Source organism: Antedon bifida, chromosome 3, assembly GCF_963402885.1.
Source record: "Antedon bifida chromosome 3, ecAntBifi1.1, whole genome shotgun sequence".
In the NCBI taxonomy this organism is placed as follows: Eukaryota; Metazoa; Echinodermata; class Crinoidea; order Comatulida; family Antedonidae; genus Antedon; species Antedon bifida.
In genome coordinates, this window is record NC_136228.1 from 32,644,424 (window position 1) to 32,774,724 (window position 130,301).

At 32.6% G+C, this 130,301-nt stretch overlaps 13 protein-coding genes and 2 long non-coding RNA genes across 18 annotated transcripts; 6 read left to right on the forward strand and 9 right to left on the reverse strand.

Moving 5' to 3' along the window:
- The first annotated feature begins 311 nt into the window (after positions 1-311).
- Positions 312-8,879, forward strand: LOC144837681 (lipid droplet-regulating VLDL assembly factor AUP1-like). Of its 2 annotated transcripts, none has more exons than XM_078692896.1 (11): positions 312-382; positions 1,480-1,560; positions 2,337-2,474; positions 3,286-3,436; positions 4,016-4,200; positions 4,856-5,008; positions 5,175-5,335; positions 5,461-5,574; positions 5,892-6,019; positions 6,639-6,736; positions 7,457-8,879. In XM_078692896.1, the coding sequence occupies exons 2-11, from the start codon at positions 1,511-1,513 to the stop codon at positions 7,485-7,487; spliced, it is 1,209 nt and encodes a 402-aa protein (XP_078549022.1). In that variant the 5' UTR covers positions 312-382; positions 1,480-1,510; the 3' UTR covers positions 7,488-8,879. The 2 variants fall into 2 exon arrangements, with proteins under 2 accessions (XP_078549022.1, XP_078549023.1); XM_078692897.1 differs by having other exon boundaries at positions 313-393; positions 1,487-1,560.
- A 35-nt stretch (positions 8,880-8,914) lies between these two features.
- LOC144837682 (L-seryl-tRNA(Sec) kinase-like) lies at positions 8,915-12,201 on the reverse strand. Its single transcript, XM_078692899.1, has 6 exons — positions 11,909-12,201; positions 11,290-11,647; positions 10,989-11,193; positions 10,356-10,434; positions 9,850-9,943; positions 8,915-9,436 (listed from the first exon to the last, which is right to left on the reverse strand). Exons 1-6 carry the CDS (start codon positions 12,104-12,106, stop codon positions 9,252-9,254), a joined length of 1,119 nt encoding a protein of 372 aa, XP_078549025.1. The 5' UTR covers positions 12,107-12,201; the 3' UTR covers positions 8,915-9,251.
- Positions 12,202-12,547: 346 nt separating this feature from the next.
- Positions 12,548-21,956, forward strand: LOC144837753 (eukaryotic peptide chain release factor subunit 1). The gene is made up of 10 exons (XM_078692995.1): positions 12,548-13,129; positions 13,933-14,049; positions 15,257-15,455; positions 16,283-16,421; positions 16,677-16,867; positions 17,958-18,087; positions 18,805-18,960; positions 19,097-19,161; positions 19,378-19,450; positions 19,649-21,956. The coding sequence occupies exons 1-10, from the start codon at positions 13,035-13,037 to the stop codon at positions 19,804-19,806; spliced, it is 1,323 nt and encodes a 440-aa protein (XP_078549121.1). The 5' UTR covers positions 12,548-13,034; the 3' UTR covers positions 19,807-21,956.
- Positions 21,957-22,119: 163 nt separating this feature from the next.
- Positions 22,120-26,690, reverse strand: LOC144837755 (aqualysin-1-like). Its single transcript, XM_078692998.1, has 8 exons — positions 26,369-26,690; positions 25,262-25,405; positions 24,894-25,023; positions 24,486-24,592; positions 24,100-24,241; positions 23,655-23,839; positions 22,961-23,132; positions 22,120-22,698 (listed from the first exon to the last, which is right to left on the reverse strand). The coding sequence occupies exons 1-8, from the start codon at positions 26,510-26,512 to the stop codon at positions 22,559-22,561; spliced, it is 1,164 nt and encodes a 387-aa protein (XP_078549124.1). The 5' UTR covers positions 26,513-26,690; the 3' UTR covers positions 22,120-22,558.
- Positions 26,691-26,860: 170 nt separating this feature from the next.
- LOC144837746 (WD repeat-containing protein 91-like) lies at positions 26,861-37,436 on the reverse strand. Its single transcript, XM_078692985.1, has 17 exons — positions 37,314-37,436; positions 36,515-36,669; positions 34,220-34,329; positions 33,493-33,615; positions 33,180-33,262; positions 32,871-32,962; positions 32,230-32,449; positions 31,586-31,859; positions 31,225-31,269; positions 30,989-31,127; positions 30,237-30,333; positions 30,025-30,119; positions 29,669-29,813; positions 29,187-29,295; positions 28,494-28,606; positions 28,030-28,227; positions 26,861-27,743 (listed from the first exon to the last, which is right to left on the reverse strand). Exons 1-17 carry the CDS (start codon positions 37,434-37,436, stop codon positions 27,591-27,593), a joined length of 2,274 nt encoding a protein of 757 aa, XP_078549111.1. The 3' UTR covers positions 26,861-27,590.
- Positions 37,437-39,709: 2,273 nt separating this feature from the next.
- LOC144838388 (uncharacterized) lies at positions 39,710-51,041 on the forward strand. The gene is made up of 14 exons (XM_078693727.1): positions 39,710-39,855; positions 40,666-40,779; positions 42,464-42,590; positions 42,787-42,896; positions 43,069-43,210; positions 43,672-43,853; positions 44,155-44,472; positions 47,584-47,811; positions 48,508-48,621; positions 49,034-49,160; positions 49,350-49,459; positions 49,556-49,697; positions 50,159-50,340; positions 50,642-51,041. Exons 1-14 carry the CDS (start codon positions 39,745-39,747, stop codon positions 50,963-50,965), a joined length of 2,331 nt encoding a protein of 776 aa, XP_078549853.1. The 5' UTR covers positions 39,710-39,744; the 3' UTR covers positions 50,966-51,041.
- A 692-nt stretch (positions 51,042-51,733) lies between these two features.
- Positions 51,734-56,061, reverse strand: LOC144837757 (uncharacterized). The gene is made up of 5 exons (XM_078693000.1): positions 55,924-56,061; positions 54,835-54,960; positions 53,695-53,850; positions 53,280-53,339; positions 51,734-52,715 (listed from the first exon to the last, which is right to left on the reverse strand). Exons 1-5 carry the CDS (start codon positions 56,008-56,010, stop codon positions 52,578-52,580), a joined length of 567 nt encoding a protein of 188 aa, XP_078549126.1. The 5' UTR covers positions 56,011-56,061; the 3' UTR covers positions 51,734-52,577.
- Positions 56,062-56,717: 656 nt separating this feature from the next.
- On the reverse strand, positions 56,718-70,169 carry LOC144837749 (cytosolic purine 5'-nucleotidase-like). Its single transcript, XM_078692989.1, has 15 exons — positions 70,028-70,169; positions 68,708-68,887; positions 68,263-68,420; positions 65,807-65,957; positions 64,691-64,842; positions 64,043-64,122; positions 62,599-62,659; positions 61,900-61,935; positions 61,415-61,507; positions 60,824-61,061; positions 60,524-60,575; positions 60,148-60,208; positions 59,547-59,604; positions 59,051-59,169; positions 56,718-58,700 (listed from the first exon to the last, which is right to left on the reverse strand). Exons 2-15 carry the CDS (start codon positions 68,868-68,870, stop codon positions 58,479-58,481), a joined length of 1,644 nt encoding a protein of 547 aa, XP_078549115.1. The 5' UTR covers positions 68,871-68,887; positions 70,028-70,169; the 3' UTR covers positions 56,718-58,478.
- A 2,448-nt stretch (positions 70,170-72,617) lies between these two features.
- LOC144838584 (uncharacterized) lies at positions 72,618-74,033 on the reverse strand. Of its 2 annotated transcripts, none has more exons than XR_013611663.1 (3): positions 73,896-74,033; positions 73,480-73,591; positions 72,618-73,248 (listed from the first exon to the last, which is right to left on the reverse strand). It is a non-coding gene; the product is annotated as an uncharacterized LOC144838584 (long non-coding RNA). The 2 variants fall into 2 exon arrangements; XR_013611662.1 differs by having other exon boundaries at positions 72,619-73,255.
- Positions 74,034-74,143: 110 nt separating this feature from the next.
- Positions 74,144-102,816, forward strand: LOC144837752 (alpha-1,6-mannosyl-glycoprotein 2-beta-N-acetylglucosaminyltransferase-like). Of its 2 annotated transcripts, none has more exons than XM_078692993.1 (9): positions 74,144-74,268; positions 74,935-75,539; positions 76,638-76,735; positions 84,063-84,162; positions 91,694-91,824; positions 93,210-93,285; positions 94,396-94,485; positions 96,234-96,358; positions 97,784-102,816. In XM_078692993.1, the coding sequence occupies exons 2-9, from the start codon at positions 74,964-74,966 to the stop codon at positions 97,995-97,997; spliced, it is 1,410 nt and encodes a 469-aa protein (XP_078549119.1). In that variant the 5' UTR covers positions 74,144-74,268; positions 74,935-74,963; the 3' UTR covers positions 97,998-102,816. The 2 variants fall into 2 exon arrangements, with proteins under 2 accessions (XP_078549119.1, XP_078549120.1); XM_078692994.1 differs by having other exon boundaries at positions 74,144-74,264; positions 74,928-75,539.
- A 1,657-nt stretch (positions 102,817-104,473) lies between these two features.
- Positions 104,474-107,908, reverse strand: LOC144837748 (uncharacterized). Its single transcript, XM_078692987.1, has 2 exons — positions 107,825-107,908; positions 104,474-107,232 (listed from the first exon to the last, which is right to left on the reverse strand). Exon 2 carries the CDS (start codon positions 107,210-107,212, stop codon positions 105,134-105,136), a length of 2,079 nt encoding a protein of 692 aa, XP_078549113.1. The 5' UTR covers positions 107,213-107,232; positions 107,825-107,908; the 3' UTR covers positions 104,474-105,133.
- A 619-nt stretch (positions 107,909-108,527) lies between these two features.
- LOC144837764 (RING finger protein 24-like) lies at positions 108,528-112,056 on the forward strand. Its single transcript, XM_078693004.1, has 6 exons — positions 108,528-108,643; positions 108,973-109,104; positions 109,277-109,316; positions 109,766-109,798; positions 110,306-110,385; positions 110,925-112,056. The coding sequence occupies exons 2-6, from the start codon at positions 109,007-109,009 to the stop codon at positions 111,034-111,036; spliced, it is 363 nt and encodes a 120-aa protein (XP_078549130.1). The 5' UTR covers positions 108,528-108,643; positions 108,973-109,006; the 3' UTR covers positions 111,037-112,056.
- Positions 112,057-113,301: 1,245 nt separating this feature from the next.
- Positions 113,302-115,185, reverse strand: LOC144837758 (V-type proton ATPase subunit e 2-like). Its single transcript, XM_078693001.1, has 4 exons — positions 115,015-115,185; positions 114,560-114,607; positions 114,351-114,450; positions 113,302-113,794 (listed from the first exon to the last, which is right to left on the reverse strand). The coding sequence occupies exons 1-4, from the start codon at positions 115,110-115,112 to the stop codon at positions 113,789-113,791; spliced, it is 252 nt and encodes an 83-aa protein (XP_078549127.1). The 5' UTR covers positions 115,113-115,185; the 3' UTR covers positions 113,302-113,788.
- A 2-nt stretch (positions 115,186-115,187) lies between these two features.
- LOC144837756 (protein DPCD-like) lies at positions 115,188-122,462 on the forward strand. The gene is made up of 7 exons (XM_078692999.1): positions 115,188-115,335; positions 116,019-116,099; positions 116,543-116,661; positions 117,409-117,542; positions 118,940-119,042; positions 119,829-119,939; positions 120,861-122,462. The coding sequence occupies exons 1-6, from the start codon at positions 115,275-115,277 to the stop codon at positions 119,931-119,933; spliced, it is 603 nt and encodes a 200-aa protein (XP_078549125.1). The 5' UTR covers positions 115,188-115,274; the 3' UTR covers positions 119,934-119,939; positions 120,861-122,462.
- A 5,865-nt stretch (positions 122,463-128,327) lies between these two features.
- On the reverse strand, positions 128,328-129,684 carry LOC144837615 (uncharacterized). Its single transcript, XR_013611533.1, has 3 exons — positions 129,446-129,684; positions 128,902-129,016; positions 128,328-128,628 (listed from the first exon to the last, which is right to left on the reverse strand). It is a non-coding gene; the product is annotated as an uncharacterized LOC144837615 (long non-coding RNA).
- Between the last annotated feature and the right edge of the window lie 617 nt (positions 129,685-130,301).

Below are 130,301 nucleotides of genomic sequence, written 5' to 3' on the forward strand. Positions count from 1 at the left end.
ATATAGCGTTTTCGATATTAAAAAGAAGATTGTTTTTCTAAGAAATGTTTTAATCAGTCCGAGTCTAAAAAATCTATAATAGTTTAATAGGCCTACTGATAAATGATGGGAAATAAAGCAGTGAATTAGTTCTTGCTTTTTAGCTACTCATTCGTGATTTGCTCTATTGCTGAGTTTCAAAAAGAAGAAGTGATGATAGGCCTATCATTAGCCTCCGTATAAATAACTAAGTATTGGATACTGGGTACGGTCGCCGTTTGTTTCTACTGTTTATATACACGACGACTAGAAAAACACGCTGTACTTTGTAGGCTATGCATCATGGAGATTTCTTCGACACATTGCAAAAAAATAAATAATTATAAGTAGTTAAAAATAATAGGTATATAAAAGGTTTTATTAATATTTTAAATATTTATGTCTACTAGTTTATTATTTAATAAGTTATTGAGCATTGTGATAGGCTATATCGAGGCCTAGGATAGGTTTAGTAGGCCTATTCTTAATATCTTGCTAGCCTAGGCCTGTCCTCTCCCGAACCTTCGTATGACCCTTGGAAAGTGCAGTCAGTCGGCCTACCCTACCGACCTCTTAATAATGATAATAATAGGCGTGGAGAGGCCTAACTGTTCGGTCAAACTAATCCACGACCTGCAGGGGTTTATTATAAAGAGTGATCAAGTAGGCCTACATGATGTTACTAACAATACATTCTCGAGTCTAAACTAGACTAGTAGTAGTAAATTTAAATTGTTATATTTTTTATAATTATTTACAATATATTTTTCTTTCCAGAAACAAGTTTTAAAAAAATCAGTTAAATTATTCTTAAACTTTTCATTAAAAAACGCATCAATCTTCAATTTCTTTGCCACAAAACTCCTTTTCACAGATGGCAGTCTTCAGCAATAAAAATAAACATTTAAAACATGTATAAAATGTACAATTAAATTTCACAATAGCAACATTAAATATAATGTTAGCATGTACTTTTGATAACATAAAACCCTGCCGGGCCCTACCGGATGATACAGAGGCCCTACCGCGTAGATTAGTATAAGTAAGGCAGTACTACTAATACTACTAGACTGGTTTCTTAGGTTTAGTGATTGTTCGCTAAATAAATAAGATGTTTAATAATAATTGAAAAAAAAAGAAGATGAAGTAATGGCCTTATCAAAGGCACAGTGTCCCTTGTCGTCGCACATACCTCCCAATGGTTTAATTTAACTGAACATGCGCCATGAAGCTGACTTCTGATGTAGTGAATTCAACACAAAATTACCTAGCCTAGGCCTACCTTACCATTATCCACAATAAAACTTCATGAGAGTAATCGTAGCACTTAGACTTTCTGGCTAACCTACAGTAACATATAAATAAGGCTTTTAAGTGCTCACATATTGCTCACTATTCCTCAACTCCTGCAAACAACAAAACTAGTTTATTATTTGTATGTAATAATTTTTCTAATTCTAGTGTAAAGTTGTGTGTTGTACAAGGATCTGAAATGACATCAAACAGTGCAGATGATATCAGGAATCTGTTCAGTAGGAGCAGGTAAGTTTCAAGCAGCAATTTATTTATAATTCATTGATCTGTCAATTATTTTCTTTATTAATATTATTGTGATTATTATTAAAGTTGGAAGAATGGTGTAGAATGATGGGATGGGAAAATAGGAAGTAATGTCACCATTTTTGATGATTCTAAAAATGAATCGCTTTTAAAAAATCATATTGTTTATTTATTTATTTTATTTCAACAATATTTTACGAGGGTGGTCCATCCAGCCGAAGCTGATCATTAGGGACCCTCACAAAAATACAATAAACATGCAATAATTAAACTAATTGTGCTCTATATAAAAAGAGTGGGTCAGTCATATGCTCTCCTTTTGCATTGCATTAGATATACATAGTGCACTGTATGCATAGTGACCGGTCACCTATTAAAAAAAACAAAAATGTGGGATGATGACCACAGTTGTGTTAATTAAATCATCCTGGTTTAATTATTAACAAACATACAATAACATTTACAAAACAAAAGAACTAATATTAATATATCAATAAGAATTAATATATCAATAGATGCACTGATTATGTTTAAATAACATGGTATATACTGACTCAAAATCATGGCTTGCCTCTCGTTAATTGGAGTCGGTTTCATTCTAAGTTAATTTCATATAGAGCATCTTGTGTATATGTTTGTCTTGTGAATACCGTTGCCACCTTTAAGAAGGATAATGAATGAATTCGCTTATGGTTATCCTTAGCAATTTGCCTAAATAAATAAAAATAAATACATATTTTAATACATTTTTTGTATAGGTTTCCAAGTGGATTAGTAGCATACCTATTGGTTCCATACTTTCCAGTTGGTCTTTTTCTGGTCACCCTCAGAATATTCATTGGATTGCATACATTCCTCATCTCTTGTATTCTTCCAAAGTCTTCTCCAATAAGAGCGTAAGTATTTAACAATAATAATAGTTATTCGGTAAAGGTCAGATCAGACAGCGTCATACATGAGGCCCGACGAGTCACCTCGTTGGGAGAAGAAAATAAGACATGTTTAATGTTCTCCCAATGACCTAAAAACTACGCCCGACGCTATCTCAAGACGACTCGTCGTGATTCAACTCGGACAGCACCGACGAGTCAAGACGTTTTGTCGTATGACGCTGTCTGTCTTTAGTCAATAAAAAGTACATAGTTTACCAGGAGCAAATACTGATTAGAAATGTTACAACAAGTTACTCTCAGAACTGATTTAGTAACAATTAAATACTTAAATAACTAATTATGTAAAAATTGAAATTGTTAAATTTATTATTATTGTTATTATTATTACTTGTATAGCGCACATTTATACAACATTTAATTATAATCAGCGGCGCTTCACATCAATCGGTATCATAACATTGTTTGAAATATAGTGTCTTTAAATGTCTAAGTGTTTAATGTGACTTGGTAATCTGTTCCAAATGTTGGGTCCTGCTACGGCAAACGAACAGCAAATGTCTTTCGTTTAGTTCGTGGGATTGCCAGGTTAACATTGCTGGTGCTTGAACGTGTACTGCGAGAAACATTCCGCACAGTAAGAATATCTCTCAGGTTACTTGGAGCGGAACCTTTAAGCGAATGCCATACAAGACACGCTATTTTGTTTAAATTATTTTATTATTAAAGACTAAAATACTATTTAAGTAAAGATCAAAATGAAATTCATTAACAAACACTCACAGTAGATTTGTATTTGATGTATATTTTGTCTTAGGTTTGTCTTGCGTGTCTTCTCTCTTGTTCTTGGCTTGTGCGTTACTCAAGAGGGCATTGAAAATTGTGATCCAAATTCAAAAGTTATTGTGGCCAATCACGTTTCAACGTTAGATCATGCCGCTATTGACCTTATCTTGCCATCTGTAATCGTAAGTGATCGTATCACACTTTTTTGTCAAATTAGTTTGATAGTGTAGACAAAGCTTTACGGTACATGATGATAGCAGAATTGATTTTGTTAATTCAATATTTTCAAGGTGAGGTGGAATTACTGACCAGTACGAAGTGAGACAGATTTTTACTCTTCACAAGGAAGTCTCAGAACATCCCATATTGAGGGGAGACACTCCTATTAAGGGGACAATTTCCTGTGATACAAATAAGTGGCAATATACGTTTTAACACTACAGCCAACCCCTTTTCAGAGGCGTCCCCTTTATAGGGGTTCTACTGTGCCTATCTGACTGCTACAGGGAGATGTAAAATAAATGTATTTATTTGACATAATGATAATAGTTCATTCTTATATATCGCATATAAACAAGCTCTCAATGCGCTGCACATTATTACCCAGCCATTTTTTTGGCTCATACTCCCATAATAATGTAGCTAGTAATCAGAACAAAGTTGTGTCTTGATATAACCGGTACCCATTTTATACACCTGGGTAGGGAGAGGCAAATGTAAGTAAAGTGCCTATTTACATGTTTCTTGTTTTACTGTTTTAGCCAAGTGTATGGAATCTCCCCTCCGTTTTAACATGGCTTCTTGGATTCAAGGAGATGGGAGCAAAACAAGGTAGAGACATTCTAATTCAAAATGTAAAACAACATTGTCTAACAAAGAAACTGCCAATCCTCAGCTTTCCAGAGGGCGCTGTTACTAATGGAACACATGGTTTACTTAAATATAGGTAGGTAAACTATTTATTTATTCTTATAATATTTTTTTTTTTTTAATTAAATACCGTAAAACCTCGAAAAGAAGCCCATGGGCTTAAACCTCGAAAAGAAGTCCATCTCGAAAAGATGTTTGCAAAAAAAAACAGTTTGCAAAAGTACTCTCGAAAAGAAGCCCATCTCGAAATGAAGCCCCCTGGGCTTCTTTCCAAGATAGTATGGGCTTCATTTCGAGATAGACTACTCATACTGTATTGAGATGATGACGAAATTATTGTATTTGACGGTGAATCACAGGACTGTTTTTTTGCTTTTTATATTGTTTTTTAATTGGTATATTAAACATAATTTCATGGTTGAAAAAATGTCTCAAAAGTCACATTATTGTAGTAGAAATTCACAAAATTTACAGCATTCATTTCGAAAAGAAGCCTCCCTCTACAGTTTGCAAAAGTACTCTCGAAAAGAAGCCCATCTCGAAAAGAAGCCCATCTCGAAAAGAAGCCCATCCAAGAGCACTAAAAAAAGAAGAAGCCCATGGGCTTCTTTTCAAGGTTTTACGGTATTGGTAGTTATCTAAACTGGTAAAACCAGGTGTTTTATTTAATTCAATACCAACACTGTACTGCATTTTAAATGGTCAATCCTTTTTTCTTTTATATACTGTAGCTCATGGTCATTTTCACTTGACCAACCAGTCCAGCCAGTGCTAGTTACCGCTACCCGTCCATTATTTCCAGTCAGCTTAGAAGTGTTGGGTAGTCGATGGTGGCAGGATATCTGTTGGTTTTTCTTTGTTCCTGTAACAGTTATTCATTTAAAGTAAGAGCATTTTTTACAAATACATAGGTATGCGCCCTGTAGTATGGGCATATTCTGTGATATAGTGTCACCTGTATGTGACTTCTGTATCATAGGCAAATTCTGTGATACAGTGTCAATCTGGTGCCTTCTTGCTGATTATCAAATAATTTGAATGTCTTTGCAGATTTTTACCAGTTATTCATAAAGAGGAATCTGATAGCGTTGATGAATTTGCCCATAAGGTACAGACAATAATGGCAGAAAGATTAAAGATTCTGGCAACCAATCATACAAGTGCTGATAAAGTATCGTATGCAAAAAGAATGTTGTTTCAACATCCATCAGGTTAGCATTGAGAAATGTGAACAAGACAATATTAATGTCAACAATTATTTTATATTGAAACCCAAAACAACTTATTAACATTACTGTATTAATAATTATTCTGATTTTCTTCTTGAATCATTCAGGAGCAAGACTAACAGAAAACAAAATTGAAGCCACTTCACGTCAACATAAAATGGCTAAGCAAGTTAAAGAAGTTTTAGTTGATGTTCCCATTCAAGTTATATTACAGGATATAGGTATAGACTTGGACCGGCCCCGCTAGGCTAGGCTGGGCCTGTATATTTTTTATTTAGTTTAAAGATATATTTTCCCTTAAAATCATGAAAAATAAAGATTTATAAAATCAGATTTCACTTATAAAAAGACAAAATCAACAGTTAAATTAAAATGGCATATTCAACAACAAAAATTGTAAATATTATTTTTTTGAATTTTTTTTGTAAATGTATCTAAACAACCGGCCAGATGTTATATATCAGCAAACAATGTTGGTGATACAAAAGTCGAACGATAAACATTTAAATAATATTTTTGTGATTTTTTGACATTTCAGCTCGAACAGATAGCATTGATACAACAATTTCTAATATACTAGAAAAAAGAGTTACATATACACCCGAGTCTTCGTCAACTCCTTTGTCATCTCAAAAAGATTCTAAACCACCGATAGTACCACCTGGGGTAAGCCTGATAAAACGTTTTTAAATTTTAAAATATTTTATTTTATTTCCGAACATCCTCTGTGAGGGTTGAGAATTTGTAACACATGCTGTCATTGAAAATCCTCTAAAGCCAGTTTTCCACTAGGCAAATTTGTTCGCGCGAATCCAACGTTTCGCATTGGAAAAAATTGTGCTACCCATTCCACTACAAGAGCGAATAGCTGCGATTTTCATGTTCATCGCGTTTCTGCTGACCTTTATGATTCGCAATAGTTTCATTTCATGAGTTCTGATTGGTTGCGCAATTTTTCGCTTCACAAAAAGTAGAAACAATTTGCACTACCAATTTCACTGAAGCGAAAAATTCAAGAAACTAGACTTCGTCACAGAGGGTGATTTGGAAGATGAGAACATGAATATGCATGCGTATAAGCTGACCCTTTTAGATTCATGCGAACCAATTTGCCTAGTGAAATATATGCTTAAAGTGGGGTATATAAATGGGTTTGAATGAGAGTAACCTATGATAGACTATAATCTCACAAGAGTTTTCACATTCTAATTGACTTAAAACAGACATTTTGCTGGTTTGGCTGAGAATTTATTTTCTTGAAATTGAAATTTTGGTTTAATTTCAGTCTGCGAAGTATGCTGCAGCTACATTTAGTAGAAACTCGCATGAAAGAATGCAGTCTTTTGAAGAAAGAAAATCTGCATTACTTGACAATGCCAGAAGGTATGTAATTAATATTTACTTAAAGATGTATTGTCCCTTTGTCAAATTCCAAAAAAATAAAAATAAAAAGATTTCGAAAAAAAGTGGGTCATTTTGAAGTATCATAATAGTTATTAACTTTCACCAAAAATTAGTTGGAAAAAAAATCATTTAACTGAAATACAGACGTTTTTTGGTTCAAAAAATAACTTTGACTTCCAGTCAAAGTTTTCGATCAAAACATATCTTATAATGCAATGCGCTTATTTGGCTACTCTGTATGCATAATCATAAAACTTCCTCGCGATCTGTGTGAAAACACCTTCTCAACCGTGACGAGTTGTAAACAATCCTAATTAGCATCATGCATAATGCGTACTCATGGTTTAAAATCTTTGTTTACTTTTAATCGCAACTATTTTCCAGACGAAATGTAATCAAATTAATTTAGCTGTTAATTACGTAAAATTGTTGTTTTTGGCTCGAATTTTCGACTTAAAGTGAATAACTTTAATCTTACTTTGATATGGCCAATTTAAATTTAGTATATTTTGACTTTAATTTTTTTGTGTTTCAAGGGACAATACATCTTTAATATTTGTTTTTTTTAAGATATATTTGTTTGTTAAAATGGGCATTATATATCATTACTGAAAACTTTTAAATTCCAATTTACAGTCCCTGGCATATTCTAATGTGTAAAATATAATAATAAGTAAATAATTATTTTTCTTTTTCCAGACGGTATAAAGAGAAACATGGAATAATGTAAAAGACAATGCCGAGTGTCAAAGGTCAATGCAAGTTACATAAATAAGCTATGTGGTGCATTTATTGAATTTAAGTCCTTTCAGTTGAATGAAACAAATGTTGTCTAATAGACAGAGCATGAGGTTTTATAATGAAGAACTGATAAAATTATTAAGTCTGAAAATATTCAGTTGAAATATCCGGTTTGATTAGAGTAGTAACTGTAGCTTGGTGCTAATTTCTCAACCACAAATGTTTGGGTTCAATTCCATGTTCATCCCAATACAATGTTTCTACTAAGGCCTTGTAAGGATGCATGATATCTATAATCTATTTGAGGGAACAATTACACATGATATAGCAACGCGTAAAGCTCTGTCTACACTATCAAACTAGTTTGACAAAAACAGTGTGATGTACCCAAATATAGTAGTGATATTCCCAAATATAGTAGTGATATGACATCATCATGTCCATATATGGGCACATCACATTTTTTTGTCACATAAAGTTTAATAGACTTCATCATCACAGTAGTTTTAGATTCTTGTTTTCTAAGCCTACCTTCAACTATCTCCTTTTATCTGCATATTCCCCTGTCAAGACTCACAACTGAAACACTTTGGTTGCTGTAACCGTTGCTATGGGCTTCAGTACTTCTAAAAGTACAGGGTTTAAAAAGGCTTTTTACCTTTGAAAATACTTTATAATTTCTATGCATCTGCCTCATTACTTTATGAACTTCCATTTAAAAAAAAAACATTAATTTTCTTTATGTTCTTCGAACAATTTTTAAAAGTTTATTGTAAACGATAAACCAACACATATTTTTATTTTTCATGCGTGTTCATGAATCAAGGAATAAGAAATGCGTTGATTGGGCTGATTTTATTTGTAATCTTTTTCAGAATCATTTAAACACTCTACAAAAAATGTGTGTAGTTTGCTATGTGATGAAATACATTGTCTCCACAATAAAAAGTTAGAGCCTTAAGTCATTGAAAAAAAAGAAAGCTAAATCCTTAAGTCATTGAAATAAAAGGCAAGCGCGAGCCTTAAGTCATTGAAATAAAAGGCAAGCGTGAGCCTTAAGTCATTGAAATAAAGGGCAAGTGAGAGCCTTAAGTCATTGAAATAAAAGGCAAGTGTGCTCCTTAAGTCATTGAAATAAAAGGCAAGTGTGCTCCTTAAGTCATTGAAATAAAAGGCAAGTGTGCTCCTTAAGTCATTGAAGTAAAGGGCAAGTGTGCTCCTTAAGTTATTGAAATAAAGGGCAAGTGTGCTCCTTAAGTCATTGAAATAAAGGGCAAGTGTGCTCCTTAAGTCATTGAAATAAAGGGCAAGTGTGCTCCTTAAGTCATTGAAATAAAAGGTCAGTATTGCAATTGTACACACTAGTCGATCCATCAATATTTTGTTTTCAAATAATAAATTTATTATAAAAGTGACAATGTTATTATTATTGATCATTTGTTGTAAATCCTAGTATTAATGAATAATATATCAAGGCGACTTGGTGACGTGGCAGTGTGGGGCGCACAACCGAGCGTGCAATTTATAATGCGCATGCGGATACAAGACAACTTCAGCGATTTGCTGTTGCCTGGAGGGAGGCAATGCGGGGTTGTTTCTGACTTGTGCGTCTCCACTAACCTGTGTCGCTATTTCGAAAGCTCCTTATTCTTATGGTGGTTGAAAACAAGCACTCTGGATCATAATAAAAATAATAGCCAGACGAAAATTTGAGAACAGCCGATATTGAACAATTATTTAAAAAACTATTCATTTAAACTTTCATATGTTCATCAAGATGTTGATTAAAAATTGCACGCAACTCCTTTTCGATATCCCCGCCATCATTTGATAATTGGGGTGTTACTGTGCCTTCTCGTAATGATTCCAAAATCTCTTGTCTGGCCTGGTTTAGTTTCAACGATTGTACTTTCATCTCTGATTTAGGCATTCCCTGTTCTATAAAGCAAAGTTACATTATGTTTATTATTTCTTGAAGGGTATAAAGACTTAAGGGAGATTTTTTGTGTGAAAAACATGGATATAACTTGTTATGGAATATTTTCAAACGCTCCTTTGCAAAGTGATGATATAACAATTTATTTTATCTTGTATAAAAATACATAGATACAAATGCAAAAATATAGAAATTGAAATATATTTGTTTTAAATAATTATAATTAAAATAAAAATTATCAATTTTTGGAATCCATTGTCAAAATTGTCATTAATGTAAACATTTATCAAATCAATATTTTAAATAATGAGAATGTTTCTAGATTTCTGACATTTTAACATCTAATTTATAATCCTATGATTACTGAGTGAAGCATTTTGAACCAATCTATAGATAATCCTAACCTAATCCTAACCTTTATTCATCTTCATCTTCTCACTAATCAACCGTCTTAGAGTTTGATCTCCTTGGTGGATTATGCTCTTTAAACAACCGAGTCTGCTTTCCTCCTGAAATTGCAAAAATTAAATCCAAGAATTTGAATATCTAAATGTCTTCAGTCTTTTCAATTTACATTTTAATACATATTGTTTTGAATGTTGTAATAAAGAAACTCATTTCAATAAGTTGAGTTCCTTTCGTTCCGATATGAAAAATAATGAATTTGGACGAAAACTAAAAAAAAAATTACAAGCATTAACAGTAATATGTATGTATTTAATGTATGTAATGTAATTTGCCATTAGAAAAAATCCTGATACTGACAGGACTTGAACCAGGACCCTTAGATTGGTAGCCAAGCATCATAACCACCAAGCCACAACTCCACTCATTTTAAATAATCATATTTAATTTAAATCTGATGAAACTTTTCCACAAGATTGAAAGATAATGATCTTATAATATAATTTTCAAACACACTTTTTGTAGATGGTCTTCGACTTCAACTGGTGGTACTGGATGAGAGAATGCTTTCTGTACCAATGCAAAAACAGCAAGCCTGTAACAAAATAATTGAACAAAGAAAACTAAATAAAGACATACACACATACTTAATACTAATTTTCTATGTAAATGTTTTATTGCAGAAGGTTGTTCACATGGCTGAGATTATTATCTGTAGGGTTAAGTTCAAGTCATGGTAATGGTAACACTAAACTGACGGATAGTCTCACCTACGCTGTGTTCGGACTTTAAACTCAATTACACATGTAACCTAAATTACTCTTGGGACTAAAAAAAATGTACACAGCAACGTCATATTTCATGCATCTTTTTACACTAGTAAGGTCAAATTGCTCCTTATCTTATGGTTAATCAGCTTGCGGTTTAAGGTGTAATTGAAAAATCCACCTCATGCGTTTGGTTTTTGAAACAGCTGGTTTATAATCAAGATTTACACGGCACGCGACCATTACATGTGTAAATTGTAAAGTCCGAATGGGCTCCTGGGTGCGAGAGTACACTAGCACACCCATTTAATATATACTTGCTAAGTATGCAAAGTATAGACGGTATGCAATTCTAAAGTATTAGTAGTATTGCTGGAATTACCAAGTGTCTTCAGTCAGTTCTTTACTGCCATCAATTTGAATTGACATAATTTCCCAGGAATCTTTGCTGTTGCCATCTGGTGCTTCAAATTTAGTTGCCATGTCAATGATTGTGTCATCTGCAACTCTTTTTCTTCGTGAGCGATTCCTGATGAGAGCAACTTCTAGTGGACAATTAATTTGAATCTGACAAAAAGAAATACTATCTGAAACCAAAAAAGAAGAGGTAAAGTGTTGAGAAAATTATTTGTCTTACTTTAAAATTACAACTCAAAAGTTAACATTGTATGTACTATACTTACATTTTCTACAAATTTGGAAATATTGATATCTCATACTTTTGTAATAAAAATTATCATCTAAAATAAAGATAAAATTGGTATTATTTAGAACATCTTTATCCAAAAATGTCCACATCTCATAATTTTCACTGTCACTACAACTACATTCATTCGTTTTGAGACATTTTTGTAAGCTTGATTTGAACTGCTCCTGGACTTTCATTTGTACATATTTATAAATATCGTCCGTTCCATCATCTTGTTTTGGTTGTTCAGTCAAAAATGGCGCACCATCTTTAACAATCTTAGATATAATCTCGTCAACTGTTTTTAATATACGCAAGCGATATTCTTTCCAAATCCCATGACGCTTTGATTCCTGTAAATAGATAATAGAACTTTTTTTTTAAATACTGATTAAATAATATTAATATAATGTACATCTTGAGAGTTTATTGTTAACATGCATACAGGTTGTTTGAACTGCTCAACATCTCATCTGAAGGACCCTGCAATATTACGAATTATGAACAATGCTCCGCATCTTCCGAACCGTAAAGCAGTAACTGTATCATTTATATTATGCATTAATATCATTCACATCTTTTACTAATAAATTAGTAAAACTCTAGGCCCTTACATCGTTTGGATTTGACACCTGATACTCTACATCAAGACCATCGTTCGGGATAATATCATCAAAACAAACTAACGTAGTGGCTACTTTTCTGAGCTCAGCCTCAGTGGTTTTTAATTTTTCTAATAAATCTATTGCGAACGTTGATTTTCCTACTGCTGGAATGCCACATAAAATAATTATTAAACACTTTCGTGTCATATTAGCCTTTATTTACTGAAATTATTTCACAGTAAACATTTAAAACATATTCTTGGTCCAGATTTTGTTAATCGAGAGAAATTAACATGCTCCAACGAAAATACCCCGGAAGTAATATTTTTCACCTCGATCTCGTTTTGATAAATTTAAATAGCATAGAGGGCGTTAGATAATTTTGGTCTTTTGGAACATTCCATTTTTATTTTATGTAATAAGAAAATATGCTTATTTTAAAATATTCACAATACAATATTATTAGTATTACTTATATTTATTAATGGATATATTATTTATTTTATGAAATGATGTAAAGAAGTTAGTGTAAATTGTACATGGATAATATAATTTGTTTTCATTTTATAATAGTATAGCTCTTTTACTTTACCCCTAGACACAAGTTAATGGGCCTTATGACGTAAGGGCGCTCACGACATCCTTTCATCACATGTACGAAATTTTGTTCATGGTGTTTCTGTCATGCTTTGTTGCTAAAAATTGTGAAATAACAATTTGTCAGAATAATATGTACGTAAACAACCGTCTTGTAAAGTAGGTTGATTATAAGACATTTTGTCCAACAAAATTATCGTTCGTAAGCTTTTCAGTGTATCGTTTTCCCGCCCCGTGTTTGTCACGAAGGTAGGAATACATTTTGGTCGTTTTTACCGCAAACGCCTGTGTCTCCTCTGTCTGTCTGCCTGTGCGTGGGATAGGTCGATATTGCCTGTGTTTTGTATAGATCAAGAACACCAGCTGTTTTCATACTGTAAATTTCTTGGTGTGTAGGCTTAGATCTAAAACTGATAAAAACACTGATATTGGTGGCAGTCTGTTGCCACTAAACTGTTGTACACATATTTTAATTATTTATCAATTGACTTGTCGGTAGTATTTATAGAAGAACAATTTCAAAAATAAATATTCGAAAATGTCAGGAACAGCGGAGCCAGAAACTGCTGCAGACAGAAATGTTGAAATGTGGAAAATTAAGAAGCTTATAAAGAGCTTACAAGCAGCAAGAGGGTATGTATTGACATATAATATTTGTGTATTTAATATTAAAATTATTATGTATTAAGCTTGGCACTCTACCAAGAACACAGTCTGAGCACCTAACAATACTTAAACTATTGGATAAAAAGAATGCGGCATAAAAAGAAACGTCTTAAGATGACTGCTATGTTTAAATAGAGGAGAGGTGCCGAATTCGTTCCTCCCAAATCAGCAGGAAGCGCGTACCAGATACACAGGGCGGCGACAGAAAATGCGTTATCACCAGCTTTCTTTTTAGATCGTGGCACAAAAAGTTGGGTAGAATCATTAGAGTCCAACTAACTGTAATTAACAGTGACGATATCTCAGTTTTACTTATTAATTCGAAACGGTACATCAAATTTTGCCCAACAAAGTACCATGTTCAGTCACTGTTCCGTAATAAATGAATTCATTCATGAACAAGATAATGCAGCCCATTGATAACCAATAATAAGAAATGATATTAACAACAATTATTATAATTTATATTATACAAGGAAATACCTGTAGTCCACTTCTACAGTAAATATGACTACCTGAACACTAGACTTCCTGGAATATTGTTTTTTAAATATTTTTTTTAACTAAAGCTCTGTCTACACTATCAAACTAGTTTGACAAAAAAAGTGTAATGTGCCCAAATACTGTATGGTAGTGATATGCTCAAATATGGTAGTGATATGACATGTTTGTCCATATATAGGCACATCACATTCAATTTTGATAGTGTAGACAGAGCTTAAGAAGGATGACATGTTAATTTGCATTTGTTTATTAATGTATCACTGTAGGAATGGGACCAGTATGATATCTCTCATTATACCTCCAAAGGATCAGATCCCACGAGTCGCCAAGATGTTGGCTGATGAATTTGGCACCGCTTCTAACATTAAGAGTCGTGTCAACAGGTATATATGAATAAACTTTATTTTGACACTGATGCACAGTACAACTCATTCAATCAACATTGATTGTTATACAAGTTTGTGATATTACAAACATAATCAAACACAATATAAATACAAAGAAAGAAAGATGCATTCAGGAAGTGTTTAAATACAATCATTATGTAATTACTTATTTTCATTCAAATGTACAGTCATCACAGTAGGCATGACATTTATTTATTAATTCTAAACAGTTGATTTAGGAATTTCAAGTTTAATTTATTCATTAATTTTCTCATCAATATTCACTTTGCTTTCATTAAAATTGCTTATTAAATTATTATCCCCCAAAAACATGAAAATAAAGATCACACTTAGAATAGCACGTTTTTAGTTTTAATAAGAATAGAGGTTACTCACTTGTCAAAGAAAAAAAACAAAACAGATTAATAATTTCACTTATAAAAAGACAAAATAAACTTAACCAAAACCTGGTGGCAATAGTCTTCTGATTTACTTTGTTTCCCCAATCCAATGTTTTTTATGTGACATTAAAATGGTGATTCAATTTATTGATATTTAATTAAGTACTGTATTATTCATTATGTGAGTAACTGTATTTGTGAGTATAATTAATTTTAAATCTTTATTCTAAGTAGCAGAAATTCACTAGTCTGATGGTTATCATAATATTGATTTGATTCTTAGTTATTTTTAGACACTTAATTCTTGTTTTCTTTCTGTTCTGTCTGCGAGTTTTTCAGAAACTACAACCACTTTCCTTTCGGTTTATGTAAATCATTTTGAAAAAAAATCATTAATGTGCTGCGTTTTGTTTTCTTTCAATATACAGTACATTAGTTCAATAGTTGATCTTGAAAGCCATGTTTAATTAAGATTCATATGATATTGACCCTTGTTTGACCTCTGACATGTAATTTTTGAAAAATTGATTTGATCAAAGCATATTGTATGCAAATATACTGTACATGTTTCTTTAACTACTATACCATTCATCATACCATTCACCATTAATGTCATTTTTATTATGAGGGTGTGGTCCGTATTTTTATTAAACCATATTTAAATATTTTTTTTTTGTCACTATCAAATTGTCTATGAAGCGTAAAGAGGTTACATTTTGTGACACAGCACACAATTTTATTTGTAATTTTTTGTAATTTCTTATTATTAAATGATAAATGTTTTGTCTTTTTTATGACTGTAGGCTGTCTGTTCTATCAGCTATCACATCTGTACAGCAGCGTTTGAAATTGTACAATAGGGTACCTCCAAATGGACTCGTAATTTATTGTGGAACTATCGTTACGGACGATGGCAAGGAAAAAAAAGTGAACATTGATTTTGAACCGTTCAGACCAATCAACACTTCCCTATATCTTTGCGATAACAAATTTCACACAGAGGTGAGAAATAAGTAAAATGTTCTTCTTCTGTACTGCTCTCTCAAATATGGTAGTTATAACATTTATATTGGCATAAATTAGTATTGACATCACATCCCCGTGGGGATGTAAGTTGTACAGAGGTGGAATATACTTGAGTGAAGACTTAGTGATATGTGGACAAAATACGTGAATATCACTTTCAATATTTCTTGCATGATTTCATTCTTGGGAGTATTCGATAAATTTGTTTTACAGCTAAATGTTCTATTAAATATGTTATGATTTATGAACAGATGTTTACAGTAAGACTTTCTTTCACCTTTCGCATCATGTACAGTATACAGTACACAAGGTGTTCTAAATCTATAAAGCTCTGTCTACACTATCAAACTAGTTTGACTAAAAAAGGGTGATGTGCCTAAATAAGGTAGTGATATGCCCAAATATGGTAGTGATATGACATCATGTCCATATATGGGCCCATCACATCACAAAGTTTGATAGTGTAGACAGATCTTTATAGAGAAATAGTAGGAATTCAACTCAATCACCTTGGATAGAATGAGGAGCATCTTACTAATATATTCAATTTCAGTCCAATGTGCCTACTGTACATGTTTATACAGTCAACTCTCCCAATACCAGACACCTTTAGGCTGGCCAAAATGTCTGGTTTTCTGGAAAATCTGGTATTCAGAATGTGTTTTTAATGGTAAAAATGAATGTTGGATCTTTTATACCTCAAGAAAATTCTGGTTTTGGGAGTATTTCTGGTTTTGTGACTGTAAAATTGTGTATAATAATGTAATTCTTCTTCATTATCTCTTGATAATTTTTCTTTACAGGCTCTCATTGCTCTACTCGCCGATGACAACAAATTTGGTTTCATTGTGATGGATGGTAACGGCGCCCTCTTTGGTACACTTTCTGGCAATACACGAGATGTTTTACACAAATTTACTGTCGATTTACCTAAAAAGCATGGTATGTTCAATATGTTCTACTCCTAAAGCTCTGTCTACACTATCAAACTTTATGGGACAAAAAAAATGTGGTGTGCCCATATATGGACATGATGATGTGATATCACTACCATATTTAAGCATATCACTACCATATTTGGGCACATCACATTTTTTTGTTAAACTAGTTTGATAGTGTAAACAGAACTTTATCCAGTTAATAATATTTATTTATTTTTTTTTTTATTAATTTAATTATTTTATATTACTAATTCAGGACGTGGAGGTCAGTCAGCTCTACGTTTTGCACGTCTACGAATGGAAAAACGACACAACTACGTACGGAAAGTAGCAGAAACTGCTGTCCAGTTCTATATTACCAACGACAAGCCAAATATTTCTGGCCTTATTTTGGCTGGTTCAGCTGATTTCAAAACAGAGCTCAGTCAATCAGATATGTTTGATCCAGTAAGTATTAGTTAAATTAATGTCTTGTTTACAGATAGTTAAGTTAATCATTTTATTTATGTACTTAGATAATTTATTTATTCTATTATGACACCGTAGTTAATGAATATTAATTATTTTGTCTAAAATTTATTGAGATTTAAAAAAATTATTATCTTTATGTAAAAGTTGTAATATAAATGATGATACAGTGTATCAAAATAAACATATATTTAATGTAGCCTATAGGATGTTACTCAATTAATTGTGGAATAATGTTACACCTACTAAGGAAATGGTACATTCCAATTGTTTTAAAATTCAGAAATTAGCCAGACTTGGTTCTTGCTAAGATACATAGTGTACACTGTAGTAAGCATGGATTGATTTGTCCATACTTGACATCATGCTGTTGTACTAATAGTAGTATTTAGATCTTGTCTTGATCATTCTGTACATCAAGCATCATTTCTATTTATAGCTTATGAGTAATATCCAATGATGTCATAGTGAATCATGTTGATGAGTTATTTGGTTCTTGAATCATTTTATGAATTATGTTTGTTCAACCAATCAGAATTCAGTATTAATGTTTAAATTGGATTAAATATTGTTGTTGCCGACTCATGTGCATTATTAACATTATATTGTACTGTAATATTTTATATTGAGGATTGAAGTATCGCATATTAATAATCAAATAAAGTCTTATATTAATATAACAACCAACCATTAAAGATGTAAAACCACAAAAATTTATCTTTTAATTGATGGGAATTTTAGTATTGAACATAAGTTAATAAATATTTAAGAATGTCCTTTATTCACTTGCATAGAATCGTTTCCCTTAAGCTCTGTCTACACTGTCAAACTTTATGTGTGAAATGTGATGTGCCTATGGACATGATGATGTCATATCACTAACATATTTAAGCATATCATTACCATATTTAAGCATATCATTACCATATTTGGGCACATGACACTTTTTTGTCAAACTAGTTTGATAGTGTAGACAGAGTGATTGTGTGACTGAAAAATATGACCACTGGTGTTAATTTAAATAGTTAGCATAAAAATATGTAATTAAACGAGTAATTATTCATTACAGAGGCTGCAAGCTAAAGTGTTGAAACTTGTAGATGTGTCATACGGAGGAGAAAATGGCTTCAATCAAGCTATTGAACTGTCCGCAGAAGTGCTTTCGAATGTCAAGTTTATCCAAGAAAAGAAACTGATAGGTAACTAACGATTATAAAAGGGGAGTCAATTTAGTTGAGATCTATCTGTATATATAGCAACCAATATATATTCAACATTATAACACACATGTATCCTTGCCTGCCATCTGATTGGTTGATTCAAATTAAGTACAATGCATTATTTGGATCCATCCTCATGATAGGTGGTATATTGCATGTTTAGTGACTGTTTCACACCAATCACTTGTCCACTAAATTTTAAGCACTGTATGGGCCTAGAGGCAAGCTTTTGAAAAATAATAAATGCTTTGTATTCATTCAATACATAGAATGAATTGACCAGCCTATCTTCAGCTCATGAAAATATTATCTCCATTCTACTCATCATTTGTATAAATTTTATAATTAATTTTTTTTTTTTAAATCACTGTACATACATGATATGGTTATTATTACTACAAAAATATTACGATTGATGGAATAAATTTCACAATATATAAAAATAATATTAGTCCGTGAAAACCAAAGTTTTTGAAAAGCTAAAATGTTATTCAAGATTCAAGACATTTTATTGGTCCACTTTAAATGAAAATTCATTTCATCATTTCAATTAAGACAATAAAACAACAAAGAAAATACATCAAATTGCAAAAGGCAGTGTTAAAATACTATTTATAGACCTATGTTAAAAAACTCTTAAAATATGTTATGGGAATTGAGATAACAGAATTTCTTTCACTTTGTTTTATCTTATAGGTAGATACTTTGATGAGATTTCACAAGACACAGGTAAATATTGTTTTGGAGTTGAGGACACATTGAGGGCGCTGGAGATGGGATCTGTAGAAACGTTGATTGTATGGGAAAATTTAGATATTACACGATACACACTAAAGAACCACTCAACAGATGGTAAGAAATATTGTTTATTAACTTTTTTTTAAATTGTATTTTGTCGAACTTTATTTATTTATATGGTTTTCATTCATAGTTGGTTGATATTTAAGGTTCGATGTTGTCTTACTATATCAAATATTTTGTTTTTCAGAGGAAAAAGTTCTTCATTTGAACCCAGACCAAGAGAAAGATAAAACACACTTTATTGACAAAGATGTAAGTACAATCTAACATCATCTGACAGGATTTGAATCTTTTGCTTACTGTGTGAACATGTTAACTACTAAATCATATAATTCTATTTTTAACTACTAGAATAGTTTGGCCAGAGAGTTCTGTATGTTCAACATTGCATCACATCTTTTATAAGCCATTTCTGTTAGTTATTGTGTATTTTATTTGTGTATTTTTTAAAATTTTTTTTATTTATAGACCGGCGTAGAGCTTGAGTTATCAGAAAATCAAGCATTACTGGAATGGTTAGCAAACAACTATAAGACCTTTGGTAAGTAGCATTATGGCGTGGTGTTCTGCTAATCTTGCTGTCCTGGGTTCATGTCTGATGTCAGTGTTTTGTTCTTATGACTTCATTCCTAAGTAAAAGCTTCATGTGTGTGTGTTGGTTAAATTGCCACGGTTTATGCCAATGATTAAAGCTGGCCTTTACCAAGCCTAAACGCACAATATTTTTTCTTTTGTTCAGGAGCTACTTTAGAGATTATTACAGATAGATCACAAGAAGGGTCACAATTCTGCCGAGGTTTTGGTGGCATCGGTGGCATCCTACGTTACCGCGTTGACTTCCAAGACATGACCTTCGATGACACAGGATTGGATGATTCCGATGATGACGACTATTAAATGACCTTTATGAAGGTGAGGAGTTCATTGGGAATGACCATATTGGTTGAATCATCCTTATGCCTAAAATATAGAGCTCACAAGAATTTCACAAACATCAGACTTGAATTGAACAGTCGTATTACACACACACAAGGCTCAATCTTATGTGGCATCTATTGGCTGCTGAGCATCTCATATATTGGCCGATAATTTCCACTTACCAGAACATAAGAATTTTGAAGTGGATATCCAATTTTATGTTGGTCATGCTTCACCAACTTTGACAATTTACTAATATCATGTGGGGGTTCAAATCTCCCTGACTGCTATTATTGTATTTACTTTCTGATACCCAAGATATTGGCTTTGCGATGTTAATTTTTCTACAACGTGTATGAAATTCAGGACCTAAATACCTGTAGCCATAAGTCCATAAGTGGCCAAAGATTATTATAATTGAAATGTTCATGTAAACAATACCGAATTACTGACAATGCATTGTGGGAATATATACCATTTGTAGTTTATCTCAATCCTTAAACTCGACAAAAAATCCATTTTAAGCCAGTTTGTGTGTCTTGTTTTATTTGAACTTTGACCACAATTTTTTACATTGTCTGCTTTTAATTGTTTTTCCGCATATATAAATATTCCCGTTTAAGATGCTTTTTTGTATGACAAGATGAACGTCATTCCATTATGTCTGTGATCATTGGTATAGAGCATTCTAAGGTTAAAAGGTCAATTATTGAACTTTGATCTTTTGACCTTGGATTAGTTGTTTTAGTAGTATGTACAACAAATTATAAAAATGTATGTATTTTTTAATTTGATACTTTTCCTGCCATGTGGTGACCTCATGGCACGCTTCAATTTAAAGATGTTATAAATTGATTATTTTTTTCCAAATCATCACAATTTCATGAGCATATTGTGTGATACCACTACCAAAATTAACATCTGATAGAAGTGAGAGTAAAGCTTGGTTCCCACTAGGATGCAACGCAAGCGAGTTGACCAATGATAAGCGACACATCAAATAATTTATCGCTTGTGATTGGTTAAATCCCTTACGTTGTTGCGTTGCGTCTCTAGTGGGAACCACGCATAAATATGACTTGGTCACAGTTTAGGACGTTGCAACACAACACATTTAAAAAGCAGAAGTGTTAACATTATGCATATTTGACTGGGCTGTTTTGATAATCAGCAGATCTAGCGCCTCAAACTCCTTGCTGTTTATATGCCAACAGTGGGAGTAGATAACTGCAAGGTGTTTGTGAGTGACCAGTCAAATACATCTATTGAGTCAAATACCTTAAAGGGTAATTCCGGGTTTACAATTTCTATTTTAGATTTTTAACACTAGGAAAAAGTCCTGTAACACAAATTTGTTACAAAACCCGATCCACCCTTTTCTAAAAAATATGGGGTGTTATAATTTATACAGTTATAAATGCTTATATAGTATGTTAAGCAATATAAATTTGAAACCCGGAATTCCCCTTTAAAGGTAGAAACAAGTTTTTTTGTTGTTTTATTGTACATATGGGGAATTCCCTAATACACATACAATAAGCTTGATTCCCACTTGGAAACAAGGATGTAAACATGTCGCAAGTAATTTGACCAATCATGATCATTCAAATTGTTTCTTGTGATTGGTCATTTCACACCGTTGCGTCCTAACGGGAAACAAGCTTTACAAGGGATTTTCCTAAAGTGATATATTACGAATTTGATTTAAGAAGAAAGCAATTGATTTTGTAAACGGATGGTAATTATCTTTATATTATGAGTCGTATATATTTACATTTATTAATATTTTGCTACTTATTGCATAACAAATGCAATTCACTGTATATTGCTCTTTAAGAGTATAAGAATGATACCAAGAAATTTATTTTCCAGATCCTCTGTATTTATGATAGTCACTGGGATTTATACTCTTATCTCCCAATAACAAAACATCAAATCTGGTACATTATTATAATAATGTATTTATAATAAAATTTTGTTTTTTGAGTTCATTGAAATAACATTAAACTATAATATTTTTTGTTTTGTTAATTGTGCCATTTGTTTATTGAATGACTCATTAAAACAAAATAAAATACTGTAAAACATGTTTTCCGAAATGACAATTAAATATAGACTCTTAATTTTGATGTCTGTTGATCAATTGTGTTTTTTGTCAATAACTTACTGGTATGTAACCAAAATAAATTCACTTCAGCGGGACTCGAAACATTTTCTTTGGCAAAGAAGTTTATTTTTATTGTTGGTTAAATTTGAATATATAATAAGAAAACAATTTCACGCAAAAATCAACTTTAATATTTGTTTACTATAGTTTAATTCATATATCATTTAGACTAAATCCTACATTTCGAATTAATTCAAGGTATTTCAATTAAATATACTGTAAATCGTAATACATTTACAGTCAACATAGAAGGTTAATAATAATAATAATACTTAATTTTCGTTTGTTATTCCATTAATACATGCAATAACATTTTCCTTATTTTTATTGGATAAATAAACCCACAACAACAACCAAATTTCACCTATTTAACAAAAAAGTTAAAAATGTGCACATTCCTTAAATGGTAGAGTGACTAAAGCTCTGTCTACACTACCAAACTAGTTTGACAAAAAAAGTGTGACGTGCCCAAATATGGTAGTAATATGACAGCATCATGTCCATATATGGGCACATCAAATTTTTTTGTCACATAAAGTTTGGTGGTTTAGACAAGGCTTAAGACTATTCAACATAAAGGAGTTGGTTAGCAGTATTTATAGGTACATTGTCAATAACATCTTTTGTACTCGTGCTTATTAGTTTTTCTCTAAGTTGATCCACATTCAAGTTTGGTTCTAGTGACAGTAATACACATGCTGCACCTGTCGGTAATAAAACACAAATGTTTTTAACATATTTTGGATGCTTTCCTCCTACTTTTAAGCTCTGTCTACACTATCAAACTAGTTTGACAAAAAAAGTGTGATGTGCCCAAATATGGTAGTGATATGCACAGATATGGTAGTGATATGACATCATCATGTCCATATATGAGCACATCACTTTTTTTGTCACATAAAGTTTGATAGAGTAGACAGAGCTTTACAGTAGAACAGCTACTTTTTTTTAATCAACTATACTTACCAGAAACGTGTGGACAAGCCATGGAAGTTCCAGAGAGAACGGCCGTTGCTGTGTTTGAGCCAATATATGCACTAGTAATGTCAACTCCAGGAGCAATCAGATCGACGCAGCTTCCAGTATTGGAGAAGCTTGCCCAATTGTCAGAATTGTCTGAAGCACTAACAGTGAATGCCTAGGAATAGATTAAGATATCGAAGGTCACAGTATGATACTGTATCGAAGGTACTGGCATGTATAATTTGCCCAGTATCTTAGGCAAATTGTGTGATACAATGTCGCATATATGAGACCCCAGTATCATGTGCAAATTCTGTGACACAGTGGCACACATATGTGTGACGACAGTATCATAGGCAAATTCTGTGATACAGTGTCACACTCCAGTATCATATTCAAATTCTGTGATACAGTGTCGCATATGTATCATGGACCATAAGGCTAACCATAACATAATACAGGTGCCACACGTGTTACATATGTGACTGTATTACATAGTTTGCATGATACTAGGCACATTATTCCATATCTGGAGATACAGGATGGGTACATGGGTAGACAGTAGAGGTGGTTTGATTTATTTGCATCATACATACAAAGATTTCTTCATTCAGGGGACACCTTTATTAAGGGGGAATGTACGCTGCAGTTTCGTCTTTATTTTTCCTTTTTGTGTTTATGTTGATGGAGTCATTACCTTTTCCGCGGATGCAGGTGACGTTTTACATGCATCATCTGCATCGTTTCCAGATGCTGCCACTAACAATATACCCATCTCATATAATCCGTCGACTGCGGCATTAAGTGATCTGGAGTATCCACCCCCTAGCGACATTGAAGCAACTGCAGGTTTTCGGGCATTTTCCGCAACCCAATCCATTCCTTTGAAATAAAATCAACATTAAATTTTTGTTCAACTATGGAAGGTCTTTCTAATAAAGAAGAACTATTATTATTACTTATTCTCAATGTTATATAAATCAAAAAATAAAAAGTGTGTAGCATGGTATAAACGTCAACTGAAGTCAACTGATACTAAGTATCCGTCAGTGACGGCCATGTGTCTTCAGAAGAAAACGGCTACAAGAACAGTAACTAGAAAAGAACAGCCTATTGGATAGGAGAGCCTGAAATTGAGCTACCTTCTAAAATATCCGACGTCCGTCCAACTCCCTCGCAATTCAGCACTCGAACCCCATGAATGTTCACTTTTTTGGCAACACCATACGTCCTCCCCCCAGCAGTCCCGGCAACATGGGTTCCATGTCCATTGCAATCTACACCCTTTAAGAAATTCACAACTATTTATATTCGGATCGTACATTAATCAAACTAGTGTTATGTGCCCTAATATGGTAGTGATATGACATCATCATATCCATATATGGGCATATGGTTTTTTGTCATATAATATTTGATAGTGTAGACAGAGCTTTAGATTAGTGTACAGGCCTAAATATCATCAAATCTCATTCTTAAATGTTTAATGTGATAGAGAAGATAACTCAATAAATAAAAAAAAACGTACATCACCGTCTAACGCATCGTACGCAGCATCAGCTCTATACTCGAAGTCGACATGAGTGGCTAAAATACCAGTATCAAGTATGTATATATGTACTCCTCTTCCACTTCCTAAAATGTAAATATTTCAGAATTATCTCAAGAGTAACATTGCATAGAGGATTCCTGGTATTGCATGCGTAATTCGTACAGTATTGGGTAAATTCTGTGATACAGCGTAACATGTATGTGACCCCAGTATCATAGGCAAATTCTGTGATACAGCGTAACATGTATGTGACCCCAGTATCATAGGCAAATTCTGTGATACAGCGTAACATGTATGTGACCACAGTATCATAGGCAAATTCTGTACTACAGTGTCACATATGTATATACAGTAACAGTCTAAATTAATTTCTTTTTTTCTTACCTGAGGGTCTATATTGATTATCAAGAGGTAGATTACGCTGATCAATGCGATCCAGTCCCCAAGATGCCACGTTTGAAATTGAAAATTCACTGTCCACCTCAACATGAGCGACCAACGTGAGTTCTCGTACCTACAATGTCAAGAAGTCTATCTAATGTTTTGCGTACAATTTCCAAAATTAAATCATACTTTTAAAGCAAGCAACGATACAGATTATACATTGTTAAGCGTTAAAAATTACTTTTACCAGGGAGTTTTAAAATAAGTTTACAACTCTCTGAATTTACTATGAGATGTTTCTACGGTTATAACATATGGAAGTGGTTCATCACGTTATTAGAGCATGATAATTTGTAGACTGTACCTACCATCTTAAGAGCATCAGAATTCATGTTAGCAAGAAATCCTTTCAAAATCGTATTATAACTCATTGAGATTTGACAGTCGTTGTAGCGCAGTGCCTTAAATATCGATTTTACATTGTTCATGAAAATCTCTGCATCAACGTTATTCTATATAAATGATAAAAATAGGAAATGATATACAGTCAAATCTCCCAATACCTTTGGGCTGGCCTAATATGTCTGGTTTTCTGAAAAGTCTTTGGGATGTCTTTCTAATGGTAAAAGTGAATTTAGGACATTTTAGACCTCAAGAAAAGTCTGGTTTTGGGAGAGTTTCCGGTTTTTAGACAGTCCGGTATTGGGAAAGTTGACTGTAATGTAATAACACAAATGATATAATTCATTAAAAATTGTGTATTCATTATTATAATAATAATAATCTTAATTGGAAAATATTCATATCGGTAATAAACATTTTCTTTCTCATCTACCTGCAACACAAACTAAACATGAATAACAAAACCAGAAATACAATAAAAGGATGGAATCTCATTAGCAAACAAGCTGGTTTGCTAACAAATTGACAGTCGGAATTAAATTAATTAATATGAAGGAAAACCATTAGAATGAGATGATATATGAATACTAGTCTCTTATTCAATATATAATAATTTTGAGACTGCTAAATAGAATGAGACATAAAGCGTCAAAAGCTGGTATTGATGTGCTTTGTCATGTATATGTAATATATGTGTATTACTGTGAGTACCATAAATGTTCTATCCTTTTACCAAGGCCATCTAACAACAGGATGCTGAGCGCCTGAGATGAAAGGGTTTATCTGTGGCTGCGACATGATCAGTTCCACGCCCCTTAACAGACACCGCATGCTGTGGAGAATATGTACACAGTACAGTGCTGTTGGTATTTGTCGCAGCCAGACATAAGATCAAAGGACTGCTACAAGTTTCTATCTTGGCAAGGCGAGCCCAGTGTCCTTGCTTTTTACTTACTACAGAATCACAAGAAGCATGTGTTTGAAACTTAATTTCACTTCAAAAGCTACACGATATGTAGATCTGCATATAAATGTACAACAAATGCTACATATTATAAATGAATTGTTATTACCTGTAACTTCACAATATATTGGTTTTCGACCCGACGATTATTTAAGCTTGAGTATAGAGGAGCAAGTCGTTTAGTTGTACTCCCAGATCCTATGCACATTATACATATTAAGGATATAAGTAAAGTGAATACTTGATGTACCATGGTTATAGATGTCCTACTGCGTCCCTGCTACAGTATATGATTGACTACACCCGGAGTGTTGTCTTAGTTAGTCTATGCATTTGTTTTTGAATTAACAATGTCCTCAACAACCAGCAACTTTCACTATCATATCACACTGTGTAATTTGTAATAATAAAACAGCCAATTCATGAATAAACCTAATTGCTGGTACAACATGTTAGTGACGTCGTAGAAACACTGGTAGCTCAATAGGGATACAAGATTTTACACTAGAAATAGTGTGCACAAACACACGCATAAAACAAAACAAATTTCACCACTGAAGTTTACTTCATATATTAAATTATACTTTATTCTGATATCTCTTCAAATTATACATAATTATAACTGTTTTTATAAAATATATAGTAATGGAAACCAACTGATGTACACAATATGTGTAACACAATTATGTAAGATTATTAAGTACAGTATATAGAGAGCAGTAAATATTTTTTGGAATGAAAGAACACTGGTGTACAATCAGTTGGGGTGGTTAAAAAAAATGCCTGGGCGGAGTTTCAAGGGTTTCTTCATGTGCTTTATAACAAAAATTGAACAGGTGAACTACAGTAATACACCTAACAGCTCCAAAATGTGTTATATGGAATGTATTTCAGAAACATAGTGCATGGCACTGAACATTGTTTTTTTAAAACTTGGTTCCCACTACGATGCAAGGATGTAAACGCAATGTACTGTAAGCGTGTTGACCAATGACAGTTCAAATTGTGATTAGTCAACTCGCGTGTTGCATCTCTAGTGGAAACCAAGCATTAGGGATGGGATAGGGAAGAGGATTTGTACAGTATTCTATGGAAAGTGAGAGCCACATTTTTTAAAGGCCCAACCTCTGACATACGATTCCATCCATTGACCCGTACTACCCCAGTCTACACTCACTCTACTAGTGTCTAGTGGCCTACAGGGATTCTAGTAGGTTAATAGCATAGTGACCCTTAAACGTCCATCCATTGACCCTGCTAAACACATGCCAGTGTTCATCGTACTACCCCAGTCTACACTCACTACTGGTGTCTTGTGGCCTACAGGGATTCTAGTGGGTTAATAGCATAGTGACCCTTAAACGTCCATCCATTGACCCTGTTAAACACATGCCAGTATTCATCGTACTACCCCAGTCTACACTCACTACTGGCGTCTTGTGGCCTAGGATTGTAAGAGTAGATTCAAACCTATCATCATCAACCTATAAATGATAAATAAAACAATTAAAAAATCAATATTTTTTACACACCAATAAATACACAATCAATAACAAATTAATCTCACCTGCTCATGTTATTTGATTGTTTTTGATAGATAAATGACATATATTACTATATTATCTATTATGTCCTGTTTCTCATAAAATGTGATGATAAAGATGTTCTTTAAGTATTAATAATTCTTTAATAATAATAATAATAATAATAATATCTTGGATTTATAGCGCCTAATGTTAATGACTTTATCAAAGTATTAATAATACCTACCTTATATACTATAGATCCATTCATTGCACATGTCATCACATGACCTCCACTGGGGTCAAACGCAAACAACTTCCCACAAGGAATTTGCTCCTGCTTGTAGCCTCCATATCCAGACACTACAAAGGGGCCTGTTGCACCATTGTGTATTGGTAATTCATTAATCTTTTGACCCACCTGCTGGATACTCCATTGACAAAACTGTAAAATTAGAAAATTATTAATTTCAGTTTAAACAATTAGAAGGAGAAATATATCAACGTACATCTTTCTCTTTCTTATAATTACAGTACGGTTAACCTCTGTCTACACTATGCAACTTTATGCGACAACAAAATGTGAGGTGCCCATATATGGACATGATGATGTCATATCACTACCATATTTAGGCATACCACTACCATATTTGGGCACATCACATTTTCTTTGTCAAACTTGTTTTTTAATTGATAAGATACTAATCTTACCTTGCCATCTTCCCCCATGCTGTACACAGAGTTCTCATCCGGACTAAATTGTGCAGAGAATACCTGACCACTGTGGGCTTTCCAGCTTAAAAGACTTTCATACCGCTGCATATCTAAATAAAAATATTACACGTTCCATGAAACAAATACAATACTGTAATTAATACAGGAGTTATTGTGGAATATGTTCTGTATAGAACTGTGTCATCATATCAATGCATGAAATATTAAAGATGTATTGTCCCTTTGACTAATTCCAAAAAAATTTTAAAAAAATATTTTGAAAAAAAGTGGGTCATTTTGAAGTATCATAATAGTTTTTAACTTTCACCAAAAATTAGTAAAAAAACAAATCATTTAACTGAAATACAGACATTTTTTTGTTCAAAAAATAACTTTGACTTCCAGTCAAAGTTTTCGATCAAAACATATCTCATAATGCAACATGCTTGTTTGGCTACTCTGTATGCATAATCATAAAACTTTCTCGCGATCTGTGTGAAAACACCACCTTCTCAACTGTGACGAGTTGTAAACAATCCTAATTAGCATCATGCATACTCGTGGTTTGAAATCTTTGTTTACTTACGCTCGGGACGATTTTCCTGACGAAATGTAATCAAATTAATTTACCTGTTAATTACTTAAACATTAACTAAAAGGTTTAAAATAAAGGTTAAATAAAATGCTCACCAAATATTCTGATCTTTCCATCTGAAAAGCCAGTAATTAACAGATGACCATTATGGTTATATGAACAACAATTGATGCAGCCAGAATTAGACAACAGAGGGAGCTCTTTCTACATGAAAACAAAATTTGACAGTACGAAATAAAGATTCACTGGAATATTCAATGGAGTATCTATTAAGTATCATGTGACCCATAATCCTCCAATCAAATGACAAGGATCTACTTAGATGTTACATGGTTTACAATCATTGTAATTCCTAGAATTGTATTTTTCAAGAGGATGTGGGGGTGTTCATCAGTCAAGGTCATTAGCATATATATACAGTTTTGTCTTAATATTAGTAAAAATATAAATATTTTTGCACATATGGCGTTTCATACGTGTATTACTTGGGTTCAGACAAAAATCGCGGTTGAAATAAAAACAAATAAATAAAAAAAAAGACAATAAATACAGACTTGGGGCAAGTCTAACACGTTACCTGTAATTTCATTAATTTCATGTCCCACACCATCAGCTTGCTCTCAGGGTAAGATGATATATCAGGAGACATAACATCATTAGGATTCCGAGAAGCTGAACAAACAAACGCACTATCATTCGGGCTACATGTTAGTGACTGTATCCTACAAAGAACATGGAAAATAGTTTATTAACTATATATTATATAATTCTGTATTATGATGAAATGCCAAATAGGCATAAATACCTTGGATATAGTGGATCAGTCTCGGCCACATACAATGTCCAATTGGAACTAAGAACATGCTGGAAAATAGTTTATTAACTATATTATATAATATGACAAGGTATGAAATGCCAAATGGGCATAAATACCTTGGATATAGTGGATCAGTCTCAGCCTCACACAATGTCCGCTTGGATGTTGTGTCAAATAGTTTAACAGCACCGCTACAACTTCCCAGTAACAACTTAAACAGATAAATATAGAAAGAATAAACCTACAAGGATTCACAACGGCATCTTTAAATAATGTATACATTACAACACTTTGATATAAAAGAAATGAAATATGTATGCATATTTACAAGTCTATCTGTTTTTGAAGCCCATTCTAATGATAATAATGGACTTTTAGACATGATTGTTGCCACAGTAGCAGGAGAGGGCGAAAAACGCCAAACTCTGCAAGATAAAACAATTCACGTATCATAAAGCGGTCATTGAGGATTCTCACTTCTGGTTATTATTCATTGGTGACCAAATAGGTTTGCATAGCAAAATCAAATGTATATATAGTTCTGAAAAGAACTGTTGTGTTTCTTTCTCAACAGAGAGAAACAAATTATTCTCTCTTTTCAGAACTATATATACGTGGATTACTGCAAACTTCATATCAACAAGATTAAGACATTTGTATTGCTTGTGTAATTTGCAGATATAACAGGGTTACAAATTTCATTATCAAGATGTTATAATCGTTTATCACATAAAATTAAAAATGGAATTTTTAAAAAGGAGATACAGTCTATAAATTGGTTGTGACAAGGAGCCAACATTTTAGGTATACCTCAGTGGGTCCTAACAGTTTTTAATTAGAGGAAATCTAAAGCCTTGTCTACACTGTGACAAAAAATGTGATGTACCCATATATGGACATGATGTCATATCACTACCATATTTGGGCATATCACTACCATACTTGGGTACATCACACTTGTCAAACCTGTTTGATAGTGTAGACAGAGCCTTAGTAATATAATGTAGTCTATACATTGTGTATTTTTAATATATGGGTTGTTTGTTCCCTGTGTTTTCAATTCAATTGGTCCATACTTACTTGACTACACCATCAACATCAGCACTTGCTACCATTGAAACGGATGAGGAAAACTTGCATGTAGTAATAGCTGAGTGGTGTTCAATATATTCATCTTGACTAAGTACTAGGAATGGTTGTTCATTGCTATATGCTGGAACTAAAAAACAAGACAACAATCACATTATAAGCACTTGGTTGGTTTTTTATTTTTTTTATTTTTTACATTTTGTAAATAAATTTAACATTTTACTTGCCTCCTCCACCATCTGTGGATGCATGTCCTTTATCAATTTCAGTTTCTATGGGGAATAAAGGAGAAATTGAATTTATTTTTTTACTCAAATTAGTTCAGTCTAAGAAGCTAAGATGGTATGCACTTTGGAAAGGTTGTTGGGGCTCAGATCCAAGATTAGCCTCTTCATTGCAAACACTCATTTTTGTGAGTTGGCAACAATTTAAAATTTCAAATTCAAGAACAATCAATTTTGTTACCACAATGGGAAACTATTTTGATCATGGTAATATAAAATGTAGACAAACAATTATATATGGTTAAAAACAAATACAAATTGCATATTGAGAAAAGATAACATTCATTCTAAATTAACAGCTTACCTTGGGAGATATTAATAGCAGCAGCTTTAGTTTCTGTTGCTGCCTGCTGCTGTGTATCTGTCGTACTTGCTTGATGTTTAGGACTTTCCTGATGCTTAACACTTTCTTGTGTTTTTGTGTTCTCTTGCGTTTTTGTGTTCTCTTGCATTTTTGTGTTCTCTAGTGTCTCTTTAACTAGTGTTTCTGGTGCTTTTGAAAGCAACTGTTGTCTTTGTTTCTGATAAACTTGTTTCTGCTGAACATGTTTTTCTTTTGTTGACGAATTTGAGGTAAACTGAAAATCAAAAAATGTATGTATGTCTAAAAAAAAAATGATGATGGTGGTTTGTGGAGAAGGCTCCCACATCAGGGCCTAGTTCATGGACTATACCATTTGTAGAGAGGGGTGTTCATGTTCTTTTAGAGTTATATCTCACTCTTCAATTGTCTGTTTATCCAGGTAAGCTAGGCACGAAATAGACTGTGCTATATACTCAATTTATGAGGGCATAAGTTAGAATCTGGCATTTTATCATACAGGTAATTCTTTTCCAATATACTGTAAATGAACTATAATTTCAGAAATACTAAAAAAAAACAAATTACCAATAAAAACATAGCTTACCATTGAGCATCAAAATGGAATAAACTAATAAAATAATTACCTGACTTGATTGTTGTCTAGCTGTAGGTATTTCTCTGCTGACCTGTGACCCTCCCTCAACTTTCTTATTCTTTAATAAATTGTTATCGTCCTCTTTTTTGACTGGTGTCTGTTTTGCACTTGACTTTATTATTGATGAGGGTAGAGATTTGGCTGCGTTTGCTTGTGTTGTTGTTGGAGGTTTACAGACAAGCTGAGGTGATGTTGACTTCTTATATTTACTGCTTAAGACATAAAAATAATGGAAATATAACATAACTAAACCAAGGCCAATCTAACAACAGGACACTGAGCTCGCCTTGACAAGATAGGAACTCATAACAATCCTTTGATCTTATGTCTGGCTGCGACAAATACCACAGTACTGTACTATGTACATATTCTGTGCGGGGGCATGGAACTGATCGTGTCGCAGCCACAGATAAACCTTTTGATTTCCGGAGCTCAGCATCCTGTTGTTAGATTGCCTTGACTAGACTAATATCGATGTACCAATATGTAAAATGTACTGGGAAGGTAAATCATATGCTATTGAAATGGACACAAGTATTATTAAATAAATTTGACTATCTATAAATAAATACTAAAATGACTGTCGTTAGAAAAATATATTTAAATGAATAATCAAAAAACCTGTTGTACCTTTTAAAGTTGGTAAAATCATCTGTAGCTTCATCTGTTGAACTCACTGTGGCAGATGGTAATAGCATTATTTCTCTTTCTTTCTGTGCAAGCTGAAAAAAGAAGAAAACATTTTGGCCTTTTGCAAGTAAACACTCCATTTCAGCAATAGTCTCAAACACTGTATTTCACCCTGTTCCTAGGCCCAAGCCAAATAACTGATGACAGTAAATTAACTAAACCAACAGCCTAACTTACTGTACAGATGAACCTACACTTTCCAGCCACAACAACAACAAAATAACACACTGTAATTTAAAACACACATACCTGATTCCTTAGTCTGCTGTTTTCTTCTTGAAGTTTTATCATCCTTTGTTGTTCTAGATCATAGTTCAACAGGGTAGGAAGAGGTATGAACTGTTAAAGAACTTTGATAACTATGTATAAAGCTCTGTCTAAACTATCACATTTTATGTGACAAAAAAATGTAATGTGCCCATATATGGACATAATGATGTCTACCATATTTGGGAATATCACTACCATATTTGGGCACATAACATTATTTGTTGGTAGTACAGTACTGTATTGAACGTTTGGTGTCATGTGTAATCAAAATAACTAGTTTATCAAAGGATATGCATAGATTGAAATATAACACTCAGAAAGTTTTGTAGTGAGATGGTTAGTGTTTCTTGCCACTGTTTGGAAAAGTAGAGTTCAAACGATGGTTGTTGTTCAGGATTCTTTAAAAATGGTAAAACTGGAAGGAAAATTAAGAAAAAGAAAATTCATTTAAAGATGTATTGTCACTCAAAAACATGAAAAATTAAGATAAATTAAATCAGAATTTGAATAGGCCATTTTGTAGTTTTAATAAAGTTAATCACTTCTGTAGAAAAAACAACGAAAAAAACTTATAAAAAGACCAAATAAACCATTAAATTCAACCAAAATTGGCAACTGGCAGCCAATATGACTATTTTTTGCTTTTAAATTAAAATTTTTTCAGGTAAATAATTGTTTTTTCCCATCCAATTCCTGGTCAAAGTGAATAACTATTATGGAACATTAAAATTGCATATTCAACAACAAAAATGTGAAAAACAAATATATTTCAAGGGGACAATATATCTTTAACATTGCATTCAATTGTAAAATAAAGATGCTGTGGTGATAATGTTGATAATATGTAATGTTAATGATGATATTGATAATGCTTATTAATGTTTATGGGAAGGTAATGCTGCTGCTGATGTCGATACATAATATTTACAACGTTGCTGCTAAGATGATGATGATACAATAGATAATAATAATTTTTAATATATAACGATTTCTCATCCCATTTATCTTAAAATACTTACTGAACCATTCTTTCCATTCTATTGCATTTTGTAGTTCATTTGACAATTTATCAAAAAATTCTAATACTTTGTCTTGCTTGCTGTTCTGTATAGCATTCACTAAATACAGCCTAAGATTAAACAAAATAAATACTATTAAGCTCTGTCTACACTATCAAACTTTATATGACAAAAAAATGTGATGTGCCCATATATGAACATGATGATGTCATATCACTACCATATTTGGGCATATCATTGCCATATTTGGGCACATCACAATGTTTTTTGTTAAACTGGTTTGATAGTGTAGACAGAGCTTTAGATAAACATTAGGAGACTGATCTTGACTTGCCAAAGATAGAGGATTTTAACACTCTTTTCATCTTACAGTATCTCTGGCTTCGACAACAATATGTTATGTTAACGGTAGCTACAGCAATCAATGTTTCACCTATTTTTAGATGATGTGCACTGTACTTTTTAGGGTGCAATTATTGGTTATCCGCACTTGGCGGATAACCCCTTGTTATTGTCAGGATCTTTTTTTTTCTTTTTTTTTTTTTTTTTCTATATTCTTCTTTCTTTCCCAGAATTTTGTTGGCAGCATATCTCTAATTCTTGCTAACATAAGATTATATAACTTTGTCAGAAGATTGACCTCTAACTGTAGATGTGCAAGACACTTTGTTTTATGATTTTAGAGTTGCGCAACGTGACTTACGCGCGATTTTATGAATTTCAATGATTGATCATAGATTAAAAACCAAAAGTCATTTTGTATTGACACTAGGTGAAAATTTAAGTCATGTCAAGGGCAAACTTTCTATGGATTAAAAATGGCATGTTTTATAGAAAGTTACGTGCGCACGCGCGTTTAAAATTTCAAAATGCGAAAAATCAATTTCTAATCAACTTTCTACGCGTTTCATGTCATTTTAAGCATGTCAAAAATTCCCACGTGCGCGCAAAAAAATACGCGCGCGGTGCGCACGTAGCGTTAAAAACAGATTTTTTTGCGTGATTTTAGTTTTTTCAGCCTTTTCTAGTAATTTTACCAACTTTTAAACAATTCCGACATAATTTAACGTCATACGAGCACGTCGAATTGGACAATTTGCGCGCGTTTTTGATGAAAATATTCAAAAATTCGTCAAAATTATGCCTTTTTTTAAACAGTCATAGATTTTAAACTACTTGGTGAACTTTTTTAAAAATTACATATTCTGGAAGTAGATGAGTTGTAAATATCGAATCATGAATCAATATGGCTAAACGGACATTATGACGTCATCGTATGGCCACTCGAATATAAAATATAGGATTTTTGTATCTTTCGTCATAGCTCATCACATTAAATAGAGCGCATCTCCACTTATCCATATTCCATTTCCCTCCATTTTTTTATATTGTCTAGGTCAATCAATTATTTTTCGCATGATTTACAATTTTTAAAATTGTTATGACGTCATCATGTGCAAAAGCGTCAAAAACTTTGGTCACTTATTTTCACCTATACTGCACTGTATGTAGTACGTATACAGTATATAGTGTACTGTATATACTTAGACGTGACACAAAATAGAGAGCGCACTAACATTTTTCCAATGGCATGATCGTTTTTCTGCGCGTAATATTCTAACGTATGACGTGCACGTGGCGTTTGCGCTGCGGATAACCTAACTCGTCCGTAGTGACGAGTTCAAATCTAGTTTACTTTTGGTACTTTGGAAAGTCTTTGTTCTGGTTCAACCCTTTATCTGTCCTTTTTTATTATTACATTTATTTCCCCAGGGTAGCCCAAAAGTGGTTTCCATTGGGGCCCTGCATTTTACGTTATTTGAGGGTAACTTAGCTCCTCTCATTTTGAACACAGTAAGGTCTTAATTGTACTTAATGCATTGTTTCAGGGTCGGTAGGCCTGTTTATACTTTATTATTATTAGTATACATTATTAATGTTTACACAATACAAAAATAATAACGGTGAACTTGCATTTCGAACTTCAGATTATGGACGGTACCTAAAACTTGCAAGTGTATATAAAATATAGTGTAAAATGTTCAGATTCAGATAACATTTATTCAGATAATAATGAATGAATATATACATATATTTAGTTTTGTTAAATGCATTTACGTATGTTATGTTAAACTTTATTTCAATCCTATGTGTATCAATGGATTTTAAAATAGAAAATGAGATTTCAATTGCAACTCTTACTTATAATTTTAGTTTTCTCGGTTGAAATCTGTTAATCAGCTCCCATCCGTCGAAGATGGGTACTAATGCTAGTACAAAATTTAATTCACAAACCTCAGGACACTAATTTGAAGACGTTTAACATTAGAACTGTAGGTGGATTCTAATCGACTGAACAACCTCCTATCCAGGTGATCCCAATAGCTGCGTAAGCCCATCAAGTCATACATGTTGATGAAGGTAAAAAGTTGATCTACTATCCGGTTACTCTGATTTAAAAAAAAGTAAAAGTCATATTTCAATAGATTGTTGTCCAAACATGGAGGTATATAATTTTATACCTCCATGACCTAAATGCTGTTAAATTGCTGTTCTGCAAAGAAATTTTGGGTAAATTCATTCAGTCAGATCATAATCATAAACATAATCACATGAAGATAAATAAGGGATTACACAAAATACACTTTATTTAGTTTTATGTATCATTTTACTTTTTATCAGGTGGTAAGACCAGGTTCATAAAACAGTAATAATATACCCTGCCGAGAAACTTTTATTAAATATTACGGCACGCGTCCGTGCACAGTCAATCATTGATACTGATAATAATAATAATAGGCCTAGGCTAGGTCTTATTATTAGAAAATAATTAATTCATAATTAATGAACTAGCTAGCCTAGCGTGCCGACAGTTTCCGTCACCAAACCCACACAACACAGTAGTTAGGGCCAGGGCTTATCTTGCATACACTATGCCTAGGTCCTAGCTAGGGTACTTCCCCTACACGCGGGTATCTCTGAGCGCCTGGTGGCCCTGTATTAGCTATCTCCTAGACTCGAGAGGCCTAGCCTAGATGAGGTAGAGATAGCCTAGCTAGGTCAGAAATAAAATATCACCATATTATACACATACTCGGAAACCCTTATCTTTATCCACTTTTAATTCTGCCTCAAACGTTCTTAATGTGTTTGTTAGCCCCCGAAAAATTAAGTAGTCTTTAACCATTTCATCTGAACGTATCGCTGCTGAAGCCATCTTAACTTTTTTTTGCGTATAAAAAGTACATATGGAACGCCGTTTTTGCCTTTTACACGATTAATAAAAAAATAATAGGAGAGCCCGCGGGCAAAAAGCGTTGAAATTAACACGGAGGCGCGTCTATTAAGGATGTTTTACAAAAATGTAGGGAAAAGATCAGCAGCTTAGCTACTTTTTATAAAGGCTTATTTCTTCTACAGCTATAACTAACTCTTAATTTATTATCAACGATTGATATCCATATGGATGAGATATATTGATATCGGAATGTTATCAACAACAGGTGTTTAGTTGACGTATAGTTCCATAATGAAAATTAGATTTTTGTAACTAATTATTACCATTTTATTATTACATTTTTAAAAATTATTTTGTCTTACTTGTCATGACAGCTCACATTAAAGCTTACATATATATATCTATTCGCCAAACTTTGAGCTCTAATATTTAGCGAATTTGTTGGTGTCACCGTCGTGGATGTCTTCATTTCCATGTTTTACATTTTACAATTGCAAGTTAAATTGAATATCAGTGAAATTCTATTGCGCATTTCTGATAAAATGCCGTTTGGTATGATGATTATATGATATAATATGTCAAGACACATGTTAAGGGTCTTTCGCACCTATTCCGGCACGGTTCCACACCGGCAATAAAATCGAACGTCAATGTTTCGTTTTCACACGGCTGCTACTTAAGCGCATTGGCGCATTGCCGCATGGAGCGTCGTGAAAACGAAAAATTGACGTTCGATTTTACTTGCCGGCGCCGTGCCTTTTACAACTATAAGTAAGCCTTCACTATAACAAACCTCTACGAGAAATTACACAGGCATTAATAATACATTCATAATAATAATTTCAATTGTTTAAAATTCAAACTTGTGAACACCTGTTGCGGTGGTTACAAGGCACCGGATCAGTCAATCAATGATTTACTCGTTATCAAGACATCTACTAATTAAGTTTTTCTTTAACTGTTTATAATGTTTATTATTCACAATTGAACCATATGGATGAATATGCCCTGTATTTGATGTAGGAATGTTATCAATCACAGGTGTTTAAATGACGTAGGTTTTAGATTAAATGTGTTATTGATTGTTATTTCATCATCAGTAAGTTTCTTTACTAAGTTTGGTGAGTTGGCATTTGTCAATAATCAATCATGTCGTCATCGATCAGTATTTTAACATTAGCACATTATAATTATTAACAGTATTTTAACATTAGCCTATATTAACCGTATTTTAACATTAGCCTATAATATTAACCGTATTTCAGGATTGGCCTAAATCGTTTGTGCAATTTGATGTATTTTTCTTGTAGTTTTATTGTATTATATTGTCTTAATTATGCCAAATAAAATGATTTTCCATGATTTATAAGTGGACCAATAAAATGTCTTGAATCTTGAATCTTATATTTATGTTATAATAATATATATATATCCTCCAAAATAAATGTATATAAATGAATAAAAACTACATACAGGAGGAGTGCAGACGAACTGAGGAACAAGTTCCTATTAACAAAAAGGGCCTGTTGTTGGAGGTTATTGCCCTTTCCGACCACCCGGAGGATGAAGCGTAGGCCTTTACTACCGCCTGCCGTATGAAAGATTGAACTTGTATAGTCTACTCTTACTAAATTGTGTAGCAATGAATATAATGTGTTATTCAGAAAAGATGCATGTATCTTGGCTAAGTTTCAATTTGCCGGAATCTCGATGTTATTACCCTCTTCATCTTTCAGTTAGCATGCTTTTTTGTATATAATATGTAAATCTTATAAACTTAACGCTTTAGAAAAAGTTGGTTCATTTTAATGCAAAAATCTAATATACAATTACAATTACAATGTCAAATATACCTAATTTCTAAAAACCAGGCGCGGGTCATTTTCTAAATTGTTATGTATAATAGTAAGCAAATCATACTTTTGTAGTACATAAATTTAAACCATATGTCAAATTCTTATTTTCTTGAATTTTATATCGAATTGGAGTTAGACCTATACAACCTATCAACTTAATTACGAAACTATACGAGATATCGTGATATCTGCTTACATCAACTTGTTTTATTTCTTGATTGAATACTGATAGAAAAATATTGCAGAACAATTGCATTATCTTGCATCTGGTATTATTTGCCCATTCTATTTTAGTTATCAATGTCACGTGATCGTAGAAATGTAAACATTTTTATCTGAATTTGCCTATAAAAGTCGAAGATTTGAAGCTATTTTTCATTCGTTTCTTCCGATCCGACCAAACGACACCACCACCACTACCAAACTACAAGATGCGTTGTTTCATCGTACTTCTCCTCGCCACCGTGGCCTGTGCCAAACTAGCTCCTCTCGAAACTCATGGAGAAAACAAAATCCCCGGCAAGTACATCATTGGACTGACGGTAAGCTTTATATCTTTTACGTAAGAAAAGTAATATGGTAGTCGTGTACTATCACATTACCGAATTGTGAAGTTTGCGTCCTATAGGCCTATTGGTTGGCCTCTTTCATCTATCTTCAGGCCTAGTGTTACTGCGTCGTAGCCTGCCAGGGAAGAGTATACTTTACTCTTCCTTGGTCCTACAAGTTCCTTTACAACCGTAACATTAATTGTTGGCAAATAAATCAAAATTCGACGCTCAGAACATGGAGGTATAACATTTAAAAAAAAATAATTGTACCTCCATGCTCAGACCGTCCTGCAAGGAAAACAATCCAAACTAATGTCCTTTTCTTCCAATCGTAACACTGTAATTGGTTGATGTTGTATTATCTTCTTCTTAACGTTTTCCGTCTTCCGACATTACGCTTTCCACAATTCCATTTTTGTCTGTTTATGGCAGGATGGTTTGTTATTGTGTTAGTGTCTACATGTCCTTTCTTTATTTGGTTCATCCAGTTATTTCTTGGTCTTCCTACGGGTCTTTTTACGTTCCTGTTAGTTTCCTTCATTGTTTGATGTTGTAATATAAAGCAACAATTTGCAATAAATTTAATGTATATTCTTTTCATTTTCATGGTAAACCTACAAACTGCTAACAATGTCTCAATATTGCATATGAAATGAAGACATTGCTTGCTTCCATTTTGTTTTTCCCCGAGTCATACATGAAAGACTAAAAATCCACGAAATAATGCATAAAAATGTTTATTCTGATATCATTTTACTTAATATTTCCACTATAATTTTAATAATTTACAATCACTTTTAGGCAAGTGCTGACTTCAGCCGTGTTCCACAAGAGTTGAAAGAAAAGATCGTCAGAAAATACAGAAACATCAAGGCATTCGTTGTTGAAAATATGGACGACAAAATCATTCAAAAGGTGAGCTCAAAACACACACAAGTTATTTTGTCAACACTACCATTTTCATTATTTGATATAACGATATTTTTAGGCATTAATAAAAACTATATATATTTAAATATGTGTTTAGTCAATTTTATAATGACAGTACTTGCTGTCCATCAATGTTATGATAAATCATGTTAAGCTCTGTCTACACTAGAAACTAGTTTGACAACAAAGTGTGATGTTTGCAAATTAGCCTGGGTGCAGTACAAATTTAGCGGGAAAAAAGTATAGGAAAATTTTTTTTTGGTTTTTCTGATAGAGTATACCATATAGAATGTCAGAAAAAAAATCCCCATCCCAGGGTCTTGGGGACAATTTTTTACGGCACTTTTAAATTTTGGCCTATACAACACACACAAATTCCTATTAACACACACAAATACCTATATAGGGGATAGGGAAAATCAATTAACGGTTTTTGTTACTTGCAGTTGTGTTTTAATGATTAAAATTAGTAGAGGCTTACTTTAATAACTACTTCTCATAGGAGTTGATGATCATGCCAGAATCCAATATGGCGTCCAATTTGGCGGAAAAAACAGGGTATTGCTAACTTCCCGCAAACCCCCCAAACCTAAAAAAAACATAGCAAACCCCACCGAACCAACATAAAAGTGATTGAATCATGTAGTGTACAACCCACTGGGTATATCCATGTAAAAAAAATATTAAATTTCTACTGCTAACTACTTATTTTTGGGGTAAAACATACTTTTTTGGTCAAAATTGATTGCTAAACCCTGCAAACCTCCAAAAAAATATAGCAAACCCCACCGAACCAACATAATAAAAAGGTTTGAATCATGTAGTTTACGACCCACTGGGTATATCCATGTAAAAAAAAAATTTAATTTATACTGTTAACTACTTATTTTTGGGTAAAACATCATTTTTTGGTAAAAAATGATTGCTGATTTTTAACCAAAAAATGATGTTTTATCCCCAAAATAAGTAGTTAACAGTAAAAATTTAATATTTTATATACCCAGTGGGTCGTACACTCCATGATTCAATCACTTTTATGTTGGTTCGGTGGGATTTGCTATGTTTTTTTGGAGGTTTGCGGGGTTTTTAGCAATACCCTGTTTTTCCCGCCAAATTGGACGCCATATTGGATTCAGGCATGATGGTGTCATCGTATCGACTCGATTTATCAACTACTATGAGAAGTAGTTATTAAAGTAAGCCTCTACTAATTTTAATCATTAAAACACAACTGCAAGTAACAAAAACCGTTAATTGATTTTCCCTATCCCCTATATATAGGTATTTGTGTGTGTTAATAGGAATTTGTGTGCGTTATATAGGCCAAAATTTAAAAGTGCCGTAAAAAATTTTCCCCAAGACCCTGGGATGGGGATTTTTTTTCTGACATTCTATATGGTATACTCTATCAGAAAAACTAAAAAAAAATTTTCCTATACTTTTTTCCCGCAAATGTGTATATTAACTGTTCTGCACCCAGGCTAAATAGTAGTGATATGACATCAACATGTCCATGGGCACATCACATTTAGTCACATATAGTTTGATAGTGTAATACAAGGCTTAATGATAAATCATGTTAGATAAATACTGTAATACAAACTTTCATACATTTTTTATAATCATTAAAATTTCAAGCGTAAATTAATAATCTATCTTCGATATTCAGATCCGTCAATTGGACATCATTGACTACATTGAAGAGGACAGCATCATGAGAACACAGGCCGTTACCTGGGGTTTGGATCGTGTTGATCAAAGAAATCTCCCATTGGATGGCGGATTTTCCGTCAGTGGTAAGTTCTCCACTATAGGCCTATTCGACGTATTTGCTGGGCTTGAATTCTGAAGCATAGCACTTGGCTTAATGCATACTTATCCCATTCAACTGTTAACCGTTTGTCCAATTTCTTATTCTTTTCTGATTTCTTTTTTCAATTTCTAATTTTGAAAGTGTAACAATTACCTTTGTCGTGTTTTTTTTAAATCAAGGAACTGGATCCGGTGCCCACATCTACGTCATCGACACTGGAATCAACCCATCTCACAATGACTTTGGTGGACGCGCATCAATCGCTTATGATGCCACCAGAAATGGTGATGTGAGTTGCCACTGCATAATTATTATTTCACATAGCCAAACAATGCCACCCATGCTCTTACACAGTTATAGAAGCTATATATCGGTGATATTATAGTAATTCGCCTGATAAGCGCTATAATGCCACTTATGACTGTTACCAATAAAACAAAATATGTCTTTGATTTGCATAGGGTGTTGACTGCAACGGACATGGAACCCATTGCGCTGGAACTACCGCTAGTAACACCTGGGGTATAGCCAAGGGAGCTAAAGTATACGGTGTTAGAGTTCTTGGATGTCTTGGATCTGGTTCCACTTCTGACATCGTAGAAGGTAAGCTATATGTTTTCGTTTTCATCAATATAGTCTCCAATTCATGGTGAAATCGAAGCAATTTTAGAGCACCATATTGAACTTTATTTTCAATAATCAACCAGCTAAGCTAAAGATGCAAATGACAGTTATTGTGCGATTGGTGAAATCACTGTACATCCTTGCGTTGCGCTTAAACTACTCAAGCGTGGTTCCCACTAGAGCGAAGCAAAGTAACGCAATCTACGCAACGTAAGAAAATGCCCTTCTGATAATTGTGTTTTCCCCCGCCTGCGCGAAATCAAAACTGTGATGTTTGCAGCACTGTTGCGTCGCCGGTTCCCACTTGTGATTACGCAATACAGCACTTTGCGTCGATACGTCGCTGCGTTGCGTGCTAGTGGGAACCAAGCTTTAAGAAAGCATTGTCAATGCGCATATTACATACGACTAGGAATTATCTTTTATATTGAATGTCACAGGTATGGATTGGGTCGCATCTAATGCCAACACACCATGTGTTGCATCTATGTCTCTTGGAGGTGGTGGATCCACAACATCCGACCAGGCTGTTGCAAGACTTGCAGGCAAATGTGTAGTTTCAGTCGCTGCTGGTAACAGCAATGCTGATGCGTGTAACTACTCCCCAGCCAGAAGCAGTGACGTAAGTGTAGACTTGTTTGTAGCACTGAAAAAAGGTAGTCAGAAGACTTTTATATGTCAGTGGTATGGCAGAACACGGTGGGGACATACGTCATTTTAAATATTCAGTTGTTAATGTTTAAAGGTACCGTGTACCGTGGCACTAAACTTCTTGTTTAATTTAAAAAACTAAGTAAGCAAAATCAGTGACGTAAAAGATGTTTTCCCAGGTTTGTAGAGAAATACAGGAGCGGGAGAGCGGGATATAAATTATTGTGTGTATGATTACTATTACTTACGCACTTATTTATGCTTTTTTCTAGGCCATCACTGTAGGAGCTACAACAATCAGTGGTACCTGGAGCTCTTATGATGACAGATCATCATTCTCCAACTATGGTTCATGCGTTGACATTTTCGCTCCAGGCTCTGACATCACCTCCACCTGGCACAGCAGCAACACTGCCACCAACACCATCAGTGGTACATCCATGGCTTGCCCACACGTCTCTGGTGTGGCAGCTGTTCATCTTGGTAATGGAGTCCGCACAAGTCGTGTAAGAAGCACCATTTCGAGTGATGCTACTTCAGGTATTGTCAACAACCCCGGATCTGGATCTCCAAACCTTATGCTTTATTTGGCCTAAGTTACTTTTGCCTAATTCTATTCTTTATTATAATTCTAAATATCAATACAATTTGGTAGGCATATTAATAACAATGTACCCATGGTACACAATATATTCACTTAAATTGATTTCAATTTAATAAATGAAATGCAAATGAAGTAACTTTGTTTGATTTGTTTGTACAAAATGATGACGTAACTTGACCAGTGATGACAAACGACGACAAGCTCACGGACCAACCGTGTTATGCCGTGAAATGTGCAAAACGTCACATTTGTGCAAACTTTTTGCAAATTTCAAGGCTCAACAATCCGTCGATATTGGTAAAACGAGTTCCGATGCGTCTATCTATGCTCTGGCGTTTTTTTCTATAGTATAGATAGGAACCAGTAGAAGATGATCTTTGTGAACTTGCTATTGTTTTTAGCTTTCACACCAGTCCCACCCTATTCCACTTATATTCCCAGTTTCCTGGACTTTCTGGATTCTCAGTTCTGAGGACGATCAAAGCATATTGATCGAAACGTCGAGAAACTCAACAGTTCTTTTCAGAACTAAATATACGAGGTGTACCGCAAACTTTATATCAACAAAGATGATCTAACTGTCATCACCATTACAATAACCACCGCTGCGCTAATACCACCACCACCCCCACCAATACTATCACAGCCATGGATATGATAACGATGAGTGTATGAAGGCCCTATGTAGGCCTACATCGTTGTAACAGAGAAGATTCCTTCTGATTGTTTACTCAAACTCAAACAACAAATAATTTGACTCAAATCAATAACAAAATGTATTATTTAATACATAATTATTGCATAGCAATATACAACGGATAATAGGGACCTTTTTGACCGAGGAGATGTCAACAACATGAAACATCCATCATCTGTAGGCCTATTGAGTGTCGAATTATTCCTATGCATAATTATAGAAATAGTCCCTAGATAATCGATGTCAAGCCATCGATATCTCTAACAATTTTGCCAAAACGGCAATACATTTTGTTTTAAAATACATCGTTTTATACTTAACAGAAAAGCATACAATCCAGTGTTTACAGTGCACGTGTTTCTTTACGTTTATCATGGGATTAGAACTTACCATGATTGTATGTACGTATCTTGATATTAATGTTTACTTTTTTTAGTTTACTTTTTTTAATATTTACGTCTTTTATATAAACTTCCTTCCTTCCTTGTAATAAGCCTATCCGAGTAACTCTATTAAAACCAGATATTGTGTCTATGAGGTGTCTTCGAAGAAGTGTCTATTAGGTGTGTCTTCAAAGTAATGTCTATGAGGTGTGTCTTCGAAGAAATGTCTATGAGGTGTGTCTTCGAAGAATTGTCTATGAGGTGTGTCTTCGAAGACATGTCTATGAGGTGTGTCTTCGAAGAAAAGTCTATGAGATGTGTCTTCGAAGAAATTTCTATGAGGTGTGTTTTAGAAGAAGTGTCTATGAAGAGTCTTTAATACAGTAAAACCTCACACATTATATTAAATGGTGGAAGACTCACCCACCCGCAAACCAGCATCAACAAGAAGAAAAGAAGCAGACTATAAAACAAGAATTTCTTTAAATAAAACAAGAGGAGACGAAGACAACTAGAAATGTATTGTTATAAGAAGAGAAAAGCAGAAATTCATTTTATAAGAAGACAAGCAGAAATCTATTTGATAAGGAAACAAGCAGAAAATCATGTTATAAGAAGAGACAAGCAAAATTTCCAAGTATAGCATTTTAACCGCATTTTTAACTGGATCGAGACAAGCAGATAGCAGATTTTTTATAATTTTGTGTACGAACCATTGGATGAATACGAGCCGATCATCAAAGAAGATACACCAGAAGATTCAAAACGGAGACCTGAAGAACAGAAGCAAGCGGACAAGAAGGACCGTTGTTTGATCATTCATCATCGTTAATTTTTCGCAAATTTTGAACCCTTTGAACGTTTGAACATTCATCATTTTTTAATTTGTTGTTGAACACTCAAACGTTGAGCATTTCGATTTGTTTTAATTAGTTCTTGGATACGAAGCATTTGGGGTAAGTCAAAACCATTTTGATTTTTGAATTGTAAGCTTGAGTGAAAAGTGAGAGTTTATATATATATATATACACTATTTTTTTTAAATATTTGATAAATATTATTATAAAGTATGGTTGACGTTGAAAACGAAGTAATTATATAAATGCAACTCGACGCTCACGTGGCCTAAGTGTTTGTCATGCAATTTGATGTATTTTTCTTCTAGTTTTATTATCTGTTATTGTCTTAATTATGCCAAGTAAAATGATTTTACATTTCAAGTGGACCAATCAAATTTCTTTGAATCTGGAATTTGGAACCGTATTAATGTTATAATAATATATTTATTTCCTTCAAAATAAATGTATATCAATTTAAAAAAACTACATACAGGAGGAGAGCAGACAAACTGAGGAAAACGTTTTTATTACCTAAAAGGGCCTGTTGTTAGGGGTAATTTACAACAGCCATGAATAGCCTACCCCTTCTGACATGAGGATGAAGCGCGATGCATTACTGCCTTCTTGCTTATGAAAGCTGAACTTGTAGTCGACCTTACCGTTATTATAATTGCACCAACTAAATTATATTTTTGCAATGAATATAATTTTTTATTACAGTAAAGATTCAAGTTTAAATTTGTCGGAATCTCAATGTTATTACCCTCTTCGTCTTTCAGTTAGCATGCTTTTTTTTATTTGTATATATTAATATGTAAATCTTATAAACTCAATCCTTTGGAGGAAAAAAGTTGGTTCACTTTGCAAAAGTCCAATATACAATGTTAAATCAATACCTAATTTCTAACAACAAGGGGCGAGTAATTTTCTAAACAGTAACCAAATAACATATAATAGTAACCAAATAGTACTTTTGTAGTACATTTAGGTCTAAACCAAATGTCGAATTTTTATTTAATTGAATTTTATATCGATTTTCAGTCAACTTAATTACGAAACTATACGGGATATCGTGATATCTGCTTACATCAACTTGTTTTATTTCTTGATTGAATTACAGAACAATTGCATTATCTTGCATCTGGTATTATTTGCCCATTCTATTTTAGTTATCATAGTCACGTGACCGCAGAAATTGTTATCTGAATTTGCCTATAAAAGTCGAAGATTCGAAGCTACTATTCATTCGTTTCTTCCGATCCGACCAAACGACACCACCACTACCAAGCTACAAGATGCGTTGTTTCATCGTACTTCTCCTCGCCACCGTGGCCTGTGCCAAACTAGCACCTCTCCAGACTCATGGAGAAGACAGAATCCCCGGCAAGTACATCATTGGACTAAAGGTAAAATACTTGTATATTTTTTATTTATTTATTCCTTTCAGTGAAACATAAAGTGGAAGCGCTGAGAAGAGACAAGAGCTAGCTGTCAAAGACAACTATCGCCAAAGGGCATGTTTCTAAATTAAGTAAGAAAATGACTAAGGAATAGTCGTGGACCTAAACTATCACAGTACTAAATTATTAGAAAATCATCAAGCAACAAATCATCACAATTTCAATCGTAAATTATTATAATGTAATGTATGTGAAATTGCTTGTGATGCGCTACATCCTTGCGTTGCGTGGGAACCAAGCTTAAAGCTAATTGATTAAATACGATTTTTCATCGGCATCAGTTACAACCCTAATCTCAAAATTGGACGCTCAAAATCACCCTCAAGTTCCAAATTCATGTATTTTCTTCCAATTGTGGTTTGTAACACTGTGATTGGTTAATGTTGTACTAATAGAGATAGCAATAAAATACCATATATTTTTTGTTTTTATTTTATGTTTTTTTTTATGGTAAATTATATCCCACACAAATGTTTTCATATGCATGAAATAGGAAATTAATAATACATTGTTTCCCTATTTTTACCTCGAGTCTTGTATGGAGATTTATGAAAAGCTACGACATAATAATTAAAAATTGTTTATTTCTGATATCATTTTACTTAATATTTCCACTTTAATTTTAATAATTTACCATTTTAGGCAAGGGCTGGCTTCAACCGTATTCCACAAAAGTTGAAAGAAAAGATCGTCAGAAAATACAGAAACATCAAAGCATTCGTTGTTGAAAATATGAACGACAAAATCATACAAAAGGTGAGCTCAAGTTTTGTCAACACTAATCATTTTTGTTATTTAATATAACGATATTTTCAGGCATTAATAAAAACTTTATATTTAAATATGTTTTTAGTCGATTTTCTAATGACAGTAGTTGCTGTCCATCAATGTTATGATAAATCATGTTAAGTTCTGTCTACACTAGAAACTAGTTTGACAAAAAAGTGTGAAGTTCCCAAATGGTAGTGATATGCCCAAATATGGTAATGATATGACATAATCATGTCCATAGGCCTATATAGGCACGTCACATAAAGTTTGATAGTGTATATTCAAGGCCTTATGATAAATCATGTTAGATAAATACTGTAATACAAACTTTCATACATTTTTTATAATCATTAAAATTGCAAGCGTAAATTAGTAATCTTCTATCTTCGATATTCAGATCCGTCGATTGAACATCATTGACTACATTGAAGAGGACAGCATCATGAGAACACAGGCCGTTACCTGGGGTTTGGATCGTGTTGATCAAAGAAATCTACCATTGGATGGCAGATTCTCCGTCAGTGGTAAGTTCTTCACTATAGGCCTATTCGACGTATTTGATGGGCTTGAATTCTGAAGCATAGCACTTGGCTTATTGCATACCGTACTTATCCTATTGAACTGTCCAATTTCTTATTCTTTTCTAATTTCTTTTTCAATTTCTAATTTTGAAAGTGTAACAATTACCTTTGTCGTGTTTTTTTTAAATCAAGGAACTGGATCCGGTGCCCACATCTACGTCATCGACACTGGAATCAACCCATCTCACAATGACTTTGGTGGACGCGCATCAATCGCTTATGATGCCACCAGAAATGGTGATGTGAGTTGCCGCCAATGCATAATTATTATTTAACATAACCCCTGGTCTATATATGGCTGTTACCAATCAAACAAAATATTTCTTTGATTTGCATAGGGTGTTGACTGCAACGGACATGGAACCCATTGCGCTGGAACTACCGCTAGTAACACCTGGGGTATAGCCAAGGGAGCTAAAGTATACGGTGTTAGAGTTCTTGGATGTCTTGGATCTGGTTCCACTTCTGACATCGTAGAAGGTAAGCTATATCTTTTCGTTTTCATCAAGATAGTCTCCAATTCATGGTGAAATCGAAGCAATTTTAGAGCACCATATTGAACTTTATTTTCAATAATCAACCAGCTAAGCTAAAGATGCAAATGACAGTTATGACAATTATGCGATTGGTGAAATCAGTGTACATCCTTGCGTTGCACCTAAACTACGCAAGCTTGGTTCCCACTGGCGACGTAACTTAACGCAACCTACGTTGTAAAAAAATGCCCTTCCGATAATTGTGTTTTCCCCCGCCTGCGCGAAATCAAAACTGTGATGTTTGCAGCACTGTTGCGTCGCCGGTTCCCACGTGATTACCCAATACAGCACTTTGCGTCGATACGTCGCTGCGTTGCGTGCTAGTGGGAACCAAGCTTTAAGAAAGCATTGTCAATGCGCATATTACATACGACTAGGAATTATCTTTTATATTGAATGTCACAGGTATGGATTGGGTCGCATCTAATGCCAACACACCATGTGTTGCATCTATGTCTCTTGGAGGTGGTGGATCCACAACATCCGACCAGGCTGTTGCAAGACTTGCAGGCAAATGTGTAGTTTCAGTCGCTGCTGGTAACAGCAATGCTGATGCGTGTAACTACTCCCCAGCCAGAAGCAGTGACGTAAGTGTAGACTTGTTTGTAGCACTGAAAAAAGGTAGTCAGAAGACTTTTATATGTCAGTGGTATGGCAGAACACGGTGGGGACATACGTCATTTTAAATATTCAGTTGTTAATGTTTAAAGGTACCGTGTACCGTGGCACTAAACTTCTTGTTTAATTTAAAAAACTAAGTAAGCAAAATCAGTGACGTAAAAGATGTTTTCCCAGGTTTGTAGAGAAATACAGGAGCGGGAGAGCGGGATATAAATTATTGTGTGTATGATTACTATTACTTATGCACTTATTTATGCTTTTTTCTAGGCCATCACTGTAGGAGCTACAACCATTTCTGGTACCTTTAGCTCTTATGATGACAGATCATCATTCTCCAACTATGGTTCATGCGTTGACATTTTCGCTCCAGGCTCTGACATCACCTCCACTTGGCACAACAGCAACACCGCCACCAACACCATCAGTGGTACATCCATGGCTTGCCCACACGTCTCTGGTGTGGCAGCTGTTCATCTCGGTAATGGAGTCCGCACAAGTCGTGTAAGAAGCACCATTTCGAGTGATGCTACTTCAGGTATTGTCAACAACCCCGGATCTGGATCTCCAAACCTTATGCTTTATTTGGCCTAAGTTACTTTTGCCTAATTCTATTCGTTATTATAATTCTAAATATCAATACAATTTGGTAGGCATATTAATAACAATGTACCCATGGTACACAATATATTCACTTAAATTGATTTCAATTTAATAAATGAAATGCAAATGAAGTAACTTTGTTTGATTTGTTTGTACAAAATTATGATGTAACTTGACCAGTGATGACGACAAACGACGACAAGCTCACGGACCAACCGTGTTATGCCGTGAAATGTGCAAAACGTCACATTTGTGCAAACTTTTTGCAAATTTCAAGGCTCAACAATCCGTCGATATTGGTAAAACGAGTTCCGATGCGTCTATCTATGCTCTGGCGTTTTTTTCTATAGTATAGATAGGAACCAGTAGAAGATGATCTTTGTGAACTTGCTATTGTTTTTAGATTTCACACCAGTCCCACCCTATTCCACTTATATTCCCAGTTTCCTGGACTTTCTGGATTCTCAGTTCTGAGGACGATCAAAGCATATTGATCGAAACGTCGAGAAACTCAACAGTTCTTTTCAGAACTAAATATACGAGGTGTACCGCAAACTTTATATCAACAAAGATGATCTAACTGTCATCACCATTACAATAACCACCGCTGCGCTAATACCACCCCCACCAATACTATCACAGCCATGGAGATGATAACGATGAGTGTATGAAGGCCCTATGTTGGCCTACATCGTTGTAACAGAGAAGATTCCTTCTGATTGTTTACTCAAACTCAAACAAAAAATAATTTTACTCAAATCAATAACAAAATGTATTATTTAATACATAATTATTGCATAGCAATATACAACGGATAATAGGGACCTTTTTGACCGACGAGATGTCAACAACATGAAACATCCATCATCTGTAGGCCTATTGAGTGTCCAATTATTCCTATGCATAATTATAGAAATAGTCCCTAGATAATCGATGTCAAGCCATCGATATCTCTAACAATTTTGCCAAAACGGCAATACATTTTGTTTTAAAATACATCGTTTTATACTTAACAGAAAAGCATAAAATCCCGTGATTACAAACACGTGTTTCTTTACACGTACCTTTATCATGGGATTAGAACTTACCATGATTGTATGTACGTATCTTAATATTAATGTTTATTTTTTTAATATTTACGTTTTTTATATAAACTTCCTTCCTACGAAGTTAAACCTAATAGGCCTATGTAATAAGCCTATCATATCCGAGTAACTCTATTGAAACCACAAAGCATATAATCCAGTGTTTCTTTTACATTTATCATGGGATTAGAATTCTCACCATGTATGTACGTCTCTTAATATTAATGTTTTTTTTTAAATATTTACATTTTTTATATAAACCTGATCCTACGATGCTAAATCTAATATCATATGTCTATGTAATAGGCCTAAGCCTATCCTAGTGACTCTAGTGACCGCATATGTATGTATATTCAATCAGAAAGAATTCAATCAACTTATAATATGTAATAAATTCCTATCTAGTAACTCTATTGAACATATTTAAGTAAGTATCTTCAGAATTAAATTACCATCCATGTAGGCCTATCTATCAACTATCAATTAAACTGACGGATCTATAGATGATTGTGAAAGATCTAAAGCTCTTTGCCATACAAAGGCGACTGCGGGTTACAGTGACAAACTCCATGGTGCTCAACCAGTTCATCGTTCGTGTTCATGTGATGATCACATGCAGTACATTTAAAATGTTCGCAGTTTTTATGATCGCATTCCTGAAAAGAAAGCATATCATTATAATGGTTAAGCTCTGTCTACATTATCAAACTAGTTAGACAAAAAAGTGTGTGCTGTACCCAAATATGGTAGTGATATGCCCAAATAGGGTAGTGATATGACATCATCATGTCTATATAAGGGCACATCACATTTTTTTGTCACATAAAGTTTGATAGTGTAGACAAGGCTTAAGGCTGGTTTTTCTAGTTATTACGGACAGTGGTTATTCGACCATGGAGGACATTTATAGTTCGACGGTCTTTAAAAAACAATGGAAAAAAAATAATTTGCAATGGATTTTCCCAATTGTTTAAAATATACTTTCGTGAGGTAATGGAACATCATCTTATAAAACCAAGGCATGCTTGGTTTATGCATTGTGATTCGCCTTTAACAGGAAACAATACTGTTAGTGCATTATTAAAGTTTAAAGAACTACACTTCCAAATAAACAAGGACGTACGTGCACACGTATAAAAAAGGCCTGATTTAACGACTAACTATACACATTTAAGGCTATTATATTTAATACGCCTACGCCTATATCTGAATATTTCTACCTCCTGTGTGTTATCTTCAACAACCATATCTACACAGTCTAAATCGTGTCTTGCTTCTTTCTGTCAATTTTAAATGATATGAATTGAATGTTAAATTAAACAAGCAATGAAAAGAAACTGAAAAGAAAGTAAAAAGGCCACATAATCAAGACCAAAAAAAAAACTGGATAAATAAAATAAAAACAGATTTAAAATGAAAAAAACTTTAGCACAATAACAAACCATCCTGCCCAAAACAGAAAAATATGGAAAAAATCGTGGAAAGCGTAGGCCCCTAATTGTCGGAATGACGGCGGAAAACGTTTCAAGAGAGAGAATTGAATCTTAAAAATTAAACAATTAAAAGTTTTCTACAAAACATATTATCTATTATTATAATTATTATCTTCTTTTTTTCAAACAAATTGTAGCCTACCTCTTCTAATTGTTCTTTAAGATCTTGAATTTGTTTTCGCATCTCTTCTTTTTCTTGCTCATAATTAGATCTTTGTTTTCGCAACTCTTCTTTTTCTTGCTCATAATTAGATCTTTGTTTTCGCAACTCTTCTTTTTCTTGCTCATCATTAGATCTCTGAGAATCAATTAGATATTTATATATGTATATTTGCATTTATAAAAACACTTAGGCCTTCTTAATTGTATTGTACCACAACAAAATTTTAAAAAAAGGAAGATTTAAAAAATCAGACTTTAAATAGGCCATTTTGCAGTTTTGATAAAGTTATTCATTTCTGTAAAAAAAAAAATTATTATTATTATTATTTCACTTATAAAAAGACAAAAGAAACTAAAGTTTTAAACAACAGGCATTTAATTGTCTGACAGTGTTTTTTGCTTTAAATTACATTTTTTTTTCGATCCAGTTTTTAGTGAAGTGAATAACTGTTATGTGAATTTTTTTAGGCCACAATATCGTATCCGGATATTCACCCCCTGGACATTTACCCCCCGGAAAACTACCCCCCGGACAACCACCACCTGGACAACTACCCCCTTAGGACAACTACCCCTTTAGGACAACTACCCCCCGGACAAATACCCCCCGGACAACTACCCCCTTAGGACAACAACCCCCTTAGGACAACTACCCCCTGGACAACTACCCCCCGGACAATTACCCCCTAGGAACAACCTGACTCTGCAACAGTGTATAATAGGTAGTTGACCGGGGGGTAGTTATCCTAAGGGGGTAGTTGTCCTAAGGGGGTAGTTGTCCGGGGGGTAGTTGTCCGGGGGGTTGTTATCCTAAGGGGGTAGTTGTCCTAAGGGGGTAGTTGTCCGGGGAGTAGTTGTCCGGGGGGTAGTTGTCCTAAGGGGGTAGTTGTCCGGGTGGTAAACATCCGGGGGGTAACTGTCTAGGGGGTAGGTGTCCTAGAACCGTTATCGTTTTTTAACAACGTGTTAATTTACATAGACGAGCGGTAGGCCTAAGAGTCGCTGATTTCTGTCAGTTAATTTTTTATCAGACTTACGGTAACTTAATTTCCTAAATAACGCTTATATAAGTATGTGTTGGGAAACATTTATACATGTAAACAATAAGTCGCACGCTTACACGGATAGCTGCAATCGCATTTGTCTGTTCCATTTGCCTCTTAAGGTCAATGCACTCCTGTTGTAGAATTCGCTTTTCTATGTCTGAACGTTGACCTTTCAGTCTCTCTTCTTCTAACTCATTCGACTAAATAAACACAACATATATGGTCAATCATTGTAAATAAAAATACTTCTCATACGTATGTAATAAGAGATCCCGTACAAAATGTTATAGGGCTATATCCTGGCTATATTTAAAGATGTATTGTCCCCCAAAAACATGAAAAAATAAAGATTACAAAAATCAGACTTTGAATAGGTTATTTTGTAGTATAGTAGTCCATAGAAAAAAACGAAACCAAATGTTTTCACTTATAAAATAACATAATAAATGGTTAAATTCAATCAAAAATCCATTGGCTGGCAGCCAATTTGACCATTTTTTGCTTTAAATTACAGTTTTACAGGTAAATAATTTTTTTTTAGATCCAAATTTTTGTCAACTATTTTTGATAACTATTAAGTGACGTTATTATTCAGGGGACAATACATCTTTAAAAACCCTGGTTGAATCAGGGGTTTCCTTGGTTGATTGATCTTTTATTGAATAAATTATTCTTGACGTCACACGAACAATACCGTATCAATGTAGTGACCTATATTGGACCTGGCCTTTATTATATTATTAAATAGGCCTAATGTTTACATTTAACATTGTTTGTTTACTTGGAAATAGCAACTAAAACATATTTAGAGGCAAAATAAATTAAAACACGACCATACAGAACTCCTCCATGCATGTTGTATACATTAACCATGGAGGAATTTAACTAGTAGTAGGCCTATTTAAAAAACAAATAATCCATGTTAAATAACTGCTTCGGTACTCTTAATTTAATTTATGTGCAAGAAAAATTACATATGCCAAGTTGAATAAAATTGGTTGAATATTACCAGACAGTGATTTCGTTTAATTATCACCTAGGTAATCTTTATCATGCAGGTAGCTATAAATATACCAAGACTTAGCCACATACCCCAGATATTATATATGCCTACGTCACAATGCTTAAATATAACTTGACAATTCCAAATAATATTTGCCTACCATTGCGTCTTGAGTGTGTGGGAAGACCTCTTCCAAGTCAATATTAGGTCCATCACCCATGATAAGGAGTTTGTCGTCTAAAACCATGTTAAAAATCACAGTTTTTATAAGGTAGATACGGTGAATTCATCATGTGATTTAATAATATTTACTACTGTGACGATTATAAATTCGAGGTGTAAATTGAGGGCGCATTATAACAAACGCCTTTTTTTTTTTAATTCAACAGGTAAATACTTAATAATGAACTGGATTAATGAATATTCATTAATCCATGACTGAACACACTTCGTTAAGCGATTCATAACGTATTATTAGGCCTAATGGTCATTTTAAAATGAATCCTGTATATCTACCGCTAATTAAACCACTTTTTACTCGGGAAAACTCTGCGCCAATCAGAAAAGTAATAAGTCAGAGTAGCCAATCAAATCGTCCAGATTTCCCGCGATTGTAGACGCGGTCATCAACACCACACCACGCTTATCAGCAGCGACTAAAGCGTTCAAAATAGGTATCAAATGAAGTACAATAAAAAGGAATGGCTATATGGCAGTTGGAACTTAAATTGCGTTACTATCGAGGATGCGAGGTAAATTATATAGGCTACTACTGTTTAATCTGGTCGATATTTAGGCCTAGAGTAAAATGTCTATATTATCTCAGGGATGCAGCCAGTGTGGAGATGGGGGAGGGGTGTCACGGCGGTCCTGATCCCCTAATTTTTTAGCATATGTGCCAAAATAGTTCAGTCTAGAACATAGACTACGTAAGCATGAACGCATTATATTGCAACAATGCAAGTCATTTTATTTATATTTTTTGTTTATTTAATAATTACATTTCAGTAATTACATTAACTTAACTCTGTTCCTCTAACTTTAATCAAAAAGTAGGATTGTACAATAAAATTTAAAAAATACAACAATTTTAATTGTTTTAACAATGTAGCATTGAGTTAGTGATGAGTTGGATTATATGCTATGAATATGTTTGGCTTGATGACACATTTTAAGAATTCAATTAAAATTGACTTTTAACTACATATACTCCTGAACCTAGCTTACTTTTCAATAAGTTGAAATAAACAAATTGTTTTAGTATTGTAATAAATATTACACTCATGCAGCCTATATAGTACAAACAGTTTAAGTTATATATATAACTTAACTGTGATACACATTATGATACAGTACCCAATTTATAAGACAATATTTGCAAACAAAAAAGCAGTTTGGTCTTAATTAGTACAATAAATTTTACTATGTCATATGTTATGATTATAATATAAAAGGTCAAATAGGTTTGCAGCATATATCGTTACTTCAGCACACATTTCAGAAAGAGGTACTTGAGACTGTATGCTAGAATGGCAGTGATGCAAGGAAGAGTGTAATTACATAAAATGGTGGTGCTATTACTACAGTATTAGCTTGCTAAAGAAAAATCCATAAAGCCAACCTCCCCCCTCCTCCACTTTCTAAAATAATGGCATGGATCTACCTAGTTCAGTGGCAGTATGAGCATAAAGCTCTGTCTACACTATCAAACTAGTTTGACAAAAAAACGTGTGATGTGCCCAAATATGGTGGTGATATTCCCAAATATGGTAGTGATATGACATCATCATGTTTATATATGGGCACATCAAATTTTTGTTGTCAAACTAGTTCGATAGTGTAGACAGAGCTTTGGACTTATATAAGTTGTGTCTTAGACTGTTAGGGCTAGGGTTAAAAAATGCCAATTGTGCTGAGGAATTGTGTTGTTTGTCCAAATGTTCCTTCACAATAAATGTACATGAAGTAACTACTTTCTAGGTCAGTACAAATAAAAATCGCCTTTCTGTTGCGACTCCCAACCTGTATGTTCTAATGTTTGGTCCTTTAAAATTAAGTAGTCGTACTTGAACATATTAAAAATATTAGGTCGTTCCCTAAAATAAAATATTGGTTATCTGTTAAAAGTGTTAATTTTAAAGTCTACATTAAATAAAATAATATTAGTTAATCTAGTATATAATTATAATCTAGTATATTATAATGACACTACTAAATGTTTTCATTAAATTGTCTTTTTTCTGAAAGACAAATTTTGATGAAAAACATTTACTAATCTACTGAAATGAAGATAAATTATAGAGTTATACCTGATTTTGATACTTATTATTATTATTTTAATACTGTACATAAACAAAGAAAAAAAAAGAGGTATGGTACGCCATATCCTTTTTGTACCTATGTACAGTTGGTTTGGTTTCACTTTACAATGTGTATAGTAAAGGTAAAATTAGCATCTTTTAATAATACCTTGTGTTAAGTTTTAGTATTTTTTTTTTTTTTTTTATCAGAGTTGCATTTAATTAAAGACCACTTTTTTAGGTTTGGTCCCTAAATAGAAAGGCACACCTATATTTTCAGATCATTCTGGTCACAGAGCGGTCTCTACATAGAGACTTAGTATCTAAAATGAATAAATTCAATATTGCAAAATGTGAGTTAAAATGTTGTTTTTCATTTTTGTTTTCTATGACAGTAACAGCCATCATGCCATCTTTATTCTTCATCATCTTCATCATGAACATGTGTAATGTGTGGTGGGGTCGGAGGTCGGACATACAACGGACCGGAAACAGTAGCTGCTCGGTGTGTGCCAAGTCTGTTTTCTCTCTCTGGAGCTTTGCCAATTTCTTTGAGTGTTCGTTTACGCGACGTTCCTGGTGACATCATGGATTCCATGAATACGTCCGTGTGTTCGACAGTTGATTCGTGAGGCATCTAAAGAAAGCAAAATCCAGTTAGTTAATTTTACACAGTAGAAATATGATTCTCTGCTCTAGTATATACTAAAGTAAAATAGAAATTTTTCCATCAGAAAATTGGCTGCAAACAATCGACCAATACAAAGTAAGTAGTTTATTTCATTTCATCAATACATAGTTAGTTTTAAGCTCTGTCTACAATATCAAACTAGCTTGACAACAAAAAAGTGTGATATGCTGTGATGTGACATCATCATGTCCATATATGGGCACATCACATTTTTTTGTCACATAAAGTTTGATAGTGTAGACAGAGTTTAAGGTTTTTTTATTATTAAATTATGAAGAAAGGAAAATCTAACTTACCAGTTGATGAGGAGCTCTGAAAAGATAGCTAAAAGGGTAGTGTAAGAAATTCAAGAACGTTCCGGAGTAAAGGTCAGCATATCTTAGCACTTGGCTGGCAAAGAAGGTCTGACGAGAACCTAAAGAGACAGTTAAAATTTAGTTTTTGCTTCCTGGCTGCTGAGATCAACAAAACATAGCTCTTTCATAGAAAACAAAATGAGGTATACTCGGTGTACTCTCTCATAAAAAGCAGGTTTGCTCTGACAATATGCATTAAAAATAAACTAGGTCTCGTCATCAGCTATTACTTTCAGGCTGCAGCCTATCATTTGGGAGCTTCAAAGTGCTGGTAAATGGTTTCTCTGCTTTTCTTATCTTAGGATATTTTATGGATCATTTTTTAGTTTAAAGTGCTCAGAAACATTGCATTAGGCGCTATATAAAACTAGCATTATTATTATTAAGTTTTACTATATTATTTATTAGCATTTAGCTATAATAAAATTACACTTACCGCTTCTGAAAAGGCTGCCTAGTTTGCCGTGACACATATCCATCTCGTGTACGACATTCTAAATGGAGGTACAAATAAAATAAACAGTTTTATCTACAGAGCACCAACCTATCTGCATAGGCTACCTCCAAACTGAGAAATGCGGTGTTAATAAATTATTTTTAAGTCTGTTCTAAAAACGTATTTGACGCTGAAAGAAAAATTACTACATTTTGTATAGTGTATTGTATATTTTTATATAGTTGTATAGTATATCAACACCACAGGCATAGAACACATTCTAAAACCGCCCGGTGATATTCTGAAAATTTATTAATTAATTTGAAACGATGAGGAAATGAGAAAAAGTCGCCCCAACCGAGATAGTTAGTTAGTATAGTATATAAATATATATATATTTTTTTATAGTTCTTTGTTTTTTTCCATATATTTTTGTTTTATATGAGGGCTCCTTGATTGTCAGCATATGCTTATACGTTCTTAAAATAAGGTTTAATAAAAAAATGTTTTTAAATAAAGCTAAATTACAATGGTAAATAGAAAAAAATAATTTAATTATCCTACTAATTGTTTTTATTAAAAGAATGCCATTATACAGTACCTGTATTGAACTTTTGATATGACTAATGTCAGGTGTTCTGTCTGTACTACTATCCAGGTTTCTACATAAAATGAAACACAGCATGTTTAGTTTTAATTTCTCATACAGTATGATACATTTCATAATAAAATAGAAGATCATAAATGGTAATGACTCCATATGACTAGTAAAAAGTTTAGCCCCCAACTCAACTATGTATACTGGACTTATACGCATGCGCGCATTTTGTATAAATTTATTGTTTATTTCGCTGATCATTCCAAAAAAATATATTGCTAATGTCATCATTTAATTTTTGTTTTCTTCTTTAAAGTATAACACATCAGACGTTCACATACAGTGATCTCAGAAGAATATAAATGAATTTAATTCTTACTTGTACATATCCGCCAAAGCAACATCTAACCTTTCCAAGTTTTCAAAGAGACCTGAAAAGGTACATTTTGATTAAAAGTATTAAAAAGCTTTCTAAAGCTCTGTCTACACTATCAGACTATATATATGGACATAATGATGTCATATCAGTACCATATTTGGGCATATCACTACCATATTTGGGCACATTTTTTTTGTCAAACTAGTTTGATAGTGTAGACAGAGCTTCAAATGAGGAAATAGATTAATTTTACATATTGTTTGCCATTTTTAGGTATCACTATAATTATTTTAAACTTACTTCGTTTGTCAGTCCACACATGAAGTTCCTGCGATAATTCAGGTACAACCAAAAACGTTCTCCATCCTCGTTCTTTCTTTGAGCGCAGAATATCGCCAAAGATGTGATCACCGACGTACAGAACATCATTACCTTTGACCCCAAAAAGCTCGCAGAAAACTTCAGATGAACCTCCAGAATATACCTGACCTTTCAGGAATGGTCCAATGTGGCTTCCAATCTTCAGAGCACCAGTTTCCTAAAAATGAAGGTGAGCCCTCTATTAAATAACTCTCAAACATCAAATACCATGAATGACTTATTTTACCTTTTGATTTATTTGATATAAAGTTTGTATGATACAATGAACTCTCCCAATACTGGACACCTTTGAGTTGGCCTAAAATGTCTGGTTTTCCGGAAAGTCTGGAATTCAGAATGTGCTTTTAATGGTAACAAAGAATTTGGGACCTTTTAGATTTCAAGAAAAGTCTGGTTTTGGGAGACTTTCAGAATTGTTCAGTCCGGTATTGGGAGAGTTGACTGTAAATTGGTGTTTCTGATAAAGAATAAAATTTATAATTTTCATTTATTTTTATTTGTGTTACTCACCATGTCTACCTGTCGTAAGATAGTTCCTTCACCAAAGAAAAGTGGCTTCTTAGCATCTACAATACACACGTCAAAGTATTCCCACCATTGTTTCTGAGATAAAATAAATATCAAGCTGTCTACAATATCAAATTTTATGTGACCATGAACATGATGATGTCATATCACTACCATATTTGAGCATATCACTACCATATTTGTACACATCACACTTTCTTTGTCAAACTAGTTTGATAGTGTAGACAGAGCCTTAATTCAACAAAATTGAAAAACTCTTTGACACATTTGAGCAGTTTTGCTAACTCTTCATATCACTGAGTGTTCAACATTTTTGTTAGTTTTCCCCTTAATGGGGAAAAGGCATTTGTTGGTTTATCCACGTAAGATAGACAGGAAATAAACTCCAGAACTGAGACTGAAACTGACCAGTATGCAAAATATAAAATACATTTTTAAATTTGTGTTTATGAAGAAAACAAACTTACTGCTCCCGGAAAATCAAACAGATATTCCATAATTTTCTGAAAAGAAAAGAAATCCAATATGAATAGATTACATATAATAGATACATAATAATATAATACTACTATAATGCACTGCTCACAAACATTTTGCACCCAACTGACTTTCATACCATCCTGCATAATAAGAATAGTTTTTAAATGAAGATATTTATTTATCTTAATGCACTCATAGTAAAGCTTGGTTTCAACTAGGGCATAACGCAACACAAGCGTGTGATTGGTCAACTAACTTACGTCCTTGTGTTGCGTCTCTAGTGAGAACCAAGCATTACAAAGTATGCATCAATTGTTGAAAATGTATGAAATGTACCATTGCATGAAACGTACCATTCGCAGGACATTTCTATTTTAAGCTCTGTCTACACTATCAAACTAGTTTGACAAAAAAAGTGTGATGTGCCCAAAAATGGTAGTCATCATGTCCATATATGGGCTGTGATAGTGTAGACAGGGCTTTTTTTGATTATCTTAGGATATTTTATGGATCAGTTTTGTGTGTAAAGCGCTTTAGAAACATTGTATTAGGCGCTACATAAGACTACCATTATTATTATTATTTATTCATTGAAATTAATATTTTATGAAACATGAGCTTGAGTGGAGTTGTACTAAGATTGACAAGTCTTTATATTATGCATAAGAAATGAATAGCAATAATACCTTGGTGTAATTATAATCACTGTTGGTTACTAAAAACACTTTGCGGTCATGATCTTGCATTCTGGAAAAAATGGCAACAAACTAGTAACTAAATGTCAATCTTTATCATTATTCATTCCATTAATACAGAAACCATTGCAAATTGTTTTGTTTTTATTGTTTTTATATATTTAGGCAAATTGCCAAGGATAAACATAAGCGAATTCATTTACTATCCTTCTTAAAGGTAGCAATCCTGTTCATAAGACAAATATATACACAAGATGCTCTACATAAACAAAGTCTTATTAGTCTTTGGGAGTGGAGTTATAATTTGTCATTAGACGAAATCCTGGCATATGACAGGACTCGAACCCACGAGCCATGGTCTGGTAGCCAAGCATAACCACCAAGCCACAACTCCAATCTGCCACCAAGCCACAACTCCACTCCAAAATCCAAATTCAACTCACAATTATTGAATACATTTAAAGTAAATCTGTATGATATCCCAAGACAAGGAGAATGACTAATTGAAACAAATCATTTATGACAGACCACTTTAGGACAATGAACTTTTTATACAAGAAAACAAGGAAATCCCTGTCAAAATATCCAATGATACGTAAATCCTATAAACCTAACATAATTAAATGTTTCTTAAGCTCTGTCTACACTAGTTTGACAAAAGTATGCCATGCCCAAGTATGGTAGTGATATGACATCATCATGTCTATATATGTGCACATCACATTTTTTGTCACATAAAGTTTGATAGTGCAGACAAGGCTTTAGGTTTGATAGTACAATGGATACATTTTTATTAAAGTTTATATTTATTTCTCTATGATAATACAATACCAAATGATGAGGGTAAAGAAAGCATTTCAAAGGCAGTGTTTATGCTAGGAATAGACATTTAACAATGTGCATTATTAATTGGCTTAGTTTCAAAGAAGTTGTTCACCTTACTTTTTGTATATAAAACAGAAACACAAGTTTAACTTAACTAAAAAGTGCAAGTATGTCACCAATAGCTTTCTGAAACATCCTCTGGACCTTCAGAACTAAAATAGCAATTTCCTGACATATATAAAGTAAAAGAGTAATGACCCTTTACCTAAAGGAATTGGTGGAGCTGTCAACGTCTCTATTAATAGTACCATGTATCAAATACATAACCATGACCTACCACCATCATATATACACACAAGGTAACAGGCCATTTGGTCAATTCACTTTCCTGTTATTGACCAGTCATATTTCAAAGAAAAATAAGCATTGACAAATTGGACATTAAAATTAGCTTTCAGCTTGTTAGCCTTTGTTTTTGTTGCTTACTAACTCTATAAAAATAAAATGTTCAGAACAGCTGTGATACAGCAATGTAGTAAGGAGGAGCTGCAGTTTGCATGTAATGTAAACAACTCATTAAATCTAATGATACAGTACACAATGGATTTACCTTTGTAATAGCACAGGCAGTTGAGGATCTTTGATTACATATTCTTCAACATTTTCTACTGTTTTGTTCTTCAAGGCACCCTGATGAAGAGAAAATATGCACATTTAATCACTACCCTGGGCTTTTTATGTTCAAGGGACGGGCACTACCCTGGGCTTTTTATGTTCAAGGGACGGGCACTACCCTGGGCTTTTTATGTTCAAATGATGGGCACTACCCTGGGCTGTTATGTTCAAGTGATGGGCACTACCCTGGGCTTTTATGTTCAAGTGATGGGCACTACCCTGGGCTGTTATGTTCAAGTGACGGGCACTACCCTGGGCTGTTATGTTCAAGTGATGGGCACTACCCTGGGCTTTTATTTTCAAGAGTTAGGCACTACCTGGGCCTTGATGTTCCAATGATGGGCACTACGCTGGGCTTTTATTTTCAAGTGTTAGGCACTACCCTGGGCTTTTATTTTCAAGTGTTAGGCACTACCCTAAACTTTTACGTTTAAGTGATGGGCACTACCCTGGGGTTTTATTCTCAAGTGATGGGCACTACCCTGGGCTTTTACATTCAAGATTTATGAATATGTCACTATACTGGGTTTTATATTAGCATAAACATTTATATTATTAAACATATGTTTCTTGATATGCAAACCTTATCATGAATCCAGTTAACAGCGCTTCGGACATCTTGGAAGACACTTTCCCATGACATATAGAGGTCGCCATTCTTCACGCCTTTTGGCATCAACTGGTAATCCTGACAATTGCTAAAGAAATCCACCAAACAAGCCAACAAATAGGTTTCTGGAAAAGCAAATTATGGATGAATAAATTACAAAAACAATTTTAAGTTTAAAGTTTTAAAACTTTTAGACTTATCACAATTCCCTAGATTTGTTTCTTGTTATGTAGTGCCACTTGCTGAAATTTTGATATGAAGTATTGGTTATGACAGTCTATCTGTGCAAAAAGTCTTCATTTTAGGAGTTACAAAATGTTTAGGATAGGCGCCAAAGAGTAGTTTGGTTTGTGCTAAGGTCTTCTAAACTTTTATTTTAATTCTAGTAAGCTGGTTAAAGTACTTGAAAGTAATAATTGTTTACATGGAAAATAAGAATGCTCAGGCATATTGTATATTCAATTTTATTACAAAATTACTAGACACATGAATACAGAATATTATTATTAGACACAAAGATAATATAATGCATGACTAGATTGTCAAGTGAACTGCATTATATAGGCTAATCTGGTCTGATTGTGAATGGTGAACTATTGTACTATTGCACTATCTTTATGGGAATGTAAGCTTAACAAAAATTAGCATAGCCTTGTCCACTAAACAAGTTTGATATATGGGATTTAATGAATCATAATAATTTTAAATTCTCATAAAGAATATAAGAGAATCGATGAAAGGAATAGGTGGATCAGAGATTTTTAAAAAAACATATGTAGAATAAAAATCTGGGGTTGCTATCAGGCCCCAGAGATGTACAGTAGCTAGAGAAGTATTCCAGGTAGTGAGAGGTTTCTTGGGTGGATGCAGTATTCAAATTAGGCTGGCTAAAAGACATGCCCAACAAAATTTTTAAAATGTATTGAATTCATTTCATTTCATTTATTCAGTAAAGAGCGGCCTCCGTGCCATTTTACAATAAAAATTCATGTTCATTATCAGACACTCAGAAATGTCTTTTCTTAAATGATTTAGCTAATATAATCTTTTTTTAAATGAATTTGTTGTACAATATAATATAAAACTTACCTGGTAGATTGAACAAGGTGTTGAGCACATAGAATCGAGATGGCTCTTTTGATAATGATATGAATTTATTTGGGTAAGACTCATTGAGAGCGTGTGAAGAGATGAACTTAAAACCATGCACACAAACTAGTATGTAACCATACGTATCAATCTGAATAAAAGAAAACAATTTTATTTTCAATCAATCATTTTTCATTAATGTCATTTATTTTACATATAATATATACAAAATAAAACAAGTTGATCAAAACTTTGAGATTAAATTGAAATACAGTAGTACAGGTATAACATGGAAGGAGGATGCCTTTATATAGGACAAAATGTCACTTAAGCTAAGACCACCAGTGAAACAAAAGGCATTTGAATGGCTATTAAAACAAAACATACATAGTAAATGAAAGGAGAAAAGTAAAGATAAATTTTTTTAATAGTTCTTTAGACTTTCTGATGATGAGTTAAAAATATTAAGTCTTCAGTCTCAACTTTAGAATGTCATGATACTGACAGGTGGGGGATATATGTTGAAGAGGTCATTGAGATACGAACAAACACAGCATTGTAGCAAATAAGGGTTTGTACACTTCTTAAAGCTCAGGTACAGGCATGAATTTTAAATATAATATCTGGTTAATTGTACATAAATCAAATATTTGTAACAGAAATCAAGACAAAAAAACATGAATTTCCATTAATATGGTCAAATACAAAATTTGGCAATATTCTGCCATAAAAACCAGGAATACTTTTTTTCAGTAGTTAGGTAGTTAACCTAATGTAATAACATGTCTGGTGACTCCCTAGAAGGTGAAAAAAGATGGTGGATATACGGTGGATAATTTTTGCTATAACAGGAAAATAAAAATCTGAAGTTGAATAAAAATACCAGAAATGTAAAATTCAAGTTATATTACCTATATTTAGTCATCTGATAACATTTTTTACCACACCGTTTAGTTTTCATAGCTTTTAAAAATGCCTCTCTATTTACAAAATTTGTGTACAAAAGAATAGAGATTTTACTGTGTAATTTGAACTATCCCCCCACTGATAAGAAAGTGCTTTTTTTCAACAAGCTCGTGTAACACAAATAAAATCCCAAAAATTATGAAACATAGGGGAAACTATAGATCGATAATTATTGTAATGTATGATCAATAGAAATTTTTTGCCCGCACATGGTCTTTAAAATCAACTGTAACATTCTCTAAAGCTCTGTCTGTTTGACTCTTTTTGTCAAACTAGTTTGACAAAAAGAGTGTGATGTGCCCAAATACGGTAGTGATATGCACAACTATTTTAGTGATATGACATCATGTTCATGTAGGGGCACATCACATTTTTTTGTCACAAGAGGTTTGATAGTGCTAACAACAATGATGACTCAATTCATATCTATTATTGAAACGTCTAACTAGTTAAGAGGGGAGGGGATAGAGCATTCTTTATTTTAAAACAAGAGGTTCAAGTACATTTCTATAGTATATCAGTGCAAGGACAATTTTCCATCCAATTTGCAATAAAAAAAATTGATGATCATGAGTGAGTGCCGTGATACTGGAAAAAAATAAAAATCTTTTTCTCTTGAAACTTTACTTTATTAGTTATCAATATGTTAAAAGTTATCTGCATTTTGAAATGGAAATATGTGAGGGTTGCCTTAAATTTATGTTTGTTTGTCTGTCCCTGTCGATCGTTTATTAAATGTATTTATAATACTGTATTCTACTGGAATCTGAATCTAGATTATATTTTTAAAAAAAGGACAAAGAATGAATGAAAACTCTACTGCATTTCAATTAGTGCTGATCCAAATGTTAGAGAAAAGGTAATGAAGGGCATACAATACAATCTTAGATAATATGCTGTCGTTAATATCTCGTTTATCTCACAGGTGCAAAGTTCTTGAATATTTGCAGATCGTTCAAAAGATGAGTTTGACATTTTATAAAGAAATATCATGTATACCACCAAACATTCGAGTTAAAATCAAGATTGTGAGGCATTTGATGAATAGGCAAACTGCCTTAAAATACTGTGACGTGTTTCGAGAATATAAATAATTCTCATCATCAGAACTGAAATCAATGCCTAGAGTACTTATCAATGACACAGTTTGTATTTAAATTAGGCAATAATTAGCATGATAAAAAACGAGGTATAATGAAATGTAAAATCTCAGAAATAATTATTATTTAATATTCATTCATTTTAACACCACCTGACTTTTAGTTTAATTTTGCTAATAATTAATTAGTTTGATTAATTTTCATATAGCTCATTTACCTTCATAATACTGTACGTATTACCATGGACTGGACCTAATAGGCCCTTGGTATTACAAAAGAATAATGTAAATACTTTGGGACTTTGTTTACTCACCTTGGAGAAACAGTAAGTACTCTATGGCTAAACACAGGATATTGTTAACTTTGAATTAGTTAAAAACCTTATCTTACCTTTAAAAGGTTGCCATACTTTTTGTCAAAGATAAGGCCTCTAGTAGGGAATGATGGATCGTACTGGAATCCCTCTAGTTCTTGGGGATAACCAATGGATATCAGTCGTTTGACAACAAGATCAAAGCCCATTTGTTCATATTGTGGTGATTTGTAAACTAAAAAACAAAAACAAAAATAGTATTAGTAATATTAATGGTCATACACTTAATGTTCAACTTTTAACATTTAAAAAAAAGTTAACTTTCATCTGCTCACATATCACTCACATCAATGCTTAAATTCAATTAAAATTTATTAATAAAATTTAATAATAAAATTTAAAATGTACTCATTAACGATTTATAGAATTTACAATTTCCAATACATACAGTGACATTTAATTAATGAATTTTAATCTAAATTGGAAAAGTCAAAAGTTATTATTTAGTCTAAATTCTTTTACCTGCAAGAGTATAGTCTAAATCAAAGCCGAAGAATTTAATCTTATCCAAGCTCAAACTTCTGTTGACAAAGATTCTGTTTGGCGCATCTCGGCGGTATTTCTTATGATAAGGCTTGTCATCTAAGTGTTGCATATTGTTAGAATGACCGTTTGGCCTGCTCATTTTTTACCCACGAAATACTAAAAATAAAATTAATTAAGTACTGTATTAGGAATGCCAAATTAAGTTGTTTTAAATGTATAATTTGACAAATTTCCTGTTTACAAAAAAACATTAGTAATTATATAGAAAATTATTTTCATTTGTTGTCTAAGGTATTATACTAGGAAAGCCAAATTAAGTTTTTAAAAAAATGTATATTGACAAATTTCCTGTTGAAATACAAACTAGAAACCTGTTAAAAAACCTTATAAATTAAATTTATAAGGAAACAAACAAAATATATTTCTGTTTTAAAGAGTAAAAAAGAGTAGGAAATTACATTAAAATGTATTCAACTCGCATAATAATACATTTTAAATGTTTTGTCTGATGCTTCTGGCCAATTAATATTTAAAGTAGAGCCACAATTACTAAGACAATAGGGAGCAAGTTACAATACTTGTTGATGTATTGTTACAACCACCTGCTATTCCCAAGTCACTATAAGGAATTAGCTCAAGCAATTGTTAACCGATAAACAAAGAAAACTCTTATTTGTTGTATTGTTTTGAAAAATATAAATAAATATAAGCAATATAGTGTGTGTTGTCATTGGTTATAGATTTATATAGATTTTATTTGAGCATTTACAATTTTGTTTTAAATTAAATATTTTGCAATATCATGATCTATGAAACAACAATGATTATCTGCATTGTCAATGCTTTTTTGATAATCAATTGTATTAACTACCGTTTGTGGTTTACACAGACAATATTGACAAGGTTATTCAGAGAAAATATACAATATTATTATTTATTAAGCCATCCGCCTAGTATAGCCTATAGGTCACCTGTAGGCAGGCCTTGTTGTGATTGTGATTATATTATTGAAATCAATGTTTAGGATACTGTAACATTCAATCTATACTATCCTCCTAGGTCCTGGCCCTTCCTGTATTAAACAAGGGAGGAAAGACACAACACATTTCATCATCTCGCATCGTTTACTGTGTAGGCCTAGGCCTTGTAGGCTAGGCTCTCACAGTATACAAATACAGCCTTGCTAACATCTCAACCAGTCCGAGTCGTTTGACAGATTTCAACAACAACCTGCTCATCAAACGGCTCTGAGCCTCTGTAAACTATCTATAAAACATAACAATAAAGTAAACTTACTTAAATAACTGCGTACAGAATATCCCTTGAATGTTATTCTATAAATTGTTTCGAAAATGTCACGTTTCAAGTAACAATTGACGTTTTTTTAAAAAGAAATAGTTTGTTCCCTACACTGTCGACGTTCAACATACAACAGCTGATTCATCCAGGCCAGGTTGCGATTTTTTTTCCGTACGAGAGTTCCTCCATCGGTTCGTTTCGGCCTCAATCGACTCTCTTCGGTATTCGGTAAGTCAGCTCACTGATGCGTGACAACATAATACTGTAGTAGAGTTTACAAACCGCGAGCTTACTTTCACAGGCTCTCACAACAGTAAAAAGAATCTACACTAATACGAACTTTTATTGACATTAATTAATAAATACTAGGCCTACTTAGTAATTACATTAAGAACCCAATAGCATTTTAAAGATATTTAGGCCTAGGTCTACGACCCAATAGTAGGCCGTATCAGATATTATTTTTTGAAGTTGAACGACCTTTTGTCACAAACGAGAGGCTATTTTCGGGCTATTTTCTCTTATGGTATTGTAGCTAGCCCATGGCTAGCCTAGCCAAGCTTGTGTAGGCCTATGCCATGTATTACTTTTGAATTTAAAATGATTATGTACAGTAGGAATTCCTATGCACAGTGTATGGTTTTTATACTTTTTATCGTTAAAATTAAAAACTTATATTTTCCAAGAGTCTAGATTCAAGAAATTGTATTGGCCCACTTAAAATAGAAATTCATTATATTTATATATAGAATAAAACAAATACATAAAAAATAATATAGCCTAAATCCTATTACAGTATATCATATTAATAAATCAAATTATGAATATCATTAAAATAAATTAGGTCAATTAAAATCCTAAAAATACATTACAAAAAATAACTGATACGTACTAACATCTTGTAATAATTTTATTTGAATCAAATTTCTTGTATGAGTAAAAATTTCTTTCAATTAAGTACTTTTCTACGTTGAAAAAAAAAATAAAAGAGAGTTTGCGAAATGTACTAATATTTTATTTGGACTTATTTATTTTTCTTATAGATCATGAAGGCCATGTATACTAAGATTAACAAATTATAAATTTATACTGTACGACAAAGTGATTAACAATAGACATACAATTATGAAAACAGCAATGAACAAGAATTCTAAATATTATATCAAATTATGTATGTGTTTAGTGAGTACTATATTACTGTATTAACAATGCAGTATTTTAAATAAATTATAGGCCTACAACTAATATTATTGTTTATTATGTGTATATGTAATTTGGAAAATCATAAAAAATACATGTAAAGTAAAAACATTCAATTACGGTACTGACACGACTACAAATACATTTAATAATAACAAATTTTCCAGGAAGCTTATGTGATACTATCATCTTATCATGAAGATCGGTTTTCTGTATTCCATATTCTTGATTTATTTGATCTTTTTTACAAAATGTCAATGGTTTCTGAAATTAATTTAAAAAAAAAAAACTTGTTCATTTTAATTCAAAATTTCCACTGGCCAAGATATCAATAATTATTAAATTAACACAATATTAAACGCTTTATAAGCAAGCATGTGTTTCTATACATTACAACTTACAAGAATACATGTTACTAGGCCTAGGCTATGTAATGTATACATTTTTTTTCAAATGTTTACACTTAAAAACCTGAAGAAAATTGTAATTTTCTTGATAAAAACATCTGTTAGTGTTACTGTACATATAATTTCTAACCTACTACTTCATTTTATTAAAATAAAAAGTAGTACTGTAGATGGAAATGTACTACATTTTGAAGCACACGTACACGTTAGGTAGGGCTATACTAGGCTAGCTAGGCCTTGCTTGTGACGACTAACAAAATAAATGCTGCTGCTGTGTGTGTGTGTGTGTTTCTGTTTGTGAATCTGATGGTACATACATTGGTTTGTGGCTGCCTATACAGTATTATATTATTAAAATTCTAGGCCTATTATTACAACTACGAGGTTCAGTACTACTATTAATATTTATTAGTATATTTACAGTGAGTATAGTATAGGCCTAGTATGTATAAATCTGTCACTCGTGCAAAAAAGCTGCTCACGTTTTGTCTTGTGGTTGTTGTCACGCATCAGTGAGCATCGGTGGCTTACCGAAGAGTCGATTGAGTCCGAAACTAACCGATGGAGGAACTCTCGTACGGAAAAAAAAATCGCGGCCAGGTTCGTTGTTTTTTAAAGTGGGCGACAGCGGCGGTGTCACACGTACCACAAAGGTCACGCAACATGAGAAACCGATTACTTCAAAACTGACCAATCACAAGTGAGTATAAACTTGGTGGAATGTGATTATGTAATATTTCTTTTGTTAGTTTAATCATTTAGATTTATTTTGTTTTAACCATTTTTTCGCAATGAAATAAAAAATGTTAATACTATTTGACACCAAATTTATTATGTACTCAACACTGTCACACTCACTATCAATTTTGTTGACATATATAATTATGTACAGTATGAATGATTTTTTAGAATTTCGCAATAAACAAAATTACATACTGCACAAAAAAAAACACCCCAAAATTTAATACATAGTTCTGTATTTTATTGAACTTTCAAATACATTGTCATTATCCACAAACAGAAGATAATATTTAAACTTTCATTTTGAATTCTCATATTAAAAATACTTTAAAATTAATTGATTTAGTCAAAAAATGTATTAAACTTGTTTAAAACTAGTCCTCAGACAACAATATACTACAAAATTTTACAAAATACTGTACAATAAAATAATTTAAAATGCATACCATGCATTAAAATGCTAAATTTGGAAAATTAAAATCTTAATATTTTTCTACTGGATTCTCCGGGATTCTTTTCGCCATCATGTTTCATTTTATACCAATATTTTCTTAGACCTATTTTATGACAAATTCAATATTAACAGTAAGGCCTACAGTCACACCAAGGGCTGTGGTGGACAAAATTATACAGTAGTTACATTAAAAAATCAGAGAGTCATTGGCCATGTTGAAATAATTACATTAAAAATATGCAGCATTGATAATTTTTCATTTCGAATGTAAAAAGTTTGGGAATGTTATCACATGCTGCAGGTATAAAACTATTTAGATTCCGTTTTAATTTTTATTATTTCTGGTCTCATTCCTGCACTGTTGTCAGCGATGCAAAGGATAGAGGGCAGCAAACTGCATAAACACCTCCTCCCTCCTGCCTCCTGTGTAGAAAAAATAAATAAATTTATCAATTTTATTATATTAGGATATTGCTCATCTTGCTCATATGTTGTTGTAACAAATAAAATAATAAAAAAATTAAATAAATATACAAATTCACATTGTGACATTGTTCAATAACAATATAGTTGCCATGGAATTCAGTATCGGTATTAAAATAGTATACATATGTTAATCCCATACTCATAAATATATATATATATACCTAAATATTATATTGCATTAAAACAATTTTCTTTGTGTAGTTCCTTCACTTATCTTGAAAATTCAACAGGTAGTGTTTCACTTGTCCATTTGTACCTTTGCCCGATACCCACCTGGAAATAAAAGATAGTATAATTTACCTTTTTGACTACTTACTAACTAACCTAGGCCTTGATTGGTAGCCCCTAGGCTGGGCCCTTCTAGAAGTCTAGATCTGAACGCCGAAGACCCTTACTAATACTATTGTACTAGCCTACTAATTCCCCTGTACTAGCTAGGCTACTACTCCAGCCAGAGGAGCCTAGAGCCCTAGGCCTAGGCCTAGACTAGTCTAGGAGAGCTGACCCTCTAGAGGCCTGTTATTTACGATATTGCGTTTTTAAAGCATTTATTAAAAATATTAGTTTATAGCATTACCACTGGCATGTCTTCTGTCTTTGTTTTATGTTTTTACCTTCTCGAAAAAATGCCTGCAAAATCAAAACAACTGAATTCATTACTCACACACTTTTTTAAATTCTCTCTGAAAAAAAACTTTATGTCGATATATAGAGGGAGATAGACTAGTTTTTATAATAATCCGTCTGCTGCCCTCTGTTGACAGATATGAGCACATGATGAAAATCATCGGTCGGTGGTTTTTTGTCGTCAGAAGACGATTTTCACCGGAGAAGGTTTTGGCCTAGCTACTTGGAATGGAGGATACACTCCTAGGCCTAGGTCTAGTTTGATTATTAATATATTATATTATCTAATTCCGATGTATATTACTGTATCATTTGAATTGTAAGTGTCATTTCTGGTCGCCAAACTAGTTAAAATGTCATTATTTTGTTTAAAACCATACAAATGACGTCTTGATAGACTTCTCTCTATCTACTAGCTAGGCTAAGCGTTCTATATTATTCTAAGGCCAAGCCGCCTAGAGGGCCTACCTAGGCTAGCTAGATAGGCCAGTAGCTAGTTAGGAATGGATCGGCCACTGTATTCAGTACTACCTAGGCCTACCACAGACAGCCAACTACGAGCTATCAGACCGGGGACATTCTACTAATACTATCAAAATAAGTACGAACCATTTATTTAGTATTATTGAATGATTTATTTCTGTAAATAAAAATTAAAATGAATCTGGAAGTTTGGGTGCTTACCCAGTTTAAAAACATTGACCCACGCTGCGTGTCGGTGATGGTGAGTGACCGTGAAGCCCAGTTAGGTGCAAAAGTACAGTAGTGCCGAAGTTTGGCCCAAAAGAGTATTAATAAAAGTGATATGATCAAAAGCATCTTATAATAGGGCTACATACCGAATAGGCATACATACAGTAATACCAGAAATTGTATGTAGACAGAATTAAAAAACCACCAATTTTATTCATGTCATCAATCAATTAAAAATAAATGTTTTTTTTTCACACCTAAAATATAAATTTTATATTTTATCTTTCAGGAAAAAGTATTCTGTTGTTTGTGAGGAAGAGTTAAGATGATGGCTGTGTTACGGCGGAAACGCTATCTAATGAAAACTATTTTATTATTAGCCGGAATTACATTATGTTCATTTTATTTTTCTGCAAGTAGTCAATCGGGAAATGCAGAAACTGATAACAAATTTTCCAAAGGAAAACGATCAGACAGTATAAAATACGTTCCGCCATTACCAAAAGAAAACAGTAAGACATTGTCAGGGCAGCAGAAAGCGTCAAATGTAAAAATTCCTACTCCACATAATAATAATAATAAAATTAGTAGTATATACATAAATAAAACTTTAATGAATTTAGAAAACTCAAAAAACATTTCCAAAAATGCAGAGACATTAAAACAGACCATTTTAGAAATTAATCGTATACAAGAGATAAGGAATTTAGACAAGTTTCCGACGCGACTACCAAACGCACCTGTTCTAGTCGTCATGGTTCATAAACGTTTAGAATATTTACGATTTTTAATCGATTCATTTCGTAACGCCAAGGATATAAGTCAGACCCTGCTTATCTTCAGTCATGATTTTTATTCAGAAGAAATCAATGAATTGATTAAAACAATAGATTTCTGTCAGGTAAGCACTTTTACTAATACTTTTATATAATTTATATAGCATCACATCATGTATAAAAAATCTTGAAGTAAACTCTGTCTACACTATCAAACTTTATATGACAAAAAAATATCACTACCATATTTAAGCATATCACTACCATATTTGGGCACATTACACTTTTTTTGTCAAACTACTGTAGATTGTTAGTGTAAACAGAGCTTTACTCAATCTGTTGATAATAAATAAAGTTTACATTGTGAGAATTTTACTAAAAGAGCATAAGTATATTTTCCAAGAATGCTTTTTAATTTCTAATATAATAGTAATACCGCCTGAAAACCCAGTCATTTTCCCTAGAGTGTTACACATGTTTTTACCAATGCCTATTATATATGTACAGCATCTATAGAAGCCTGGGAGAAAATAATGTACACATAAAATACAGTAGCACCACTATTTACTTTATTGATTTAAAGCTGTTTGTATTGGCTGTTACTGTTAGTGTTATATGAAGGAACAAGCTATTCTTTACAGGCTATTTATATCCAAGTATTATAAAGTCATCTTGTTACTTAATAATGATCTACTTCAGATACCAATATTATCATTATTATGTAAACTACTAAAATAAAAATATTGTTATTACTGTATATGTAGCTGCGTGTTTAATTAGGCTAGTTTGTAAGAAGCATACTTTTTAGTATTGGTTGTCATGGATATTGTATGCTATAGAAAATTAAAATGAAACATACGTTGATATTTGAAGGTTTCTTCACTACAAATATATATTGTAAAATATTCTTTCAGTTACTGATAAAAATATGCTGTTTGTTTGTACTTTCAAATTGTTTTTATTTTATAAATAATTATATGTTACACCAATTAATCTTGCCATCTCACAAAAATTATCTAACTCAGCTCAAAATCTAGATATTACTGTAAGCATGAAAAATATGGAGTTTTCATTTTACTTTTATTTCGGAGACGGACGTCCATAGTTACAAAATCAATTACATAAATAAGTTTAAATAAAAAAGGCAGACACAAAAAAACACCAGTATCAGATCATCTCAAGATCTCCATCATATTAACGTTTTAATGTCTTTGTTTTTTCAGACATTGCAGATTTTCTATCCTTATTTACTTCAAATTTATGAAAAAGAATTTCCAGGAGTGGATCCTAATGACTGCCCACGGAATGTGGATAAAAAGAAGTAAGTTTGCCATTATATTTTATTGTATATTTTCTTATTTAAACCACAGATAGGAGAAGGTACAGTGGCGTAACTGCTATGAGCGCTCACTGGCTAAACCCAGGGTCCCCAGAGCTCAAGAGGCCCCAGAGCATGAGCAGTCCAATACAACTACCCAGCGTTGGAGAGTCCCTTAGAATTGCTAACCAGGGGCTTTTGCCCTGAGCATTATGCCACTTACAGTAGAAGGTACAATCGACTGTTTTCCACTTTTTTTGGCCTTTGCCTTTTTTCATTCTTTATCCTTTTTTTTTTGTATTAAAAGTAGTTGATTAGAGAAATATTGTATTTATACAGTACATTACTTTTTGTCAAATTATTGTAATGTTTTGCTTTCTTTATTGTGAATTTTGACCTTTGATAGTTTAGTTCGCTTACATCTACAGTATTTGTATCACTAAAACATCTGGATTTACTATGAGTATGACATTATAATGTAAACAAAGTGCTATTGTTTTTTTAAGAAGATGATTAGTTTGTGAATGACATATGTTTAAGAATCTTAAAATATAAAACAACTTTACACCTTATAATATAAATATAGAAATCGTTATTCTGTTAGCTTAAGAAGTTTTCAACTGGTCCAAATCTAGTAGTGTTATTGATAGAGTAGACCACTATTAAGGGGATACCCAACAAAGTACAGGCCTTGTCTTTTAAGGCGAGCGAGTGCGATAACTCACCTAACACACTCCTAAACTGCCCTTGAGGAGTGCGATTTACAACACTCTTAAATTTGGCAAACTTCTACAAACCAACATACAAACAGCACACCTACATTAGAGCACCCCTGAATGTATTGAGGAGTGCAATTTGTAGCACACCTATAATTTTCAAAAGACAAGGCCTGAAAGTACAGTATCCTGTTAATAGAGCTGAAATAAAATTATATTGTTTGTAGTTGACAATATTGGTGGGTGATCTCACTCTTTGTCATTAGCTGTTGTGAATTCAGCGATATGTTATGTACTGTACAATAGTGACAGTACTGTACACTCCTTTTGTTTAAATGTAGAAATATGTGCAGTAGTAGTATACAATAGTGTTTTCTGTATGAGAAAACTGAGTATGTGTGACTGAATGAGTTTAGAGAAATATGTATAATATTGTGGGATTCACTGTAGCTACAGTAATTAAAGAAACTAATCAATACAAGCGTGGATTGTATATTTATACTAGCATTTTGCAACACCACAAAGACTAATAAATCAATCTGTGTCTAGAGTGGTTGTTGCTGTTGCTGCTTCTAGCTAATGTGTGTAAAATCTATCATGAGGTTTTGTTTGTGTGTGTCTGTTTGACCCGAAGTTGAACTTGGATTGTAAAATACACCTACCATGGAAGAATTAAAAACTGAAGTGGTCTAGTCCTTTCAAACATGTTAGTTTTAATATGTTATTGTTAATTCCTGTGGTGAAATTTCTTGTACCTAAACCTATGCTTTGTTTAATTTGACCCTGTTATATTAAATAAAATGGATTTTGGACTGTACTGTAGTAGATTACTTTAGTAGATTACTGTAGTAGGGTGTAGTAGATTACTGTACTAACACTTAACAGTAATAATCTAAATAGCCTGTAAATAAATAGTTTCAATGTACAACCAGAACAGTATTATATTAGCCTTGTTGTTGTATTTAATTTTATGAAAGCTTGGAATAGTTTTTATTTCATTTTCTGAATAGAAGCTAATGGGTAGTGCTCATTTGATCTTATATTATGTTTGTTACATTTTGCTAAAGGCTTAATGTAATGTAGTTAGGGTAATGATCTGTGTCAAAATTAAGAAATTCAGATGATATCATGTTATCAGTCAAAATATAATGTAATATTACTTGCTCAGCCGTTTTATTTGTAATCATTATAAACAATGGCATAAAAGATTTAGGTGTACAGTATGTGAAATGGAATGACAAGTACTACTGTAGTTTTAAGGTGCTGCTATTTATGCAGTATTATAAATTACAGCTAAAAAAAAATTATATTATATTAGCCTTGTTGTTGTAATTCATTTCAAATTGCAATTTCTCTATGATGAGTCTGGCTGCAGTGTTTATTTGGAATTAATGAAGTTCTTCTTCCAATATTGAGAGAGATCAATAAAATGATTAGTTCCATGTACAGTTATCTTGATGGTAATTATAATACTATACAATAGTATTGTTTGAAGGTTAGAAAATGGATATTAAACAATAAATAAATGTGTTTTGTATACAGTAGTCCTGTGTCTACTGTACCTTGTTAAAGATTGGGTTAGTTACTGTAAGTATTTAGGCTAGTTGTATCAATCAACTCCGCCCAGCACGATCTACAGTATGGTACTATGTAATTATGATTTAGTAGGGGCAAAGACCAATTTCTAACCCATGCATAGATAGCAACCATCATCATCTGTGGTTGTATTTAGGCTAGTTGTATCAATCAACTCCGCCCAGCACGATCTACAGTATGGTACTATGTAATTATGATTTAGTAGGGGCAAAGACCAATTTCTAACCCATGCATAGATAGCAACCATCATCATCTGTGGTTGTATTTAGGCTAGTTGTCTCAACCAACTCCGCCCAGCACGATCTACAGTATGGTACTATGTAATTATGATTTAGTAGGGGCAAAGACCAATTTCTAACCCATGCATAGATAGCAACCATCATCATCTGTGGTTGTATTTAGGCTAGTTGTATCAATCAACTCCGCCCAGCACGATCTACAGTATGGTACTATGTAATTATGATTTAGTAGGGGCAAAGACCAATTTCTAACCCATGCATAGATAGCAAGCATCATCGTCTGTGGCAGTACTAGGTCATAATAGGCATCAGCAAAAAATCGACAGTATAAGTCTATTTCGTGCCTAGTAGTACTGATAAGATCTGTCTACACTATCAAACTAAATGTGATAAAATGTGATGTGTCCATATGGACATCATGTCATATCACTACCATATTTAAGCATATCTCTACAATATTTGGACACTTGTTTTTTGTAAAACTAGTTTGATAGTGTAGACAGAGCCATTAACACGACACCAGTATTGGGTTGTGTATACTAATATGTATAATGTAAATTACTGTATAACATTTTAAACTGTACTCTAACTGTACAATATTATATTTTCCATAATATCTGACCTTAATGCAAGATACAATGTGTAATTTTAGTCAATCACGTTTATCAGATTTCACAAGGTGATTTGCAGTAATATTATCAGTTTGTGTCAAATTTATTATCGCATTGTCATGTCACACAAACAGGCTTGCAATATTTACACTGGTAGAAAAATCCATGCTTAAAATGATTCGATGTTAAAATTTAAAACCCGTAGAAAACAAGCCGATTTTAAGTGTTGGTAACGTGAGAAACTTCGTTACACAACTGGGTATGATTTTAACACTTTCTTTGATACATGCTGAATAATTACTACACTTTATAAACCATATAGCCAAAATGAAATATTAATAAAATACTTGATAGTACCATGTGTATTTTAATAGCAAGATTAAATTACATTTGTTTCACTCAACAGTATTTATTTATTTAATAATTAATATTACATTTATAATAACCCTATGATATTCGACTGAAATTGTTATAAACAAAAATATGAAAATTCACTTTATAATATTTTATTTTAAAGAATATTTTTAAATATTCTTCTTTAAAATAAAATATAATTAAAATATAGGTATATTAAAATACATTGATTTAATACCTTGTACTAGGGCCAATGGCCCATATACATTATTGAATAAATTCCCGGAAAAGGGAAAAAAAGAAGAACTGTTTTATTCATATAATTCATATATACTTTCTCTTATTGGTAACTATTGATTATATTACAATGAGTTGAGGGGAAAATGATTAAACCACGCTTTAATCTAAAATCAATCTTTTTATGTCTATGAAAATCAATTAGGCTTCTGTGTACAGCAGTACTAAACAGGATAATATTAATTGCTAAATATCATATCAAGACATTTTAAATTAAATCATCTTTTCTTTCATGAGATTTTGATAAATTGTGCATAAACATGATTTATACATTATTAGAAAATATTACTGTTCAAAATATGTTGTGAGGTAATTTCTCAAAACAGCACTGGGTTTTGTGTACTAGCCAAATAGTAGTCATCATCCATTCCTAAATAGAAGCACTAATGAAGAAAGTCTATCTGGTGGTGACTATAGAATGGACCAGAAACATTACAAAACTTCGGCTTTAGTTGATGGTAAATTGAAAATATAATATGATGTTAAATGCTGTTGTATACTATTGGTAAAATGAACATTTACAGGACTGTAGCTATCTTTCAATATATTTAAAATAATATTACCTTGTGTTAAATTATTACTATACTGTACAACTACAACTATACAGAGTTATTTCTTTCATACAGCCTCGTGGAAGAACACATTTTGTTGTGAACAAGCCTTCGTTTTAAAATAAAGATTTTATTATTATATTATATAGTATAGTATAATGTCTTGGTTTGATTTAATTTTACGAAAGCTTGGAATAGTTTTATTTCATTTTCTGTTAGATGCTAAATAGAAGCTAATGGGTAGCATTTGATCTTACATTATGTTTGTTACATTTTGCTGAAGGCTAATGTAATGTAGTTAGGATGTAATGATCTGTGTCAAAATTGAAGAGAAATTCAGATGATATCATGTCAATATATAATACAATATATAAAATATAATGTTACTTGCTCAGCCGTTTTATTTTTAATCATTATAAACAATGGCATAAAAGATTTAGGTGTATGTGAAATGGAATGACAAGGAGGTGCTGCTATTTATGCAGTATTATAAAATACAGCTATAGCTTTTTTTTTTAAAGTCAATTTTATGTCGAAAACATTACAGTATAATTCTGGCTGTACAGTACCTCTCATAAATGTCTTGTTTATTATAATTCATACCATAAAATTATCTTATTGATAAATGTATAAAAAGAAAGTATATTTTTCAGTGTTACATGCTATGTTTTTTGCAGCATCTGCCTTCCATACATTCAGTAAAAAAATTCCAAGATCATAAATATGTCTTCCTGCCTACTGTTGATGACACTAAGAGACACTAGCCACACAGATTTATTTATTCAATGTCTGGATCTGAATACTAAACAACCTATTTAATGAACTGTATAAAAGATAATACTGTTACTATAGATAGACTACAGTAAGGCACTTGTTAGTGGATTCCATTATCAACTGTGTGTCATTAATGATATCATTACAGTACCTCTGGTTAACAACTCCCTGCTGATAGGGTCAATACCAAAAACTGTAAACTAATATTAATAATTGCATATACATGCCAACACTCCTGTTTTGGCCAGGAGACTTCCGTATTTTAGACTTCTCTCCCGGCCAAATATTGTTCTCTCCTTTGTCCACATTTTCTCCCGTAAAGATAACATGAATTTTGATGTATGTGTGGTTTTCTGCATTAAATTATAACAAAAAGGCTTGCACACAAGCAAATTTACAATATTTAAGCCATGTTTTTCTCAATGGAAAAGGGATTCCCCTCACAAAAAATGAAATAGATATTGTTCTTTACTTTTGCATTGTACAAAATAGGAAATAGGTAAGATGTCATTGAAATCCCTGTCCGTGTAATGTTGTTGATACGCAACATACAATCTATTGATTCAACTTAAGTAGATGGGTCCATTAGGGAAAGACAGTGTCATTTGCCTTTAGGCTTTTATAAATACTTACTTTGTAATATCAAGAAAGTCGTCTCTATGCGTACTACTCTGTAACTCCATGAATTGATAATGCTATAGTTTGTCTAGGATGTAGTTTCTACAGAATTTAATGGGGCTTCAATTTAATACCATGGCTACACTATGGCTAGATATTGTAGGATACTGTATGAGGTGAAAATTGAACTAAATTCTAAAGCTCTGTCTACACTATCAAACTAGTTGGACAAATAAAGTGAAGTGTGCCCAAATATGATATTGATATCATCATGTCCATATATGGGCACATCACATTTTTTTGTCACAAAGTTTGATAGTGTAGACAGAGCTTTAAAGTTATAAATTGATAACTATCAAACTTTTAAAAAGTGTGATGTGCCCAAATATGGTAGTGCTAATGCCCAAATATGGTAGTAATATGACATCATCATGTCCATATACATGCACATCTCTGTCACATAAAGTTTGATAGTGTAGACAGAGCTTAAGGCCATAAAATAAACATTAGGTTGGTTGTTTAAACTGTTTCAAATGTAGGTTCGGTTTAATAGTTTCCTTTTTGATTCCCTTTATATTCCCTGAGTATGGTATGAACACCCACGAGAATGCCCACTATTTCCTGTCACTGTCCGTTCATCAGTCATTAAAAGTCCTAAATGTTTTGCTAATATAGTATTGTATGTACAGTAACCATCTTTCCTCTACGGTGTAAACATCAATTATCAAATTAAGTTTTATTAAATGTTACAGTCTACTATTCAGTTGTCCAAACAGTCCAATAACATTGTGCACGCAGGTATTGATACTCTATAACAATTTATTTTGTCCAATTCCAATTGTAAACTGATTCATTTAACATCCCATAATTGGCTTAAAGTTGTCTTAATTGGCTCAGTCGTCCTAAGCCAATTGTACACAGAATAAACAGCAATGTTGCAGTTAGCGATTCTAGACAAGTGTCTGTCTACAATCAGTACCTTTGACATCATTGCTCAGATAGTAATGTTGCTTAAAGCGTTGCATTCTTTCATATCATCTATTACATTGCATCACAATCCCTTTAAAGACAACTTTACCAAGAACCATATTTTGACAACGTATTTTGGATACATATGATTTCAGAACAATTGCGAGATTTAAGATCTCGCAGCGCGCCGTACAGCCTTCAGCGAAATCATAATCTCTCAATTGTTCTGAAATCATACATCCTAAATACGTCGTCAAAATATGGTTCTCGGTAAAGTTGTCCTTTAAATAATAAAAGAATCTTCAATCTTCTTTCCCGTTTCTGTAACACGGAGTAACTGGTATTGGATCTGTATTTCCTGATATAGTTACCAACATTTAAATTGTTCCTATTCATCCTGTCCCAATGGATTTAATACTTTCAAATCTTAAAATCAATATTTGTATGTAATACACAGTTTTGAAGTATGTATTACTATTACCATACCAATAATCAAAACATTGGGGAAAAAACTGGAAAATGTGCCAACCAATTAATTATTTTTTTGATATTTTTTTTTAAATTTTAATTGACGTTACCTAAAAATTGCATATTTTTTCTTGCAGAGCTAAACAGTTGAAGTGCAATAATGCGGACCATCCTGATAAATATGGACATTATCGTGAAGTCCAGTTTGTGATGACCAAACATCATTGGTGGTGGAAGGTATGAAAAAAGTTTAAGCATTAATAATTATAGCTAGTATTAATAGACTACAGTAAACCATCCTGAAGTATATTATAAAGACCACTGTGAATCACGGTAAAAATGGTCTTAATTAATGTGATACAAATTACCGGAAATTTTTTATTTAGTTTGTCCTTCCAGCAGTCTGTCCACTTCCTTTTTATATTGATTTAATGATAAATCAAGCTATGTTGTGTGTTGATTTTTCACTTTATGGCAAGACTTAAAATAACATTAAAAAAACTAGTTTTGACCTGGTTGAAAGTTTGCAGTACCCTACTTTTAATCACTCAACTTTACTCATGCAATACACTATATAGAATGCACTGGTTTTTTTTTACTAATGACATTCTGTTGTGTGGAATTTAATATGCTAAATTTATTTTATACTTGGTTCTTGGTTTGTATTTTTAATTCATTAGCCCATTGCTATGGATTCATGTACAAATAGCTACACATAATTCTCATTTGACCAAATTGCATAAAAATATGTTCCGGAAATCGCGAGTACCGGTGCTTTCGTCAAGGGATATGAAATTGATCAAAATTCAATACAGCATTTGGGCTATTATGCACGGTAGAAGATTATTGAATACCCTGGTGATAACTCTAAGGACAACGTCTCTTATTTGTTTCGGTTTTAATGGTGGTTTGATGAATTCCTAGAGGAATTAATAAAACAGAATGTTTTAATCTTGATTTAAATGATAAGAACATAATAGAAATGAAATAGTGACCTTTCTAAGGCCACGTGTACAGACCAACTTCCTATACACATTTTCATTCCTGTATATAAAGTAGTACGTAGGCCTCACTGTACATTATCAGTATAATAATAAAACCATAAAAATATTACAGTATGTGAACATCTGGTAAATACCCAGGCTGTTTCATACCTTATTCATTTAAAAAAATAACAATTTAAATATTTGAATATATAAATAGATTTTTCATTTGTGGCTTACTGACAGGAGTGATTAATCAGTAATTGACTTGATTAAATTTATTTAATAATCAATATTAAAAATAAATTATTATTGAATCCGTATTCTATAGTATATATAGTATTGATTTTTTTAAAGTATTTTGTCCAAGCTACAGAACAACTATTTAACTAATGTTATTTCTTTCAATTGTGTTTAAAATTGAAACTAATTTAGTTCACTGATGAATGTAATTAACATATTTTAGAAGCTGTCAGTACAAATGATAAATCAATTTTGTTGTCATTAGTGTAAATCAACTAATGTCTTCTCAGAACTTTCTGCATGCATTACCATATTTTCTTTTAAACCTGTGTTACTATTTTGTGTATTTTTAGTATCCTTGTCATCATTATCATTTGTGATATTGATTCTGCTACTGTATGAGGTCTTGCATAGACGTTTTAGTCTTTTATTTCTGCCCCACCCTGTTGGAATAATCGTCTGCACTAACAGGTCCATTTTGTGCTTTGTATTTTGAAATGTATATAAAAAATTGTTAATTAATATAATTGTAAGTAACCGTATTGTTGTGTCTTTTACTAAACTAATAATAATTTATATTTTATTTCATTTTATTTGGGCATATCATTACCATATTTGGGCATATCACTGCCATATTTAAGCATGTCACTACCATATTTGATAGTGTAGACAGAGCGGATTGGTTTGAATACAGGTTTATATGGTGTTGTTGATGTGGCCTTCAAATATACAGTAGTACAATTTACTTAAATTATTTAATCTCAATTTGGCTATTAGAAATGTACTACTTGTTCAAAGTGGTCAAATACATCAGGTTGAGGTGTTTCTTCACAAAGACATAACCTTCAATTACTCAGATGGTCATTTCCACATTTAATCACATACAATTTTATACAAATCTGCATAATCTTTTAAGCTCTGTCTATACTATCAAACTTTATGTGACAAAAAAATGTGATGTGACCATATATGGACATGATGATGTCATATCACTACTATATTTGGGCATATCACTACCATATTGGGCACATTACACTTTTTTTGTCAAACTAGTTTGATAGTGTAGACATTAAAATGAAATCACATGATTCTTGTCCCATGCAAAGGAGCTAATATCAAGGCAATACAAAATCATAATATAGTCACATTATTACACTTTGTTTAAAGAATTTTTATAATACTTAGTACTGTATTCATTTTGAAAACATCCCTTTGGATTTAGCTGCATCTGACTCAAACACTTGAATCCAATGAATCTCAGTCTTTCAAAAAGTTGAGTGGCGTTTTTTGTAAAGCTCTGTCTACACTATCAAATTAGTTTAACAAAAAAAGTGTGATGTGCCCAAATATGGAAGTGATATGCTTAAATATGGTAGTGATATGACATCATTGTGTCCATATATTTTTTGTTACATAAGTTTGATAGTGTAGACAGAGCTTAAAGACCTTCCCTGCAATTTTGGACGTTTTTTGGAAAATAATACATATATATCACTTTAAAAACATTAAACCATGTCATTCCTTGTCTTAAATGTACGTTTTATGGTAAATTATGATGAAAAGTGAGAAACAATGCACTACCTAAGTAGCTCGCGGCGATCGAACTCTTGTGGACGGTCTTAGGCCTAGCCTAGCTAGGCTTAGTTTTGTAGGCCTAGCTGGTAAACATCGGTAACGTACGGACATCGTACGCTAGCTATATACCTAGCCTGACGTTGTATAGTTGCTGCATTAATTGTCTTTCTATTTTTGCCAGACTCCGTTGATACAAATTGGGGAAAACCCGGTATTTTCGCTGACAAGTTAGGAGTCTTCCATTTGTTTTGGCCTCACGATCGATCGAAAAGTGGGCGAATTACAGGTGAAAAACAAAAATATCAATCCGCGCGCAATGCATTTTGGGATTTATAGCGGGCCGCTATAATTATTAGAATCGACTTATTTTTCACATTTTTAACCGTTTAAAGACGAAAAAAGTTATCGCAATAGGACCATATAGTATTATTTTTACATTGAATATAGTTTGTGATCTTAAATTAGATCTAAAAAACGTAGGGAAGGGGGCTTTAAGAAAAATATTTCATGTTTATTCATCATATCATGTACATGCTATAATTTAGCAAAATCATCACATTTTGCTAGAAACATTCTAATCACTCTTTGAAGATACATTTTGAAGAATCACCTAAAAGATAGAAACTAAAATTCTCACTTTCTAATAAATAAAAAAAATGCCGACACAAACGACATGCTAGTTGATTTATAGCTAGATTCGATTTCAATATCGCAAGTAGAGAAATGTCTGAATTTGATTTAGATTAGCAACATTATTTTGACATTTTTAAATGAAATTATGTAATAATAACATTACTTATACATATTTTTTAATGTAACAAGCTGTACTTCATTCAAAGATAGTTATTAATAGATTTTTGTCCTTGTCATGAAAATAACGCAATAACTTAAACTGAATGAAAGTAGAGTTGAATAATGTATTCATGTTCTGTTGAAGTAGCTAGTAGATTTATTTTTCAAACTTGAAAAAAAAATGTTATTAATGTGATAATATCATGTATAAATGATGTATAGCAGCTTTAATAATTCAGGAAAACTGATTATTCATGCAATTCTATATAAAATGTGTGATGTTTCGTTTTCTTATTGAATAGTAGAATAATTTCATATTTTAATAGAGATATTAATAATTATTATAGTAAATGCTTTTACTACATTATACAATTCTGTAGACAGGGAGATCGTACTGTACAGTACTACAGTGCCTTGTTTTAAGGGGAAAACAACATCCATTCTTGGTTACAGCCTTGCCTACATTTCTTTGATGTAAAAATCTAATTCTGTCTGTGAATAGAATATACAAAGTTCACTCCTCTTCTCCCCCCCCCCCCCCACCCCCCCTCCCACTTCTTTCCCAGTTATAAACCAACATCCTAGTATTACAGTAAGCACACTCCTTGACTAATTTCCAGTTTTAGTTTAATATATGTATCTTTTTAATCGGATTTGCTGACATTACAACCAACATTTCTTTGTTTTTTATTTTTTACGAAGACAAATAAAGTTACTGAGTTATAAAACAACCCACATTTTGGTCTAAGTCAGTTGTTCTTTCTTATTATTATTATTTATTATTAGTTATTACCTTGCAAGGGTTATATTCAGTCTGTATTAATATTGATTTAAATTAATGATATGCCTAGTATAATATCATATCCTGTTGCCCCTGGCTCTTTAAGTTCTTCTTAACTTGAATCTTAGTAACCGGTAATAATATACATCTTTTGACCTTGTTTCTGCATTTTGTTCAAGCAGGTAAATTGAATTCATTCTTGAAGGAAATATTAGAGAATATGGATTATCAATATCCTTAATTGCACATGTGAATAAGAAAGAAACCTATGAGTTAAGAAAGCAATGCTTTAATTAAGAAAGAACTAATTAAGAGTGTGTAATTAGAAGTACTGTTTTGATAAATGACATTTTCACTGTCAAAGAGGATTTTTTCACAATATTTATTGTGGGTAAATCATCCAAGCCCTTGCAGCATGTACAATGTGAATTGTATAAACACAATACTACTAATATTCTCCAAATATTATATATTTATTTATTCTTTCTTTTGACTGGATTGCATTTTCAGTAATGTATTTAACTAGTAAGCTTTTCAAAAAATTTAATATTTTATTTTTGAGAGTTTGAGAAGAGACTAGAGCTCTGACCAATTTGAAGATGCCTGTTGTCATATATGTATATATATAATAACTGTAATATGATATCAGGAAACTCAAAATTGGACCCCATTGGGTTGGTCTGCTGCCTGTATTCAATCAAAATGATATAGAATGAAGTATTGGCCATTGAAATAGCATTCATATCTTTACTAAAGCTCTGTCTACACTATCAAACTACTTTTTACAGTATGTGACAAAAATATGTGATGTGTTCATAATATGGACATGATGATGTCATATCACTACCATATTTGGGCATATCACTACCATATTTGGACACATACTTTTTTTTGTCAAACTAGTTTGATAGTGTAGACAGAGCTTTACAGTTTGTAATTTTATAATGAAATTAGAAATAATCCGTATTAACGATAGATTCGTCTTTGAATAATGAATACTACGAATAACATTGAAAATGACTTAATCAACTTTTTTTATAATGGATTGGAGATCTAATTGAAATTGCATACATTCCGCTCAAAGGAAAGTGAACAAATATCGACGTAAACGAGACAGTGATTTGCAATTGACAAGAGAAATGTATCTGCGTACTGTAGAAATCAATTGGGGAAAATTGTTTCAGATGGGTAGTGATGGGACATATATTCAATATTCAATTAGTACGTAATTAGTTTTGTATTAAATTCTCTTTCCACATGAATACCACAGTAAAAAATAATTAGAAAAATTCTATAACAATTAGTGCTGAAAATCACCAGAGGAATTTTTAATTTGGGGCCTAGGGATGTCACAACAAAAGTTGTTTAAAGAAACAAATGTGCATAGTGATGTTCATACAGTGAGAGATATTGTTTTATATATCATTACATAAATTATTTAAATTATAATACCTAGCTATGTTCACATGTGTACTGAGATAGAGTTTGATCCAAAATCGTATCTGAGTTACAAATACAACCGACCTTAGTGTTAACTTATTGTGACCACCATCCACATTTATAAATATTTAAAGATTTAAAGAAAATATGTGTATTATTTGTGGAAAACTAATAAACAAACAACTATCTTAACCTCCATGTTTCAGACTTGACATTATATGAGCGATATCAGATTTTAACTAAGTGTATTTGTGCACTTAAATGGTAAAGAAGACTATATACGTAGACTCCGATAAAGAAAAGAGCGCGAGTTAACATTAAAGGATGTATAGTCAATGCCCTCAGAAACATGTGGATGTATTCACAATTCACGCTTAGGCTAAGGGAAACACCCTAAAATATCATAAAGTGAATACAATTTTAGGGAAATACTTAAATATGTATTGAGTGTGATTGGTGAATACAGCCACTGAGGTACATCAGAGTTATCAGGGTTAACAACATAGAACAAGATCACATGAGCACATAATACTGTAAAGCTCTGTCTACACTATCAAACTTTATGTGACAAAATAATGATGATGTCATATCACTACCATATTTGGGGATATCAATACCATATTTGGGCACATCACACTTTTTTGTCAAACTAGTTTGATAGTGTAGACAGAGCTTAACTCAAATATGCATAGAACTGATTTAACTCTAGTATGTGTAAACACATCCTATGTAGCATAGCACATTGTTGTAAGTGGAACAAGTACATAATCTGTTTGCGCAATTTCCTTGCCTATTTTCCTTAATCATCAGCAAAAAAATAAAACAAAGCAAATCTAACAGGTTTTGTTTTCTCTTTTGATTATGGGTATAACTCCTGGTATACCTCCTACATGGCTTTGTTTACCTTAGGCCTACAAGTCATGAATCAACTGACTGAATATTTGTAAGACTGTCGTTAATAGAAATCACATACTTTAGAAATATGTTATCCCTATCGAATGACTAGTGCATAAAGACAACCAGTTGATGACTCATCACCAAGAAAAAAAAAAGATGGAAACCTACTTTAATACTTGGTCAGCAGCTCGTAAATGGATAACAATAAACTCGTGCAATGTTTTTACAAAATCCCTCCAGATCTTTCTCCATGTGCAATTTTTCTTTATACTGTAGTATCTTTAACCTTGCAAGATCCTCTATCAATAGTCTTGTGCTATTGTTTCATTAATATATATTACCATTTTTTAATTAATTTGTATTGTTTACTATTGACAGAAATTAATAAATGTTGAATATATAATGCCTTTTTTAAATTATAGTGATATATCGTTGAAGGTTTGCATGGCGAAATCAAATGTTGATATAAAGTTTCGGTACACCACGTATATTGGTTCTGAAAAACTGTTGAGTTTCTCACTCCTCAGGATGATCAAAGCATATAGAGTATCACAGTGTGATGTCACAACGATAGAGGGCGCTGCATGGTTGCTAGCCAACCAAAAAATGCGTTCAGCGCTACTATGTTGATAAACAGTAAAGATCTGTATTTCTATCAAATTATGTATCTTAGCTTGATTTTTTTTAACTTAAACTGTAGTTGAAGAATGAATAGATTATTAAAAACAAATATTTAGTGATCTTTTGAAATTTTAGTTTGTTATTATTGAAAATTATTAAGTTTTCAAATGACTACTTCAATAAGCCTATTCCAAACCATTGGTGATCTTGGAGTCACTCAGGCAGGCTGAATTTTTGGTTGCGCTAGCAACCACGCAGCGCCACCCACTGTTGTGACGTCAACACCGTGATACTCTATTGATCGAAACGTCGAGAAACTCGAAATCGAAACTCTATTCTCTATTCAGAACTAATATACGTGGTGTACCGCAAACTTTATATCAACATAAATTATAGTGATTTTACAATAGATTGTTTGTAATTATTTTCCCTACAGCTTCAGCATGTATTCACTGGTATTAGAAGTATACACAACCACACAGGTCCTGTTTTATTACTGGAAGAAGACCACTACGTGTCGCCGGATTTTTTACCAGTCCTTCAACAAATGTATGAAATTAAACAAAGGTACATATATCAGTCTCAACATATCATTGTAAAACTGTAGTATTAATAGTCTTCCTGTTTTTTTTTTATTGCATACAGTATGTATCCAACAGCGACTAACTCGCCATTTACAGGATGGATAAACTATTTTATAGTTTATCATGCTTATAAACTAAGTCTCATTTGAGGTTTAGGGAGTGGAGTTTAAAGAGTCGGGAGTTACTTACAACTCTGGCACTAGGTCAGGATTGAACCCTAGACAATGGGATTTGAATGGAAGCATGTTATAACCACCAAGCATCAGCTCCACTACTTTCCTGGTTTTTTTTTACAGTATACTAGTTAATGTAAAAACACATTATTGTATCATATTTTTTCAATATATTCCAATATTTTATTTCATTTTTTTCCTGTGAAAGTACAATTTCACAAACTACTGTAATCAATAGCAATTATTTAAGGTGCTGGCATAAAGCAAATATGTTCGCTTCAATAATATACTGTAGGTCATAAAAGTACAAATAGATCTAAATAATGTACAAAGTATTGAATGCTTTGTCAAGGTATTATTTGAACTGTACAAACCTATGCAGGCATACAGGACCCAACCCAAGTGTAAACAATACAACCGTCAGCATGTTTTGTCCACGTTGTGCTTCATTTATATTCTGCCCTCACACAAATGTATTGATTGTATTGTTCATAGAAACTATTAAATCTAGCCTGTATATGTTTCATCTACAGTAATAATTGTTATGGAAATTTTAATATTTAAAGATCAAGTATTTCTGTATATTATAGGCCCTATTACATTTCTATTTAACCTATTAATTTAATATATTATTATAATATTAATAATCTTTGTGGTGATTATAAATATATAAATAAAATAATCGTTATTTACTATTACGGTTGAGATATAATTAACTATTATATTTTATATAAATATATAATCAAATATTATGGTGAAAATTACTACCAAATTACAATAATAAATTGTATATATTAATGTTGATATAAATCTAGTGATATTTGTAAGTGGAACATGTCATACTCAAGTATGGATGAAACTGCTGGCTTTACTAAAAATGCTAAGTATATTTTCCACAAAGAGGCTTTAAATTCATTTCCAATCTTATTTTGTAGACAAACTACTATAATATACAGTAGTATGTTGGCATATACTGTACACTAAAGTGTGCATGAAAATTGAATCATTTTTTAACATGGCATTACACCTCAAAATGTGTTTTCAAGTAAAATACAGTTTTATAACAATATTTTATGTAGTGTATTTAGTAGTTTCTGCTGTAATATAATATGCATTTAACCATTATTTGAATATTAATGTTGACAGTTAATAGATTATTAAAAATTAACTGAATATTTTATATATTATTTTACAGTAATTGCCCAGAGTGTGATATTCTTACTATTGGAACGTATGATAAAAGTCCTCGCTATAGAGACAGAGCTAATAAGGTATAGTATGATGTTGGTGGTATTCCAAGACAGGCTTACCATTCTAATTCCCCCTTCATCCCTTGACCCTCCCCAACTAAGTGTTTATATGCTGCCAAATAATATCTGTGAAAGTCTATAATAGTTAACCAGAGACAGCAGGCCTGAGATGTGATTGGTCAACATTATTACATTAACGCTACTCAATCTCTTCTTCGTTGTTGTAATGAAAATATTCGCATAAATATCACTCGTCTTGAGAAATCAAACAAACAAGATACTACAAGTATAAACTGGTCAATAAACCTGAAAGATAATCTTACATGTTTGCATCACTAACATTTATCACTAATCTCGCTGCTGTCTCTTCTAATAGCTTTCTTACTCATTAGCCTGATCGTTACGATCAATATTACGTATCGTATCCAGATGAATACGTAAATTGTAAAATTTCAAAGATAGCAGAATAGTTCTATGCCGTTTTTCAATTTAATAATTTGATAATAGCACCATTGTTATTCGTTTTATTTTTTACTTATTTATTTTATTCAATCGAAATCAACAGCGATAATTACCGCCACTAACAGGTTTGATATAAACAAAGCCAGGACTGTTTAAAGCACCTTGATTGGTTCTAACATTGATCAAGTGCTTCTCTCGTCCAGTGCCCACCTTGACCAGAGGTCTGAGGCAGATACTAGATGCAGATGTTTTCATAATATTATTCAAAATGTATAACAACATCTGGTGGAAATTACCAAAATCGGGTTTCTTTCACTGGACATTTTAAGCATTCAGACTTTCGTTTAATTCTTGTGGATAAAAGGTTTCCTTTTCCAACATTCTGGGATATTAGGCTATAATCATAACAACCCATGTACGATTTTGTTAACCCAGACCAATGTTACATTACGAGCAATGTTTTCTGAAATATCATCTTATCACAAATCTTGTCGTACAGTCTAATTAGCCTGGTGCTGGGAACTAGCTTTTCTCCAGCTCACTGGGCTCGAGTGGTTATCTGGGGAGGTTGGTCAGTTACTGTGGTTGAATGGATGATTGATTAAAACGAATCATTTGTTGCATCCCTTCATAAGCTTAATCTTAGATATCATGTCATTTTTTTTTTAGGTTGATGTTCTCAATTGGCAATCATCCAAACACAACATGGGTATGTCAATGGATAGAGCCACCTGGCAGAGGCTTCAGCCATGTGCTGAGGTAATGTAATGTATACATAGATAAAATATTCATTAATATTTAACTTTAACATTGTGTTTTCGCTTCTCCTCTATTATTTCTTAAAACAATCACCCTCTTAGAACAACCACTCCATCCCACTATTACGGGGACACTTTCCTGTTGAACTAAATATGCTTTAATACTGCAGCAAAATCCTATTAAAAGTACTTTCTGTTTGGTCCTAAGGTGTCCCCTTAATGGGACTCCTACTAATATACATAGGTAGAGATGGTGTGCACACTAAACTTGTTTTTTATATCAATACATGATATCAACAGGAAAAACTTAAGGTTCATATTTCATTGATTGTTGGACACTTGTCAAGAGATAATTCCCATCTTTAATTTTTTTTTTCAATAAAAAGATAAGTCTGGTTAATTCTTTTGTCCCACAAGTAGGTCCTTAATTGGAACATCACCAGTGTATTACTTAAATCTATATCAATACAACTCTCCCAATATCGAACATCCTTAAGCTCTATCTACACCATCAAACTTGGTGTGACAATAAATCTGATGTGCCCATACTGTATAATATGATGATGTCATATCACTACCATATTTGACCATATCATATTTGGGCACATCACACTTTTTTTGTCTAGACTAGTTTGATAGTGTAGACATAGCCTAATATATACATGAGATTTGTGCTGAAAGCCGTTTGAGATTGATCATATTAATTCATATATTTAATCTATATAATTAATGCACCTGTTAATATTATAGCGTGCAATATGATTAGATTATCAGATTATGATGTAAGCACATTAGAATCCCTGGAAAGATAAATGCATCTTACACCAGTCTTGTTAGATAAATATTGTTCTAAGCTTGATTAAATGTATCCTTGTGAAACTGTATACCATGCATGATTGTTATGCTCAATAACTTGCACTGAAAGAGTACTCTCTCTCTCTCTCTCTCTTGGTAAGCAGAATCTAGTTTAAGGTGCATTTACACTAGGACGATAACGATCAACGATAAATAGATGCATTTTTCAAACATAAAACAAATGAAATCTAATTTTTCATCCTATAACTATAGTATAACCATCTATGCTTCGTTTGATGAAAATTATTTTTTCACACGTCAAATTTAATCGTCATGATTGATAAGAGCAATAATATCGTGACGAAACAACGGATTTATTGTTTTTATTAATCATGATGTCATTTGATTAGGTTTAAAAAAATACTTTTTATCAAAGACAGCATAAATGATTATCCTATAGGTCTAGAAGGAAAACCTGTATAATTTTTTCTCTTGTTTTATGTAAGAAACATGCATGCTTATCCATTTATCGTCGATTCGATTTTGCACTTTTTCTAAATGTGTATGTATTCATCATCAATCATATTTTTGATGTATGTAAAGTAAACATCTGGCCTAAAATATATTCATAATATGGTCAATAATTGTATGGTAATTTCCCTGGTTATATAGAATATTGATTGATATATCTTTTATTACCAGATATAACAGAGCTACTTGAGCTCTGTCTACACTATCAAACTAGTTTGTGTGTGCCCAAATATGGTAGTGATATTCCCAAATACGGTAGTGATATATATATTTTTTTGTCACATAAAGTTTGATAGTGTAGAGACAGCTACTTATTCTTTATATTTTAGACTGCATTTTAATGGAAAAAATGCTTTAATAAATATTAAACACTCAAATCAGCACTTGTACTTATACCATATTCAATTGATTATTGTTTTTTAGGAATTTTGTCGTTTTGATGATTACAACTGGGACTGGACTTTACAACATATAAGTACTGGTTGCCTCAAACCATCTATTGGAGTCATGGTTCCTAAGTCACCTAGGATATTCCACATAGGAGAATGGTATTATGCTTCATTTGTTTTTTTGTTTTCATATAAAAACAATTTATTTTTTTACATTTTACAATATAAAAAACAAAACATTAAAAAACATTTTTCATTTTATCTAGTTATTTTAGCAAGTTACCCCTGGAGTTGTGTTTTACCATAATAGAAACTTGATGTCATTGCAAAAGAGAATTAACATACTTATTTTCTTCTTGTTTTGTAATAGATGTACAAAAATAGAAACATGTTTCGTACATAAAAAAAAACATTAGGATTTCCCTCTGCATTGGTTTTTACCACAGAATTACTTTCTATAAGTTTGTTTAGAACTGAACACTATTTACTTTCACTATTGGTTTAGAAGTGTTTCGTCATAGTACTGCCTTTTTTTTTACATCATCGACATTAATACATCATTCAGTTCAATTCAATTGAACAAACATTTATTTCATCAACTGCAGTATTACATCATCAGCAGTATTACATCATCAGCACTATTACATCATCAGCAGTATTACATCAACAGCAGTATTATATCATCTGCAGTATTATATCATCAGCACTATTATATCATCAGCACTATTTCATCATCAGATTATCATCAGCACTATTACATCATTAACATTATTACATCATCAGCACTATTACATCATCAGCAGTATTACATCATCGGCAGTATTACATCATCAGCAGTATTACATCATCAGCAGTATTATATCATCAGCAGTATTATATCATCAGCAGTATTATGTCATTAGCACTATTATATCATTAGCACTATTATATCATCAGCACTATTTCATCATCAGATTATCATCAGCACTATTACATCATTAACATTATTACATCATCAGCACTATTACATCATCAGCAGTATTACATCATCAACACTATTACATCATTAGAAGTATTGCATCATCAGCACTATTACATCATCAGCAGTATTACATCATCAGCAGTATTACATCATCAGCAGTATTTCATCATTGGCAATGTTATAATAATACTGTTATCTGCATCAATTGTATATTCATTATCATCACAGGGAAGTAGCTAGGGACATCTGAGGCCAAAAAGCAATGGGTGGGTGGGAAAGATACAAAACAGTACTTTAAAGCTCTGTCTACACTATTAAACTTTATATGACAAAAAATGTGATGTGCCCATATATGAACATGATGATGTCATATCACTACCATATTTGAGCATATCACTACCATATTTGGGCACATCACACTTTTTTTTGTCAATATAGGGCCTTACCTGTATTTCCTTGGTTTCCATTTTAAACTGAGGAGGAGAATATATACATTCACATGTAGTTATACCTTTGTTCAGCTGGGATCTGAAGATTATGCATTCACATTGATGAATTATGATAATTTAGCATCGTATTTTTATTGTCGTCCGCTCTTAATCATTTTTTGTTTTATTTTTCAGTGGTATACACCACAAGGGCAAGTGCAATGCTGATGATCTAGTAAAGAAAATCAACGGTATATTGACGACAAACAGCGAGTTCTTATTCCCATCCAGCTTGCAGCTGACACCAAAGACAAGACCAATCCGCAGCAGGGAACCAAAAGCTAACGGTGGCTGGGGAGATATACGAGATCATACACTCTGTATGACATATGGAAAAACCAAGTTATGATGATGAAGTTGAGGAAACGTTGAGAGTGTGATTTATTTTAATTACTGTACTTTTTTTAAGTACCATAGGATCCCAGTGGCCGTATTTCACCATTCAAACTAAGGCTAAAGCTCTGTCTACACTATCAAACTAGTTTGACAAAAAAAAGTGTGATGTGCCCAAATATGGTAGTGATATGGTCAAATATGGTAGTGATATGACATCATCATGGGTGCATCACATTTTTTTATCACATAAAGTGTAGACAGAGCTTTGGGAAACATGCTTACATTTAAAACATCACAGTAAATACATTCTTATACAGTAGAACACTTTGAGAGACCTCTATTCTGGGGACAACCCTACTAAAGCAAACAAGCTGAAATGCTCCTTTTCAGGGGACACTTCTACCAAAGGAATACGTTCTTTTTCGGAGAAAAACAAGGGGTAATATATGTTTTAACACTACAGCCAACTCCTATTAAGGAGAGAACCCTAGTAAGGAGACAATTTGTTTGGTCCTGATGGTGTCCCCTTAATAGAGGCTCTACTTCATTATTCATTCATGGATATAAATATTTGTAAATAAGATAGTTTGTATAATGAGGCCTTGATTAATTATTAATTTCCCATTTTTAATGCATCTTTGTAAATATTTTGAGGTATAAAATCGACTAACTGTTTTTGATGTTTTTTTTTTAATGAAAACCTTTTAAAGGGGCTAGGGTTTTTATAAATTATTTACGTGAAATTGATGATGTGTTAATACTCATTTTAACATAAATCATGCTACAGATTTTGGTTTTCATACGGAACAATACCTTTTGTTATATTCAATTAGTAATTGTAATATTAATTCTAAAATTAGATAATGTACTAATATTAAAATAATATTAGTATTTTTCTATTAAATCATTCTTACAAATAAAAACAATGAGAGGCTTCTGCTTGTTTTTACAATGGCGTACTATTCATTCACTACACACTCTGCCTCAATACAAGTAAGTAAGTAAGTGCTGTAGTTGAATAAGTGCCCTAGTCAAATAAGGACCTCAAATAATGTTTGTAATTCTAAAACTCTTTCTACACTATCAAACTTTACGTGACAAAAAAAAATGTGATGTGCCCATATATGGACATGATGATGTCATATCACTACCATATTTAAGCATATTACTACCATATTTGGGCATATCACACTTTTTTTGTCAAACTAGTTTGGTAGTGTACACAGAGCTTTAAGCACTATCTACACTGTCAAACTTTATGTGATTAAAAAATGTGATGTGCCCATGGACATGATGAATGATCACTACCATATTTAAGCATATCACTACCATATTTAAGCATATCACTACCATATTTGGGCACATCACACTTTTTTTGTCAAACTAATTTGGTAGTGTAGACAGAGCCTTATATTTTTGTGGTAATATTCCTTTGCTTTTATGCTTGCAAATATTTTATTTACATTCAAATGAACAATAACAAAATTAATAATTATATCTACAAATACATTTAGTCATACTTTTGTATAGTCTAAATACAGCATTGAATTAATTATATTTTAATTATGCTTTTTATTAAAAATTTGCTTTTATTTGCATTTAAATTATTTAATTTTACGTGCCTTGGATATGTGATGCAGTTTTTTTGCCTTTATTGAAATAAGTTAATTAATTACAACAAATTGAATATATTTAATCTTATTGAATACACACAGTTAGATGTTTGTGTTAAATGATTTAAGTGCAATTTACGCTGATTTTATAGTAAATCAATTATAGTTTGTGTAGAAAGTTATTTATACTCGCAGTTAGTACAGTAAAGTTGGTACAGTTAATGTTCTATCGCCCAACTGCACTTCATAAAATATGTATTATAAATGGTAAACCTAAGGTTGTGTTCACACTGCGATCTTCAACTAAATAATGATTGAATGTGCATGTAAAATGTTTTAATTGTAAACTCTGATTGGTCGATATTACCTAACCTTTGCTCTATTTGGTACATCACATGGGTATAGTGGTTGGATCTGTATTTCTTTCTATGAACAAAAAGTCTTATTTACATAACTGAATAGTAACTATTAGAAATTCATAAAATTGTACAGCCATCTAACTTGTAAAATGCTTTAAATTGGTCGATATCACCTAACCTTTGCTCTATTTGGTACATCACATCGGTATAGTGGTTGGATCTGTATTTCTTTCTATGAACAAAAAGTCTTATTTACATAACTGAATAGTAACTATTAGAAATTCATAAAATTGTACAGCCATCTAACTTGTAAAATGCTTTAAATTGGTCGATATCACCTAACCTTTGCTCTATTTGGTACATCACATGGTATAGTGACTCTGGGTCTGTATTTGTTTTCTATGAACAAAAAGTGTTTGTGTTATTTGCATAACTATTACAAATTCATAAAATTGTACAGCCATCTAACGTTTCACTATAGAAGTATTGTCGCACACGAATGTAACAGTTACCAGCCTATCTATTGTTAATAGTTGGCTGTTATATCAATTCCTTTAAGAGTTCAGTTCAGTTTGTTTAGTTACTGTTGTCTGTCCATTAGTTTATCAGTTCATCAGTTTCTATAAGTCTTAATAATAAAAACTCTTTCGTGTAGTTTAGATCTTTTATACCTAAAAAACTCTGTTATATTAACTTTAGTCATTTTCAGTATAGTTTCATTTCTGTGAATAACAGAGTTTCAGTATTATCTCTGTTATATGACAAAATTGAGCGAAAATACTTTGTAGAAAATTAGTTTCATATTGCTGTGTTATACTTTGTACATCTTTGATATGATTATTTTACGTTTCCATGGAAATAACAACAACAACAACATTCCATTTAATACATTTTAATAAATAATGTTTAAAAAAAGTAATAATTAATTAATAATCAAATTTTAATAGTAATATAGCTCTTGGTATTTGTGTACATTATTGCTATGGTGTCTTGTTTGTCAGACAAACATCTTGTATTGAACTTTTAAAAATGTATATTTAAAGACTTGATATCATGTCACACGTTGCCAGACAGCAGGAAATATTTACCGCATTTTCAGTACTGTATCTATGATATGTCCTGTATCATAGGCAAATCCTGTGATACAGTGTCATATGTATCACAGGCCATAAAAAAAACATTGTAACTGTTTTCACTGAACTTATGTATTCGAAACTTATATCTATAAATTATTGCTGGTGCAGACAGTAGATTTTTACACAGGTTTTAAAATATATAATATGGTATATAAAACTCTGTCTACACTATCAAGCTGTATGTGACAAAAAAATGTGATGTGCCCATATATGGACACGATGATGTCATATCAGTACCATATTTGGGCATACACTGCCATATTTGGGCACATCACACATATTTTGTCAAAGTAGTTTGATAGTGTAGACAAAGCTTTAGTCTCTCTTCATATTCACAAATGTATAGTATTATGGGACCAGAATTGCTATAATTTGTAGCTGATAAATGATGGTTTTATTTAGTTTAGTTTTGGTTTTCGTGTATTTGGTTAAATTTATTGGGATTTAAGACATACTTTGATTATTATAAATATATATTTATTATGTAAACATAAGTGCTTTCGAATGTAGTAATATTTATCTGATTCCTTAACAATTGAGTTTTTTTTAGCAAATTACCAAATACTCAAAGAGGTTTATATACTTACCTAATGAATTATTATATAATCTCTTTGTAAATACTGCATTTGTAATTTTGTGCGTCATTTTCGTGATTATTTTATATTCGGAATTTAAAAAAATATAAATTGAAAGGATTTTCTCTCTAAAATTCGTGAAAATTAAGGTCACATAAATAAATACAATACGAATATGGTATGAGAAACAATTGTAATGTACAATTTTGAAGATGTCCAAATAGTGTTTGTTTGACCACTATGTAAAAAGTGCGAAGTGAAATAATAGTTTTCTTCGTCGGTGGTTACCACAATATGAAAAGGCACGCAAATAGAACGAGTCATGTGTTCAAACTCTTAAGCTTGGTTCCCACTAGGACGCAACGCAAGGACGTAAACGCAAGCGTGTTGACCAATGACAAGCGACAGTTCGAATAATTCATCGCTTGTGAAATATCACTGTCGACGATAAATGATGCATTCTGCAGTACTTCGCTTATTCTAACGATGATGTACAAAACTTGAACTGTAAATAATATTATAACTATGGTTTTGTATTGTTCAATAATTATACATTGATTGAAGGTACAGTAAAGTATTCCATATTTTAGTTCCAAGGGAAATGTTTAATATACCAATATATTACATCAGTAAGTGAGGAAAATATATTTTGTTATATTTGGTTTTTTTTTTCATTTTCAAATACAGTATCAAGTTTGGGTGGCTTTTAGGAGGTTTAATGTAGATTATACTGTTTACTTTTAGCCGATTCTCAGTACTGTATTTACATTTCCACAGTATAATAGGCAAATTCTGTGATACAGCATCACATGTGGAAGACATATATGAAGCCTGTATCATGACCTTTCCTAACCTTCAATGATACAGACATCACATGTTAAACACATGGGATGCTGTATTATGGAATTTGCCTATGATCTGGATACATTGAGTTGCTTATGTAAATGTTAATTTGCGTTTTTTTGGTATTATTTTGTTTTTGTCTTTAATTTAAAGGTTTACATTTAAACAGCATTAATCAGTTTGTAACAATTAAAATGATGTTTTTATTCTGTTCATTAAAATAAATCCAAAAGTACTATGCAGAAACGTTTATTGGTATGTTTTTATTTTCTGTGATTACAAACAAGTGAAAATAGTATTGATGCATTTATATTCAGTAATTATTGACGACAGCATAACTTTTCCGGTTTCTGGTGAAAATGACGATGTACAGTATAATACTTATCGCCACCTACACGTTTAGTCTTTTGTTGACAGTAAAGTCCGTCTCCTGTACTTTATGAACTCAAAAGTAAAAAGACATAAAAGGCCCTTTGTTACAATATACCCTATACTAATGTTTGGTAAACTTAAAATTAAATAATAGTTTTGCACTTTTATATAATTCAATGAAACTAAACAGGTTATGGCGATTGAAGATCGACCTGTCTACAACAACAAACAAAGAGCACAAACAGGATTTAATAACTGCATAGAAAGATTTAGGCACAGGAATCTTATTTCACCTTTATAAGCTTCAATAAACCTAATAAACAGGTTAAAATGTAACATAGGTGATTTAGATCAACCTACAGTACAGTATACTGTATATAACAAACAGTATAATCAAGATTTGATTATTTTAATAGTTTTAGGCAATGCACACCTTTAAATATGTATTTCCTTATTAGTAATTTGTCATTTATTAATTAACCGTTATACGCACACGTATAGAAAGAATATGGCATAGTACAATGTCACTTAATTATCTTGTAAAAGTTAGTTTGTAAAATTTTATTAATCTGTAATTTTTAAAATAATTATACAATGTCCCACTGAGGAGTATAATGTACAATGTTTTAATATCCGCTATCCATTTATATTCACTGATTCTATTCATAAGTTGTACTATCGTAAAATCCACTCAATTTCTTCTTGAATATATATTTTCTTATATATAGCGTTATCTATATCTCTTTTCGTTTATCTATTAGCCTATGCACTGATCTGTTTTTTTTTCTATACGTTTTCTTAACCTGTGTTTACTGACGTTTTTTTTTTGCACTAAGCACTTTTTTGACCATAGGCCCACTTTTCTCGTTCTTCTCCCAACATTAAAGCAGTCCCCAAGTAGTGTTCAGTTTTGTTTTGTTTTGGTTTTGTATTGTTCAATAAAATAAGTATAAATTGAAAGTACAGTAAAGTACTTCATAGTTTAATTGCAAGGGAAATGTTTAATAGGCCTATACCGTGGAGTAGCTTTGAGTCAGCTGTTTACAATGTTTTTTTTTGTCTTGTGTGAGTTCTTCTCACGTTTATTTGTTTACAATGTTACTCAACTTTATTTTTCATACGTGAATGAAATGGAACAAAGTCAATATCAATCAATCAGATAAAATGCATTGTGATATTTGTTCGAATCTCCTTTTGACGACGGCGTAGCTTTCCGGTTTCTCGTGAAAATAATAATGTAATTTGAGTACTGTACTTAAACACTGAACTCAAAGGGACATGCAGTACCAATGCTTCTACCCTGTAATAATGTTTAAAATAGAACAATAATGTTTGCACTTGTACAAAAATTCAATGAAACCGAACAGGTTAAAATGTACCATAGATGATTGATCGATCTACAACAAAACAAACAGTACAATCAGGATTTTATAATAAATTTAGGCAAGACACACTTTTTAAAATGTATTTCCTTGTAGTTTTTTTTTCTAGGAAATTGCCGCCTATGTAGTCATTTGTTGGCGGTAAAGTCCGTGTCTGCTTTATATTTAAGTTCTTCAACATTATGAACTCAAACGTAAAAGACATAAAAGGCCCTTTGTTACAGTGGTTATAACTTTTATTTTCATTCGATATACCCTTTAATAATGTTTAGTAAATTTAAAAATGGAAATAATCGTTTTGCACTTTTATAAAATTCAGTGAAACTAAACAGGTTAAAATGTACCAGGCGATTTAAGATCGACCTATATATCTATAAACAACAAAGTGTACAATCAGGATGTAATAACCGTTAACATAGAACAAGAATCTTTTTTCCCCTTTATAAATTCAATGAACATAACAAACAGTATAATCAAGATTTGATTATTTTAATATAGTTTTAAGCAATGCACACTTTTAAACGTGTTTCCTTATTTGTACTGTTTTAGTCTATTAACTCCATTTATTAATAAACCAAATGGAAAGGATATGGCCATAATAATATTAACTAATATTGTATATCATGCCACTTAATTATCTTGCAAAAGTTAGTTTGTACAATTTTATTTTATTAATCAAAATATGATGTCCCACTGAGGAGTATAATGTACAATGTTTTAATATCCGCTATCCATTTGTATTCACTGATTCTATTCTGAAGTTGTACTACCGTAATATCCACTCAATTTCTTAATTCTTGAATATATATTTTCTCTTATTATATTTTTGTATACGTTTTCTTAACCGGTATTTCAATTTTATATTTATCTTATCTTATCTTATTTACTGATGTTTTTTGTTTCTTTGCTCTAAGCACTTTTTTCAATTGACAGTGTGCCATAGGCCCACTTTTCTCCTTCTTCTCCCAAAATGTAAGCAGTCCCCAAGTAGTGTTCAGTTTAGTGTATACATGGTCTTGTTCAATAAGTCTAACATATTGGTTTTCATCTAACACCAATTGCCCTAGCTCTCCTTGGTCTTTTCTCAAAAACAGAGTGCAGTTACTTTCTTGAATTGTTGGAATCTTTGAATAAAGAGATACATAGCCATATTCGTCGACTGTAACTTCATTTTCGGATTCATTTGAAATATATGTGAAATATCCGTTGACGAGACTGTCCGCAGTACATGATTCGGTTACCAAAAGATACCCGTCTTCATCGACAGAAGTGGACTTGTAGTTTAGTTCTGCAGCTTCGATTTCGTTTCTAGGAATCGGCGTGTTTGGTTTGGTATGAAGAGGCAATGGCGAACTCTTTCTATCCAACAAAAATCCATTTTCCGTAACAAACGTAATTGAATTAGCGGACTGGATCTTTACACCGACTGAACTGACCACAGGAGGTGGTTTCACAGACTTTTGTGGGGCAGCTGACTGGGAACACATATGAATATCTCGCATGGTAGGCCTACCTTTTTTCTTTGATTTGGTTTTTCTTTCTTTTTTTCTTCTCAATATATATGCCACAACCACTAATACACATAGGCTTAGGCCTACAGGGACGATTATCAAAAGAACAAACAACACTGAATCAGTTGATTCATTTGTCACATTTTCTTGTTCACAATGATTTGATTTCGGAGGAGAACATGCTTGTACTTCTTGTGTGGCTGTGCCATTGTAGATAACTTTTCCAGTTATTGTGTAAAGATACGTTTCATTGCATGTGTGGAACTCTTTGTAACTGTAATCACCAGATATGTCTAAATGATTGGCTTCGGACAAGTTGAGAAAACCTTCTTCTGTTATACTGACAACGTCTTTGATCTCGTCACAAGCATCTTCAGGAACATCCCAACAAATGTCCATCACTTCGTTACGAAGGTGAGGCTGTTGTTTATGACCGTTGCAATTACCTGATGTAGTATCCTGACGGGAACTACCTGACGACAAAATGTTAGAGTCAGAATAAACGGTGTCTTTTGTTGTGACGATTGATGACCTCTTACATTGTTTTGGTAAATTCACGTTTACACCATTACATAAAAGTGTTCTTATTGGATACAGTATCTCACAATCACATGTTAAAGGATTGCCCGAGAGTAGCAAATTTGTCTCGTTATTAAGAGCAGCTACTATTGATGTCGGAAGTTTTTTCAGATTATTATGTCGGAAATCTATTTGTTGAAGATTTTGTACTTCATAAGTACACTTTTTAACTAATATATTTGTTATATTATTGTGTTGTAGATTTAAGAACTGAAGTTGATTTAAATCCAGAATAAACACAGTTTCTAACATGTTATTTGCTAAACTTAAATGCGTTAAGGATGGTGTTTGTTTGACCGCCTTAGCAAATTTGTTAAAATCTGTAAGTTGATTTCCATCCATATTCAGCTGCTCCAATTTGCACAACCCGACAAACGCATCAGTGTTAATATCAGATATATCATTATGTGAGATATCAAGTATTTGTAGATGTATAAACTTCGCAAATGTTTTTCCTGAAATTTCCATAATCTTGTTCTTAGAAATATCTAATGTTTCTAAGTTTGGTGGTAGATAAACGCTTGGTATCGTTTGGAACGCGTTTCCTGATAGGTTCACGTTAACAATCTTAGTAAACGTAATATTTAATCCAGTTGGCCATGTTGAAGTTCCCTCACTGTAAAGTGTTAAGTTTACAAATTCAGTCAAGTCTATCCCTCTTGGCCATTCTGAAGTGTAGTTGTATACAACTACCAGAGTGGTTACTCCTTTGCAGTTTAATTCTGTGATGTTCTTCTTGGTTAAGTCACACTCACATCTCGTATTATCTCTGATGATACAGTTCGCATATGTGACGTAGCTTTGTTGTACCAATGTGTAGTACAGCAAAATACAGGCTAATGAAACAGATGACACCATCTTGCCAAATTGTCAATTATCTATAAATTAAAATAAAATAAAAGTAATGATTACACGTTTTGTGGATCAGTGAATGACGTGGCTATAGAGTAGTGACGATGCCAAAACACTGATAACAGAAAATAGAATAAAACACCCGATTTCCAGTGTTGTTGAGGCCTACGTATCTCCACATACTATCTATTTCCGAAGTATCAGGAATATTTGGTAATACAGCATCTCATTTATATCACATGTGGTGCCTGTATCATGTAAAGTTAGGTTAAGGGTTGGTTTGTTTGTACAACATATTATAATGAAAGAACACATTTACACTAGTACAATTAAAAGTGTGCGGAAGGAGGCCAGAATAAATTTGGGGAAAAACTTTAAGTCATGGCCACCATAAGTTACTAGATACATGTGAAACACATGTGATGTTGTATTACCAAATATTCATATGATACTTCAGAAATATTGCTAAAAATAAAGAAAGAATGAAATAGATACATTACCAAGAATCTGCCGAATAATGAAAAAAGGAATAAGAGAATTCGTTAACAGATTAATGAGATAAAAAAAAGTTAGGCCAGTTGTCGAAGAAAATGCCAAAATGATAAAACTATTTCTTACTTAAGTTAGTTGTAGTAGATTAACACCAGAACGTCTACGATAAAGTAAGTTTTGTGTCACTTCCTGTATTAATCCGTTGAAAACTTGTTCAATAATAAAATAATTACAGACTCGTGGGCACATCATAAAGGAATAGGCTACACAAAAAACCACAGTTCTAAAATGATTTGATAACATGCATGACTAATTATGTACTGTAGGTCTAAATGTGTGTAAAATACCGTACTTTCCTTATTCAATTTAATATTCAATTCATAATAAATAGTGTTGCGTTTAAAATTACCATATTAAAATAGCGGGGGTGATTTTAAACTCGCCTACCATAAATGTAATGTTTAACTATTACAGATAGGTACAGCATTCATTAATAATTCCCTGTGCTTTAAGTCAAATATTAAATAACACTTACTTTCAGATAAAACAAACACATTATTTTATTTATACCTTTTATTTACTTTTTTTTCAATCTCCTGTGCTGATAGATGCTACAGGACGATTAAAAAACATTAATATTAATTTATTTTATTTAATTTTGTCTCATTAATGTATTATTGTAATTGTAAATTTGTCACATAAATTTATATACACAGCTATATGCAACTTTGTATATAGTAAATTATTTTGTATGTGTTGAACAGTTCCTCTTTGAGGACAAAAGAGAACAAAGTAAAAAAGTAAGAGCGACCTCTATAAAAGGTGCACTAATAAAACGGCTGCTGCGATTTCCCACACACGTCGTACGTACTTCTTCTCTCTCTTTTTAGTCCTTTTTCGTAGTTTGTTTTGCAAGGTATCAAGTTTTAAAGCCCTAATTAATTGGTAATGTACTTTGTTATTCACATTAAAATAACATCCTGACTGGCTAGGCTCTACACCATAATAATATCTAGGCAGGCCTAGGAACACAGCAGCAGCGGCATATAGGCCTAGCCTAGGCCTACCCCTAGTCTAGCTAGTAGGCGGTCCCGCATAGGCTGCCTCTCGTAGGCTAGCCTAGCTAGGCTAGATTATGTAATATTTTGATTGCAGGTGCGACGCCGAACTAGTGTTCCAATATAAATTGTTGACCAAAAGACTATCACATGATTATCATGACCTAAGCTCTGCACTATCAATAACAAGTTTGTTTACTCTTCTAAACTCTACAGTGTCCAAACATGAAGTCTGCTATCTGCTGCTGCTATGTCTGTTGAGCTGCAACTCTCTGAACTCATACCAATCCTCTTGTTGTCTGCCGTCATCATATTCCTTAATATCATATTTTGCTGTTACCTTTTAAGGTAAAATGATAATTAATATTCATTGTTTCAACTATTTATTAAATTACAAATTGTATTTGTTTTTTTAGACCTTAGATTTTAAATTATTTAAGTTTTAACTAAAATGTTGATTGTTGATTTCTTGAAATCTACTTATAATATTGTTTACGGTACTTTATTATGATTGTTTCAGATTACGATATGAAGCTTCAGTTGAAAGTGGATTTAAAATGGTAAGACGCTAAAACACTGGTGGTCCTGTCACAACGTCATTATTAGTTTAGAGGGTGTCCTCTTTTTGCCAAATAGGATTTTCATTGGGCTGACCATCTATTGAAAACTGCAACCATTAAAAATATATTCAATTCATTGATGGGCCTATATGCAATATGATTGGCCTCTATTCCCAGGAGACTGATTTCCTTTCCAGGGAATCAAGTAAAAAACCACAAACCTTAGTTATCAAGGATATGCTGTCTACAAATCATTTGTCATAACAAATGATGTTGCATTTAGAATTGGTCGGCTGCCAAAAACTTCTGGTTTTTTTTAGAAAATCATTTTAAAGTTGAAGAGTTTGGAAAGAGTTTTAGAAATCTTTGTTTTTGTGAAAACTTCCTATATTTAGAGGCTTTTGGGAGACTAGCTATTTAATAATGTTATTTTTAAAATTATTTTATAGATTACATATTCAAAGAAAAAATCAGCCAATGAAGTAAGTATAATATTAACATACTGTACCTTCAATTTCCCCATCTTCAGTATATTTCTATTATTGGACCAGTCACCATGGATTTTGTACATGATATAAAGAAGGCTAACTTTCCTTTCATGTTGTGTGTGTCCACAGTCCTATTTAAAGATGTATTTTCCCCCAAAAACATGAAAAATAAAGATTAATAAAATCAGATTTTGAATAGACCATTTTGCAATTTTAATAAAGTTATTCACTTCTGTAGAAAAAAAATAATTATTTCACTTATAAAAAGACAAAATAAACCATTGTCTGACAGACAATTTAGGTATTTTTTGCTTTAAATTACATTTTTTCAGGAAAACATTTTTTTTTTTCGATCCAGTTTTTGGTCAAAATGAATGAATAACTATTATGTGACATTAAAATGGCATATTCAACAACAAAATTTTGTAAAATTATTTTTTTAGGGAGACAATATATCTTTAATAGCTTGTGTACATGTTTATTAATTTTATGAATTTTTAGAGTTGTCCTGTGTGTTTAGAGGATTTTATACCTGGTGAGAAGTTAGGCCAGACGCCTTGTCATCATTTATTTCACTCACCGTAAGTGGATTAGTATCATTTTCCAAATTAAATAAAAGCTTGATATTTTACTCTTCTAAAACCGGAGATGAATTCTGAAACTCTTCCAAAAAATGGTTCGTAGGGTTCGAATGAATCCCCCTTTTTCATGAACTGCCCTTTTAACATAATATGATTTGTTTGATTTGAATAAAATTGATATGTTATAGTTATACAGGGAGTAGAGCTAGATAGGCATGAAGTTGCCTTTTCTCTTCCTTTTTATCCAATTATTTTAATGTTTTATATTATAATGTTATTTTTATGTATTTTTTTTGGATGAATAAAGAAAGAAATCACAATGAAATCACAACACTAAAGACCAGCAGTGAAAGGTCTAGTAAATAGGCTTACCTAGCCAGTAATCAAATAATTTTCATTTGCTACTAGGCCTTTAAATATCTTTTCTTCAGTTACTTGTGTGATTTTTAGAGAGTTGAATCTGTTTACACTAAAATGTTTATAATTATGAAGTGAATGAAATGGTTGATTTAAATATAATCCGTAACATTGTTTTGTAGATGTATATCAGAATGGCTACAGCAGCGAAACACTTGTCCAATATGCAATGCAAGACCGAGGCCATCATTAACGGAATCAACCGCTTTAATTAGCGTTTCAGAAAGAACTTAAACTACCAGCAACAATTGCTCAACATACAACAGTCTTCCATATACTGTCAACTCATTTATTATTGTTTGCGAATGATTTATTATCTCGCCAGCACATGATCATTATTTTGTAATAGGTGTTTTTGAATATTCAGATTTTTGTGGGGTTTTTTTGCGGGCAAGATTACTTAGAGTAGAAAAGTTGCACAATATGTTGTCTTCCATGATTATGTGTTTTCACAGTATAATTGTATAAAGCTCTGTCTACACTATCAAGGTAGCTTGACAAAAAAAAGTGTGATGTGCCCAAATATGGTAGTGATATACAGTACCCAATATATGGTCATCATCATGTCCATATATGGGCATATCACAATTTTGTCACATAAAGTTTGATAGTGTAGACAGAACTTAACACTGTACAAATTCCATTTAAATTATGCATAAGATGTTCAAAACAAATAAAAGTTTATGTTATTGGCTGTTAACCAAATTTATCTCTTATTTTGGAAGAAAAGTAATTATAACTATTTATGTGCAATAAGGGAACAGTTTTTTTTTAAGGGGTTTTCTATTGATTATTTGTAACCATTGTTTTATTATCTTTAATTATATTTAATTGCTTTTTATACTCAATTGTTCATATCATTACAGTAGGCTGAAATTATGAAATAAGTTGTCAAATTATGAAATAATTATTTATAACAAAAGTATATGTTTCTTAATTCTTTATAATTTGGAATGATTATCAACAATATCAAATAGTTTTCTAAAAATATCATGAAATATATATGCAGTTTTGGCTATGCCCAATATTGATTAAAACTATAATTATTGTATCTAGGCCTATATAATATACATTGTTAGGTATGAAGAAACTCATTAGGCTCCAGAAAATATTATATAGTTATTGTATTGCACAAAAGAATAATTTATTTTTGTTTCATAAAAAACTAAATATTGTTATTCAAAAGAATAATGAAAATACATAAAATCTTTATCTACTACAATTCATAGTAAATTAATTATTAAATTGATTGAGAAATTAGATTCGTTGTGGATCTTTTTGTCCATTTTGGTGGTAGAACGAGTCGGATAAGGACTATAAACCGTAGGTCCAGTGTACACATCTGGCTCATATGCACTTTAAAGAACCTGGTACATCTTTCAAGACGAGTAGGGGGTTACCCTGGTGTACTAGTACACACCCACAGACACTGATCATAACACTGGGCCTTCTGGGAGACCAGTCTTTGACTGAAAGGTTACACAGTATAAATAAAATACTGTATTTCAATTTCAATTATCTACTCCTCTGTGCAAAAGAGCTTTATGGCTTGTCATAGAGAACAAGCAAAACAGATATTTGATTGTTAATTACTGTATTATTTATTATACTGTAGAACCCCTGTTCAGAGAGACAACACCTTTTATACTCAACAAATTTTCTCCATATTATGTGAGTGTCCTCCAATAGTGGTTCATTCGTTTAAAGGGAATTATCCACTTAAAAGGAGTGTCCCCTGAATAGAGGCAGGATTGTCCCAAATGAGCGACTCTACTGTAATTTGTATTGACTCTTTGACTACAACTAAAAAAACACAGAATCAGTATTGAATATATAAGATTTAGTCAAATTTGTGAGCATGTACACAAATTGTATCTTTATTAATTTTCATAACATTTACAACACAACAGTTTAATATCCCAAACACAGTCAAATCCACACTGGAGGTAATATGCATGTTATGCTTGATTTTAAATTCACTCTTAGCAAATACATCATGCAATCATATGTTTATATACCTGTACCAATATATATTTAATAAACCATGAGCTCAGTATACTAAAAATTAAATAAAAAACCCAAAAAATATTGTTACTACTGTATTACATTCATTTCTAATACATTACATATATTTTGTATTCTACATTATTTTCATATTAATATCACTCTTTAGATTTCATATAGTTAACAATTTTAGACACACCTATATTTCTAATATATCATTGTTATTCCACAGTTCAGTCTATTCATTGTAAGCCACAGTGTTTTGATCCTTAAGACTATAGGAATGATAGACCTACTGCTAGGCTTCAGTGTGGTAGGCCATATATGTAAGATTGTTTTTGGCGACATCCACCATCTATTAATTGAAAATCATTCTTGTATTTCAAAATAAATTATTGCCGACATCAGATTCATGGCAATATTATATTACTGATATATTTTATTGTTATACAGATCACTGCGTTGCCACTATATTTGTGTTTTTCTTACTGTGTAATCTAGTGGATTGTACTATACAGGACAATATCACAAATAGGTGTACAGTACTGAATAATATTAGGCTTACAACTTATTGTACGACTATAACTTTAATAATATTTTCTTCTCCAAATATATTTATGTATACACAACTCCTTTCAAAAACATTGATCTTAAGCTCTGTCTACACTATCAAACTAGTTTGACAAAAAAAGTGTGATGTTCCCAAATATGGTAGTGGTATGACATCATCATGTCCATATATGGGCACATCACATTTTTTGTCACATAAAGATAGTGTAGAAAGAGCTTTAGAATAGTTACTCTTAAATATTGATATAGAGTTTTCATTGTATAGAATTGATTGTTTCTTTGTGAGAAAATTAGTCTGTATTTTGCCAATCCGACAATATTAAGGTATACTGTATTTGTTACAGATGATGGAATGTTTTCCTTGTTAGGTAAAATAGAAACTTTTTGATTTTAGTCTGTAACCACCACAATTCTAATTCTGAAATGAGAAGATCAAACAGAAATGTGTATATTATACATTATGCACTGTATAGCGACTTAGCCCACCACTTTAAAAATGAAATTTTACAAACAAATATTTAATGGACAGGGCCGTAGCCACCAGTACGGTTGGTAAGGTTTCAACCTGACCACTTTTTCACAGAGGCCTTGACAATCCAGTGGTTTGAACAGAGATTGTTCCCTTTTCTTGTGAAAATCGCACAACTTTATAACTCGTCTGCAAATTATTAACTGAGAGCAGAATCCTCCATAAATAATTGTTATTACTATATTTTCATAAATTAATTCTTCAAAGTTGATTTAAAAGGCTCTAAAAATTGCCAAAACACAGGATATTACAGATATTAAGCTCTGTTTACGGATCAAACTTTATTTGACAAAAACTATGATGTGCCCATATATGGACGGACATGATGATGTAATATCACTACCATATTTAAGCATATCACTACCATATTTGAACACTTTTTTTGTCAAACTAGTTTGATAGTGTAGACAGAGCTTTATTATTATAATTGTTAAGGACAACTTACACTCTGTCCCTCCCATTCCCATCGTATAGCATTGATGACTTTAGCTTCAAGTTGAGGTCCAAATAATGGATTTAGCTGCATTAAATAAGCAATTAACCAACTGAAAAAACAAGCAGTTTATTGGATGAAATTAAAATGTATTTTTATATATAATATATACAGATTGAAAAAAATGAGTGAGAGTTGTGCAAATATTATACAGTACTTACAACAGGTAACAACAAATTGCTGTTAAGACAAACATCATCTGAATTATTCTGAGGAAAGAAAAGAACAGCTTGAATTACATGATTTAATCTACATGACCATTCCAACAAACAAATGTTAGGCCAGGTCTACTTTAATTTATTCATAATTATAATGGTGGTACCTAGGCTTTCAGTAATTAACAATGCCTGATTTCACAAAGAATACATTAATACCACACCACATTTAAATAATTCTAATATGAAAGAATAAATAACGTTGTGATAATGTATATATTACATGACCGAAAAGTATGCTATACGACGGCAGAAAACTATATTTGGGTACGAAACGACCTGTACCATTCCGTATACCTACGAACGGGCTGTTTTATAGAACAAGCTAGGCTCACTAGTGAGAAAAAAGGTCAGTCTAGGCCTAGCATATCAGTAAATGTTATGTATATAAAACAACTTACCCTTTATTTGGTCCTTTCCTAACAAAAAGTGGACACACAATTCCAACTATCCCCCAAAACAGGGTGACAGATAAGACGGTAACCCAGAGATTTGCCATTGTAAAAATAAACAAATTGATTGAAGAAGATGAGGTTGATCCCGTGAGTTTTTTCCGCTATACATAGAGGGGGCTGTTGGTGAGGGCGCACTCTAAACATTCATCTTTTTTTTTTAGCGCTGAGAGTTTTGTTGTTTTGAAAGTTTAAGAAACAGACATAAAATGTCTTCATCTTGGTTGCAATACTTGCAGTCAGCAAAGAAAACTGCATTAGTACAAGATGGTATTTTTAAAATGATATATTTTACGTTTTTATTAGGAAAAATACCACTGTTTTAGGCTAGGCTACCTAAGAAAAAGCTAGGCCTAGCTAGCCCAGACACTACACAGTGAGACAGTAGGCTAGGCTGCAGCGCCTATCTAGGGACCTACAAGGCCTAGGATAGTAGTAGTAGAGTAGGCCTAGCCTGGACTTAGATTAGAGTCTAGAGAGAGCCCTCACTCAGTTGTCTACACTACAGTACTAGGCCTAGCTAGCCAGTCATACTAATCTTATTCTACACCCGGTATTGCCCCGCAGGGTTTTTATGATATAAAAATATATCAAAAAAAAAATATTGTTGGACTTTTCATTCTAAAATGCATCAGTTTCTTCGACCCAAAACGTCACTTATCATAGACAATGGTCTTCAGTTTCGGAATAAATCTAATCAGTATTTTGACAATTTTAAACATGTATAAATTTATTGCGTCCAATTATATCACAATAACATTTTAAATATTATTGTTAGCATGTATGATGTACTTGATAACATTTTTTATCCTATTATAAATAACATTTATCTATTTCTTCTAACCAAGTTTGTTACTGTGTCTTTGTTAAATAATGATTAATCTTTTTTTAATTATTTACCTCCAACCAACCTAATATCATTTTTTTCTGTTTTGGTTTTATTTAACTTCAAGGAAGAAAAAAAGTGCATTACAGCTTCTCTGATGGAACCGAAATGGCTGAGGAATATGATCTAAAAGATAGCCAACTACTTGGTATTAATAATTTGATTACATCCATATCGCAAGGACACAGTATTTTCTTTCTCTATGAAAACATGTTTAAAGCTCTGTCTACACTATCAAACTAGTTTGCCAAAAAAAAAAAAGATGGGCCCAAATATGTTGTTGATATGCCCAAATGTGGTAGTGATGTGACATCATCATGTCCATATATGGGCACATCACATTTTGTTGTCACATAAAGTTTGATAGTGTAGACAGAGCTTAATAGATGAAATGAAACAAATAGGTTGATTTAATTCCTGAAGTTTGTGCAAATTTGTTATGCAGTATATTTCCAAACAATAATCTATAAAAATGAAATTCTAAAATGTTTACAAAACTTAATAATTATTATTTATTTCTTAAAATTATTATTTAATTATTTTAGTCTGTAAATCTGAAAGCTAATTTTTTGTTCAAACATTTTTGTTTAGTTCGTAAGTGGAGGAAAAAGACAACTTTAGGTGCAGCTGGAAAATGGGATTTTGAAGTGGGTGAGGATCTGCAATCCACAAGCTTGGAACAGACTTTGTTGAGAGAAAGTAGTTCAAATGTAAGTTTAAAGTGACATATTATTTCCATTAAATCTATATTATGTAATGTTGTTCGATTTATAAAGCGCTTATACAATCAAAAGATTGTCCCAAAGCGCTGAGAGAAAAAACCGAAAGAAATTACAAAGAAAAAGTATATTTAGTAATGTAGAAATGTTTTATTGTTTTACTCAGTTAGATGTTACTCTCTTTTTAAAGACTTAAGTAGTAAGTAAATAAAGATTGAAATAATAAGATTTGTCAAGCATATATATCCGGCAAAGTGCTCAAGGCACTTGTGGAAATCGGGTTAGGCCTAAAACTACCACAGCCAGACAAAAGCCACAGTCCGTTCAACAGCAATTTAAGGTGCACAGACTGGCTTGTACTGTACATAACCCACAGGTTTTAGGAGGTTCATAAAAAGTAACATGTGATGCTTACCTTTATCTCTCCTGCACTTTTTTATTGCTCATATTTATATTATTATATCTGTATATGTCGGACTGCAAACGCTTCTTGTAATTTCTTCGGATTGTTGTAGATAATAATGTTTTCTTTATGTCTATTTATAAGGCTATAGTATATGAACAGTGAAGATTTTTTTCTTCTCTCAATCTCTATAATGGCTCATAGTTCATCAGATAGGCAGAGTTGGTCCTCCTTTTTCACATTTAAATTATTTGACATATCTGTCAAAATAATCAGGATAACAGAATATCAATACAAAACAGTATTAAATTAATTCAATTACTCATTGTTTACAGCCAATATTCATTAGAAAAGATACAGCAGATTCATTTCAGTGGCGAGTGCGGAATATTCCTTATCCAGTAGAAACATATGATGTGACAGTAGACAAAGAACAGAGATGTTGCATCATTCGAACAACCAATAAAAAGTAAGGCACAACAAGGTGTTGCAATTGTTTATTATTATACAAATAACGCACAAGTCAGAGTGCATTAGTGGAAATGCGACGCACTCAAGGGTATTTACAATGTTGCGACATACACGACATTGTGAAGAAATGTTAATGTTCGATTTATAAAGCACTTTTACAATCAAAAAACAAAAAGAAACTGAGAGGATGCACCATCTCCACTTACTCCACTAACTTGTGCGTTATTTGTTTTATAACATGGGTCTATGAACTATTTCACAATAAACCTAGGCTAGGCCTACTGTGGCAAACACCACTCTGTTGGAGACCAATCACCGCCTAGGCCTAGCAAAACAGTCATGTACCAGAAATGACAAGATATATGTGGTGTGTGTTTTTTTTTAAATGGGGCTGCAGCACAGGTGACTGGTTCGTACGTAATCGTGTAGCGCCTTGCGCGATCAGTATCTGCCACAGTGCTGTTATGCTTTTTTTGGTGTACACTTTTTGCACTCCAGTGCATGATATTGAAAAAAATAAAGAGCACACACGTGACTCATTTCAGCGCGTCTGATTGGCTACATCATTGAACGTATGTTGTAAAACATATAAGTTGGGTAGTTCCCTTGATTTCTTTCACCGAGTTTAAAGAAGAAGAAACCTCTTTTTTCAAACTGTTTACAGAAAGTAGCACCTAGACTAAGCTACATTGACATGCCCTGCTACTTTTGCTAGCTAAACCTAAAGCTTAATAGACTTGATATTATAAGTTGAATTTCTTACCAATAGGCATGAACGTAACTCTATCAATCATAGAGGTAACTGTCAAAATGGTATTTTATCTAATCTAGAGGCTTATCACCTTTGTTTCTATGGTGTAGAAGCAATTAAACTGTGTGTCCATCTAAAGCTTTCTGGATAAATGTTGTTAATAAATAATGGTTTAGTTTGATTTATATGCTCAAATGAGAATATACTAAAAGAAGTTCTGTGTACTCTGCATCTTCGTTTGATTTTGCCATGTGTTATTATGGATGTCTTTGTTTCACACCTCAATCAATCAATCAACAAAAACATTAGTCTGATGAAAAGCTGACATGGTACACTATTCAGTCAGTGGAGTAACGGCTATGAGCGCTCACTGGCTAAACCCATGGGCCCCAGAGCTCATGGGGCCCCTGAGCAGTGCCTAGAGGAAAAAACAGGAATTAAAATATGTAGAAAAAAGGCTAAAAATGCCTGAGGCCTCCAGCGTCTCTATGTTACGCCAGTGTGACAGATTGCATTGTTTGCATCTCCCAGTGTTTTGAAAATGGTAGCCGCTTTTTCATCTCCGTCATTCCGTAGAGGACCAAATTCAAATTGTGGCTCACACTGTAATTTAAATTTTTATCTGTGATTTTATTTTTTTTCAGATACTACAAAAAATTTACAATTCCAGATATTGATAGATTGAAACTACCCTTGGAACAGAGTGCAATTAGCAAAGCCCATGCAAACAATACCCTCATTATAAGCGTAAGTATTATAATCAAATATATTTTCTGTTTAAAACCAAAACCTTATAGAATGCATTTCATAGACTGATAATATTATAAAATACTACAAAAATATTGTAATAACAATGGCAAGCGTTAAGGCTCACTCGCTCCATGGTAGAATGAGTCTTCTCGAATAAGGACTATAAACCGTAGGTCCAGTGTACACATAGCTCATGTGCTCTTTAAAGAACCTAGTACATCTTTCAAGATGAGTAGGGGGTTACCCCGGTGTACTAGTACACACAGCCACTGATCATAACTGGGCCCCCTGGGAGACCAGTCTTTGAGTGAAGAGGTTGTCCAGTATAAATAAAAAAAATAGATAGTACTGTACTGTAGTCTTTCAAGACTAGTAGGGGGTTACCCCGGTGTACTAGTACATCAAAGCCACTGATCATAACTGGACTCTCTGGGAGACCAGTCTTTGAGTGAAGAGGTTGTCCAGTATAAATATGAAAATGGTACTGTACATCTTTCAAGATGAGTAGGGTAAAGAGGCCACCCAGTATAAAGAATAAAAAATAAAATAATGCATAAATTCTTGATTCTATGATTTTTATAGAGTAGACTCATTGATACAGAATACAGAAATGTATTGGTCCAAAAGGAAATTTGTTTCGTTGACAAGCTCAAACAATTATAAATATATAAAGTCATGAATACAAAAATACAAGTGTGATAAAAAGATCATATGACGACCCTTATGATGATACTGGGTCATTTTTATCATTTCTTCTTTCATTCACTTATTTTTATACTATAGTATTCAAAACCTTCTGAAGTTCTTAAAATGGAAAAGGATGTTAGGCAGGAATTGTTGAAGTTAAAAGCATCAAAAGATGGCGACATGGAATGCAAACCAAGCTAACAATGGGTACTTGTAATTGTTTTAAGTCAACTATCTAAAAAACCGGACTTGTTTTGGAAGAGTTTTCATTTTCAAGAAGACTGAATTTTTCTAAAGGGGTCGTAAAACACACGGCCAGTCTGTGGTTCTTTTTGGGCCAGCTTGTGGTCCGAGGGCGCTAGACATTTCTGCCAGCCCATGGTCCCGAGGGCGCTAGCATGAATTTTGTAGGAGTTGACAAAATTTAGCCGTCCATATGTTGCACTTATTGCATAAAAATTTGGTCGATAAATAATCAATCAATCAATCGCGTTGTAAAGCAGTTATTCGTAGTTAGTAATTCACTCCCAATCACAAATCTAATGGGCAGTTATTCACATTCAACATTGATCATGATTAACTTAGTCATGATTTGATTTGAATTTATTAGGAACATCATCATAAAATATACATACAAAGTGATAACTGACATTACAAATAAATACATTTATAAAAGATTTTCCAGGATATCCCAAAAAGCTCATTAGCTTATTTCCATTGGGATCCTTTTAAACTGAAATAGTGTTCATAATACTCTTTTTATCATGTTAAAAGAACTTGTATAAATAACATTAAGCATGGTGTATTGATAGGCCAAAAAGTTGTAAGATGATATCTGCATACATCGTCATTGCATTTTTAAATTATTGGTTTTGCTTTTGCAAATAGATTAAAAAGACCATGATGCTATTTTTATGTGAATGTTTTCATTCTCTCACCTGGGCTAGTTGATCATTATTGTAATGTAAACAGACTTTATGTGTTACTATCTTTGTCATCAAACGAGCAAAGTTCCCAAAAATGCTCATCCTGCAACACATACCTTTAGGGCTACAGAGGGATTTGACTTTAATTCCAAGTATTCAAACTGCCAAGATATCCAGCTCTCACCTTTTATCATCCCCTTAGGTGACTGTAATTTTAAGTACAACAGCAATGATATATGTAATGCCTAGTGACATGGGAGAAGCATGGAGTTTGAATATGTTATTACTCACAACAGGTAGGCAGTAATCACCATCCATTTATGAGACCACAGAGACGTTGTACGTATAATATACTACGAGTAGATGAATGTATAATGATAAAATGTGTGTGTATCATTTTAACAAAAAATTTAAATCTAATGCAGAAAGTATAATACTACTATTAATATCGCATCCATCTACCACGGTATGGGGCCTCACTCATGTATGCTGGTGTTGCAGTCATGCAGTACATTGTCATGGTTAATTAATAGGTAGCCTAGAGCTTATTATGGTTACAATACATCATGAATACCCTTAATTATGTTTTGTTATGTTGTTGTTGACGTCTGTGAAATTCCTCTGTGCATACATGATGTTGTTTATACTCCAATGGGAGAGTCTCTGCTTGTATTTCGGTTATTGTATGACGATCATAACAGCGAAGAGTAACATTAATGTCATTGATCCTTGTTCACACATGGTATCTAAACAATAGGTCAAACCATGGAGGTACAATAACTCCTCAATGGTCAAACGAATGACAAGCACAAAGAAATAAACACAAAAATAATTTGAATTGAAGTTTAATTCAGAAAGTGAATATAGTTTAGTACTGTGTATACCATAAAACATTCAGAAAAAAAGCCGTATAGAATCTTTGTATCTATGTGTTGTCCCCCTAAAAAAGTATTTTTTTAATTTTTGTTGTTGAATATGCCATTTTAATGTCACATAATATTTATCCACTTTGAACAAAAATTGAGTCGAAAAAAGAAAATTATTTACCTGAAAAAAACTAATTCAAAGCAAAAAATAGTAAAATTGGCTGCTGGGTTTTTGGTTGAATTTTACCATTTATTTTGTCATTTTATATGAGAAATCATTATTTTTTTTGTTTTTTTTTTTTTTACGGAAGGGATTAACTTTATTAAAACTACAAAATAACCTATTCAAAGTTAATTATAATTTAATTATTCTTCATTTTTTCATGTTTTTGGGGGACAATACATCTTTAAAAGCAGCTGAAGGTAATACCCATTGAGGTTATAATAAAATTAATGTCGCAGAGACAAAAACTCGCTTTAAATTGTACAGTATATATATCTGTATTAATATGATAAGTTTATTTTATGTACTGTATTGTATTGAGATTGTAAATGAAGACCATGCCATTGATTGGAAAAGTAATCGCGAGTATAAGCTAAACAATTCAGGTTGTTCTGAGAATGTATTCAATTCATGTATTCTTGTTATCAATCAGCTTAGAATACTAGTGTACATTAATGTATTAGCATTATCCCCAAAGATAACTATCACATTATTGAATGTAACACAATCCTATGTATAGTATCATATTTTTCATTTGATAATGTTAGTAAGAATAACATTATTTTGTATATGTAAATATTTGTAATCTATCTAATGAAATATGTATACTGTAAACTACATCTTTATCTTATTACTTTATTTAGTTTTTTTATAGTCTTTACTTATCACCTTGATGGTAATCAAGTTTAAATATGCAATGGAAATGTTATATAACAATCACTAATTTACTGCATTTCATTACTATTTATTTTATGCATTTCAGTTACATAAACCGTTGATTTTAATCACAATCTATATTGTAAGAGATAGAGTGTACGTTTGTTTGTTAAGCTCTGTCTACACTGTCAAACTATCTGACAACAAAATGTGATGTGCCCATATATGGACATGATGATGGTCATATCACTACCATATTTGAGCATATTACTACCATATTTGGACACATCATTTTGATAGTGTAGACATAGCTTTATACACATTTTCCCTACTACACTCATCCATACACATGGGGTATCAAAATGACCACAATTGTACTCAGAAGGTTTTAAACTACATAAAAAAATCCTCGAGTGTGTGAGTGGGTGGGTGGGTGTGGTCAGAAGTAGCGAGGTTAGAACATGACCTAAATTTGCGGAAGGTAAAGTACTGGAGTTGGGTGCAGGAGAGGTACCCGCTCTGCGGAAGGTATGATAAAACGTATACAATTTTCTATAGTATAGTAGGCCTACATTTGGAGAAAACAAAAATATTTTGTTTTTATTTTATTTTCATGCGGATAACCTTTGACCAATAGTATAATTAGTGTCGCGTGCCACGATAATTATATTCTTAAATCATAACAATGAATTAATCTACTAATTATTACTACTACTCTTAATTTTAGCTATTAAAACCAATTTGTCAATAAATATAATATAATAAAATGTACGTAATATCCAGAACAGTCGCCAAGATCAAACATCACATAAAAAGAAAAACAACATCGTAAATTTAATTAGAAAAAGGCAATTTTCCACGCGCGCGTACAAACATTGATATAGCGCGTATGTCGTCTTTGTGATGTCACTGACTAATTAGTATATTAACAAAAGTACATTATTAATGAAATATTGATCTAAGATAGAATTTTTATCACTAGTTTGTTTAAACAGCTGTTGTTGAGGAATTGACTCAAAAATACTTGAGGTTTAACTTTCCGGCCAAGTATAACTTCAACCATTTGGGATTGAAATAAAATATATAAAACGCTGTTGCTTTAGGCTAAAACTGACCATCAATGACTGTAAATTTTACTGAATCTGTTAAAAATCCATCCAGTTTAGATACATTCCTTCGTAAAAGCCTTAGGTAACATGATTTTGTTAGTTGAATAGTAGAAATGTTGTCACTTTTAATGACTGTGATCCCTGGAACACTACATGCCTGACATGGCCTGTAAACAATCAGTCTATTACGATATGATATTGTCCCAGTTTGTAAGAATTTGATTTCTATATTTGCTCCAGTTTTGATGTGACTTTTCGGTGTCCCAGTTTGTTTATGATGGAGGTCTTCAATGCTAATGTGTATGAAGATTATTTTATCATTTACTTTTATAAAAATAAGATCATTGCGTTATCATTAGACTTAGAGATGAAAAAAATATATTTGTGCTTAAATTGATATTACTGCGGTACGGTACTTAATTCTTTTCAACGTCTATTTTTAATTTAACCACCAAAAAAAGAAATTCTATATGAAATATGGATTTTATATATGGTTATATTTTAAAGAAAAAACAGTAATTTAGAGATTATAAGTGAAGCCATTGGGATTATGCTACCGACGTGAAATCGGAATTACTGTATTACCAACGATGATGGATAGAAAGAGCATGGAATGGCAACGATGTGATAGGAAGAGCATGGAATGGCAACGATGGAATAGGAAGAGCATGGAGTGGCAACGATGTGATAGGAAGAGCATGGAATGGGAATGATGTGATAGGAAGAGCATGGAATGGGAAGATGTAATAGGAAGAGCATGGAATGGGAACGATGTGATGGAAAGAGCATGGAATGGGAACGATGTCCAGTATTAGGAAAACCATGGAATGGGAACGATGTAATAGGAAGAGCATGGAATGGGAACGATGTGATGGAAAGAGCTTGGAACTGGCAACGATGTTATAGAAAGAGCTTGGAACTGGCAACAAAAGATTTGATAGGAATATTTTACTATATAGTATCCAGAATAAAAAATACAAACATGAAATACATTCAAAAGGTCAGTGGCCGATGGAACGTTAAAATCATTCAGGCGCTGATAACGTACTTCCCCACTGAAGCTAAAGAAGAAAGTCAATTAATTGTATTTAATTTACTTAAGCATGCAACATAATCTTGAGTATCCGACCCAAGAGACCACCACCCGTACAAGCAATATAGTTTAATATTTGCATTATTGATATTAAACACATCAATTCGATCCACAAGGTTTGGGTATAATTCATGAAGAGATGACAAAATATACCGCTTCTGAATATGTCTGTTGATTGACGTTATTTCAAATTACGAATGTCGTCATTGGGTTATAAAATCAATCGCCGGCGTATTTCGTGTTGTAACGCGTAGAACGTCGTCGTTTTTTGTGTCGACGTCACGTCTTCGTTGTTTTATGCCGATTCTTCGTTTTACGCTATAAGCGTTACGTTCTCGTTGTTTTACGCCAACGTTTCGTTTTTACCCTGCGTTATGTCTTTATTGTTTTGAGTCGACGTCTTCGTTTTTACGTAGCCTTACGCCTTCATCTTTTTACGATAGCGTCACGTGTTCGTTGTTTTGCCCCGACGTGTCGTTTTACCCTGCGATACGCCTTCATCGTTTTACGATAGCGTCACGTGTTCGTTGTTTTGTCCTGCGATACGCCTTTGTCGTTTTACGTTTGGGTCACGTGTTGGACGTTTGCGTCACATGTTGGACGTTGTCGTTTTTACGCAGCTTTACGTCTTCATTGTTTATGCACTCAGTATTTACAGATTTATAACGCGCGTATATCCACAAATTATTTTCCATAAAAAACAAGTAACTACTGCTGTACATACTCTTTTTGATTATCATTATTATTGCTGTCGACGTTCACTGATACTTGTTCACCCCGTGTTTCTGGGCTACGGTGTGTAAATATGATAAAGTAGGCCATGTGGGTCTCATTCTTGATCCTACTTACTCACGTCCCCTAATATGAATGTGTTTCTTTTACAATTTATCATATCTGATAAACTATTGCAACTGCCTATATGTATCTTGGGAGTGTGTTGACCTAAATAATACATTGCGACAAACTTGTTCTTGTATCAGCTTGATTTTTCGAAAATGTATCATCGTCACATTTCGCATTAAGCTCAGTTCGCTTCGGTGCTTTAAGTGTCAACGAGAGAATTCTCTCTGTTTATTCCGCTCGTCAAAATATATAGAAAAGTAATCGTATATTATGCAATGATTCATTAATTTTTTACTGAACATTGCGTTCCGTAACAACCACGATAACGGACAGTTTTTGCCGACCAACACGTCACCGGAGGCGCGCTGAAGCAAAGCGTCATTGACACCACCAAGAGACACGGAGTTGACGCGTGCGGAGGACAAAAGTCGTACCATTTTCATTGAGTTTGAACACGTTTGTCAAATTGTGTGTGTCGGTGATTCGTGATGTCACTGACGGAATTTACTGTGTACAAGCAAAGCCCGATTCGACCGACTTGGGAAGGAGCGTGATGTACAAAACTTTTCTTTAACGCCCGGATTTAATTTTAACAACTTAGTTAGTGATGTGTGCAAAACGAATTATGCATTTACGTGATAGCTTTAGAATTCACGAATGGTAAACGTGCTACAAAGAAGTCGCTACAATATAATGATACAGAAATTGTTTTATTATTCAAGGTAGAATCTTAAGAACAGACTTATGCTTAAGACGCTGGATCATGCTTTTCAAAATAATTGATTCAGAGAAACATGGAAATCAGTGTTATTTGTCAAATCGTAGAGCCAACATGAAGTGACAAAAACTTAACGCGCGCGTAAATAATATATTATCATTTGTACGCGCACATCAATTTTATTATCATTATTTGTACGCGCACATCAAGTAGTGTGTTGGTACGCGCACATCAAATTGGTGTTTTTACGCGCACATCAAATGTATTATTGTTTATACGCGCACATACATTGTATTATCAGTATTTGTACGCGCACATCAAGTTTATGTTGGTACGCGCACATCAAGTTGAAAGCGTGACGATCATTCATTAACTGTGTCTCCATGATATCATTCATTCGTTAACTGTGTCTCCATGATCTTGCGTTGCCCACATCCAATGCGTGTGTGCATTTATGTCTATTTCTTCGACAAGATCATCATTAATTACATCGTAACACTACACAAAAAGTACCTGTATCAAATAGTAGCCTTGTCTTGTCTAGCCATGAGCCAAAAATGTCAAAAATAGAACATAGAACCTTGTAAAGTATTACTTTATATCCAAATGCCGCTTGAAAATTAAATTACACGACGAAATGGTTCGAGTTCGACATTTTACTTTCCATTTTTCGTTGCCAAATGGCCAAGGTTCAGACGCCATATAGATGAATGGGTATGACGTTGCCGCCAATATTATTGACGGATGACTGATAGTTAAGTCTAGTGTAAACACCTGATATTACAGGAATTATTATTTCAAGCGTTGTTGCATCGTCGCATCCTGTTTCGGCATTTTGTCGAATGCCGACTTAAATAACAAGTAATTAGACTGGTACTATCAAACTTGAAATAATGATCACAACGCCGCGCTTCTTAAAGTTGTATTGTCCCCCAAAACATGAAAAATAAAGATGAAAAAAATCAAATTTTGAATAGACCATTTTGTAGTTATAATAAAGTTATTCACTTTCGCCGAAAAAAAATCCGAAAAAAATATTGATTTCGCTTATAAAAAATCAAAATAAGTTTACCATTTTTTTGAACTCATAAAGCTCAGAAATTCCTAAATAACGATGGTTAGCTAACAGCTCATAAATATGCATGATATGTTAATGAGCATCCAAACAGGGGGAGATCCGATCTGTTCACCAAATAAACAAGCATGTGCGACGAATAGAAGAAAGTGCTGGGGTTTCCCTGATCGTATGATGTAAAAAGCTCTGCCGTTAATTTGCTGGTAAGTAGAATTTTATTTTAGATGAATGACACATCCTCCTATAATAGTTATATATCGCAAACTAGACGTTTTTGGCGTATAGTTATAGGCTTAGCTATCTAGGCTAGGGTATCTAGGCCCTATAGCACTGTAGTTTACTACTGTGTAGTGTAGCACAAGCAGCAGCTGTAGGCAGGCAGATAATCGGGTCAGAAAAGTAGACGGGAACCCACTTTGAGGCCTAGCTAGGTCCTATATATCGTACTCACCTAGCCAGGCCATCACTCCACAACTAGCTACAGGAAATAGGCCTACTATGTTGATGTACCATTGATATACATTTGGAGCTCGAATTAATTTTATTAAGTCTATAAAAAGACTAACTGATAACAAAAAACGAACATTTGGAAAATGATCAGCATACAGTAGCAAAGAAGTTGACGGTAGAATAGATTGTTGTTGATAGCAACCAAAACAATAACACTAGAAATTAGACTAGGCCTTTTTGAGGGAGGAGATACACTTTTCAGGAATTCCTTACTGTACATTAGTACCCCAAATTAAAAACTTCAGATTCATGTACAGAAATAATAATTATATGTATGTAATAAATTGTGAAGTATTTAACTTTTCTATTTGACTTTCGTATTTATACATCATTGTTTTTAAATTTATAGACTTAAGCTAATGAAGACTGGAACAGAGGTTAGACCCATACTGCATAAAGGCAACTGGCGGTAGAATCGGTAGTGGAACACAAGATAAATATTTAATGACTATTATAAATCATTCGGCAAATGTGTTGGTTGTTTTCCAGCTTTTAAAATGTTGTATAGTTTTCATAATTCGAGCAATAACATTTGTATACAGTATTAAATAAATAAAAAATACTACTACAGTACATGAGATAAAATCTCCATAATTTTAATGTGTGAAGATTTACAGTACAGTAAAAAATGAGTTAATTACTAGTATATTTCATTGAATTTCTGCATTATTGTTGACAATTTATTTTCAACTATTAATTGATGTGTTGATTGTGGCATTACAGCAATAGCTTGTCTTCTGTGATTGTTAATCCATTTAAAGTGTCATAGTAAGAAATGTTCAAATAAATATTGTGAATGTTGCTACCACATTTTGTGTTGATTTCTTCACCATTTTCCACTACTTGCTCATATTGTTCATTCAAGTGTGTTAATACCTATTAAAAGAAAGACATTTTTTATTAAAATATGTACATAAAAAGTTTCATTGTGTGAGTGTTGGTTTGAACGTTATTGCTTTGGAAGAATTTTCAACATAACAGTACTAAGTACTGTAAAGTACACATTCCAAAAAATATTTAACTTAGATAATTTGGTCATTTTCTCTAAAATAATTACATTATTGGATGTACAGTATAGGCCTAGTTACAATTTTCACAAATTTATATTAGCATTAAAATCTAATTAATCATGAAGGAAAAACCAAGCACCATAATCTCTCCTGGCCCTGGTGGTGGCCTTATTTTTTATTTTTGGCAGCCATTCACAAGTTTTCGCTTTTTGAGTTTCGCTGCTCTTATGTATAATTTTTTTTAATCACAAATTCTACATAGAAAAGAAAATTAAATGTTTTAAAATGAATGAAAAATGATATGAATAATGATAAAGGACTATTATTATAGTATTATACTAAAAATAAGACGAGTTGGTGGTGTCAAAATTCACACTACTAAACCTTATTCTTTACTCCATGCTCACACTCACAGATGAATGTTATAGGCCTAATCCTATTTAAAGCTATAGGTTGGCAATAACTATTAATAAGGCTTACAAGTTGTATCTATTAGTATTAGCTAGGCCTACAACTAGGCCTAGTACTACTAGACTAGCTACTACTACTAGGCCTACCTACTAGTCATAGCCAATAGATAGGGGATAGTAAACTAGCCAGTACAGCTGTACTGGGCTAGCTAGGCCTCCTATATACTAACTAACAAAGCTGCACCATAGAAACTACAGTTCTTGCTTACTTACCAATCTGCTAGGGCCTAGCCATAGTCTTTTCTTCAAGATAGGAGTTGTTTTTTTTGTTGTTAAACTACATAACTTTCCCACATCGTCGTCTCGCCATATCACGTCGTATTTTTTTTGTGATGACCTAGAGGTCACATACACGCGCAAGAATCATACAATATGCATAATTCATAAGCTAATTCAGGTCAAGGGTTAAATTAAACCGGAAGCCAGCTGGCTGCCAGCCAACCGACTTCCGGTGGACTATTTTTTACTTTAAATTACGATTTTCTCAGGTAAATAATTTTTTTTTTCGATCAAATTTTATTTCAAAGTGAATAACTTTTATGTATCATTAAAATGGCCTATTCAACAAAAATATTTTAAAAAATTATTTGTTCAGGGGGACAATACATCTTTAACAGGTATTCATACATTGATCTATATAATTGTATGCTAGTAGTATATTAATTGTTTACCTTTTTCATTTTTATTCGATTCTCACAATTACAGATGATATCAAAGGACAAATCGATACAGGTACTGAGTTCGGATATACACGCGGTGGTTATATACACGACTGGTTTTTACTTTCGAACATAATAAAATGACCTAGCTATACGTAACAATATTTCCAAAACCAACTTTCGGGTATATACGCCTTAATCTTGGAAACGGTGGTGGGTCACAGGTCAACTTGTGTCCCATGCGATATTATTTCATCCAACTTTCGGGTATATACGCCTTAATCTTGTGGGTGGGTGGGTCACAAGTCAACTTGTGTCCCATGCGATATTATTTTATCCAACTTTCGGGTATATACGCCTTAATTTTGTGTGTGGGTGGGTCACAGGTCAACTTGTGTCCCATGCGATAT

Bases quoted from the DNA above. Each gene is read 5' to 3' on its own strand.
- LOC144837755 (XM_078692998.1), bottom strand. From the start codon at position 26,512: ATGGTACATCAAGTATTCACTTTACTTATATCCTTAATATGTATAATG. The intron at 25,406-26,368 runs GTAATAACAATT...TCATTTATATAG, and splicing joins AATATATTGTGAAGTTACAG to AATAACGTTGATGCAGAGAT. The intron at 22,699-22,960 runs GTAAGTATAGTT...TATTACCGACAG, and splicing joins GGCTTGTCCACACGTTTCTG to GTGCAGCATGTGTATTACTG.
- LOC144837681 (XM_078692896.1), top strand. From the start codon at position 1,511: ATGACATCAAACAGTGCAGATGATATCAGGAATCTGTTCAGTAGGAGC. The intron at 1,561-2,336 runs GTAAGTTTCAAG...TTTTTTGTATAG, and splicing joins AATCTGTTCAGTAGGAGCAG to GTTTCCAAGTGGATTAGTAG. The intron at 4,201-4,855 runs GTAGGTAAACTA...TATATACTGTAG, and splicing joins CATGGTTTACTTAAATATAG to CTCATGGTCATTTTCACTTG.
- LOC144837758 (XM_078693001.1), bottom strand. From the start codon at position 115,112: ATGGCAAATCTCTGGGTTACCGTCTTATCTGTCACCCTGTTTTGGGGG. The intron at 114,608-115,014 runs GTAAGTTGTTTT...TTCTTTCCTCAG, and splicing joins AGGAAAGGACCAAATAAAGG to AATAATTCAGATGATGTTTG. The intron at 114,451-114,559 runs GTAAGTACTGTA...TTGTTTTTTCAG, and splicing joins GCAATTTGTTGTTACCTGTT to TTGGTTAATTGCTTATTTAA.
- LOC144837682 (XM_078692899.1), bottom strand. From the start codon at position 12,106: ATGACACGAAAGTGTTTAATAATTATTTTATGTGGCATTCCAGCAGTA. The intron at 11,648-11,908 runs GTAAGGGCCTAG...ATCTATTTACAG, and splicing joins AGGTGTCAAATCCAAACGAT to GAATCAAAGCGTCATGGGAT. The intron at 10,435-10,988 runs GTAATTCCAGCA...ATTTTGTTACAG, and splicing joins GAACTGACTGAAGACACTTG to GCTTGCTGTTTTTGCATTGG.
- LOC144837752 (XM_078692993.1), top strand. From the start codon at position 74,964: ATGATGGCTGTGTTACGGCGGAAACGCTATCTAATGAAAACTATTTTA. The intron at 91,825-93,209 runs GTACATATATCA...ATTATTTTACAG, and splicing joins ATGTATGAAATTAAACAAAG to TAATTGCCCAGAGTGTGATA. The intron at 94,486-96,233 runs GTAATGTAATGT...ATTGTTTTTTAG, and splicing joins GGCTTCAGCCATGTGCTGAG to GAATTTTGTCGTTTTGATGA.
- LOC144837764 (XM_078693004.1), top strand. From the start codon at position 109,007: ATGTCTGTTGAGCTGCAACTCTCTGAACTCATACCAATCCTCTTGTTG. The intron at 109,105-109,276 runs GTAAAATGATAA...TGATTGTTTCAG, and splicing joins TTTTGCTGTTACCTTTTAAG to ATTACGATATGAAGCTTCAG. The intron at 110,386-110,924 runs GTAAGTGGATTA...ATTGTTTTGTAG, and splicing joins CATCATTTATTTCACTCACC to ATGTATATCAGAATGGCTAC.
- LOC144837757 (XM_078693000.1), bottom strand. From the start codon at position 56,010: ATGGTTTTAGACGACAAACTCCTTATCATGGGTGATGGACCTAATATT. The intron at 54,961-55,923 runs GTAGGCAAATAT...GTGTTTATTTAG, and splicing joins CACACACTCAAGACGCAATG to TCGAATGAGTTAGAAGAAGA. The intron at 53,340-53,694 runs GTAGGCTACAAT...TAAAATTGACAG, and splicing joins TTAAAGAACAATTAGAAGAG to AAAGAAGCAAGACACGATTT.
- LOC144837753 (XM_078692995.1), top strand. From the start codon at position 13,035: ATGTCAGGAACAGCGGAGCCAGAAACTGCTGCAGACAGAAATGTTGAA. The intron at 19,162-19,377 runs GTAAGTACAATC...TTTTATTTATAG, and splicing joins CACACTTTATTGACAAAGAT to ACCGGCGTAGAGCTTGAGTT. The intron at 19,451-19,648 runs GTAAGTAGCATT...TCTTTTGTTCAG, and splicing joins AAACAACTATAAGACCTTTG to GAGCTACTTTAGAGATTATT.
- LOC144837756 (XM_078692999.1), top strand. From the start codon at position 115,275: ATGTCTTCATCTTGGTTGCAATACTTGCAGTCAGCAAAGAAAACTGCA. The intron at 117,543-118,939 runs GTAAGGCACAAC...ATTTTTTTTCAG, and splicing joins ATTCGAACAACCAATAAAAA to ATACTACAAAAAATTTACAA. The intron at 119,043-119,828 runs GTAAGTATTATA...TTTATACTATAG, and splicing joins ACAATACCCTCATTATAAGC to TATTCAAAACCTTCTGAAGT.
- LOC144838388 (XM_078693727.1), top strand. From the start codon at position 39,745: ATGCGTTGTTTCATCGTACTTCTCCTCGCCACCGTGGCCTGTGCCAAA. The intron at 39,856-40,665 runs GTAAGCTTTATA...AATCACTTTTAG, and splicing joins AGTACATCATTGGACTGACG to GCAAGTGCTGACTTCAGCCG. The intron at 44,473-47,583 runs GCCTAAGTTACT...TAGTTATCATAG, and splicing joins CAAACCTTATGCTTTATTTG to TCACGTGACCGCAGAAATTG.
- LOC144837748 (XM_078692987.1), bottom strand. From the start codon at position 107,212: ATGGTGTCATCTGTTTCATTAGCCTGTATTTTGCTGTACTACACATTG.
- LOC144837749 (XM_078692989.1), bottom strand. From the start codon at position 68,870: ATGAGCAGGCCAAACGGTCATTCTAACAATATGCAACACTTAGATGAC. The intron at 62,660-64,042 runs GTAAATCCATTG...CATTTTTTCCAG, and splicing joins CTGCCTGTGCTATTACAAAG to AATGCAAGATCATGACCGCA. The intron at 60,576-60,823 runs GTAAGTTTAAAA...GTACCTTTTCAG, and splicing joins TGTGTGGACTGACAAACGAA to GTCTCTTTGAAAACTTGGAA.
- LOC144837746 (XM_078692985.1), bottom strand. From the start codon at position 37,436: ATGGCTTCAGCAGCGATACGTTCAGATGAAATGGTTAAAGACTACTTA. The intron at 33,616-34,219 runs GTAAGTATTTTA...TTTTCCTTCCAG, and splicing joins AGAATGGAAAGAATGGTTCA to TTTTACCATTTTTAAAGAAT. The intron at 31,270-31,585 runs GTAAGCTGTTAA...TATTCCCCATAG, and splicing joins TGCTATTAATATCTCCCAAG to AAACTGAAATTGATAAAGGA.